This window comes from Syngnathus acus, chromosome 3, assembly GCF_901709675.1.
Source record: "Syngnathus acus chromosome 3, fSynAcu1.2, whole genome shotgun sequence".
In the NCBI taxonomy this organism is placed as follows: domain Eukaryota; kingdom Metazoa; phylum Chordata; class Actinopteri; order Syngnathiformes; family Syngnathidae; genus Syngnathus; species Syngnathus acus.
In genome coordinates, this window is record NC_051089.1 from 15,474,134 (window position 1) to 15,617,040 (window position 142,907).

The 142,907-nt window shown below is 40.1% G+C and overlaps 11 protein-coding genes and 1 non-coding gene across 20 annotated transcripts in view; 9 read left to right on the forward strand and 3 right to left on the reverse strand.

Annotated features, from left to right (window-relative positions):
* Positions 1-15,190: 15,190 nt before the first annotated feature.
* On the forward strand, positions 15,191-16,513 carry LOC119120841 (piggyBac transposable element-derived protein 3-like). The gene has a single exon (XM_037248058.1). The coding sequence runs from the start codon at positions 15,191-15,193 to the stop codon at positions 16,511-16,513; it is 1,323 nt and encodes a 440-aa protein (XP_037103953.1).
* A 1,755-nt stretch (positions 16,514-18,268) lies between these two features.
* mettl15 (methyltransferase like 15) lies at positions 18,269-59,120 on the reverse strand. 2 transcript variants are annotated; one of them, XM_037247507.1, is made up of 7 exons: positions 58,998-59,120; positions 57,616-57,864; positions 37,415-37,551; positions 28,804-28,995; positions 27,217-27,395; positions 24,773-24,816; positions 18,739-18,948 (listed from the first exon to the last, which is right to left on the reverse strand). In XM_037247507.1, the coding sequence occupies exons 2-7, from the start codon at positions 57,850-57,852 to the stop codon at positions 18,886-18,888; spliced, it is 852 nt and encodes a 283-aa protein (XP_037103402.1). In that variant the 5' UTR covers positions 57,853-57,864; positions 58,998-59,120; the 3' UTR covers positions 18,739-18,885. The 2 variants fall into 2 exon arrangements, with proteins under 2 accessions (XP_037103401.1, XP_037103402.1); XM_037247506.1 differs by lacking the exon at positions 24,773-24,816 and having other exon boundaries at positions 18,269-18,948.
* Positions 59,121-59,148: 28 nt separating this feature from the next.
* On the forward strand, positions 59,149-77,686 carry kif18a (kinesin family member 18A). Its single transcript, XM_037247504.1, has 18 exons — positions 59,149-59,332; positions 60,069-60,404; positions 60,896-61,053; positions 62,180-62,284; positions 62,446-62,556; positions 63,481-63,678; positions 66,875-67,051; positions 67,144-67,218; positions 67,314-67,402; positions 68,264-68,426; positions 68,835-68,999; positions 69,771-69,892; positions 69,976-70,241; positions 70,799-70,849; positions 74,932-75,277; positions 76,038-76,127; positions 76,734-76,822; positions 76,936-77,686. Exons 2-18 carry the CDS (start codon positions 60,089-60,091, stop codon positions 77,091-77,093), a joined length of 2,679 nt encoding a protein of 892 aa, XP_037103399.1. The 5' UTR covers positions 59,149-59,332; positions 60,069-60,088; the 3' UTR covers positions 77,094-77,686.
* Positions 77,687-91,139: 13,453 nt separating this feature from the next.
* Positions 91,140-103,895, forward strand: bdnf (brain-derived neurotrophic factor). 6 transcript variants are annotated; one of them, XM_037248175.1, is made up of 2 exons: positions 91,140-91,336; positions 102,626-103,895. In XM_037248175.1, the coding sequence occupies exons 1-2, from the start codon at positions 91,190-91,192 to the stop codon at positions 103,457-103,459; spliced, it is 981 nt and encodes a 326-aa protein (XP_037104070.1). In that variant the 5' UTR covers positions 91,140-91,189; the 3' UTR covers positions 103,460-103,895. The 6 variants fall into 6 exon arrangements, with proteins under 6 accessions (XP_037104070.1, XP_037104072.1, XP_037104075.1 ...); XM_037248177.1 differs by lacking the exon at positions 91,140-91,336 and adding an exon at positions 91,619-91,936; XM_037248180.1 differs by lacking the exon at positions 91,140-91,336 and adding an exon at positions 91,997-92,152.
* Positions 103,896-106,378: 2,483 nt separating this feature from the next.
* Positions 106,379-112,418, forward strand: lin7c (lin-7 homolog C (C. elegans)). The gene is made up of 5 exons (XM_037247347.1): positions 106,379-106,594; positions 108,094-108,212; positions 108,781-108,852; positions 108,963-109,172; positions 109,985-112,418. Exons 1-5 carry the CDS (start codon positions 106,558-106,560, stop codon positions 110,150-110,152), a joined length of 606 nt encoding a protein of 201 aa, XP_037103242.1. The 5' UTR covers positions 106,379-106,557; the 3' UTR covers positions 110,153-112,418.
* Positions 112,419-112,635: 217 nt separating this feature from the next.
* LOC119120462 (60S acidic ribosomal protein P2-like) lies at positions 112,636-114,235 on the forward strand. Its single transcript, XM_037247348.1, has 5 exons — positions 112,636-112,778; positions 113,257-113,380; positions 113,483-113,531; positions 113,772-113,867; positions 114,070-114,235. The coding sequence occupies exons 2-5, from the start codon at positions 113,258-113,260 to the stop codon at positions 114,147-114,149; spliced, it is 348 nt and encodes a 115-aa protein (XP_037103243.1). The 5' UTR covers positions 112,636-112,778; position 113,257; the 3' UTR covers positions 114,150-114,235.
* Positions 114,236-115,566: 1,331 nt separating this feature from the next.
* On the forward strand, positions 115,567-115,638 carry trnaw-cca. The gene has a single exon. It is a non-coding gene; the product is annotated as a tRNA-Trp (tRNA).
* Positions 115,639-119,432: 3,794 nt separating this feature from the next.
* On the forward strand, positions 119,433-121,781 carry fth1a (ferritin, heavy polypeptide 1a). The gene is made up of 5 exons (XM_037247730.1): positions 119,433-119,714; positions 120,195-120,300; positions 120,779-120,925; positions 121,144-121,269; positions 121,365-121,781. The coding sequence occupies exons 2-5, from the start codon at positions 120,199-120,201 to the stop codon at positions 121,521-121,523; spliced, it is 534 nt and encodes a 177-aa protein (XP_037103625.1). The 5' UTR covers positions 119,433-119,714; positions 120,195-120,198; the 3' UTR covers positions 121,524-121,781.
* Positions 121,782-123,396: 1,615 nt separating this feature from the next.
* On the reverse strand, positions 123,397-125,438 carry mcee (methylmalonyl CoA epimerase). The gene is made up of 3 exons (XM_037246880.1): positions 125,358-125,438; positions 124,353-124,693; positions 123,397-123,980 (listed from the first exon to the last, which is right to left on the reverse strand). The coding sequence occupies exons 1-3, from the start codon at positions 125,383-125,385 to the stop codon at positions 123,828-123,830; spliced, it is 522 nt and encodes a 173-aa protein (XP_037102775.1). The 5' UTR covers positions 125,386-125,438; the 3' UTR covers positions 123,397-123,827.
* On the forward strand, positions 125,427-130,244 carry mphosph10 (M-phase phosphoprotein 10 (U3 small nucleolar ribonucleoprotein)). Its single transcript, XM_037246875.1, has 11 exons — positions 125,427-125,564; positions 126,039-126,690; positions 126,781-126,938; positions 127,035-127,197; positions 127,625-127,766; positions 128,325-128,392; positions 128,487-128,624; positions 128,723-128,833; positions 129,339-129,446; positions 129,526-129,756; positions 129,983-130,244. The coding sequence occupies exons 1-11, from the start codon at positions 125,479-125,481 to the stop codon at positions 130,127-130,129; spliced, it is 2,004 nt and encodes a 667-aa protein (XP_037102770.1). The 5' UTR covers positions 125,427-125,478; the 3' UTR covers positions 130,130-130,244.
* A 4,704-nt stretch (positions 130,245-134,948) lies between these two features.
* ist1 (IST1 factor associated with ESCRT-III) lies at positions 134,949-141,706 on the forward strand. 3 transcript variants are annotated; one of them, XM_037246877.1, is made up of 12 exons: positions 134,949-135,100; positions 135,980-136,085; positions 136,186-136,366; positions 136,474-136,561; positions 136,648-136,731; positions 136,857-136,967; positions 137,039-137,224; positions 137,759-137,860; positions 138,317-138,356; positions 139,502-139,668; positions 141,396-141,438; positions 141,534-141,706. In XM_037246877.1, exons 2-10 carry the CDS (start codon positions 135,998-136,000, stop codon positions 139,666-139,668), a joined length of 1,047 nt encoding a protein of 348 aa, XP_037102772.1. In that variant the 5' UTR covers positions 134,949-135,100; positions 135,980-135,997; the 3' UTR covers positions 141,396-141,438; positions 141,534-141,706. The 3 variants fall into 3 exon arrangements, with proteins under 3 accessions (XP_037102772.1, XP_037102771.1, XP_037102773.1); XM_037246876.1 differs by lacking the exons at positions 141,396-141,438; positions 141,534-141,706 and having other exon boundaries at positions 139,502-140,729; XM_037246878.1 differs by lacking the exons at positions 141,396-141,438; positions 141,534-141,706 and having other exon boundaries at positions 138,350-138,356; positions 139,502-140,729.
* The window catches only part of pkd1l3 (polycystic kidney disease 1-like 3), a 3,660-nt gene continuing 1,747 nt past the window's right edge, over positions 140,995-142,907 (reverse strand). Inside the window, exons 5-6 of the mRNA XM_037246879.1 lie at positions 142,767-142,851; positions 140,995-141,613 (exon numbers count right to left, since the gene is read on the reverse strand). Coding sequence (XP_037102774.1) covers positions 141,513-141,613; positions 142,767-142,851 — 186 coding nt within the window. The 3' untranslated portion in view covers positions 140,995-141,512. The remainder of the gene's footprint in view (positions 141,614-142,766; positions 142,852-142,907) is intronic.

Consider the following 142,907-nt stretch of genomic DNA (forward strand, 5'->3'; position numbering starts at 1 on the left):
ATTTTTGGTAATGCTTCCAACTAAACACAGGGCTAGTATCGCCAACACTTGGTATCATGCGTGCCAGTTCAGCGCTAAGACAGGAAAGGCGAATCTAGTTAGCTGGGTGTCGCCAAGTTGGAAAAACCGCAGCACTGCATACAAGAACGTACGTGGAATCAATGTTTTGGATCTTTATGGCTCTAACAATTGAAACCGATCTTGGTGTCCATTTTATCACTATTTGTACCGATTCGCCCACCAGTCAATAAAGGTTTTATGATGGGATTAATTACTACAAATGTAATTCATTACAATTTTGTTTTGAAAATAAACTAAAACAAATCCGAGTTTGACTGAAGTAACAGACGGACTTAAGTAAGAACAGATCGTAGTCAACTCAACAGGCATACAGAAAGACAGGGCAGAAAACAAATATCAAATCAGTTTCTTCCATTACGTTACTTGTCACTGATTTCTCATCACATCCCTCTGCAACTGTCATGAATAGGTTAATAGTAACAATTAATGATTTAAACATAAGACAAACACCTTTGTGAATATAAAAACGTCAGGAACTGTCGTTTGCACAGTGTTACATCTGTGTTTATGGTGTCAATGTGGATTTAGATTGTCCTCCATGTTATAATGATCTTCTCCAAGAAAATGAAATTCTCACCACTCATGTTAGCTGTAAACAGGAAGATAAAATTGGACATAGCCCTGCTAAATTTGGGCAATGGAAAAGTGTTGCCTGGCTCGATGACACTCGATTTGCGCTGTAAACAAACAATTGTGAAAGTAGCGTCCCATCCCGCCTTCTACCAAATAGCGAGGATGCTGACAGGTATTAGTACGGCACACTTTGGTGCCAGAGTACTGTGTGTGTTTGTATTTGTGAGCGATTCAGCAGAGACACTGAAACAAAGCTCACGACTATAATAATAACATGCTTGTAAGAATATTCCAAACAGCCTTGGGAGTTACAAAGGGGCAAAAGGCAAGAGCATTGTGGGAAAGCTTCAGTCAGAAGCTGTCCAAAAGGGATCACAGAGGACATGCTTGGCAAGTAAATTAATTCAAATATTACACATTGGATGGAGCGGAGTTCAAGATCGTCTGTTAACAATAATGCTGTTCTCCACATCATTCTCTCATTATAGGTTTGACTTCATTGAAATTACAATTAACAGGTTTTTCTTTGAAAATAAAAGAAACTAAACTAATTAAATTAGATAGACACTACATGCACTGTGCTTCCAGTAGTAGTAGTAATAGTAGCCTCATTAGGAGTGGAGCCTAAGCTAGCAATGTTAAGGACACTTTAAATTGTCCATGGATGTGATTGTGAGTGTGAATGGTTGTTGGTCTACGTGTGCCATGCAACTGGTTAGTGACCAGTTCTGGGTGTACCTCACCTACTACCCGAAGTCGACTGGCATAGGCTCCAGCACGCCCACAATCCTTGTCAGAATAACCAGTTCAGACGATGGACGGATGAACAAAGAAGCATTTATTGTCTTTGTTGGACCTACAAAGAAAGAACATGTAAATTCCACATGGGATCTGGGATTCAAACTCTAAACTGTAAAGCTGAGTCACTTTTGGTCAATTGTTGTTTGTTACAAGATAATAATTGTATTCAAAGATCAAAGCTTTGAGTACAAATATACTTTCAACTTGAATATTTTATATTGATCCTGATATTTTACTCATGTAAGTATCTGTTACAATCTATATCAAAAATAGGAGAAGGACAATATTTTAGGGTGTGGTTCTCAAATGAGCACAAGAGATTGTTGTTTGGTGCTCATATTTTCCCGACCCATCTACCACATGGAACCGTTAGACTGACAGCACCCCCGGACAAAGTAGGGCAACCGGCCCGTCCACAGTACCTGCAGCCTTTATGAAATAAAAAAAAAAAGTGTAAGGCTGCGCTGTTTTTATTTTGACGCGCAAGCAAGTCAGCAGCATGTCCGTCATGGAACTTCGAGATATTACAAAAAGACTAAAGTCGACTAAATCGAGAGAAAGTGATTCCATCCATTGCATTCAGTCAAAGGATTCGTTCATTTCAACAAGTCGTTTGCGAATGACAAAACAAAATTCGAGCCCCATCAAATTATCTGTATGTCAAACTGAAGTGCAATTTTTAATTTCTGGTCCACATGGGCACCTGTGCAACACCTATGTTCATCCCTCAGTATAATAATTATACTGCATTAATACAAAGAAAAATAGTCATGATTTCTAGACCTGCCTTATTGGAATATCCATAAATGTATCCTATATAAATTAAAGCTATGAATAAAGAAAAGGGTAAATGCTATCACACACACACAAACCAGACATGTTTTGCATTTTAATTGTCTGAGCTTTTGAAGTAACTTGGAGTGAATGTGTGATTTGTCAATTGATTCTTTTTCTCCCAGGCTATGAATAAAATGCTTTAATTATTGATGTACTGACGTCAGACGTCCGCTTGAATGTTATATGTGGTGCAGACTTCTTTCTCTGGGCAAGCTACAGACCCCCACCCACCCTCTCAACCTGCCGCCACCACCAATCCCCTTGTCAGACGGCCTCATGGTCAGCCCCCTCTGCCCCCCCCCCCCCAACAAAGTGACTCAGGCCCAGACCTGGCATGAATGTGACTTAAGGCGGCTTCAAGACAAGTGTTATAACAGTTGGAATGATAGAATGTTTGCGCAAAAAGGAATGTTGTTTCATATGTGCAAGGTCTACATGCACTGCTCTGCTCCCCACTAGGGGCTCCTCTGTTCCACGCTGTCACAGCAGTGCTATGCTGTCTCCTACATGACTGCTTAATTGTTTCTGCAAAAGAATATTTGTTGTGTGTGTCCATGACGTTAAATGTATGCAAAGCAATTAAAGCAACGTTACACATCCAACACCGAGGTATTTATTTTGTGCACTACAATGGAGAAATATTTTTAATATTGTAGCCCTCTACAGAAAACTAAATATGACAGTTTTTAATACAAAGCAGTTTATCTTGTATTATATTTTTTCCGTGGTAATGTAATAAGTATTGCTCCAGAGTATTTTTATCTATTTTATGCATTGAGTATCACCTGCTGGCTAGCAGAACTGCGGTTGCAGAGAGACTCTGGGGTTGTTGGTTTTTTTGTTTGGCTGGCTTACACTGGGATACCTTATGACTGGGCACATCCTTGAAAATATTAAAAGCCTGCTTCTGTCAGTGAAGGGTGAATCATTGCAGCTCAGATCTTCCAACCCCGATCCATCTCTAAGAGTATATGTTGCATTAATGAGCTCATTCTCGGCATATACTGACATGGGTGGGATAGAAATGTGTGTGCTCTTTCAATCTGAACATGTTTAGATCTGGAATACGTTAGAAGGTGTGCTGCGTTCCAGGGTCACCTAAGTAAATAACGTCAATTTGTGTTTCTCCGTGCAAAAACACTCTCTATATTAATGTTTACTGAGTGGATAGGAATTTCAATGACATTTATCTTTAGCTGAATAGTTATTTGACAAAAATTAATGAAAGTCTTCTTCGTGATTATATTTACATTTCAATCTCCTTGCATCCCTACACCAAAGGAAGTGGGGAGAGAGAGAGAAAGACAGACAGACATGCTTTTCTAGGACTGGCGTATGCCATGGATGCGAAGAGATCCTCTTGAGGAGGCGGAGGGATGGAGCGAGGCAGAGGCACATTGAAGCAGATGCAGAGAAATGTGAGAGGGTGTCAGTGAGACTGGTGATGACGCGCTCGTGGCTGCGGAGAGCTGGCGAGGCCGCGGCCCTGGCTCTGACTCACCTCATCCCCACGGGGCCTCCTGCTTGACGTCACTCGGAGCTGCACTGTGGCATTTCTTTGCTTCAACTTCTTTGTGAGCAGCAGCCACACTTGAGCATGTCTCACATCTATCTATCTATCTATCTATCTATCTATCTATCTATCTATCTATCTATCTATCTATCTATCTATCTATCTATCTATCTATCTATCTATCTATCATCCATCCATCCATCCATCCATCCATCCATCCATCCATCCATCCATCCATCCATCCATTTATCATCCATCCATCCATCCATCCATCCATCCAGCCGTCGTTTCATGTCTGTTATGTAAATTAATGATTTGTCACTCTTCAACAACAATCAATACACAATACTACCTGATAAATCAAAATATTATTTTTTCCTGTGTCAATTCACTTTTCCTGTGTCAGCAGAAAATAATGAAAATGGTAAGGGTTCATTCAATAGTGTAATTGCATGCTCTCTTATTTATATAAAACACTAATCTATTTGCAATTTGATACATGAAAATGGATGGATGGATGGATGGATGGATGGATGGATGGATGGATGGATGGATGGATGGATGGATGGATGGATGGATGGATGGATGGATGGATGGATGGATGGATGGACGGATGGATGGATGGATGGATGGATGGATGGAAAATAAATTTAAAGGGAAGAACAGTAATATCCCTATACTGTGAGATCTTGTGTATTTTTTTTTCTCTGCCCATAATAATTGGGTTCGTTGTTACCGAGAGCCTCTTTTTCCCTCTGAGTCACCTGAACGAATGAGAGTTCATTACATGTGAAACATTTACAAGCACACTAAAGAAACATAGGAGTCAAACATGACCCAGAGGGTGCTGTGCGATACGATGCCTCTGGTTCCACATGTCTTTATTCTATGTAAATTGGCAGATCAAGAGGAAATGCGCAACGAGGGTCATACATGAGGGTGCGGCTTTCTGCAGCATGTGTTCTGCTCTTACCTCTTGGATGGACATTGCATTAGCAAGTAAATAGCTACTACAGTTCATGTATCTGTTCAGACGGAACGGGATTGACATTATTATTATTGTTATTAATGTACATGCTGAGATATGCAAAGTATTCTAACAGACAGTTATAGCCTTATTCTTTCTATATGAATGCATAGATCACAAATATATATATATAGAGAGAGAGAGAGAGCAGTCCAGAAATCAAGGTAAATAAATGGGAAATATGGCTTATTTTAAAACACAACATTTTTTGATATATAAAATTATGATCAAGAAGGTACCGACACTCGTACTGCTATCCATCAGCAACATGTGACTGTAAAAGTGAGTGAAAAAGTAAAATATATCACATGCCGACAAATGTTACTATTAGTAGATGTTACTTGTTGGATAGTAATTCTTCAAGTGGGATTGTAAAGAATGTACTCAGCTCAAAAAAATGGAGCATGGATCAATTTGATGATCCTAAACATAAATATCACAAATCTTTGGAGGTAAATATTAATCGGCTAACTTAAGATAATCTATTTAACTGATTAAAAAAGCGACCTAACCCATCAAAACGTCATACATAATATGCTTCAATTGCGCAAAGAGTTTCGCACTCAGCATTGTGATTTTATTCCTCGTTCGGTTATGAGAGGATTGGTGAGATGGCAAGAGTACAGCACAAGCACTGGACAACACCAAGTCTGCAATTGACATTTTATCCCAATTTTCTTCCCACTTCCAACTACATGTGCCAAATAAACTTTTCAATTCCTTTATGAGGCAAATATATAAATGCAATGCAAATATACAACTCAGGTCTTGATCGTTTTCTCCCTTGACATTTGCTATGCGTGAAAAGTGAGAAAGCAACACGCATTTGTGTGCATGGCAAGCTTAGAAGGAAAATTGGTCTTGACTTAAGTTCAGATGAAAGTGGGTGTACGTAGAAGGCTCGGCAGACAGCTATGCTCATGATTGCTATTCGGTGTGGTTACAGCCAATAATGACTCCATCATGTATGACCAGCTCAGTGACCTAGTGGTAGAGTGTCCGCCCTGAGACTGGAAGGTTGTGGGTTCAAACCCCGGCCGGGTCATACCAAAGACTATAAAAATGGGACCCATTGCCTCCCTGCTTGGCACTCAGCATTAAGGGTTGGAATTGGGTGGTTAGATCACCAACTGATTCCCGAGCGCGGCACCGCTGCGGCTCACTGCTCCCCTCTCCCCCAGGGGATGGATTGAAATCACACGGGGATGGGTTAAATGCAGAGGACAAATTTCACCACACCCAGGTGTGTGTGTGACGATCATTGGGACTTTAATCTTTAATGTGTGCAATAAAGCGATTGTTGGTCCACCACTTTTTTTGTCATCCGTCCAGACACTACAATACACAAAAGACATTGTGGTTGCGCGGGTTGGTTTCAGCAACCACTGTGACTGAACCGCATTCAGTTTGTCCCGCATTAGTTTTGCTTTCAGTTCTGTGGAAGTAAATCTTTGCCATAGTAATAATGGCAACATTATGCAATTAAATGGTAGTCAACAGTTTCACTGCAGAATAGTTTGCTTGATTTATTTACAGGGCAGATGATCACTTTATTGCCCGTCAGAATTGTTCAGTAGATTCTGGAGGTTTTTATGCACAAAGAGAAAATGGAGGGACTGCACGGTGAGGACCGGTTAGTACGTCGCCTCACATTTCAGAAGTGTAGTGTTCGATTTCGTCTTCAGCCTTCATGCGTGCATTTTGCATATTCTCCCCTTGCCTGTGAGGGTTTCCCTTCCGATACTCCAGAGTTTCTCCCACATTCCAGACATGCACGATGATTAATTTGGGCACCCTAAATTGTCCTTTGGTGTAATTGTGAGTGTGAATGCTTGTTCGTCTATGTGTGACCTGCGATTGGCTGACGACCAGTTCAGGGTGTCCCTGTCTACTGCCCGAAGTCAGCTGATATAGGTTCCAGCACACCCGTGATCCTCATGAGGAGAAGCGGTTCAGAAAATTGATACAAAATGGAGAGAAAATAAGATCATCGTGAATTGCTCACAATTATATATTATATATACCGTATTTTCCGGACTATAAGGCGCACCTAAAAACCTAAAATTTTCTCAAAAGCCGACAATGCACCTTATAGTCCGGTGCGCCTTATATATGGACCAAATTCCTAAATTTAAACTGGCCCGAAGCATTGTGTCATGAAATCAATCATAAGTGGCCCGCTGAAGACTATGAATCATGAATCAAAAAGACTATGGATCATTATTTTGTGATTATAAAGTAATTTGTTGCGTCTGAAGTCGAAATAAAAAAGATAAAATGGAGAGTGATTTGATTTGGATTAAAAATCTGACATGATGCATTAATGGTGCGCCTTATAGTCCGGTGCGCCTTATATAAGGACAAAGTTTTAAAATGGGCCATTCATTGAAGGTGCGCCCTATAGTCTGGTGCGCCTTCAATGATACGATATCGTATTTTCCGGATATATATATATATCAAAGTCAAAGTCTGCTTTATTGTCAATTTCTTCACGTCAAGACACACAAAGAGATCGAAATTACTTTCCCACTATCCCACGGTGACAAGACATAGTACACAATTTACATACAAGTAAACAACACAAAAAGTAAAAACAAGAAGGCACAAACATATAAACAAACAAATACAACAAACAAATATATATATATATATGTATATGTATTTTTAAGTTCTGAATACCTGTGACTTAAAGGTTTTATGCCTTTATCTACAATCACCGTGGTCGCTTAAAATCCATGCATGGCAAACGGTTTGAATAGGCATGTGGGCGATGTAAACATGATATATTACCACAGAATGTGACCACTTTGTTCAATTCTGATCTTGGTGTCAAATGCCTCTATTTTCGGAGCGAGTGTACATTCGCGTGGTGATAAAAATTGGCGCATTTTGATTTTCGTGCTGGGAGAAGTTGAGTTTATTATGTTTGGGAATTTGGCAGGCCAGACCAGTGCAGTTACACCGGAGGCGGTTTCTTTTACAAATGGCTGATGCACCTGACAATTTGAGAAAAATAAGACTATTATTTTGACCAGCTAAAAGCAGGTCTAAGTTGTACTGCAGGTAACGTGATGTTAGTCTGTAGACCAGTTATTAGCTCATTTTTGACATTGATAATCAAACATAGAATGCATCTGATAAAAAGCTGCTATTTTTGGTCACTGAAGAGTGAAACACAGTGCTCGTTAATGAACTGATCCCTCCTCGAGTAATCACTGGCCCCAGCAATAAGCTGGTCTCATTTGTCTTTGATTCAATCAATTCATGAAAGAGTTGGCCCACTCGTCATCCAGATAAATTAGAACTTGACCCAACCTTCACATTTGCAGCTACATTCAGTGCAGGTAACCCCCAAATTATAGGTTTGTCTTTTGTTGTTGACATCATAGATTTTTCTACTACTCTGTCATACAAAATGGGCCATATTTATGAGGCATTTTCATCAGCATCCTTTTCCGACAGTCATTTAGATGTGGCATGTTTTCCCTGTCTGTGAAATGATGCTCTTCCTTGTATCTTGTGATTTGATTTCAGCCCGTTGTTCAATCATGCCCATAAAATGAAAAAGGTTGTGTGGAATGGTTTCATCTCTCATAGAAGGTTCAGTCAAAGGAAATGAGTCTCCTTAAGATGGTGGCTGTTTTGGGAAGAGTCGTGGCATCACTGTAGTCAGAGGGTTGTGACGGAGCAAAACCAATAACTTCTCCGGAAAGCCAGTGATCCTTCAGTCCTACTTGTAAGCTTCATGCTCTTGTAAATTAGCCAGGAGCTTGTCGCAAGAGATTGTGCTAATCAGATCAGAATACCCAGATATAGTTTATAAGATCGGTCTCAACTCATTTGCAAAAAAACCCCAAAAAATAAAAACAAAAATTGATTCAGTACCTCAAAATCATTCAGTGTTTCCACCCCCAGCAGCTTTGGACACTTTGTGCACAGGTTGACCATGTCTGTAAGCCTAAATGTGGTAGTGATGGGCTGAAGAGTTTAAAGTTGAAATGGTGTCAATAATCCTAAATCTTAATTTTGGGGTTTATTTCGAAATTTTGGGAAAAAATATTTTATTTCAAATACTAGGAAATAATACAATTCAGTTAAATATTAGGCTGTAAAACATTACAGTACTTTACTGGAGCCAGTAAAATACTAAAATTTGACAGTGTACATACTATAAGACTTCATTGTGTGCTAAGCAAAAATATTGACTATATGGTTCATATTGACAAGCTTTGAATGTGTGTTTTTAAATTCAGTTTACGCTCAATTCTCTCCACTGCAAAGCAATAAGCAAGTTAGCAGTAAGCAATTTGTGTGTTCTAAATAAATAATCAGTCCAGGATATGCAAAATTAATCCACTTTAAAAGCTCATTATTAGGCACTAAATAAAATAAAAATATGGCACATTAAATGGTAGTAGGAGAGGATACAAAATGATTAATGGCCAAACAACAGGATACAAAATAAAAAATTAAAATGTATAGTCGCCTTCAGATATTACCAACAGTTGCTGGCAACCGATTTTGTGCTTGTTTGCGCTTGTTTTCAAGATGACAGAGTATAAAAATTTATTGATAAATTATGAATTGGAAAGAGAGAGAGAGGCATTGAATGCTCCGGTAAAAATGGTGTGAAGCAATGATAAAATGAAATTTAAAGACTCTACTTGATAGAACAGCAACTTTCATTTTAGCTGGGAAATAGCAACAGGAATAAGTTTGTCTGTGTGCTTTGCACGCATGCGTGTGATGTGGAAGTTGCGCATGTGTGTGGGTGTGTTTAAAAAAAAAACAATCGAATTCAGTCATTTGAATTGATCCGTTATGCAAATTGTGTCGTGAATGAGTTATGCTGGCGTGTCAGTGTGTAGCATTATAGAGGTACTGACAGGGGTGCTCAGTCTATAATTTGAACTGCGGGGTGACAGTTAACTGCAGGTTCATGTCACTCTCAACAATGATGCTTGAGCATGAACTGAAAGAACGACTACTGTGACTATTGTAGCTTTGCACCCAAACAGGTAATTTTCGCTACAGTGGACTAATGGCAGCAAGTGGGGAGGCGATTGATAGTTGAGTTTTTTTATATACACTACATTTACTTGAGAGGTGGTTATATTATTGTGCTGCTCCTACCCAATATATCGCCTCATTGGTGTTGATTACAGACAATGGCTAGTATCAAGCTCATACTTCATTTCAAGGTACTTTTTCGTCATTTCAACATCATTTTGTTTCCCCTGTAAATTTTATGTTTCCCATAAAGCAGGGGTGTCAAATTTATTTTGGTCGTGGGCCGCATCATAGTCATGGTTTCCTTCGAAGGGCCATTGAAATTGCCAACCCAAATAAATGTCTGAATATCTCAAATTATATATAGTACGGTACTCAACAAACTAGTGAATGACTAGATGAATCACTAGTTTTCAAAACTAAGAAAAACTGTTAACATGTTTTAAAAATATGAATGTTAATAAAAAGTGCTAGCGATAGAGCTATTCTTTAAAAGTGAAAACAATTAGACAATTAGTAATTTTAATATTGACATATGAATTTGATGCACAGTTTGTCTTCACTGGCCACATAAAATGATGTGGCTGGCCGTATCTATCTATCTATATACATACATATATATATATATATATATATATATATATATACGTACTATATATATATATATATAAACACACAACAACCACACAACTAGAGTGAACAACAATAATAAAGATGAGTATTTAAAATTTTGCAGGTTAATTTCTTCTTGCTAATCTTCTCCTCACGGTTGCTTCCTGATATAATGTGCTTTGAGAAAGGAGTGGGTGAAGGCCAACAGGCTCATGCAGCTCCTCATTGAACCTCCAGAGACTCCACCCTCACAGACGCGCACAACTGAGTAATCAATCGAAATGATTTCATGGTATCACGTTTAAAACCTTATTCCACTTGAGATTTTCTTAGTTGGACTCATTTAGTGATAGCAAATGTGTGCCTTAATTTTTGGCAACTAATACTACCACTGTAGATATTTGTGGGAATTCCTCTTGGTGTGATAGTTGGCTTTGCTAGTATTTGTTATGTGAGCAGACAGAAAAAAGCCGGTGCCTAAATGCATAATGGCTGTTTTACAAGGCATGTGAGCCAATGTTATGTCTTCTCCATCTTAAGACTCCCTTGGAAGAGAGCTGACATCAGGTCAGGTCACGTACAACATCTGACACAGCAAGAGGCTCTCCAACAGACAAAGACCCAGCCAACAGCTTAATCTCCAGGATACAATAAACACTGAACACCTTTTGGCAGCTGATGTGTGGTTGTTTTCATCGTAGGAATTAATAAAGTGAATGTTTAAATCCCTGAACATGAGTGAATAAGTTGAGGTTGTGAATGCACCGTTAGCCAATTACCAAAAGGATGGTCTTCTTTTTAATGTTTGAATTGACTTCAAAGGAGACCTCAATCACACAATTATTCCAAAAGATTTGACCTTTTTGATTTTTTTCCCCTTGAGAACAACTGCAGCAGACAGAAGCAGAATATGGGAACGAAGTGAAGATGTTAAAGGAAAGAGCCTTTCTGTGTCAGCCTGTTCTCTAACACTGCGAAATTCATACATTCTTCAGGTTGTCAAGAGGAAGCCACAGTCTCTTCTCTTCTCCTCACACAGAAAGTTAATGGTCACAGTACCTGACTCACTTCTCTTTGTCAAAAACGACAAAATAACAAAAATCTGCAGTCATGTGTGAATGAATATTCGTTTTCTAAGGTGAAAGATTTATTGTTTCATGCTTTAGGCTACAGCATATTCTTCTTGCTTTTTTTTCCGCCCTGACATATTGAAGTATTTGTTCATCTTGTACAATTTGCCTCACCATTTTTTTTTACTCTGGATAGTAACCATGAGCCTGAGGACAGGTTCTATATAAAATGTATAGATGGATTTATTTTGGCGGTTGCCCATGCAGAGATATTTCAAATAGATGGCAAGCAGTCCTCTTCCAGTGGCTGGAAAATAAGCTACGCTCATGTTAGTATCACGTAATTCCACCTTTGTGATGAAAATAGGTACGCATATGTCCCGCAATTCCATGCATTTGACCATTTGGTAGGCTGTGACACCTTTTGCTGGTACAGTTTTAAGTGTAAATAAATTTACATGACTATAAGTTTTTAGTGGACTTTAACAATCTGTAGTGATGGAGAAGCACACAGAGATTTAAGCTGTATATTGCGTTTGACCGGAGATTTGGAACCTTATAAACTTCCAACAGCAAGACTGGATTGCTGACTCAAAATTAAGCACTGCCCAGTGTGACTTATATTGATCTTGTCAATTATTATATACAGTATATATAAAAGTCTATGCACAATAGTCCTACGACACTTTTAGTGTTACTCCTATGTAAAAGGCAAATGAACTTCACATGTAAATTCGAGACGATCAATTGACAAGTTGTTCGTGAATGCAAAACACAATGCTTCGGGCCAGTTTAAATTTAGGAATTTGGTCCATATATAAGGCGCACCGGACTATAAGGCGCACTGTCGGCTTTTGAGAAAATTTTAGGTTTTTAGGTGCGCCTTATAGTCCGGACAATACGGTACATAAAGCACCAAACATAACCCAGAACAGGACAAGTTGCTTCGGCCGGACGGACGGACGGATGGATGGATAGATAGCAGTAATTGCCAACCTGATATCTTGTATTCTCTTGCCATCAAACTAAGTAATCCACCATACCAATGCTGTGCGTCAGATGTGTGCAAATAAAGGCAATGAAGGCTAGCAGAGGACAAACGCATGCTTATGTATAACTACCTACTTTGAGTAGAGAGTGGAGACATTCACCCTGTGTTGAGTTAGCAGCAGATGAGGTGATGCTCAGCCTGTCTGATTGCAACTTCAGAAAAGCAATTTGATAACTGCAGCTATTAGTTACATACCTAGTCGTCAATTTATGGATCAATCCAAGTTTGCAATATTTTCATTGTCCTGCAGTGTTTTTATTATCATTTCACATTAACAGTTTCTATGGCGATTCAGAAATTGCAGTCTTTCATAAAAGGTATTTTCTTATGCTCACCTCTTGCATTGAGTCACAAATCCTTTCAGTTTTCAACCTATCCTTCATTCTAACTTCAACAAATCTATCCTCAATTTATTTTAATACATTTTAATAATTGATCGTTTTCTGGATGTGAATTGAAATATGCCACATGCTTATCCATACTGACAGAAAACCTGGCACCATGCACAATTGTTGCTTGCTTGACAGAAGTACCCTCCCGCCACAAAATAAAGGTAATGAATAGATATGTACGTAAGTGATATACACATTCCTTACATTAAGAGGTGTTCTATGTAAGATGGAGTTACCATGTGGGAAAGGTGTGCAGGCATGGAGCTAAATGTTCACTTGCTGAGTGCTTCTGTTTCGGAGTCATTCATGTGAGCAGGTTATTTCGTTAGGTTGGTGAACAGCCACTGACTGTGATTTGCACCAAAAAGGGCCCAACAACAACTTAAAAAAAACCAGTCCACCTAAAGCCACGCATTGGCTGCTGAAAGTATTTAACGGAAAATACGTAAATACAAATTTCCCTAAATTGCAATTAAAGAAAACTTAGACAGCGCTTTTGCTCAAAGCGTTTTAAAAAGCCAGATATTAATTTATTTGAAAATGTATTAAGAACATGGATCACTGGCATTTGGTTTTTTTGTTGTTCCAAATGGCTTACCTGAAGTCGAATCTCAGATTGCATTGTGTAGAATCTGTCGGTTTTGGCATGTGTTGGTGTTGCGAAATAGTGATAAATAGTCCCCACGGCAAACACTGGATGGGTTAGCTTGCATGCTTCTTTTTCTTGGGAGCTAAATACCGAGACCAAAGATAAAGCGCCTCCGTTTTGGGTGGTTGGCATAAGGAGTGCCCCATATGTGAACTTCAGCGGAAAGGTAAGGTAAATAAACTCTTACATATTTAAATGTAATTAATTGATATTAAATGAAAAATTAATTAAACAGTCAAAATAGGATTAATGTTTGCTCAGTAGGTGTGAATGTGAGTCTGAATGTCCCCTGTGGTCGAATGGAGACCAATCCTGAATCTCGTCTGCCTTTTGTTCATATAGTAAACTGGGTGTCAAAGACAATGGTCGAATGGATAATTTTTCTGTTTGGTGAATTTACAAGGTCTATAATCTCAGGAGCAAATGTGAGCAGCTCTTTTAATTTAACACGCTCTAAGACAGAGGCAGGTGATAAAAGATATTTTTTATTCTTTATTAAAGAGGTTATTGACATTTGTGTTTCATGAATGATATAAATTCATCAACCAATGAACTTTATCGGTCATATATAGTCATATGAAAACAAGACATCCGAAAATAAAGTTCAGTAACTCTAGTTTGTGCTTAAAAAAAACATGAAAAGAAAATCAATATTTAAGGCTTAAGCTTATATTTCATTCGAGAAAATTGGGGAGTCAGACATTTCCTTGGAAAAGTGCATTGGCTGCACAAAATCCAATTGATGTAGTGACTTCCATATTTGCTGGCGCCCGGTCCAGGGTGTACACACCCTCTCGTCCAAAGTCAGCTAGGATAGGCTCGAGCTCAGAACCTCAAGCTCCTTCCATACAACCCTTCCATTGGCCTGGTGTTCTTATTTTACTGAAGAAAGTTCTGATCAAACTGCCCCGTGATGCAAGTGTTTTTGTTTCATCATCAAGGTTTAATAATTGTTGCTGTACTTTATAGCATCCAGTTAGAATGCTAAATAACTACCATCATTGCACAAAGTAGTTTTTCCTAACCAAGGAAGGGTAAGAACTGAACAATAAATTTCTTTTTGAAGCTGTCATGCTGTGTGTTACTGTGCTAATGTCTCATTAAACCAACAGGTTCAAATGTACTGGAAATTGGGCGGGGGGGGGGGGGGGGGGTGTTGCATAACACAAGCATAAAAAGTTTTTTTTAATGCCCGTTTCAGCCTATAGTCTGCATGTAGACGCTCCAATTTCCGCAGCTTCCGACGCCCTCAAATGACGACAAGCATTCGTGCCGATTGTATCCGGTTATAACCAACCTTTGACCTGTTGAACCCGGAAGCGCTGACATTTTTCCAGTTTATGAGTCACTCGTGCTAAGTGAGCGAAGCCGGACGATCGCGATTCACGATGGAAGATGCAAAAAGGTGAGCTCCGGGAAATTATGATAGACTCGAGACAGCGGGGTGAAACTTTTAGGGAACAATTATCATATAATGGTTATTGACATATGTGATTGCAGTGATGATTCGCCCTAACGTATTTCCTCTATGTATTGTTTTATGCGAAACGTCTATACATAGACTTTCCGCGTCTATGGGTACACAGTCGGCGATGGATGTCCTCGATGCAATCGAAGATGAGGACGCAGTTGTGGATAAAATCTTTATTGCTCCACCCGTGGTCAGTGTGGAGTCTGACGAAGACACGGGCGAGGAAGACTGCGGAGGAACGTTCAATAATCTCTCGGGACGGCAGTTTAGCGCTCCCGCCGTGGTGGTCCTCGCCGGCGGACGTGTGATCGGAGATGATGATGATGGCGACACTGAGGAAGAAGAGGAGCCCCAACAGGCCTCCACCTCAAAGAAACGCTCGCAGAAAGATGCGTTGGACTACAATTGGACCAACAGTAAAACGCGCCTGACGAAATTCCCGGACGCCAGGCCTCTCGCCGTCCCCACAATTTTGGTTGGAAAGAGCGCAGTTCAGAAGCTGGACTTCTTCCTTTCTGATGTATATCCTCACCTTGTTCGAGAGACCATCAAGTATGCGGCGGTGACTGACTCCAACTTCCAGCTCACCATCGGAGAATTGAAGCGCGTGGTGGGGATCTTGCTGCTCTCGGGTTACCACCAGCTCCCCAGTCGCCGACACTACTGGAACACAGATGAAGATCTCCATTGCGCCCTCGTCGCTGGGGCCATGTCACGCAACAGGTTCGAGGAGATCATCCGCTACATTCACTGCGCCGACAACGCGCACCTGAACCGCAGCGACCGGATGACAAAGCTGCGTCCCATGATGGACCTCCTCAACGCTCGGTTCGGGGAGGCGTATCCAATGGACTGCAATCTTGATCTGGACGAGGCAATGATTGAATACTTTGGAAGACACGGATGCAAGCAAGCAATCCGAAAAAAGCCGGTGCGGTTCGGCTTCAAGGCCTGGTGCCTGAACAGTGGGACCAACGGCTTCCTGCTCCACTTCGACATCTACCAGGGGGCGAGTGTAGATGCCTCTGAAGTGGAACGCAAGTTCGGCAAGGGCGGTGGCACGCTCCTTCGACTTCTGGACAACCTCCCCGATGCTGTGCGTGCACTTCCGCTACGCATCTACATAGACAACTACTTCACCGGCCTCCCGCTAGTTGCAGAGCTGCGCAGGCGGGGCTACGCTTGCACGGGGACGATCCGAGAAAACCGCATCCCGCGCTCTTGCCCGATCACAGATCAGAAGGCTATGAAGAGGAAGCCGCGTGGTGCCGTGTCTGTCGTGTACGACACGGCAAACAAGATTGCGCTCACTCGGTGGAAGGATAACGCCGTGGTCACCATCGCCTCCACCCTCGCCGCTGAGCATCCTCTGCAGAAGGTGTCACGCTGGTCAAGGAAGGAGAAGAAGAAGGTGGCAGTGGACTAGCCATTTGTTGTCCAGCTGTACAACCGCAGCATGGGCGGCACGGACCGCGCCGACCAGAGCATCGGGCTCTACCGCATCAACATGCGCCGGAAGAAGTGGTGGTGGCCGATATTCACCTGGATGCTGGACGCGGCCGTCTTCAATGCATGGGTGCTGCACCGGCTGGATGAGCACGGCGGGATGTCTCTGCTGGAGTTCCGACGCGAGGTGGCCCGAACTCTGGTTGCAGCACCAGGCGCCACTCGAGCTCGGAGATCGGGCAGACCGCGCGTGTGCGCAGTTGCCGATGACTCCCGCTTCGACACCATGGAGCACTGGCCGGAAGTGGCGGAGCAAGTCCGAAAGTGCGCACTGCCGACTTGCAAGTCGCGTCCGTCCAGTGCGTGCTCCAAGTGCCGCGTGGCACTGTGCACTGTGAAGTGTTTCCGTGCTTACCACCAGCCGGAATAAAATGTGTGAGAAGCACTGGTCGCGTGATCCGTTTTCTGACCGGAAGTGGCGGCGCAAGGCTGAACATCATCACTGCTGAGTTACAGTTTATATCTGCGTTTATGGTACCGCAAGTTTGAAAGTTTGTTGTTGAAAGTTTGTTGCAAATAAATACGGCTATGAAAGCCACTTGTGTTCATAGAAACTTCGGCATTTTCTTACGGCTGGTCCCCATACCCTGGGGATGACGGCCGCCGTTGCACATGCATGCCCATTGAAAATTGTGGAAATGGTCCCTTTCATGTTGCAGACAGCTGTTACGTGTAAAACACAACTATCTCTGAACATTCAAATAAATCACATCACGTTACACTTGCAAATCATCAGAATGCTCCGATTTTTGTGCACGTATCAGCACAGTCTATATATAGATGCCGCATATTTCGTATACGCGACGTCATAACCAAAAAAGCGCGGCATATTCGTACTTAGGGACACCTAAGGACACAAAAAATATGCACCTTTTTAGAAATAAAAATTTAGGCAGAACCGGGATTTATTAAATTGTCAGATTCATCAAAATAATACATTTTATCCACTTTTCCAATGTGGAGTTAATATAAAAATGTCTTCTATTTGTGTCCGATATTGACGGATTCTCTCTGGTAGCATTTTAAAACATGAGTAACCTAAATAAGGAATTATAAAATCTTCAGACATCAGTTATTAGGTACTTCATAACATTGTAAAACCTACATTAACTGATGAGACTAGATAGTATCTACCGTATTTTCCGGACTAAAAGGCGCACCTTCAATGAATGGCCCATTTTAAAACTTTGACCTTATATAAGGCGCACCAGACTATAAGGCGCACCATTAATGCATCATGTCAGATTTTTAATCCAAATCAAATCATTCTCCATTTTATCTTTTTTATTTCACCTTCAGACGCGACAAATTACTTTATAATCACAAAATAATGATCCATAGTCTTTTTGATCCGTGATTCATAGTCTTCAGCGGGCCACTTATGATTGATTTCATAACACAATGCTTCGGGCCAGTTTAAATTTAGGAATTTGGTCCATATATGTATATGGCGCACCGCGCACTGTCGGCTTTTGAGAAAATTTTAGGGTTTTAGGTGCGCCTTATAGTACGGGAAATACGCTAATCAAATTGATTATCAGATACCTTGTTAACATATCGTAAAGACCAAAATAACTGGTATTTGATAGGAACAGCAACAGGTGGTTAAATTAGACTTTCAGCTTTTCTGCAATGACTCAGAAAGTGTGGTGTACTAGTACCATGAATCACTAAATGAGATGTTCAAACTTTATAACAGCAACTTCAACTTTGAATCCAGTACGGAACATTTGTTCAGCACAGTTCAGTTGTACAATATTTAACTTTTATATACATTTTTATCAAATCTTTTTAGAACTGTTTGTTTGAACTGACCTTTATTTTTAAATGTGATTGTTGATGATTGAAAATACGATACATCCTATACAGCGAAACCTTCACATTAAATTGTAAAAACAAAGACACAAAAATAAAAAAAACATAACTAACACCTGAGTGCTACCCTAAGTTTTGCAGAGCGTGCACGGGCGTTTTCTTTGACGTCATCCTTGTTTGGTGTGATCACTTTTTTTAACAAAGGACGCCAATAAGCACTTGCTATATCCTTTTTAGTCCCAGCCAATTTGTCCTTTCCTGTACCTTTCTTCGCCAGGCCAAAGTGATCCTTTTCTAAATGAGACAAATCATCACCCTGAAGGAAGCGCTTGACCAGTCGGTCTTCTAGAGAGTGAAACGTGATGATGCAGAGACGTCCTCCAGATCTCAGTGCTGTCTGGGCAGCGCGTAGACCAGCATGAAGTTGGTTCAACTCATCATTCACAAAAATGCGCAGAGCCTGAAATGTCTTTGTGGCTACATGTGCAGGTCGGTGGAGTTTGTCCTTCCGAGCATAGATAGCAGCTGCAGGAAAAGATTCTAGAGGCAGACACAAAGAATATTATAATGTCTACAATATTATGGTATTTGTGGTAATTGTCATATAATTACTATGGAATACAAAAACAATAAAGACATTCCTATTGTTGTTGAAGTAAAGGGTGGGAGCACTGGCAGCTAAGCCTCGGTCTTTCCCAAGGTTTGGTACTTTGTACGGGTGATGGGCGTGAGGGGGGTGGAGTCAACAGAGCCGAGGGGCGGGTGGGAAAGTGACTTTTCAGGAGGTCAGAAAGTTAAGGATAGGTTATGGAGGGATTTGTAGGTGAGAGGGAGGAGTTTGTATTGAATACGGTGTCGAATAGGAAGCCAGTGAAGCTGTTGGCGGATGGGGATGATGTGTTCTCAGGATTTGTGGGTGAGGAGGTGGGTAGCAGAGATCTGGACATATTAACATTTTGGGAGATTAGTGGAGGAAAGTCCAAAGAGGAGACTATTGCAGTAGTCGAGTCTGGAGGTGGTGAAGGCTGTGGTCTGCGAGAGGGAGGGATGGTGATGTGCAATGTTGCGGAGGAAGAAAAGGAATGTTTCAGTGATATGGTTGATATGGGGTTGGGATGACAGAGTGGATGGAGTCCACCAAGGTTGACATGGGAGGTGATACTGTGACCATAGATGAGGAGAGTAAAATGTAGAAGGAAGGCGAAATCTGGAACAGACTAGTTGTGTTTTATCGCGGTTCAATTTTATACCAATTTTTGCCATCCGGCTTTTGATGTCAGAGATGGAGTTAGTTTCTGGTGGAGATGTTGACAGGGCCGATGCCATCGGTGGAAATGTACAGTTGTGTATCGTTGGCGTAGAAAGAGTTCATGGTGGCAAATGATTTGACTGAAAGGGAGCGTATAGATCGTGAACGAGAGGGGGGTGAGCACCATACCTTGGGGAACTCCATGGCTAACTAGGGAAGTGTAGGATTTGTTGACGGAGACAAAGTGATGAGCTAGGAGTTGAACCAGAGAAGTGCTATGCCAGAGATGTCTATAGATTGTAGACGGTGGAAGAGGATGGTGTGATCAATGGTGTCACGAGTAGCCGAGCGTTTGAGGATGAGAATGGAACCAGAGTTAACGGCAAGGAGATCATTTAAGGAGGTCTATTTCTTTGCTTAGGCATGAACAGAATCCATACTGAAATGTTCTGTAAAGTTGGGTGGAGTGGAGATGGTGTTGGAGATATAACAGAGCGTTCCAGTATTTTTTAAAGTAAAGGAGGTGCATCTGAAGTTGTCCAACTTGCTATAAGTTTTGAGTCCAGACTAGACTCAAACTTCCTCATTTATAGCTTTCTTTCCCCATGGTCATGTTTACCTTGAATACCTTCAAGTAAGGTTGGATATGTCTTGGCGATTCAAATTTTCTGGAAAGCAGCATAACCCTCGAACAATGACGAGAAGCAAAAGCGCCTCAACTTGTTTTTCTTAATGTGGAAAAGCTGCACGAGTAAACTCCTCACCCATCTCTTGGGGTGAGTCCAGTCACTCTGCAGCAAAAACACATTTTTGATGCTTGTACCTATCACCTTGTATTTTCTGTTGCTTTCCGGAGCTACTGAAACTAGATGAGTGTGGTAGATAACTGTAAATCAGCTGTTGAATTCAGCATGACAATATTAGAGCAATCTTTTTCATGCAGATGTTGGCCCTGATGTCTGCCATTCCCTTGCTTGTGAACAAGACTCAGAGATACTTAGAACTGCACCTGCTTTGTGAAGTGGAACCCAGGCCACTAAACTGGACTCCTGCTAAGCCCTGACTAAATGTATTCTCAACATAGACAATGAACAGAACCAGCAACAAATGGAGTCCAATGTCAGCCAAGAAAAATGTGGCTTCAAGTCATACCCCCTAAATAGGGTCAACTCAGTTAAATAAAGAATGGTTTGGGCAAATGACACGTGTACAGTGCTAATATATTCATATCATTAATACAGCATGAGTCAACAACTGATGGCAACAGAAATGAGATTATTGAATATGTACAGGCCAACGTATGCATGGACGTGAGAGAAGAGCAGCAGGACAGAGATGTAAGTCCATTTGGGCCAACAGAGCCTGAATGCATAGCAGATGGACATGGTGTTGACTGGCGAATGTGTCACTAAAATACTTAAAGTCAGTGGAGCCAAATGTTTATAATTCATGAAGGGCATGTTCATATTTCAAATGTTTTTGTTGTCTGGCTGTTGCACTCAGCTGTCAGCACTTGTAACCCACCTTTTCAATACTTTGGGAAAATGTTACCTTGCAGTTAATTTATGGGTATTGCCCATAGCAAATGCTAATGGCTGCGACACCCTCAGTGTTCACAGCAGGCTTGGAAAAATAAAAGGCATGCAATGTGACGCTGCATTTAATGTTGACAACCAAGTGTTTGTGAATGCCACTTTGCTATCACTAAGTTATCATAAAAGCATCTTGACTACCGTATTTTCTGGATTATAAGGCGCACCTAAAAACCTCAAATTTTCTCAAAAGCCGACAGCGCGCCTTATAGTCAGGTGCGCCTTATACATGGACCAAATTCTAAATTTAAACTGGCCCGAAGCATTGTGTCATAGAATCAATCATAAGTGGCCCGCTGAAGACTATCATGAATCAAAAAGACTATGGATCTTTATTTTGTGATTATGAAGTAATTTGTTGCGTCTGAAGTTGAAATAAAAAAGATAAAATGGAGAATGATTTGATTTGGATTAAAGATCTGACATGATGCAACCTGGCCTGTTAACTGCAGTCACCCTTCTTATTCATACAACAATAACAACAATAAAACAAACTTAATACATCTAACAAAAAATTCATTCAACTTTCATAAAATTGTTAGTTTGTTATTATTTTAATCTTTAACTTTTCTGGTCGTGCAATTGACAACAGATTCTCATTCGCAATATCAACCTATCTGCAAAGCATATAGTAAAGGATATAGTTACATATTTACAAGTTCATTCACAATGGTAATGGTTCGTGGAATGTCGGTGCGAATGGTCGGCCCCTATACAGGACTGGCTCAGAAAACGAATGCATTAATGGTGCACCTTATAGTCCGGTGCGCCTTATATGTGGACAAAGTTTTAAAATGGGCCATTTACGGAAGGTGCGCCTTATAGTCCGGTGCGCCTGATAGTCCGGAAAATACGGTACTCTCAAAATCTGAGTTTGAAAATAGTAACGCAACTGAGAAATCTATTTAAACTTGTAGTGTGGATCCTGGCTGACAGTGTTCCTGTGTTTTGGCTTGAGTGACTCACGCGCATGAGATGCGTTACAAGATTAAAAAATATCTGAATAATGAACAATGGAATGCTAAAAACACAGCTTAAAAATTAACTTAAGTTCCAATTTTAAATAATAATAGTAATAATAATGCATCAGATTTGTATGGCTCCTTACTGTAACACAATTCAATAAAACAAAGCGTAAAAAAAATGTAACAAAGCGATTACAATGGATACATTATTCATACTCTGGTGATGGTAAACTACGTATTTAGCCACAGCTGCCCTGCGGCAGCCAGTGCATGCCTGCAGCCCCTCCGACCACCACCGAAAATTTACAGCCAGTCACACATCAGTGTGAACGGCGCTGGAGGGAATGTGGGTGAAGTGTCTTGCTCAGAGACACAAGAATGGGAATCGAACAGGAGACCCTCCGGTTACCTGAGTCAGGCTGCCCCTGAATACATTTTACGCAAATAAAGATCTTACGATCAAATGGTAACTGTACTTTCCTGTTGTTTTCAGTTCTGCAGTTTCCTCACAAATGAGCAATAGCCACGTCCACAACGCATGCTTGGAAAATCAACTAAAAATGTATATTCACACAGTCGATGGTTCTTTGTGTAATTAATCTAGAAAATAAGATACATGCCACTATGAGTCTGTCAGTAATTGCGTGCAACACAAAGGAGTGAATCTTGGGTGTTAAACTTCCCATTCTGGTCAGGACTGTGACGTTCTGCCCCTCGTACTCCATCGGGAGCTGGCAAATTTCCAGGTCGAATGCAACGCCTTGCAATCAGTCTCTTTCGTAAAGGAAAGTGACTCAGGAAAAGGTGGGGAAATATTGGCTTAGATGGACAGTGTGAAGTCAACGTTATGGCATCATCATCCTCATCAGGAGAGGGAGTTAAGTTGATTGTGCAACTCTTTTTGGGCATATAGTCAGTGACATTAATTAATGAATATCAGGCAGCTCTGAAGAGAAAGCAGTCTCTTGTGTCCGACTGTTGTATTGTAAAATTGCCACTGATTTGTTAAAGTTACAAATGAGTTTCTTCTTTCATTTTCCGTTTTTTCTTATCTTTTGAGTGTAGCATGCTTCTGTTAAACCAAATATTTTGGGCTTCCATTTATAATAAAGCAAATATATTTTGGGTTGTGGGGTTGAGGTTATACAGCATTTTAATATAAGACCGGCCCATATAAGACCTTTAAGAGAAACTGCAATAAATAGAGAAGTGAGTGATGTGGCATTTCTTTCCTCCTGCACTAAACAGCCCAAGGTGTGAGTCACACTGCAATCAATACAATGCCTGCACATAGAGACCAAGCCCAAGTCTCGCCTCACCAAGCCATGTGCTCTCTCCCCCTCTCTCTAATTCATCTTTCAAAGCTCCAAGAGACAGATCCATGGAGAAAAGGGGAGCTTACCATGTGTACAAAAAGAACCACAACAATATGTACAGTACACATTGAAAAACACAAACATGTATATGTTATTTCTCATTTGCCTTCTCTATAAACTGATGTTGTGGTGAAGAGACACAAGAGCAAATCCATTGCACAACAACCCTAGAACATCGACAGCATGGTGGACAAGACTTCAATTTAAGTGACAGCATGATGAAAAAAAAAGAAGAGAAACATACAACTTAATAAAACATACATGTATGATTTTAGACATCACATTGCATTCCATCTGGCATTTCTCAATTGTTAGTGATTCTGAATATTTACCGTATACGATATGAACCGGATTTTAATAGGGTCAACAACAGTTTCCAGCAATTGTAATGTTTTATCTCCTCCCTGATCCATCACCTTATCGTGGTGGAAGGCCTCGTGTTTCCCCACTGATTCTAGAAGGTAAGTTGTCTTGGGCTTTATCCCCCTGGCAGGGTCACCCATGGCAGTCAGGTCCTAGTTGAGGGACTAGACTAGGGACTACTCAAAGACCCCTGATGAGAAACACAAATTTTGGTACCCACTTGGACATGGGTCACCAGGACCCTTTTTAGATCTGGCCGGGCACAGCCTGATTAGTCAACATGAGTCGCCCTCCCCATTGGCCCACCAAGTGTGGCAAGGGTCAAAGGGGTCAGGTGCAGTTTTGGTGGATATTAGTGGTAAGGGATGCGTTCAAGATGGAGGAGTCAGCTTCACTGGCGGATATTGGTGGATATTAGTGGCAAGGATGCCTTCAAGATGGAGGAGTCAGCTTCACTGGCTCCTTATCCAACACCGCATCCAATACAAACTCCTCCTTCTCACCTACAAGTCCCTCCATAACCTGGGCTTTTATGACCAGTGGGACTCCAGAAGCAGCTGATGGGTACCGGCCAGCCAAGCAGAATGCAGCTTTGGTGGTCCCTGAGGGAGAAACTCTGGCCCGGGATGAGTTCAGTGAGCCCATCAAGAATTTCTTTTGGAACACTTCGAGGAAACTGGTCCATTATCTGGCATTTCAAGAGAGGGAAGATGTGCACCATAAACACTGTGGAGAGTGGGAATGGGGCACTGCTGACATCTATGTTGCACATTGTGAGAGAATACTTAAAAAGATCTCAATTGCACTGCTATTCCTTACCATGAAGATGGAGAATCTGTGAAGTGTGAGGCGGGTTCTCCCATCTGTGGGGTTGAAATCACCAAGGTAGTTAAAAAACTCCCTTACTACAAGATGTTTGGGATCTGTACTATGGGTGTCAGACTTTGGTCTGCATTGCCAGAAGTAAGTTCGATTTGTTTCCAGTGAATGTTGGACTCCGCCAAGGCTGTCCTTTGTCACTAATACTGTTCATAACATTTATGGGAAGACTTTCTAGGTGCGGCTGAGGTGTTCAGTGTGTCCTGTTTGGTGTTACATCTCTGCCATTTTCAGATCAACTCACACTGAGTGATTTGAGTGTCAAGGCATTTGGGATGAATATCAGCATCTCCTAATCTGAGATCATGTTCCTCAGTTAGAAAGGGCTTGAATTAGGATGAAAATCTGCCTGAGTGGAGGAGTTTAAGTATCTTGGGGTCTTATTCATGAATGAGGGGACTATGGAGTACGAGCTCGACAGGCGGATCAGTGCAGCTTCTGCAGTGATGCTAGCTCTGCATCGGTCTGACGTGGTCAAGAATGAGCTGAGTTGATCAGCGTTGCCACCCTCATCTGTGGTCACGAGCTTTTGGCCATGACCGAAAGAACAAGATCCCATATACAAGCGGCTGAATTTATTAGGTTTTTGTTTACTTACATGTATTGTAGTTTTTCATATGTTGTTGTGTTTAGTTTTTAGTTAATTCATTTTCTTATTATTATTCATCTTATGTTTTGGACCTCTGGGCCACCGTACAATACAGACAAAACCACTCTGACAAGATGTTTGATTGACACAACTAATCACTATTTTGTATTGGTGCAGTAAATGTGCTTCAGAGTTGGCAAAAGTGTTTCAAGTTTGTCCATTATTTCCTGTATACTTCTTGCCCACCATACAGCTACCTACAAATGATATAAGAAAATGGCAAAGGACAACCATTCACACTTACTTTCACAAATGTGAGAAATTTAGAGTTGATTAACAAATCATGCATGCAAATGCAATAGGCAACGAAATAAATCAGACACAAGCAATGCAAACTCCACAAAGAAACGGTCGAGCTTTTTTTTAAACTATGAATCTTGACTGCTGAGCAGACGTTAGGCACATGCACCATCGTATTGCTTCGAATTTGTCAACGTGACATTTTATTTATGAGTGCAAGGTTGCACCACATCCATAGCTCTTCATCATTTCATTATGCCAAACATGTTTTAAAAGGCTGGAAATGTGATGTTGTCGTAAATAGTGGTTTGGAATATAATGAAAACACAAACATTGAATGTAATTAAAATCTATGCAAAATTGAATTTGTTGAATCCAGTCATCATTATTTTTCCTTGGTTTTCCTGCTATTCTACTCTTGCTATGTAGTTGCTATGGACACTGCAGGCGGTTGACAAAGAATGACTAATCAAACTGTATTTCCAACTACATGACTTTTTTGTAAATACTTGTACCTTGTGAAGGCAAAACATCAAATTGACAATGAGTGGCATGTTGTGTTATATAACTATTACCAATCAATATTCATTGTACTCTTTATAGTTGAAGAAAACAACTGGAATTTTTTTCTATGGCAAACGAAATAGCTGCAATAAAATGAAAGGAAGGAAACAAACTCAGCATGAGTCATCTCAGACACAAGTCTAAATTTCATATTGTTTATACATCTCACAGTTGAAGTGGGTGCAGGTGCACACACCAAATTTCATAAATGTGTTATTTCCCCTCAAATGACATATTTTTCTTGTCTGCATTTATGGCACAATTGGTCACAGAGCCCCCAGTGCTACTTGCTTCAATAAAGACTTATTTGGATTGTTTCGAATAAGCAGAGACAGTGATTTTCTGTTGCTCTTCAAAAGAGCTCAGACGGCTGCTCTTACCCACACCTGTTCTCCCTTGGTGACGCTGACGCACATGCTGCTCTGTGCAATAACTCTTGACTACAACATTTCACTTATTCAGCACCTCAAATCTTGGAGGCGTATAAACAAAGGGGCAAAAAAAAAAATAATCAGAGAAGAAAAATAATGCAAACAAATGATGCGTGTCGTGTGTACCCGTGTACGTGTTACCAAAAGTGTCTGGTGGTTCTGCATGCATGCGAACAGGGAGACGAGGGGGACGTAGGGAGAAAAGGCAACATCCCCCTCATCTCTATTTGTGAATGCATCCTTTAGAAGATACTCTATACATATTCAAAATGTACTGTAATTTTGGGGCATTGATCAAAATGTATTTCAGATTCCTGCTTTTTGTCATTGCTATTAAAAAGGAAAAGGACTCATAAATTCAAAGACAATTGAGTGACTAAGATCATTGCTCAGTAATTTTGAAATATTCCACTGGGAATGGGCTTTGTACTCAACTTGTAGGTTATTTCGTTATAGCCTTTAGATGACTGTTGGAATTAATCAACTTAATGTCTCGTTACCTGCTACTACACTTGCAAGCTGCTGTGTCCGGGTGATGGGGTTGACACGCCGTGCTTCCACAATAGCTGAAGCTATTTTCCTGGCGTGTCTCTCCTCACCATATGCACTGAGGATAGAGGCAAGAGCCTGTTGATCTAAGGTATTCACCACGTCAGCAGCACAGGGCATGTCGGAGAACCTACGCACAATGGGAAGACCAATTAAAGTTGGCAACGTCACGTCCTTGCTGACAGCAGTGAATCCTGCCAAGGGTGAGATATGTATAACTGAAAACATGTATGGCTGATAGTTATCACGACAAGGATTTGTGAGGTTACGGTAGCCGCTTAAAGGGCTGAAGATGAAATGTATTTTTATATACAAAATGATTATTTACAATAAATTTACATGGTAAGTGAGTATGGTGATGATTACCAGTAGCAACATGTGTAAACGTACATGTTTATTTACAGTGTTTCTACCACATATTCAGACTTTACTGTTAAGTTTAGTAATTCCATCTACTCATTGATTTTTAATATTAAATGATTACGGATTGTGGAGAACTCTCGCAATTTTTCACAGTTTAAAACATTTGTGGTTTAATTACACGTTACATTACGTTTGTAAAAATATCCCAAAGATCAGAAGAATATACACCACACTTCTCGTGATGATATGAGCCTGTTTTGAGGGGCTAGCACTGTCTCAGGCCAGTGACTTGCCCCATTTACAACTGGGCAACTGTCTTTTGATGACTTGATTCTATGTATTTACAAAGTAAGAGCCTAAATTGCGTGGATGAAGAAAATAAAAGCATTGGATGCAGTTGATTAAGAGCTAACGTAGACGGCGAATGCTTACCCTTTGATCGTAAGGGTGCCCAACATGTTTGCAACATGTGTGTGTTTCTGCATAATAGTGTCTCCACATGAGATTACACAATAAAGTCCGGCGACCGAAGTCCAGCCATCACTTGAGTGTGGCTCTGGATCTTGACCCAGCCAAGCTGATCATGTCATGAGCAGACAAACTTGATGCGGGGGTGGTTATCAGGGACAATAGCCCCACTGTTACATAACAGCGGAGCAAGTGCAGAACACCTCCCTTCCAGGTCAAGACATGTCCCACTAAAATTACTTTGGAAGATCAATTGATTGAATATTTGAGAGATGTTATCATTCAAACGGTAAAATAATATTTTTCAAACATTAATGATAAAATGTCTTGATCACTATTTGTCCGACTGAAATTTCATGATTTGCAATGTTTCTGAAGATGCTAAAAAATTCTGGGGTTATAGAGGATGTTTCCCTTATTGCCTAAAATGCATTTTCCATGATTGAATTTTGAACTGGTGGATCGCGAGGGTGGACAACATTACGTATTTCAAAAGCGTATTTTTAATTTGTCATAGGATGCCATCTTTCTTACATTCCGATCTACAATTCATATTTGATACTAAGAAGAGATTCAGTCATTTGTGTGAATCTAAATTAGGATTTCAGGTCCTGGTACTCACTGAATTAAAATGACTCTTGTTTTTTTTCCTGATCAAAATATAGAAATGGCACAGCTGTCAATTTTGTAAATTAAAGATATGTCACCTTTCTCCATCCATTCTCATGTCCAAGGGCCCATCTTTGCTGAGTGAGAAGCCTCTTTCTGCATGATCCAATTGCATGGAAGAACAGCCAGCATCCAACAGTATGGCATCGATACTGCCTGCTTTAACATGGATGCTAGCGAGCAGGGCTTCAAGCTCGCTGAATAGTCCAAGTAATGGTTTTATTCGGCCACTAAGGAGAGAAGATCATCATCATCATCAGTTAATTGTGCATTTGCATATTTTTTTAATGAGAGGATGTCTTTTATGGTCTCATAAAGGTAGTTTCTACAGCTGATATCTCCCACAATGGATGTTACTAATTTGGACATATTAAAATTACATGAGGTGCAATTAAAATAGCATATAGGAACGGTAGTAAAGTACAAACTAGTGATATTGATACACCAATAAGATCATGAGTATCCATTGGGTATTGACTATGCTCAAAGTATCAATACTAAGGGTGTCACGACTCGTCCCCGGTCATTCCATTATTGTGTATATGTTGCCATGGTTTCTGTTTGCCTCTCATTACCTGTCATGTATTTAAGTCCTGTCTGCGTGGCACTACCTTGTCAGATTGTTCTAGTCTCTAGTCTTGTTTAGTCTCTCGTCTTTCTGTTCTCGTCGTTCTCGTCTCTCTGTTCTTGTCTCTCAGTTTCAATTAGTTTAGTCCTGGTTTGTTCCTGCCCATTCTCCTGTTGGTTTGTTCCCCTCATCCTCCCTTCCAACTCCCTTTTCCCTCAATAAACCCTGGTCCAAGCTGCATTGGGTCGCCCTGGCTCCATTCCATCCGTGACAAAGGGTGTATTCAGGAATTCAGGGCATTGTTGGAATAAGCTCTTTGGATGTATAGACTTTAGAATGCCTCATTTACCTCTGCATATCGAATATATTCAAATTTGTAATGTTGTTTTTTTTTCACAGTTTAGGATAAAGCGGTTCAGGAAATGCACGGATAGATAAAACGATTCCGAAAATGGATGGATGGATCATTACAATGACCTTAATTATTTATAATTTAATTATTGTTTGCTTTTATGTTAGGACAAGTTTTTGAAGAATGATCTTGGTCACCAAAGGTAAAGTTCGTTTGACAAATGTCATTAACATGTCATTTTGTTTTCTGGCAATTCAATTAATTCATAATTATGCTAATTTATGTATTCATTATTGACACTTCTCTCATTTGTTGTTTTGCAAACAATGGTGGCTAGTCTGAAGTTCAGGTAAAGAAAGATCAAATGTATCTTTGGAGGTTTACTTACACAATTACACAATTCTTCATAAAAATTGAGTAATGTTATCACTATTATCTTGTGAACAAAACTTGTTAAAATTGTTAAATGGTCAGTTACTGCTATGTGTTTTATTGGGATCAAAATAAAAAAGCTACAAAGTATTGTATCGAATCAAAACTGTCTGGTATCGTATATCGCAAGTACCAACCAATTCCTTAAATAATTTTGACGGACATCATCAATCAAAATGGTAAATATATAATGTAGACATTGAAGTTAAAGACAGAGTAAAAATAAAGGGATCATTGTGATACAGAGGTTGTTTGTCAACAGGCACCATAACTAGACACAATTGTTACAGTCAATTGATTTATTATTTAGGTTTCACAAGCTGTTAGTTACTAGCTGACCCTAGATTTAAAAACGAAGAAAAACATAGCAACGGCAATTCAATTTTTCTACTCATGTACGTACATTTAAAAAAATGAACATGATATTCTTTGGAAGCCTTGTACCTGCCTCACCTATTCCATTAGGACTTTCCAATAACTGACAGAGCAAAGCCGTGTACACTCAGTCACTTCCTCATGCTAGCACGGTGAGATCCTCCAGCCACACTCATGAAAAATTCATGTGACCTTTTAACTTTGTGTGATCAAAGATGATGGCACAAGAAAGCAACAAGAGTAACCGTCTATATATTAAAAGTACAAAAAATAAAATAAATAAATCTTTTTCTCTTTTGCTACCAATTTACTATTGGTTACTATAGTACCGTTCAATCTAAATGGTGACTTCAAAGCTCCCAGACTAAAAGTCGTAGAAACTGTGAAAAGAAATCGTGTTTACCACTGAGCCTGCACTACAGAGGAGGTGGAAAGTACATCAGGCAAAATAATTTCACCATCGCGAAGACAAATTGGCAATGGTTGAAGCTCCAGCCGAATCGGCCACCACAGGTCAATTAAAGGCCATGTCATAGAAATGTGTCTTTAATCGTGTCTTAATTGTTTCTACTGAGGTAGCAGTTGTAATATCTATTGGTAGGGCATTCCAAAGCTCTGGAGCCCGAATAGAAAATGCTCTAGACCCTGAAGACTTCTTTTTCACTAAAATAATAGAGTTTTGTGAGCGGAGGTTACGGGTCGGAACGTAAGATACGAAGGCGCTAAGCCATGCAGTGATTTATAGGTCAATAGAAGAACCTTAAAGTCACATCTTAAATGGACCGGGAGCCAATGTAAGTTGGCTAATTTTGAGGTAATGTGATCAAATATTCTCGTCAGTGTGAGCAGTCTTGCCGCAGTTATGTTCTTAATGTGTTTTTGAAAGGAGAGCATTTGGTTAAATATACGTAACCCCGAGATTAGTTACAGTATCACTATGGGTACATTTATCCATATTTATAGTGGTTTCCTTAAATCAGTGATGATAACGAGCAAGACTAATTATCAACATCTCAGTTTTATCTGGGTTAAGACGTAGGAAATTGAGAGACATCCATTGTTTAATCGCTGCAAGGCACGCCTCAAGATTACAACAGTCCCGCGGATTTGTCATCGATAACGGCATATATAATTGGGTGTCATCCGCATAACATTGAAAACTAATGTATTTACGTATTATGTCCCCAAGCGGAATCATATAAATACAAAATAGGATTGGTCCGAGTACCGATCCCTGCGGGACACCACACGTAACGTTATTGAGCTCAGAGGTCGTGCTGCCATGGACCACTCGGTGGGTCCTGTCAGATAGATAGGAATTAAACCAGCAAAGTGCTGACCCTGAAATACCAACACAGGTTTTAAATATTGAAGTCTACAGTGTTGAAGGCAGCACTAAAATCAAGTAATAATAATACCGATGAGGTGTTTGAATCCATAGCTATGAGGAGATTAGTCACTTTAGCAAGTGCTGTCTCGGTGGAATGATTCACTCTAAAGCCAGACTGAAAAGATTCAAATCGATTATTGGCGACCATGTTATCAATAAGCTGCTGAGCTACTACTTTTTCAAGAATTTTTGCTATGAATGGGTATTTGAAACCGGCCTTTAATTACTGAGACAGTCCGGTTCGAGATTTGGTCGCTTAAGTAGCGGTTTAATGATAGCGGTTTTAAAGGCTGTTTGCACTATACCAGAGGAGACAGACAGATTAATTACATTTAATTATTAATATTTTTGGGTTTTCAATTAATTAATTTAAATTGGTGCGTCCATTACTTTTCTACGACTACAATTTGAGTCCTTCCACCCACACACAGGTGATAATACCTCAACTAACCTTAATGAGGACTGCTATTTACATCATGTTTTAAAATTGCTAATAAGGTTCTAAAAATATGTAAAACAGTTACATAACATTTTTAAATTATTCATTTTCTTATGTGTGTTAGACCGAGAGTTAGATACATAAATGGCTTATGTAAGGTCTTTTATTATTAAAAAAGACAAGTTCTAGTGGTGTATGTGCTAAGGTCCAAGTGTGGACTTGTACGTACTTAAAAGAGTCCTGAACTATTTATGGTTGTAGCATCTCACAATATTTTTATGTGATCAACTTGAGCATGGAACTATATTTTTTGTTTTGAAGATATAATAGTAGAACATACAAACGTATTACTTAATGTTACTGAACAACCGAGCCATTCACTGAGCAACTCGTGGGCCATATGTGGCTCAGAACCAGTCCTACAAGTGGCCTAGCTTTCTGAATTCAACTGCATTCAAGAGATGCACTGGGGACTTGATCGGTACGCAAGATTTCCGAAATTCCTACAGAGTTTGATAACATTAATGCATCACTCGCGTAGCCTACCTACATTGCTGAGGGTGTTGACTTTGAAGTGTGTAAAAACAGGAGTCATGCCAAAAAGCTGGGGGTGAAACGTGTCCGTTTCAACTTTGAAATGTAACATTGACAATGAAAACCATCAATATAGGCATTATCATTATCTGCTGTTTACCAGGTGCCTAATGTGTATGATCTATATTTCTTGATTTGACAATTTGACCCAAGTGAATTTGTAATTGAATAGCCTTGCTGTATCATAAACTCATTGATAACAAAAATAATATTAACTTTAGAAAAATAATCCAAAACAAGCCATCTGTGGACAATGGTGTTCAAAATACTGCTGCTCTTCACAAATCATGCCAGAAATACTCCCTTGTGTTGACCTGCTCAGTTCGGTTACCTGCGTCACTGAAGCCAGAGACAAGATGCTGATTGATTGCTTTCAGCAGGGGACCAGTGATGAAAATATCTTCAATCCAGTGAAGGAAAAAACAGTCGGTTATAAACATAGAACACGCAGATAGAGACTGGTGCTCAAGTGTTTGTTCATATTTTCAATTTTTGTTACCTCAGTTCAGCTTAAAAAGGTTCTAAAATCTATCTGGGGCCAGTCTATGCAAGAGACTGTGAGCAACAATAAATGTCATCACAACTCTTGTGCGCACACACACACACACACACACACGCACACACACACACAAAACCTGTACAGTGTACAGTGTACATTGCTAGTGTGTACAGTGTACACACCAGCAATGAATACAGTATGTTAATTCTACAACACTATTAGAGGACTTAAACATTTTAAGTTTTCTGTGGAATTTCGACCAATCCTATCAATCTAAAACGAGTTTGAGAATCAGTATTTCTGTTCGTCTAATTAAGGGAAAGGGAAAGTAGTCAGACCTATATGATGTGAAATTTGATCAAATATTTGACTCAACATCCAAAGTAATTCCCAACATACGTCATCATGGTTAACCCGCAAGATGGCGGCACGTCAGGATGACGTCAGTTAGCGATGGTAGTAGTGGTGAAAAAAGGAAGAAGGTGATGATTTCCTCACAATTAAAACAAAGAATCATAAGAAAACATGAGCACAGAGTGTGTGTGAGTGATCTTGAGAAACAATATGGCCGTAAAAACGTGTCAACAATTTCAACAATCATTAACCAAAAGGAAGCCCTGAAAGCGGTCAAGCCATCCAAGGGGATTACCATCATCTGTAACATCAACAAGCGGAGGGAGGCTACCCTCTCGTTCACCGGGGTGAACCCCAATGTGCAGGCGTCTAGTCGGAATTTTCTGCCTCGCACACCAGCTCGGGCTCCTTTCCAGCCAGAGAGGTGACATTCCATGTCCCAAGAGCCAGCTTCTACAGCCGGGGATCGGACCGCCAAGGTCCCAGCCTTTGGCCGCCACCTAGCTCACTTTTCACCCGACCCCTTTGGCCCCTCCCACAGGTAGTGAGCCCATGGGAGGGGGGACCCACGTTTCCTTTTCGGGCTGTGCCTGGCCGGGCCCTATGGGCGAAGGCCCAGCCACCAGACGCTCGCCTTCGAGCCACAACTCCAGGCCTGGCTCCAGAGGGGGGCCCCGGTGACCCGCGTCCGGGCGAGGGAAAACAAAACTCATTTATATTTTTCGTCACAAGGGGTTCATGTGAGACGTGCTTTGTCTGGCCCCTCACCCTAGGACCCTTTTGCCATGGGTGACCCTACCAGGGGCATGAAGCCCCAGACAACTTGGCTCCTAGTATCATTAGGACACGCAAACCCCACCACCACGATAAGGTGACGACTCACGGTTTTACAGTATGAGAAAAAACACGGAAGAATTTCCCACCTCCTTTGAGACGAGTCCTGATTCTTGTTTTTGTCTATGCAATAAACATCAGCTAAAGTGGACCCACCTATTCTTGGAGACCTTAGAGGCAGTATCAAAGAGCACTACTACATGCTTCAGACACTTTCATTCTGGTAGTGGACTTGGGCAATGACAGTGAGATTTGAAAAGGCGTGATTGGAAAGAGCAACCTATTTAGTTTGTACTTGGTACTTTTACACGAGTCCTATTATTCCAAAGTAAGTACTCTATCAACCACTGGATTTCAGTGCTCGTCAACTATTATCCATAAGGGACAGACACCATGCTCAAGCACAAGTTATGTGCAATAGACACCAGAACAAAAAGCTGCAGTTTAATGATAGACTTCATGGTAATGCAATTGGATTGACAACTCCATGTCTTGGCTACATAGGTGAAAGAGGGGCACAGCTGTCAACTGATCACGCACTACTAGGTGGCTTGGATGTGATCCTGACTGACTCTTCAGCAGAAACAAGGTAGAAACTCGGTTGTGTTCATTGTTACACCCAGAGCTGGATGTCCGGGACTCTGTGCTGTGGACAAATAGTATATTTAAAAGCTAAATGTGCTGTGCTAAATGAGTGTCAGTGGTGTCTTGGTCCTGCCACTAGGGGGACTGTTGCGCTAGAGATCGGAGAGATTGAAAGTGAAGAAGAGACATGCGAACAAGAAGGTAGAGTTGGAAGAAAATGCACATTGTTTGACTGTTGGTGCTGTTCTAAAATAAATATGAGTTAAGATCTGCTGAGAAACAGTATGTAACTCTCGGTTGGATTATGGGAAGAAAAATAAAATGTTGAATACAGTGCATGTAATAGGTTACCCTCACACGCAAGCTGTGCTTGCAGTTTCTTTGGAAATAGATTTTATTAGCTTTAAAAGGTTTAGTCACAGTTGTGTTTTGTGATTTGCATTGAGGTTATACTTTCCTCAAGACATGAGGGCACATAAAGTAGGAGAAAGAAAATCCTTCAGCCCTGGTGGACGATGCACTGCGTAGGCTGCGAGGGCCTTTTATTCAGGCTTCCAATAATATTGGTTAATTGCGAGATTTCTCTAGCTTTTCTCAACTTGCATCACGAGTAGGCGTACAAGATTTTACAGCGGGGGTATATTGCTGCTGACAGAATAGTGTTTATAAACTCTCTTCTAATTGTCATTCCCTGCTCAGAGGCGCATTTTTCTTGCCGATTCCCCTGAGAGAGGTTTCCCCAGAATCTACGTAAAAGGATTCCTTCCCACACCATGGTCTTGGGAACATCTCATTTTCATCCTCCCTCAGCTTGCTCATGAACACGCATACTTTCTGTCACCATGGCATTGTGTCTCCCTGTACTCTCACTTACAGTTTCTTCTTTTTTTTTCTTTTTACTCTAAAACACATGCCCTCTCAGATCTTATAGATCCACCAAGGGAGGTAAAATCTCCCTCACATTGTGCAGAGTCGTGGGCCCATACTCTGACAAATGACTTGCTCGGCCCACCAGGTCTGCGTGGGGAGGGAAAATCTGTAAGCTAAGAAGGGAAATGGACTTGATTGGACAAAGTAACTCAGTAACCAGTGAGGAGCATTTGATTGGGCTCAGGCAAGTCATGAGACACACTGTAAAAAGTGCAATAATATATCACACCTATCGTATTTTCCGCACCATAAGGTGGCACCCTTATAAGCCTTTAATTTTCTCAAATAACGAAGGTCCGCCTTTTATTAAGATGCGCCTTTTGTGTGGACCGAATTCAAAAATTTGTAAATGTTGTGTGGCTGCCGCCAAACAGGGACGTATGTATGTAGGCGTAATATGTAGACCTGTTGAACCAATCAGAGGACATTCCGTTTTATGTAGATCGGGGCAGTAAACCAATCAGAGGACTGTGCGGAATACGTAGAGTGCGTACCTCCGCCGCCATTCATAAATAAATACAAAGAAAACAGCATTAGGACCATCTAAAGTGGCATCGACAAAGAGAGTCGGGATCATTGCCGAAGAGCAACGTGACGACGACAAGACAATGGCGAGAGGGAATCTGGCATGTTTAATGGCGATCTTGTCCAACTGTTTATTTCGTACACAGAAGATGAGGACTTTAATGGATTTGTGTATGAATATTGATTAACAACTAGGATTTGCAAATTCTGGAGAAATTGTATGTGAAGGCGAAGAAGCTGAATAAATACTTGGGGAATGCTACAGGGAAAAAGGAAGTTTTGCAAAATGTTGCGCAAGTTTTGCGAAAATGTGAAATTTTTTAAACGTGGTTATCTTAGGAATGTTGACAATCCTCCCCAGTGTGATTTGAGTGAGCTGAATAATGTAAATTTTAAACAGGAGCGATGTAAATGATAAAGTATAACTGAACTCACTGTCTTGCTCCCGTGATGTTTTTTGCTGTTTACCGGAGGTAATGCATGCGCCCTATAATGCGGTGTGACCTATGTGTGGATTAAGTACCAAGAATAGCCCCAAGGATTGACTCTGCGCCTTCTAGCCCGAAGCGCCTTATGGTGCGGAAAATGCGGTACAATATGTTTATAGAGCTGACCACAAACCAAACAATGCTCAAAAAGATGAAGCTGTAAAGTCTGTTAAGAAGGGTGAAACATGAACCACAACCCTATACACACATTTGTCTAAACAGTTAGTGACACAGGCTTCGGCTTGCGTTTAAGATTGGTTGAACATTCATGATAAATCACTTACGGGTTTTCCTTGGCTAACTCTTGGGCGAGGTGAATTGCCATGGGATCCCGGTCTAAGGCCAGGACTGTAACGTCAGAAACTGCTTCAAGTATTGCCTTGGTATGACCACCACCACCAAACGTCATGTCGAGGACCACCTACATGAGAGAACGTGAAAATATAAGATACACCATACATTGCAGGATTTATATTTCTAGTAAGCTCTGATTTATGGTGGATATCTTGGTTCATTTGGGATATACAAGACATCAATTGGAGAGACAATAAAATGTTTCATAATTGTATGTAAATTCAGTTTGCTATAGTTGTAAAGATTTGTCCTCAACAAGTAGAATGACAATTGACTTTCTTTAATAAACGTTAAAAACAGTTAGTGATCAGTGAGGGCCAATCGGCGTTGGGAACTAAAGAAATAAAGAAAATTAACACTAAAAACAATGGACACACTCGAGCACAATGTGGTGATCAGTGATATAAAATCAATGCAGGACAAATGTCATGGCAGTTTGTGGGACCATAAAGTACATAATGCTGTTTTGCTTTTGCTTTTTTTTGGCTGCATGTCAGGTGTGAGGTACTTGCGTGTGACGTGGCACCGGTAAGTTAATTCTGAACGGCGTTTGGCTGACTCAGACCAACTGGGAGAGGCTGAAAACTCTGGAATGGAGGACAATGCCCACCTCCAGTCATTAGAGCCCTCAACGTCACTTGTTGTAACTGTGACCAGCATGACACTAAGTTACCCATGGCACGCAGTTAGAAATATTGTTTGAAGCTATTAGTTTTTTAATTCTTTATTAAATGCACCATATGGAATATGACATGCTTCGCAGATCAATATCTTTATTAAGCTTAAGGATTACCAATCAATATGTTATAATGGACAATGACATCCAGTGAGTGAAATATGACGTAGTATTTCTAAAAAGAAAAAACAAGACTTCTTATACAAAGCAATTTTGGGTTTCTTTTGCGATTGTTTTAACGCGGTGACCAAATTCTGTAACCCAAAGTCCGCGTAAAATCGACATTTAGGTGTATTTTGTGATCAATTTGGTTAGTCGTTGCAGTAATGCAGACTCTGCACCAGCCTGTCAAGGTGGAAGCTTAGGCAAGGCAATGCTATTACTTTAATGGTCAAGCTACAATCCTACCCACACCTCTGGTCACAGATATAATGAGGTTCATTCTCTGTTAGAGATAGGTCAGAAGCTTGGTTGTAAATGGGGGGAGGGGGGCTCAGAACCAAGCTGCTGTTCCTCCACATTAAGAGAAGCCAGATGAAGTGATTTGGGTTTCTGGTAAGGGTGCCTCCTGGATGTGTCACTGGTAAGGAGAAGGCCCAATGAACAACCCAGGACATGCTGGAGAGACTATGTCTCTCCGGCAGGCCTGGGATTGCTTCAGGGTCCCCCCTGGAAAAAAGGCAGGGAAAAAGGAAATCTAAACTTCCCTGCTTAGATGCTTCCCACAACACCCAACACAAGATGAACAAGAAAAAAATGGAACAGCGATTTTCCTTTCATCTCCATATCAAGTTCATTTAAAAACGAGATTCAATTCGACGAATGAACATTTCTCGATTTACTCTTAAAGAAATGCTTCAAGGTGACATATCATGACTGAACTCAACTGTCAGATACCTAAAGAAAAAAACATTTTGAAAAAAAATCAGCCATCCTAACTCTGATTTCATCTACTACAGAAATATTAAGTTATACAAATAAAAATAAACAGTTGTCTGATTAATTGACTTTTAAATGACAAGGAAATGCTCACAAAAACATTAAACATGTCAATCGATGGTGACGTGGAAGGTGGGCTGTGTGCGTGAATGTGTGAGGAAAGAAATGATCAATGGCGGTTCCCTCTCCTTTTCAGCGCACAGCAGCAGACAGGGGAGGGGGTGTGGGCTAGTGGGATGACTCACACGCATAATGAACTTGCCTGTTGTGCTATTCAATACAAAAAAGGGAGAAGGAAAAGCAAAGAAGATATGCTTTTATAAAAACTTGATGACATTCCGTAAAGCGCCCATGAGACAAACTAGTTCATGACTGAAGTGTACAGTACTTGTCACAATATTTTTACACTTCTTCCATGAGATATGCCCAAAAGAACAAATGGAACTTTGTTTATTTTACTGCTTTAAGTGGAAAAACAACAAAAACTCACTGTTTGTTATTTGTATTGCCGCTAAATGTGTATTCACATTTTCAATGTTGCACCAAACAAGCTTGACCAGATTTGATACTGTCTAAACCCAAACAAATGCAACAACACAACGACACACATATTTAATGTTTGTAAGGCTTATTAGTAAGCTGTACCTTAACAGTACCGTATTTTCCGGACTATAAGTCGCTCCAGGGTACAAGTCGCACCAGCCATAAAATGCATAATAAAGAAGAAAATAGTAATAAAAATAGAATAGAGGCAACAACAGGCTGAATATTTGTACGGTATGCTAACGTAACATGACACAAAAACAACGAACTGAGAACGTGCCTGACTTAACATATTAAGAGTTATTCAGATAGCTATAGCATAAATAACATGCTAACAAGTATACCAAACTATCCGTGTCACTCCAAATCACTAAATCCAATAAAATCTTCATCTTCTCTGTCACTTTTAAACAACTCTGCTAACTAAGGAGGTAGAAGATGCAGCGATTCCTCTTCTACGTGGCTTACGTCAGGCTCATCGTCAGTTGCAGTTCCAATTATTCCACAGGCCTAGAGCGCCCTCATGCCGTTTAGTGTGAAAATAACATGTGAAATGATTTCACACATAAGTCGCACCCAAACTATGAAAAGAACTGCGACTTATAGTCCGGAAAATACGGTATATTGCAGTGATGATAGTGATGGGATTTTTTTTGTCCAGAACTTTCAGTGTTTGTTTGTACAGATGTTGTAATGATGTTAGCCTGGTACCAGCTTGTCAGGCAGTACGTAATTGAATGCATATTGATTATGGCTGCTTGGGGGATTTCTGATAAAGTGGAAATTGGACAAAATGAATATTACTTTTTATTGTTTGTTTTTATTGTTGTTCACAAGGAATTTACATTTAAGATTGGAAAATTAGAACACCCAGGTACTTGAATTCCGTGACAATTTGTAGTTTTTTCCTCTCACATTAATCAAGCTAATGACTGTAATGAACATTTTCTTCTTGATAAATGTTGTGTGATATCTGCCTTTGCCAGCAGAGGGAACAGGAGAGTTGGAGTGATGTGAGTGATGCAGTGAGGCTGCAAGGTGGTAGTATTTATATTGCAGGACACTTCAGCAGTCCTCTCACAGCATCATTAAAGACATTGTTCCGCATAATAGATTCTCACTTTGTATTTATAAATAGTATGGTTTATGGAAATCTATTTGGTCTAGGTGGAAAAAGAGGCCTGATTACAGCCCATCTTATGGTTGAATTCATTAAAGGGAACGGGAACCTGAGAGAACCCAGAGTACTCACCTAAATCCTACCTGTGACTCCCAAGCCCAGGTCAGTTACAGTGAGGGATCTAAAATGTCATTGAGAGGAGTTTTTTACAGATCTTGTTACACTAACGGACAGACCATTAGGGAGACAGAAACACCGGTGCAGGATCGCTTTTCTTGTCGCGTTCGTTGCCATGGCAAGAGCGAAGCTAACCGGTTTGCATTTCTTCTTCTGGTATACAGAGTTCATGGCAAGACAACTGGACATGAACTGGCACAAGAGGAATCATGGCGGGAATTGTGTTTTTTTTTAATAACATTATTTGGGTAGATTTACTGAAATACTTTGGACCGATAAATGATCAACTTTATTCTGGAGACAAATCTCGCTTGAAGCTGCCTTTCTAAAATTATATACGTACATAACCAGTTACATGTATTTACGTAAAATCAAACATAATTTTGTGTGGCTTTATTCCATTATTGTAATGTCACAAACTATTTTAAACCTTTTCTAAAACAGGCAACTACTGCATACAGGCAAGTTTCATTTGTTTGACTACCGCTGCATAGACACACTGATCACTTTTTTTGTTTATAAACATTTGGGAAAAAGCCTTTGTTTGCATTAGTCTTACAGGTAGGAGGCAGGTGAAAGGGATCTCCAAAACAGATGGTCATTGAATAGACAAACTGATGAAGACATGACAGCTTCCTACACTTCGTCTGTTAGACTTATGTGTATAGTGATCAGTAATGTCTCAGATGACTACCTGTGAAAACTAAACATTCTGCTCGTGTATCAAAAATGAGCAAAGGAGTGAGTGAAAGATCCAGGAGCACAGACACATTGACACAACTCTTTTCTAGAAGGCAGCCCAAACGGCAACTTGTATGTTTAGGGTAATCTTTCTTTTGTCAGCGGAATGCAATAAAGTTGCAACAAATACTTAAATTCCTCAGCTATTCAAGTGCTGTTTGCAGTCTTTTGGGAGACTTTGACTAGAATCGGTATTTGAGTGGGTTATGAGAAAACATGTCCATGCATGCATGCGAAGAAAAACATTTTCTTTAACTGCCTCCATAAACTCTAGACAGAACACAGTAAAGCTTGCCAGTATAAACTATCCATTTGCATTGTTATGTCATTTTCTTATCTTATTGACCAGCTGATGCATGTTTTTGTACTCGTAACCTATAGGTACTAAACAGTACTCACTAAAAATATGGGAAAGACATTTTTAGACTTATTTCCCACTGAGACAGTCGCAATTCCTAAGAATCATTCTAACAAACAAATGATCATAGAAATGTCCAAATGTTTTACAAACTGTGAATCCTGGAAAAAAAAATACTACAACTAGCCATTTGTGAACTTGCCAATTTATGAATACAAATGTATCGGATAGATAGAACAAAAGGCCATAAACTGCAACAGAAATACCGGAAGGATAACTTTGTTTTACAGCAAACAAGAAATAAGGTCAAATATGATGCAGAGCATCTATTCAAGATGATTATGCGCTTTTTGGGGCGAGCTATGAAAGATTTCTTTTAAGTGTGACACGCCTGTCAATAGAGTGTGCCAGCGAAACAATGCAAACTATATAAAGCTCAAGAGAAGATAGAAGTGAAAAGAGGGGGTGGAATCATCTAACTATATTCACAAAATGTAAAGAAGCATCATGAAAGATGGCTTTCTCTCCTGAAGGTGAATTTCATGCCCCTACAGGAAGACAAAGGAAGAACAGGGCCAAGTCCATTAGGGAGAGCAAAGAGGAGTCGAGTTAAATGAAGGTTTCGTGGTGGAAGACATAGTAATAGGGAAAACACATCTAGAGGCATTTAGGAAGATGCGTCCAGTAGTTTGTAGCCCGGGTTGACAAAAGCAATCTTAAATGAAAGGAACTAAAGGATGAGATGGGGGTGGCGGAGGTGGCTTCAGGGAGAAGGGCTTCACAGGGGGTGCTTCTTCGTGCTCCCATAGGATCAGATTTTTACTGAACTTGCCCTAGGCGTTACTAGCATGAACAGTTTGAGTACATTTTTTTATGTTTACAGTATGAAAGAGATGGTCCTGTAAACTGTGAAAAGGCATTCATGGATTAACAGATACTCAATGCATTATTTCATCTCATCTTAACATAAATGGTCACAGAAATAGTAATGAATGAGAAAATATTGCCATTCATTAGGGTAGCAATCTACTGTATAGTACTCTATAGCAGTGGTCCCCAACCACCGGGCCGCGGACCGGTACCGGTCCGTGGGTCACTTGGTACCGGGCCGCCAAGCCGCACAGAAAAAAAAAAAAATTATCGACGATCAATTAATTCAGGTCAAGACACTCGTCCCGGTCACGTGACATGTTTCCCCAGTCGAGCCCGCAAAGCTAATATGTGGCGACAGGCTAACTAACCAGGCAGTGAAGCATTCAAAACTGCTTCAACACATGGAGACCAAGCATCCTGCAATAAAAGACAAACCTTAATCACTTCGGGTGTCATTGTCTCCGATTACGTCTAGATGGGACCGGCTCGTTTCTGAGAAACAAACTCAGTGCTCCCACTAATTCAACGTAATGGTGAGTTTTATTTTTGTCATTTGTACTTGTTTTTATGTCAGTCGTATCATTTTATTTCATCGTATTTATATATTTATTATAAATGTATTATTTATTTATTTATTTATATAAATGTATTATTTATTTATATAAATGCCGGTCCGCGAAAATATTTCTGACATGTAACCGGTCCGTGGCGCAAAAAAGGTTGGGGACCACTGCTCTATAGTACAGCTATTTGAATGGCATAGGGACTGGTCTGGCCCATGAATAAAGAAAATCAGCGTATAGTATCTGACACCTATTAAAATGCATTTTTTAAAGACCCGAATTATTCTTCAAAAAAAAATTAAATCCATATTTTCATTATGATCATAAGCTTTCCTCATGATTCACTTTGGAAAATCACAGGCGTTTGCTGTTTATGGTTGGCCGTGTGACATCACTACATTTAAAGTAGCAACTATGGTTGGACTATTATAAATTCTACATTTGGATTATTTTTACTACAATAAGAAGATGTAACTCTTTACATAAATGAGTAAAAACTAAGCACCAAAATACACTAACCTTGTTTTGAATAGATGGAACAGGTTTTCAGTTTTTTTAAATGCCTTCCCAGAACCTTAGCCTACAAACTTATGCACTACAAATGCTGGCCAATTAAAAGCAAACAAACATGATTTCAAATAAATGAATATCAGGCTTTTAAAACGTTTTGAGCAACATATCAGTCGTCACTTAAATGTTGTACAGAGGCTGAGATCAACCGGAGTCAAATTCCCTGTTTGGCATGCACAAACTTGGTCAATAAAGCTGATTCTGATCTGGTGTAGCGCTATGCAAGTCTTATTATACAATTACTAGTTAGGGCTTTTTATTCCAGGAAATATGTATCACCGGGGAAATGACGAATTCACTCGGAATGTCATGACTGCTCCACCCCCTGGTTCTTCTCCCCAAACTGCCCCTTATAGCTGGAGTACCCCAACAAGGACATGTTCCCCTTGAGGAACACAAGCTCCTTGAAGTTATGTAAACATAGCATTTTTGGTGATATAGCCTGGCAAAAAGAAAAAAAAGTTGTGATCTCATTATTTCACTGACCCACCCCAAGCTTTCCTTTCTTTCCCTCATCATCCATCCTTTTTCTTCCCCTCATACTTCGACTTCCTCTCTTACACCTTTGCTTCATTTATTCTTCTTTTCTTTTCACAAATGTTTAACTCATCTGTTACAAACCCGCATGCCAGGGGCCATTTGAGACCTGCCAAATTGTATTTTGCAGTCCCCTACTTGAAAAGTGTAATGAGTGTTTAATGGTCTTCAGTGTGTGTATGTTTTTTTTTTTCAAATTCAGAAAGTGAGCAGATGGAAAAAAATATTTAACAATAAATACTTTGCAGATTATGTAAACATCAGCTAGTGAGGATATGCAGAATAAAACAAAATTTTGACATCTTGGGGTTAGCTCTTTTAAAATGCTGTTAAAGCCGTATCAACGTTGGATGGATGGATAAACTAATTAAAAGTAAAACTGCCATAGCCATTGCTGCCTTGAGCATTCAGATCATTAGATGTGTGGTAACACCGTGCCTGCATTTGAGAAGTGACAATTGCTTTCATCACAAAGCTGAGTGGTCAGTGAGTCTTCAGTGTTAAAGTTCACAGACTCCTTGCATTTGATAGTGTTCTGAAACCAGCAAATGCGCAGGTCGACTTCACAGTCCTACATGGACCAGTCACAACATTATGCACTTGCACAATACAGTGAGATCCAGTAAAAATTATTCTGCCTTTAAGATAATAATATTCAGTTTTATTTGCAAGGAGCATTATCAGTTAAATAGTGTCATATTCAGTATTCTTTTTGACCATTTAAAACCATTTTCAATGGTCTTATTAACATGTCAGACATGCTTTGGTCAGACATCTTAGACAGTTCTTACTCCAGTGGTATTGGCTCATTTTAGGGGCAGAAGTGTAAAGCCCATTTTGTTAGACTGGTAATTACTCGGCAGGATCTTGCTAGCATGTTACTGCCAGCATTTGGCGTCTCCTATTCCAACTAACTATACAGTAATGGTTTGCAGTGGCAGACTACCTGTTTTTGCTGTACCGTATTTTCCGGACTATAAGGCGCACCTTCAATGAATGGCCTATTTTAAAACTTTGTCCTTATATAAGGGGCACCGGACTATAAGGCGCACCATTAATGCATCATGTCAGATTTCTAATCCAAATCCAATCATTCTCTATTTTATCTTTTTTATTTCAACTTCAGACGCAACAAATTACTTTATAAACATAAAATAATGGTCCATTGTCTTTTTGATTCATGATTCATAGTCTTCAGCGGGCCACTTATGATTGATTTCATGACACAATGCTTCGGGCCAGTTTAAATTTAGGAATTTGGTCCATATATAAGGCGCACAGGACTATAAGGCGCTCTGTCGGCTTTTGAGAAAATATTAGGTTTTTAGGTGCGCCTTATAGTCCGGAAAATACGGTATTAGTAGTATAGTGAGGAAAACAAGCAAGCCATGGACACATGGCCAAAACCGCCACGAGGGTCGCAGGTGTGCTACAGCCTATCCCAGCTGACTTTGGGCAGGAGGCGGGGGACACTGAACTGGTCGCTAGCCAATCGCAGGGCACATGTAGACAAACAACCATTCACACTCACAATCACACCTACGGACAATCTGGAGTGTTCAATCGGCCTACCATGCATGTTTTTGGAATTTTGGAGGAAACCGGAGTACCCAGGCGCGGGGAGAACATGCAAACTACACACGGGAAGGCCGGAGCTGGAATCGAACCCTGCACGTCCGCACTGTGAGGAGGACGTGCTCATGAATCAATCACCGTGCCGGCAATATGACAAACTTAATAACAGAAAGCTTTGAGTGCAGACACTGCTTTAACAATAAGTTTAAAAGTATGGCAGGAGAAAGAATGAACACAATGACAAGGAAACAAGAAAACTACCATTACTGGTTGAGGTGAGGGGTGTCATGTAAAGTCAAGCAGACATGCTCTGCCCAACCAAATTAGTCAGGAAACAGAGAAAGCAACAAGTGGGAGCACTTTAGCTGAGACGAACAGCACTTTCAGAGTGAAGCTGGTAATACAGATTGTGTTGGTCTCACAGATCGGTCAATGCCTCATATTTCTTCAAGGCTTTGCATAATGCTGCCTAATGAGTGATCTTTAATGTACCGTATTTTCCGCCCTAAAAGGCGCACCGGGTTATAAGGCGCACCTTCAATGAACGGCCCATTTTAAAACTTTGTCCATATATAAGGCGCACCGGATTATAAGGCGCATAAAATAGAAGCTATACTGCATCAAACTGAGGTTGACTAGGGTTGCGGTATGCATCCACTAGCCAATAACCAACGAGCCCTCTGTAAACAATCGCGTTTCTCAAACGATCTCCTATAAAATGATCAGAACTGACTAAAGTTCGATCTAACGCATTGGTACTACTTACCTATGTTTCCCTTCCATATCGATCCGTAGATTTACTCGAAACATTAACAGAGCAGCCTATTTTGACATGAAATAGCCTGGTACGTATAGCAGCTATCGCAATAGGATTAGCCATCCGCAAAGTCTCACGAGCCTCAGCTCGCAATCTCCCATGAGCCTCAGCAAAGTGTAAACAATCGCGTTTCTCAAACGATCTCCTATAAAATGATCGGAACTGACTAAAGTTCGATCTAACGCATTGGTACTACCGTATTTTCCGCCCTAAAAGGCGCACCGGGTTATAAGGCGCACCTTCAATGAACGGCCCATTTTAAAACTTTGTCCATATATAAGGCGCACCGGCTTATAAGGCGCATAAAATAGAAGCTATACTGCATCAAACTGAGGTTGACTAGGGTTGCGGTATGCATCCACTAGCCAATAACCAACGAGCCCTCTATAAACAATCGCGTTTCTCAAACGATCTCCTATAAAATGATCAGAACTGACTAAAGTTCGATCTAACGCATTGGTACTACTTACCTATGTTTCCCTTCCATATCGATCCGTAGATTTACTCGAAACATTAACAGAGCAGCCTATTTTGACATGAAATAGCCTGGTACGTATAGCAGCTATCGCAATAGCATTAGCCATCCGCAAAGTCTCACGAGCCTCAGCGAAGTGTAAACAATCGCGTTTCTCAAACGATCTCCTATAAAATGATCGGAACTGACTAAAGTTCGATCCAACGCATTGGTACTACTTACCTATGTTTCCCTTCCATATCGATCCGTAGATTTACTCGAAACATTAACAGAGCAGCCTATTTTGACATGAAATAGCCTGGTACGTATAGCAGCTATCGCAATAGCATTAGCCATCCGCAAAGTCTCACGAGCCTCACCTCGCAATCTCCCATGAGCCTCAGCAAAGTGTAAACAATCGCGTTTCTCAAACGATCTCCTATAAAATGATCGGAACTGACTAAAGTTCGATCCAACGCATTGGTACTACTTACCTATGTTTCCCTTCCATATCGATCCGTAGATTTACTCGAAACATTAACAGAGCAGCCTATTTTGACATGAAATAGCCTGGTACGTATAGCAGCTATCGCAATAGCATTAGCCATCCGCAAAGTCTCACGAGCCTCACCTCGCAATCTCCCATGAGCCTCAGCAAAGTGTAAACAATCGCGTTTCTCAAACGATCTCCTATAAAATGATCGGAACTGACTAAAGTTCGATCTAACGCATTGGTACTACTTACCTATGTTTCCCTTCCATATCGATCCGTAGATTTACTCGAAACATTAACAGAGCAGCCTATTTTGACATGAAATAGCCTGGTACGTATAGCAGCTATCGCAATAGCATTAGCCATCCGCAAAGTCTCACGAGCCTCACCTCGCAATCTCCCATGAGCCTCAGCAAAGTGTAAACAATCGCGTTTCTCAAACGATCTCCTATAAAATGATCGGAACTGACTAAAGTTCGATCCAACGCATTTGTACTACTTACCTATGTTTCCCTTCCATATCGATCCGTAGATTTACTCGAAACATTAACAGAGCAGCCTATTTTGACATGAAATAGCCTGGTACGTATAGCAGCTATCGCAATAGCATTAGCCATCCGCAAAGTCTCACGAGCCTCACCTCGCAATCTCCCATGAGCCTCAGCAAAGTGTAAACAATCGCGTTTCTCAAACGATCTCCTATAAAATGATCGGAACTGACTAAAGTTCGATCCAACGCATTTGTACTACTTACCTATGTTTCCCTTCCATATCGATCCGTAGATTTACTCGAAACATTAACAGAGCAGCCTATTTTGACATGAAATAGCCTGGTACGTATAGCAGCTATCGCAATAGCATTAGCCATCCGCAAAGTCTCACGAGCCTCACCTCGCAATCTCCCATGAGCCTCAGCAAAGTGTAAACAATCGCGTTTCTCAAACGATCTCCTATAAAATGATCGGAACTGACTAAAGTTCGATCTAACGCATTGGTACTACTTACCCTATGTTTCCCTTCCATATCGATCCGTAGATTTACTCGAAACATTAACAGAGCAGCCTATTTTGACAGGAAATAGCCTCGCGGGTACAACAGCTATTCGGTGACGCCCCCTGACTACAGTTGCCGTAATGCTGGGAAGCGATGCGACCTTGTAATTTATTAGTCGTACTAAAACGTACTGAAACATTTTGGCAGAGCACTGTGTACAACCAGTATGGATCAACAAATTCATCAGTTGATCCATATATAAGGCGCACTGGCCTATAAGGCGCACTGTCGGCTTTTGAGAAAATTTTAGGTTTTTAGGTGCGCCTTTTAGGGCGGAAAATACGGTACTTACCTATGTTTCCCTTCCATATCGATCCGTAGATTTACTCGAAACATTAACAGAGCAGCCTATTTTGACATGAAATAGCCTGGTACGTATAGCAGCTATCGCAATAGCATTAGCCATCCGCAAAGTCTCACGAGCCTCAGCTCGCAATCTCCCATGAGCCTCAGCAAAGTGTAAACAATCGCGTTTCTCAAACGATCTCCTATAAAATGATCGGAACTGACTAAAGTTCGATCTAACGCATTGGTACTACTTACCTATGTTTCCCTTCCATATCGATCAGTAGATTTACTCGAAACATTAACAGAGCAGCCTATTTTGACATGAAATAGCCTCGCGGGTACAACAGCTATTCGGTGACGCCCCCTGACTACAGTTGCCGTAATGCTGGGAAGCGATGCGACCTTGTAATTTACTAGTCGTACTAAAACGTACATTTTGGCAGAGCACTGTGTACAACCAGTATGGATCAACAAATTCATCAGTTGATCCATATATAAGGCGCACTGGCCTATAAGGCGCACTGTCGGCTTTTGAGAAAATTTTAGGTTTTTAGGTGCGCCTTTTAGGGCGGAAAATACGGTAATATAATACATGATGTTTTGAAACGTATTAGCATCTGTTACAGTAGATCAGCAGTTGACTGAAAAATAAGCATTTGTTAGTTGTTCAAACACCAAAGTGATGCAAAGTATACACATCCAACAGAATACACACCCTTACAAAAATTCTGTTTGCAGGCATACTGTGCCCTCAATTAATTCGTTGAATAACCACAGTAATTTCGAACGGCCCTCCACATCGCCTAATGGTCAAGAATAAATATGAGATTATGTTACTATCGATACTGCTACTAATGATAACAGCTAAAGTACATATATTCTTTCCATTTCTCACTGAAAACTGAACCAAATACTGGTTATACTACTTGCATTAATAATGTTAATTTTGCATGATCTGCTCAACTGAGGATGGAGGCAATTTTAGCAGAGGTGGCCAGCATGATGAGATTATGAAGGCAAAAAAAAAATAGGTCAAAAAAAGACATAGGCAATTATTTTAGCAAGGAACTGCTATCTTTAATGAGTTATAAATAACATTTCCAAGGACCCAAAGATTCTCAAGCAACAATGACACAAACACATGTTGACGTGATGTCGTGCCAGTTTGAACATTATTCTCAAGAGGTAAAATGTTGAAACATTAAAAAAAAAAACACCTGTTCTCAGTAGGACTAAAAATGTAAAAGAAAAATGAGCACCTGAAAGCAAAGATATATTTATTTTCCATAATTGCTTTATCACCATCGTACTTTACATACCAAACTCCGTGAAGCAACTGTCCAAACTAGATAAAGATAAATTCATCTACAAATTTACTGGAGATAATTAATAACTGATTATTTCAAACTCTCCTTGATGTTGTAGTACCGTGGTTCTTAACCTGGCTTCGATCGAACCCGAGGGGTTCGGTGAATCGTTCTAAGGGGTTCGGCAGAGCATCAGGGGGTCACCTGATTTATCGTGTAAATTCGTGATGACGCATATCTGAACTGGTTTCTCAAAGACAACAGCGCAAGTCACACTGATTTGCACGTATGTAATTTGTTGAGAGTTCATGCATCGTGTTGTTCTTTGAACAAGGTGATGTTCATGCAGGGCAGCTCGGTGGAACACTGGTTAGCACGTCCGCCTCAGTTAAGAGTGTGCGGGTTTGATTCCACCCCCAGCCTCCCTGTGTGGAAGTTCTCCTCATGCCCACATGGGTTTTCTCCGGGCACTCCGATTTCCTCCCACATCCCCAAAACATGCTTGGTAGGCCGATTGAACACTCCAAATTGTCCCTGATTGCAAGTGTGAATGGTTGTTTGTCTCTGTGTGCCCTGCGATTGGCTGGCAACCAGTTCAGGGTGTCCCCCGCCTACTGCTGGGATAGGCTCCAGCACGCCCCCGTGGGGACAAGCGGGATAGAAAATGGATGGATGGATGCTCACGCACGGCTCATTTTGTGCACAAGTATAAAACATCTATGTCTTGAAATTGAAACAAAAAAAACATTTTATTTTTCACTTAAGGGGTATTTGGTGAATGTGCATATGAAGCTGGTGGGGTTCGGTATATCCAACAACGTTAAGAACTACTGGTATAGTAGTTCACAAATCAGAAATACATGCAGCTGGATTTGGACTAATTCCTGTTGTATAAACTCTTTACATTCTCCCTATCATTGATGGCAAACCTTTCTAGTGTGTCTTGTCTTTCCCCTAAAATTAGCAGGAAAAGGCTCCAGCCCGCACTTTAACCTTGAAAAGGACAAAGAGGACAAAGACAGCCAGCCCTCACTTTGCAACGCCCCGGGTGCATTTACCATACGTCATCGATCCGCACATTTGAGTGACGTCAGCCTTGAAGTTGCTGTGCACCCAGTCAACTCACTTACACAATGGCTACATTGGCAAATGTTGTTTTCAATCCACAAAGTATGAACAGGGCCTGATTTAGATCTGATTTTTTTCTGCACTGCCCTGATGCATATTTGACCAGGGAGCAAGAAACTCCTGTTTAACCCATGTAGTGTAAATGCTTCCCAAGTCTGAAATTATTCAAAACAGTGATAAGAGTATTTCAATCCAGGAATACTATTCATTGTTATCCCAAATTTACTAGAAAGTTTGAGAGAATGCAGGTGGACCTTCCAAAAAACACCAATTGAGCATATGTTGCAGGAATGAGTCATCCCAATCCAGCTATCCACAGGGTATGCATATGATTACCATACCAACCCTCACACGAGAAATATTTACAGTTAATATTGCAAATACAGTAGACCAACAGTGATATCGATCTAGCATCCACGAAAATTACCGTTACTTTTGTTTCACGGATCAAGATCGACATAGATTATCATTACTTTTGTTACATGGATCACTACTGGATACATACAGTTCAGAATCTTGGTTTGATTGCTGTTAAAGCAATATACTGATATGACTCGTACAAGTCTCCTCTCTTTCAGTTAATATGTCGTTTAAGGTTGTGTTTACGTTCATGTTAGGATTTGAATATGTCACCTTAATGAAGAGACTCACCACTTTTACCGTATTTTCTACTTAAGACGCTACTATTTGCACAAACTTTGAACCCTGTGGGTTATAGTCCAGTGTGGCTTATCTCATGATTTTTATGGTATTGTATAATTTGTGCATATTCTCTTATATGTATATGGAAATTAAACATTAAAACAAAATCTATATATGAACGAATCAGGATTTTCCCCAAATTTTAGCTGGTGCAGTTTAGATTCGCGTGCGGCTTATAGTTCAGAAATGACCATACTTCAGTTAGCTTTGTCTGATATTTACATTAATTTTTCACAGCACTGTAGGTAAATGGATAAAGACGGATGGATGGAGAGAGACTTTATTCATCCACAGGGGAAATTCAGTGTATCAAATAATACTGAAGACTTCAAAAATAACACTATATTAAGTATTATACTTAGTAGCTAAGATCTAAACCATTTAAAAACCAATATAAAAATGTTTGCGCCCTATATGTCCATGGGGCAGTTATAATAAGTATGCTGGTTAATACAAAATGAGCCTCTGTCAAGTCAGTGGTTGCTTGATGGTAAAACAAGAAAAGTAAACAAAAAATTAATAACGGCAAGAAAACAATTAGCAACAGGAGGAAAGATTACATGTTTAAAATGTTTACATGTTTAATAAGCTCAAAGGTTTAGAGTTAGTTTTTTTTTTTAATGATTGGAAATATTGGAGACGTTATAAAATAATGCCACAGGGATTATTGTTTTATTATTTTAAGGTATCGAATAAAATGCGATGAATGTAATTTCTTTTAGCAAAAACAAATGCATTGAGGGAAATGCTTACTGTGGCACACATTAACACTACAAAATTAAGGGAATGTGATACTATTAATGTTTACATCTCAGGCTGGAATTAAAAAGTCTAATAGCATGGGGGAGGAGGAAGGATTCTCTCAGCCTGTGAAAGAAGTGGGCAGTGACAGTAGCCTGTAAAGCTGCTTCTCAGACTGGAGATCTGGAGATGCTACTGTGCAGTGGACGATGTGATATGTGTCTATAATGGACACAAGCTTTTTCTTTGTCCTTCTTTCTGCTACGGCTGTCAAGCTGTCTTCAACTTTGTGCCCACAACACAATGTCTTTCTCCTTAGTTTATCCACCAGTTTACTACACACAAAGACAAAATTGTTGGTACTACTACGTTAATTAAAGAGAAACCCACAGTGGTCACAGAAATAAATTGAATCTGACAAAAGTAATTGCTAAATTTCTATTAAAAAAATGAAAACCAACCAATGAAAATCTGACATTGCTATCAATAGTCCCCTTGACTTAAAGTTTTCTTGCACAACCTTTTGAGGCTATCAATGGAATCAATAGATTTGGGTGACTTTCAATGAGAATTCTGCCCCCAGTGGATATTTTGGGGCATTCTTCATGAACAAACTATGCTTGTTGTCTCGGTATTGAAGGTTGCTTTCTTCAGATGGCATATTTCATCTCCTTCCACAGATATTCAATAGGATTCAGATCAGAAGGTCACTTCAGAATAGTCTACTGTTTTGCTCTCAGCATTCTTGGATGTTTTTATCTGTGCATTTTGGGTCATTATACAGATGCAAGAAGAGCTGTAACTGAGACCAAGCTGTCTGACACTGAGTGGCATATTTCTCTCTAGGGCAGTGGTCCCCAACCAACAGGCCGCGACCCAGGACCACACAGATGAAAGAAAAAAACATTTATGATGTATTTATTATTTGATAACAAAAATTATTTTACAGACCCAGACAACACTGCATGCTGAACATGACTTTATTCATCGTAGATGTTTCAGACGCAAGAATGTGATAGAAACCACCTGCTCAGGTAAGTGAAGGCTTCTTGTATTTATTTCAATGTTGTTATATGAACATTAAGCTAAAGAATGTCCACTCTGTAGACTCAGAAAAACCTTACTGATAATGAAGTACTACTGACTTGTCTTTACAGCGCACCCCCACCAACTATCCCACATTGACATGTTCTACTCATGACAGTAATGAGGCAAGGAAGGAGAAGGACTTCTCTGACCACTAATAACCTCGGACTAAACTTGTAACTTTACGAGACCAAGACCTAATATCTGTCTGTCAATCAGCCCTCGTATCCTTGGCTGGAGTGTTTCATTTCAAGAATCAATTATTTAGTGGCATCTTCTTTCAAAACTTAGGGCGCATCCAAAAAAGGACTGTGAAAAAAATGGGTACGATGTTTGCAAGAGGGTGTGGTTTTCAAACTCAACATATATTCTATATATACGTATATATATATATATATATATATATATATATATATATATATATATACGTACGTATATGTACATGTAGATGTAGCTGTAGCTAAAGTATACATACTGTAAATATATAACTCTTATTATTATAACAACTGAACAAGTGTTCATACTGTAAATATATTTTTGAACTCTTTTATTAGTGTAACATTTTTTTATAACAAGGTACAATACTGTAAATATGTTTTTAGAACTCTTATTATTATAACAAGGTACAAGTGTATGTACTGCAATTGTATGGGCACTCCCAGCCTTCTGCTGGCGTCACCAGTCTTCACCTGTTTACTATACTTGAGCAAAAAAGCAAATACGTACATATTGGGGACTATTTTTCCACAGCCACTCAGGCAATTATTCTCATTGTCCACACTGATATGAAGTGGCATCCATCTGATAGCAATGAATTGTTTTATTACAGGACTAACTTGTTATTGAGACTACAATATAATGACAGCTGTTTGTCAGGGTATGTCCAAATTCAGATTTCTCATCCCATTCACTCTCAAATTGACACTAGCAGAGTTTACAGAGTTACACTTTAGCCATGTTAATGTCACATGGCATCATTCTTTATAGAAATGCAATATTACATTTGATAGAGGTCATTGAATGAATGAATGAATGAATGAATGAATGAATGAATGAATGAATGAATGAATGAATGAATGAATGAATGAATGAACACCTGTGTTGAAGCAGCAGTTCTGAATGTGTCAAATGCGTAAGGTGCACAGCATGTACTGTGCAGCAAAACAAAATCTATCAGACTGTTTTACTAACATCTGATTGGCAAACTGTCTTGGGACAGTTGGCAAATGGGCGGGCAGCGGAGGAGTTTCGAGGTGTTAAAGTTCAGGCAGCAGCGACGCAGCACCCTGTGTCGTGCCAACAGCTTTACGGTGGCGCAATTCCTGACTAACTCATTGACCCATGGCCCCCACCTTTCTTGACCATGCATTTTATATTACATATACATGTATTTATTTAAACATAACTATTCATATATTTTAAAAAAACAAATAAGGCAGCACTTTTTCAAAGGAGATCTTTTGACTCATGCCCATCTGTGCGAATCAAAAATGTATTTAACAAAAGCAAAGATATCATCACCATCTCTCAAAGAAAATAACAACACACATTCTATTCCGGTCATCATCCAAAGGCTAAGGTAAAAAAAACTTGTTCTGCATCAACAGCTGCACAAATAATAAGACTGATCAGTTTTATCATGTTTATTATTGTGGCTGTAGTTTGCTGCAATGCACTGCATCTCACTGAGAAACATTCCCGGTAAAGAGGAACTTGGCAGGTCATATTGTGAACATTGTAATTATTAATTTACCGTATTTTCCGCACTATAAGGCGCACCTTCAATGAATGGCCCATTTTAAAACTTTGTCCATATATAAGGCGCGCCGGATTATAAAGCACACCTCCAATGAATGGCCAATTTTAAAACTTTGTCCATATGTAAGATATATACATTTGGCCCGCGGGCCGGACTTTGGACACGCCTGCTGTAGTGGCTCAATATTGGTCCATATAGTAGGCGCACCTGATTATAAGGCGCACTGTCGGCTTTTGAGAAAATTGGAGGTTTTTAGGTGTGCCTTATAGTGCGGAAAATACGGTAAGTATAAGTAAGATTTTGGTATTGTTCTGTGACAGAAAACAATGAAACTCTTAATACATTCCCACACGCAAAAACAAGTTTACGACCGCAGTGATAAATGACAGTCAAGTTACAATAAAGCACTGTTAGAACGACAGCTGTCAGATAGCATCTCGCACCAGCAGCTGGTGTTATCAATCAATTACAAGTACACTGCCGAGATGTTGCAATTTCTTCATCTTGCGGATTTTCACCATAACGAACAATTTTCGACACCATTTTCTTTAACTAGGGTTATGGATGAAGTGTCAACAATTCCATCTTAATTTGGGCAAGAGGCACGGGTACACCCAGGGTTGGTCAACCCTAGTCAGCTACTACCTTATTGTGCAGCGCACAAATAAAAATATTCCATAACAGTGGTTAATTGCTTCATTCATAAACTGTAGACTTTATTTTTCTGTATTTGATTATTTTGCCAGTGGTTTTACAGCTAACAAAGGTAAACTTTAATAGTTACTAGTGGTGGTCCAATTGACCAACTAGAGACCAGCCTGTGTGCAGTTAGCAAACCTTCCCCTTTTCCTTAACATGGATTAAACGTTACAGGAAAAAACAGCAAATAAATCACAAAATATGTTTGTGCATTTTCTACCCTGTCAATTTGTAATAATGTCTGTATTTTGCATATTAAAGGGATGGAAATTTCAATAGAATGTTTTTTAATCTGATTCATCGATTCATCTAAAAAAAAAAAAAAAAATGGCGGATTAATCGATAATTAAAATAAATGTTGGTGAAGAAATCTAAAATTTAAAAACATGGATGATCTGTCTCGGGATCGGCAGCATAAAATCCTGGTCGGAACACCCTTCCATGTTACCATTGCTTTTCCACAAAGGTTCTTTCAATCACAAAAAAGGACTTCCTTACTCCGTATGACACCCTTACTTAAGACTTACCTTCTGACGTCTACGAAAGCAAAAAATGCTTTTGAAACGGAACTTTTTTTGTCATGATGTAAAATGATAATGAATGTGAAATTTAAAAACCATTCACAAATAAATAAGTGCACTAATTGGCCTGTGGATAAGAGAAATGCAAAAGAACAATGAATTTTGGTTGTTTATGTGTTCACGCTGCTGTGACAGCATAACCAGCTTGAACCAATTTTTGGCCGAATTCAAATATCATACATGCTGTATCATAAAGGCTTTCACACTTACCTTGGTAAAACAAGCTAAATAATTCACAACCGTTTCTATCATTATTTGACTGGAAGCTAATTTAGAACATCATGTACCATCATATTACCCGATATGCTGGTATATAGAAAAATAGAATAGGTAATAGAAAAAGAAACTTACTTGGCCTGGGTGGATGTCCAAGTGTTGAAGTACTTCTTTGAGCATTGCAGGAACATGTGGAGGCTTTTCATTTGAAACATGCAGTTCTTCCAATTTACACAAAGAACCAGCACCAGAGAAGCCACAAAGGCCAACTGTCTGAGAGTCCAAATTTAAATTCCATAATTTCTTCACTGTCTGCACAGCCAAACGTGTTTTCTGAAACTGTCGGGGAGTGGGAATACGGAAAATCGCCATCCTTAGTTTGACCTGTGATAAAGACAATAACAAGGATGAGTAAAAGATGATGCAATATATCATTTATAGCTCGTCATTACCCGTTTTTTTTAGTTTTGGACTGGAAAACATATTCATCATAAGTAGCATCACAATAAAATTAACAAGACAGTGCAGGACTGATATGTTGGACTGCAATGATACATGACAGGCATACAAGGTTAAACCATTTTGCTTTATTGTTTCTGGCAGGGATGAAATTTATATGCAATAGGGCATCATATTTTTAACCAAAGATTGAGCCCTGCCAGGGGTGCATACACTGTATCTTCAGGGGAAGTCAGCGCCAGGTCAGGCAGATGCTGGAAATTAGAGCTGAGGTGATAGATTCTAAATCCTGAAACAATCATTTACTATTATCAAGGGCCAGTAGACATGACAATGTTTATTTCCCACGCTGGAGCAGCTCAATACACAACTGCAATATTACCTCTTAACTATTGTTATCTGCCTCGGTTAATCAATCAGGTTGGCAAGCTACATGACGTAAAAAAATACTGCCTCCAAAAAGCACCTAAGTGAGTCACTTTGTAATAAAAAAGAAAGGACTTCAGGTGTATCCTGGCAACTAGATACATTCAAAATCAGAGTGTTACTGACTTGGGATTCCAATTAACCCGATGCATGTAGAGGAGCTGCCAGGGACGATGAGCATAATATTGGTCAATGGCTTCAAATGAATCCACTGAATTTCAAAACGGCAGTGAGTGATCCCACATATCAACAACAGTGGCCCTACCAACCGGTGCCTTTCAAATTTAATGAGAATGGTTAAGGAGGTTTAAAGATGGTTATGATCATGTTAAGGCACCACATTGCTGAAGAACAGCATGCATGAAACAAACAACGCTACCATTAGGATGTAGATTGTGTTTTGCGCCTACTAAAAATTGCAGCATCAGAAATCTTTGTTCCTGCAGGAGCCGTGGAAACTTCCGCCCACTAAAGCTGTTTGTCAACACGTGAACATGATCCAAATTTAGCTTCAACATAATCCTGCAATCGGCGTTTGATCATATCATATTGTGGTGTGATCATACTGGATGACAGGACACGATAACTGCGTCTTCAACCAGTATATCAGCAGCAAAAATAAACAGACTTACTTAAACTTAATCACGATGAAGTGTCCACATAGTTAACATTTCAGGACGCGATCAGAAGGTTGACCTTAACCGGAAGTAGCTAACGCGTAGCTCCACCCACAAACAGCAGCATGTTGGTGATGTCACTCGGATCCGCCCATTGACCAGCAGCTCACACCCAATCTGCATCCACCGAGGAAGAGTGCTTGCTTTTAAAAATATTGGCGCTTGTCTCATCAACGCCAGCTCTTTTTCAAGCTCCATGTACTACTTCATTGTGAGATGCAAGTGTTGTGGGGATCTTCTGAAAATATAGCAAACGTGACGAAATTAAAGTGTCCTCTTATAAACAATAGGTAAGTCTTTGTCGCGGACAGCCATTGAAAATTTGACGTTAGCTTCTTCGCTAACCGTTTCCGTATCAAAGATTGTCTCAACAATGATCATTCCAAATTAAAATCTTTGATTGCCGACAATGCCCATGTGTACGCTGTTTAAATGTGCTAGTTTGCATTTACAGAGCGTGGTTGAAACATACCGTAAACTCTACTGTTTTGATGGTCAAGTCTAACGCCAAGGGAAATCCGTACTGATTATTTATACGTTGCATTCATTATACTGTAGTTCTTCCACATATAATAATCACGATTAACTTCGCCGGACAGATTATTTCTTGAACAGCTTTGATAAATATAGTGCAGATCTCTCAAACGGTTGATTCACTGCTCAACCTCTACTAATTAAAATTACCCAAAGCTATGGGCTCCTAAGAACAAACTTTTGGTCTTTCAGAGTCGACCTTTTTGAAAGTTAAGATGAGTATTATAAAAAAATAAATGGAAAAGGTGGGAAAATGTGTATGCTTACTATACAAATACTAACTTTTGAGAAGAATTCTAATATTTAAACCTTGAATTACATCTGCTGATACTCAAAATATTATGCCCATCTCCAGCCTTACCACCCAATTAATTCAGTAAAACGGTAACGCTCTGTCCACTCCTCCACTCTGTACACTTGTAAAAAGTCACTATCATGAAATCAAGATGTATTGTAAAATTTTACCAATGTTGTTTCTTGTTGTTTTTCCAGTATCGCTTTGAGGAAACACAATGGAAAGTAATGTATGCAGCCACGTGAAGGTGGTCGTTCGGGTGAGGCCAACCAACAGTAACGAAAAGAGCGACAATTATCACAATGTGGTGCAGGTTGTTGACAAACACATGTTAATATTTGATCCAAAAGAAGAGGACTTCTCCTGTTTTGGTTCCCGAAGAGTTAGAAATAGAAACATCAACAAGAGGCCCAAGAAAGACCTTAAATTTGTTTTTGACCAAGTCTTTGGAGAGAATTCAACTCAAGACGAAATATTTGAGAATGCCATGAAAGGAGTGTTGGATAGCATTATGAATGGTTTTAACTGCACAGGTAATAATAGCACACAAGATACACAATTAACTTTTTCCTAAATTTGAAGTCTCAGAATTAAAAATTGTCACCTTTGTTTGTCCGCACACTCAAGTATCAACAATTATGTGACATGCTTTTTGATTATCGTAGAGAGATAGTTTAACGTTCTTTATCAAGCTCATGAATTTGTTTACAAATTAGCTCAGAAAAAAAATTTAACAACCGACATGTGACCCTTTCAAAGTTTGATTGTTGAGGATGCAACTTTTGTAACTTCCTTGATGGATGATGCACATTGCTCATTTCTGAAGGAATGGTATTGATCCAATTTTGATCAAAATCGTTGTGAACTTGTAGTTCAGCAAGTTAAGCTGTCCATTTTAAAAGCAACGCAGGACAGAAGTCTATCACAATCACAAATCCTACCGAGTTGCGGTTATGCTGTGTCCTTAGTAAAGCTTATTATACAATTATACTACATATACTATATTTTTCTCTTCATGTTTTAGTTTTTGCCTATGGCGCAACTGGAGCAGGCAAAACGCATACCATGTTAGGAACACCAGATGAACCGGGAGTCATGTACCGCACCATGGAAGACCTTTTTAAACGCATGGACGATGCCAAGGAAGAGAAAGAGTTTTCTGTTACGGTCTCCTATCTTGAGGTATTTTTCTTCTCTCTCATTCTTTGTTCTTTAATCCTGTCTCTGAAAACTCTGAGTAAGTAAATTGTAGAATTAACTGAGAGAACGTTGGAAAACATTTTGTTTGGGGTTTAAATTATTTGAAGTAGCCACTGAAATAATATTTTAGTTTAAATTAATATTGACTTTGTTTAATAGCGTAAGTCCATTTAAAATAATTGAAGGGACAAGCGGTATAGTGGATGGATGGATGGATGGATGGATGGATGGATGGATGGATGGATGGATGGATGGATGGATGGATGGATGGATGGATGGATGGATGGATGGATGGATGGATGGATGGATGGATGGATGGATGGATGGATGGATGGATGGATGGATGGATGGATGGATGGAAATTAAAATCAAGTGAGGTGCAATCACAGCGCAGCTTTAAGTTTCATTCTGAGCTGCTTCCAATTCTCCTGTTGGATTGCACCTAAATGAAAATAAGATTTCATTCCGACTTAAATTCATTACTATAGGTTATGGTACGATCTTATGGTAGTTCTTATCAGTGGTTCTTAACCTGGATTCAATCGAACCCTAGGCGTTCGGTGAGTCGGTCTCGATTGATCATGGCTTTTTATAGTGGTTGTGCACGCGCGTAACTCCAGGTTAACATAGTCGGGGTTGATTGAACTAAGTCAGATCAGCTTTTCTGGAACCGAATATTCAGTCTCCCATCTCAGAGTAAGTCAACTCAGAGTTCAGGGATAGACTCAGTATATGTTGAACCTGCTTTCTGGAATACCCCCCAGGTCTACCGAGTTAGTAGGTTGTGGTCAGTTATTTACATGTTTTTTGTGTGTTTTGTTTTAGATGGCAGAATGTGCTGTAGTTAATAATCTATGCATATGTGTATATCGCATATTTCCTAACAAGCAGCCAAATACAAGAGAAAGATTATGTCTTGAAGACTAGAAATTCAGAAACACTACTGTTTTGCTCAAACCACGTGCTTTGTCCGATGATGTCTTGCTCAAACCACACGCTTTGTCAGATGATGTCTTGCACTATAGTTTTGCTCAAACCACGCGCTTTGTCAGACGATTTCTTGAAATGATTTGATTGGTTTTCTCCACAAATGTTGTTTTAACCACAGGTTTACAATGAACAAATCAGGGATTTACTGGCTAATGCAGGTCCTCTTGCAGTAAGAGAGGACCGTGGTAAAGGAGTTGTGGTTCAGGGCCTGACGCTGCACAAGGTAAGGAGCCACATTGTTCTTTGAAGACTATTCAGCATTCTGTAGAATGGTGTCAGTGGAAGCTATATGGAAATGATGATCAATTTGGACCTAGAAATTGGCAATAAAGGTTTTATATGCAGTCCTCGGTACACTTGATAACTGATGTCTTCTTTGCATAGCCAAAATCTGCCGAGAGCATTCTCCAGGCTTTGGATTTTGGCAATCGAAACAGGACGCAACACCCTACTGATATGAATGCTACTTCCTCCAGATCCCATGCCGTATTCCAGGTATTTAAACTGTCCAAAAGAACAGCTTTTACTATCCACTATAACCTAAGGGTGTATTCAGACCAGAAAAGTCCTTTAGTCCGCTTGTTTGGTCCGGACCAAAAGCGGCTTTTTCGTTTGGTGTGGTTCCTATTCAGACTATACATTTTACAAGTGAAAGTTAAAAAGTTAAAAGTTAAAGTCCCAATGATCGTCACACACACATCTGGGTGTGGTGAAATTTGTCCTCTGCATTTAACCCATCCCCGTGTGATTTTGATCCATCCCCTGGGGGAGAGGGGAGCAGTGAGCAGCAGCGGTGCCGCGCTCGGGAATCAGTTGGTGATCTAACCCCCCAATTCCAACCCTTAATGCTGAGTGCCAAGCAGGGAGGCAATGGGTCCCATTTTTATAGTCTTTGGTATGACCCGGCCGGGGTTTGAACCCACAACCTTCCAGTCTCAGGGCGGACACTCTACCACTAGGCCACTGAGCTGGTTAGAATACACATCCACTCTTGTGACAATCTGTGATCCCATTGGACAACTATGAACGGGGCAGCACACAGAGCACAGACCCGGAAATGGAGGAAAACATGCGAGCCCTACTTGCTGCATTCCTGTTCTGCATATTTGTGATGTTGGTTCTTATCCACACTGTTTGTATTCACACCTGAAGCGAACCGCACTAGAGTTTGTTTGGAAGCGAACCGAGAACACTTTAAAAAGTTGGTCTCGGTCCGTTTCTTTGATCCGCACCCGGATTTGTTTGCGTGTATTCACACCTGCACAAAAGGTCCGGATCGGTGTTACAATTGAACCCTGGTCCGTTTAAAATGGACCAAACAATCAAGTCTGAATACACCCTAAGTCTAATTGTCACATTTGTGAGTCCGATACGTTTTTCAACTCTTACCATGCAATGAATGTGTTACTTTTTTTCCAGATATATTTGCGACAGCAGGACAAGGCTGCGAGCCTTAATCCTAATGTATGTGTTGCCAAAATGAGCCTAATTGACCTGGCAGGCTCCGAAAGAGCCAGTGCTGCCAATACCAAAGGGCAGCGCTTGCGTGAAGGTGCGAACATCAACCGCTCACTCCTCGCCCTGGGAAATGTTATAAATGCTCTCGCTAATCCCAAGGTGAGTTAATATAATTTGGAATGAACCTATACTTGTTGCCAATATTGGCGAACAAGAACTGCACAGTATTTCATATTTCATAACTTAAAGCCAGTCAGTGGGAAGTAGGATTTCTTGCACAGAAGGGGTTATTTGTTTTGTCACTTTAAAATTAAATTTCACTTGCTCAGATCCCTTAAGAACTCATTAGGTATGTGTTTATCATACGTCTATGGTTTACCAAACAAATAAGTCAGACATATAGGCTCTTCATTGAAATCTTTGATGAATGTAGATGAGGCAAAGGCGCTTTGAAAAAAGCTGTGACTACTCAGTGTTGCCTTGGTAGCATTTTTGTACCTCTGTGCTTAGCAACTTTGGTTGTTAAATTTCACTCGAGGTGGGCAGGTATTCGAGACGCCCAAATACAGTATTTGTGTACAAAGTGCTAAATGTGTCATATACCGTATTTTCCGCACTATAAGGCGCACCTAAAAACTTCCAATTTTCTCAAAAGCCGACAGTGCGCCTTATAATCAGGTGCGCCTTATATATGGACCAATATTGAGCCACTACAGCAGGCGTGTCCAGAGTCCGGCCCGCGGGCCAAATGTATATATCTTATATATGGACAAAGTTTTAAAATGGGCCATTCATTGAAGGTGCGCCTTATAATCCGGTGCGCCTTATATATGGACAAAGTTTTAAAAATGGGCCATTCATTGAAGGTGCGCCTTATAATCCGGTGCGCCTTATAGTGCGGAAAATACGGTACTTCCTTGTAAAGATGAGTCTTTCAAAGTCACCTGGTGTTGCTGTTGAAATATGAGACTTTGGTCATGCAAAAAATGTCACAATAAAATATGAGAGTTGTTTCTCTCTACTTACTCCTAAGTGAGTGGGTATTAGGCATGTTGCTTATAATTGTGTACATCTCTGCTGTCAAGTGCTTGTATGGATGAGGTCTTTTAGAGTACCGTATTTTCCGCCCTAAAAGGCGCACCTAAAAACCTAAAATTTTCTCAAAAGCCGACAGTGCGCCTTATAGGCCAGTGCGCCTTATATATGGATCAACTGATGAATTTGTTGATCCATACTGGTTGTACACAGTGCTCTGCCAAAATGTTTCAGTACGTTTTAGTACGACTAGTAAATTACAAGGTCGCATCGCTTCCCAGCATTACGGCAACTGTAGTCAGGGGGCGTCACCGAATAGCTGTTGTACCCGCGAGGCTATTTCATGTCAAAATAGGCTGCTCTGTTAATGTTTCGAGTAAATCTACGGATCGATATGGAAGGGAAACATGGGTAAGTAGTACCAATGCGTTAGATCGAACTTTAGTCAGTTCCGATCATTTTATAGGAGATCGTTTGAGAAACGCGATTGTTTACACTTTGCTGAGGCTCATGGGAGATTGCGAGCTGAGGCTCGTGAGACTTTGCGGATGGCTAATGCTATTGCGATAGCTGCTATACGTACCAGGCTATTTCATGTCAAAATAGGCTGCTCTGTTAATGTTTCGAGTAAATCTACGGATCGATATGGAAGGGAAACATAGGTAAGTAGTACCAATGCGTTAGATCGAACTTTAGTCAGTTCTGATCATTTTATAGGAGATCGTTTGAGAAACGCGATTGTTTACAGAGGGCTCGTTGGTTATTGGCTAGTGGATGCATACCACAACCCTAGTCAACCTCAGTTTGATGCAGTATAGCTTCTATTTTATGCGCCTTATAATCCGGTGCGCCTTATATATGGACAAAGTTTTAAAATGGGCCGTTCATTGAAGGTGCGCCTTATAACCCGGTGCGCCTTTTAGGGCGGAAAATACGGTAGTTATTATCTATATGCATCGCTTCCTGGCATTCTATTTTTGGAAAAGATGAGGGGGGGCTGGGTAAAGTCCTCATTCTCATCATTTTTTTCATTTTCATCATGTTTTCACCCGCGCATGTTGCTTTGTTATCTGTCCGTCTGTCAAAGGATTACACAAAAACTACTTGACCCCAAAAAAAATTGTATTTTGTGAAAAGCTGCTTTGACCCGACAATGAACCCATTACATGTCTGTGTACATATGTGGGCAAAGGGCAGATCACAGCAAGGCAAAGTGTTCTTCTCATGTACAGTGGGCACTCACTATTCGCGGGGGATAGGGGCTGGGCCAGCCCGTGAATTGCCAAAGTCCGTGTATTATTAATGTCTATAAATTAAATTTTTTGGATGCCACTTTTATCATGGAATTTCGCAAAAAATGTGGGTTTATTTTAAAAAAAAAAACGGTTTGACACAAATAGGTGAATTCACTGGTGCCGACCAGTTGGCAGATGGGGGGGACCACAATACATTTATTTGTACTTTTTTAAATTTAAGTTCCACATTCCAAGAGCATGCATGCTGGGTTAATTGACACTATATTGCCCTCGGGTGTGAGTGTTTCTTGTGTTCTGCATTTGTCTAAACAATAGTCCGGGGTGCCCCTATCTCTCACCCAAAGTCATTTGAGAGAGGCTCTAGCTTACCCACAATCCAAACGAGGACACAGGCAAGAGAAAACCAAAAGATGGATGGATTCTTAAGGAGTTTGTTCTTGTGAAGTTTTATACTACTACTATGTATCAAGATAATGCCTCCTTTGCAGCTTTACAATGTCCTCATCAGTCATACATTCACCTGCCAAATATTAGGCACAGCTGCTAAATCTACAAGATCTAATACAGGGGATGTTTTCAGAATTCTGCCTATAAAAATCACACTGCTCAGTGGTCTTTGGATCCAGGTGTAGCACCTTCTGCATTTCCAGGTGCAATGCTTGATACACTTACTTCCCTTCGTTATTTTGAATTTTCCTTCTAATGTGACATGCAAAATGAATGTGAGATCACGAGTTACCTAAGCTGACCAATATTGTAAATGGCTGTACTTGCTTAGTAGATTTCTTTTAGCAAGAAAACGTTTTGGTCAGTGTTATGTATTCAAAGGTCTTTTGTGAAGTTTTCTAGATGGAAAAAAAAAAAACTTTTTTTTTTTCTTACTTTTCATTTGTTTGGCCTTCATCATATTTCCTTTATTACTGCATGTCGTCCTCTCAAATGCCGTATTTGGAGTGGAATGATTGTCATCTTATAGTCACTTTTCATACAAACGATACTACATACCTTTCATCCAAATATCCTTGATAATAACTTTTGAACTCATTCATTTCCATTTGTTTTAGAGCAAGAAGGCTCATATACCATACAGGGACAGCAAACTTACTCGGATACTCAAGGACTCTTTGGGAGGCAACTGCAGTACTGTCATGATAGCCAACATCAGCCCTTCATCCAAGTCATATGATGACACACAAAACACTCTGAAATATGCTAACAGGGCCAAGGAAATCAAATCTTCGGTATGTATTCAACTATTGTGTCATAAAATTGCACACTATATACAGTGTATATATTTTCCGTATATCTTATTGTATTTTGTTTGTCTAATCAGCTGAAAAGTAATGTTATAAGCCTGGACAGTCACATTGGTCAGTATGCAGTCATTTGTGAAAAGCAACGACTGGAGGTAAACAATACACTGGCGATGCCTCTTTTCTTTTTTATTAATAATAAACAATATCATCAGTTCTCATCACTGTAAGTCAAATGTTCTCATTCAAGATTGTACAGTTGAAGCAAAAATTGAAAGAGTATGAAGGCAAAGATCTGATGGATAAAATATCTACGGAGAAGCAAGCAGACATCAAAAGGTAAGCACGGCTCATCTGTTCTGTTGTCAAAGTGATCGGCTGTATAGAATAGGACATATGGGAATTTGGGGTTAACAATTGGAAAGTGTTAGACTGGCCAACTCTACAACAAGAAGGTTTTGTTGCCAATGGGTCACAGGCTTCCTGGTTGTTTTGCAAGCATAGCATTTGCAATTGAAATAAAAGTTTTTTAAGAACGTTAAACAATTTCAAGTGTGTGTGTGTGTTCCCATACTTTTGGAGGGAAGTGTATTTACACATGGAGCTAAATGATCACATATGAAACGACTGATTGAGCAGTGTTTCGTTGCATTTATATGGGTTGCATCTATCAGAGGATCTGCAATTGTACAGTATTTACTGTAAATGTCATCATTAGAGCCTACACTGGCATCTGTCAAGGTGTTTGGGCTGGGGACGGAGGACACAGAAAAGCTGAATGAGTCTCCCTCCCACACATTTCATTCACTGGCATCAGAATTCACAACTCGCACAGTGAGAGGCTCTGAATAGGCCATGCACGCTTCTCACGCTATTAAAAATTCAGCAGTCTAGCAAGTCCAGGTCTCCTACGTCACTAGAGTTTTATTCAAGAGTGCAGTCACATTTCAGCGACAGCTCTCCAATTTTATTTACTTGCATGTATCGCTTATTCTCCACCTCCAGTTGATGTGCTTTAATAAAAAATTTAAAAAAAGCTACAGCCTCTCGTGCTATCGTATAAGATCGGCTTTCTTGTAAGCGTTTTTGTTAAATATGCTTTTACAGAATTAAATGTTTCACCCTTATTGTTCTTTTTTTATATTTTGCAAACGTGGCGGCTCTTTGAAGGTTTAGTCAGTCACTTTAATCTCTCTTTAGGGTGTCAGAATCTCTGCAGCAAGTCTTCTCCAACCGTGGCCAAATCAGGAGAGAACAGCTGGATCTGGAGAGACAACTGAAGGAGAATGAGCTGCGCCAGCGCTACAGCGAAGAGGACAACCTGCAGATCCAATACATCTCTGCCAACGATAAGACTGAGAAGGTAGCAGATGCTTATACTGGTTTCTAGATTCTGTCGTCCCTGCAGGAAAACAGCTGCTGAATCATCATTTTACATTTACTCCATAGTAGTCTGAGCCAGTAATTTACACCACAACAGGACTTAGTGAGTCCTGCTCCCCAGTTGCTCGCTTTCCTAATTTTAGTCCCACCTCTAAAATGCTGTATTGCAGAACACCACTAATTCTGCAAACTGGAAAAAAAATCTGAATTTTGTTCTTTTCGCTCCAAAAATGGCCCTCAAAGTTCCTGAATTTGTATTGCTATCTAGCTACCATTATTGTTTACACGCACATGACGCGAAAATGTAAAATACTCAATGGGTGAAAGCAAGATGTTATGAGCTTTTGTTGTTCTCATTGGTCTCTCGCCCATTGTCCTTTTCCAACAGGCTACTTGTAAACATGAGCGGAGGTTGGGGATCCTGCGCTCTGAGCAGGAGCGCATTTGTAAAAAACTGAAAGAGGCCGAAATTAATTTTCAGAAAAATGATGGCTGGCTTCACCGTGTCGAGAATGAAGTGAAATCGTTCAAGTCAAATAATCAGATTTCTGAGGTGAGTGACAACTTAGTTCTCTGGGTAACCCTGGTTCTTCTCTCAGAGAACAGTTCCTTATATGTGATTTTGCTTTGTTCAAAATATAATATTACGGATTTTTGCACAAATTCGAGTGACCAATTTTGCTGGCCTGATCAAGACGAGTGATGTACAAATGCCTTATTACATTATTATGTCCGTAACTTAATCGAGTGCACTAGATTTCTTGTGAGAGGAGCACACAAGAGCATGTTATAAAAAGGATACTCATCAATATAGGAAGGATCCCTAAAACTCAACGCTTGTTGTTTTTTGTTTATTTTAGAAGGTAGGCTGTGTCTCTACTGGTGTCGTGACTGTCTTTGTTTTCGTCCCATCTGTTCTCCCAGTAATTAGAACCGTGCTCATTTTATTTCTCCAGCTCACTCGTGGATCACTGAAGAGAATAAATCAATACACTTTACTCGTCCCTCACACAGCAGCCAGTTACCTAAAACCATGTCCATGTTTTTTTTCTTCATTATCCTTTCTTCCAAGAACTGACCCAGAACTATGACGAACTCACCAGTTAAATGTTCTCGCTGCTGTTGTTTCATAGTTTTCTTGCGTCAGAGCGACCCCCCTGTCTCCTATCCACTGCTCACAGCCTTTCAAATAAAACATAGACAAATGCATGACTATAGCATCTCGGGCTAGCTTTGGACAATTTGGCATGTCTTGAGTTTAGCTTTTAGATTATCTGGAGTGTATTTTTTTTTTTTTTTAACATCGTCTTGCTCTCTTTTGAAGATATTAGAAAAAGACGTACGTTGCCACCGACTGGAGCTACAGGTGAATGATCTTAAACAACACATCAAACAGATGGTCAAAATTGCTGCACTTCAGGATCAAGAGAACAAACGCATGCAAAAGTATGTCGCTATGATTTGTAAGCAGTCCATTGCTATTTGCTGTGTAACACAAATCTAATTGTAATCTTCTGTATTGATTCTAGAATGGTGAATCTGTTATTGCCCGCTTATGGTCAATTCTACTCTGCCATGTATGACTCTGGGCTTGTTACAGCCCAAGATGAGTTGAAAAACCAAGAACTTGTGCAAATTCTGCTAAGAGAGAGAAGTGTGGCTTGGGCGGACCAGGTAGGAGCCAACCAAGATGTACAATGTGGAAAAAGCTCACAGGAGAGCAAGGATTTTGGTGGTGAAATTGCACCTTTCCTGGCCTTCTCAAAACTGCTTTACTTTCAGAGCAGCCCATGTAGTAAGTCTCCATGCTCTTTATTTTTCTTTTATCATTAATGTCACTTTTTACGTAGACTGTATCATGGGTGTCTACTTTAATTCTCCTACTCATCATCAAATGTAAGACGATATGTGTGACTGATATTGAAAGAGCACGAAACCTGCTTTTCTGCATGGCTAAAATTATGCTATGCCTCCATATAGATTATGTGACAGTCAGATATGAACCCATGAATTGCATTTGACCCTATTGAATCATCCCGAGTAATGGGTTTTGAGAGCCAGCAATGTTGGTGGCAGATATTGGAATGCTCTGCAAAAACATGGTTCACATTAATGAGAGCAGTGTCGTGGACTTTTTTCTTATTTGAAAGATTTATTTATAATTACTAAGATAAAAGCTTAAGGTATTGGCTAGAATGTCACAACCAAAAGGCTCAACCGTGTTGGTGCAACGACCGGAGTGTATTGGGCAATTATCCAAAGAAGCCAAACGCACCAGTCTTTAGACCTTGTAGCACATTTTAAAATGTGGTTTGGAATGTATTGACAAGCAGTATTTGTTTTTAAACACAGGTGCAGAGGGGCGGGCAAAGTCACTGATCAAAAATGCTCCATTGTCCAAAGGTAAGATTTGTTTTTCTGTTGACTTTTTTATTTGTGTTAATCACCATACCCTGAGCAGAAATAACTTTTTTTTTTTTTTTTTTTTACCGACAGTCTGTAATAAAACAGTGTCAAGTGTTTCGGTTTGATCATACCGTAATTTTCGGACTATAAGTCGCACCGGAGTATAAGTCGCACCAGCCATAAAATGCCCAAAAAAGTGAAAAAAACCATATATATGTATATAAATTGCTCCTGAGTATAAGTCGCCCCCCCACCCAAACTATGGAAAAGAAACGCGACTTATAGTCCGAAAATTACGGTGTTTTGTTGAGGTCGAAGATGTTCCAACATTAACTTGCTGTTTGCAAGTATGTCTATAAGTACGACATTAGCTTTTATTGCAACTCCCCCGTCTAATAAACTAGACTAATTCCAAATGTTCCTGACAAAATAGTCCAAATGCCCCGAATAGGGATGCATCACTTGATATGTCCCAAACGAAATAAAATAAATACCTTATTCATTAATTAAATATATTGGTCATTATCATATTTTGCCTCTTCTGAATCTCCAAACCACTAAGCAATTTCACTCTCTTTTAACCCTCACCGGACACGTGCCGGAATTGAACCCTGCACCTCTGAACTGTGAGGCGGATATGCTGACGAGTGCTCCCCGTGCCAGTCATTAAATTAATACATCATTTATTTAATTTTGTATTTATGTATTAGGGATTCCTCCATATTAGTACTATTGCGGTAGTGATAGTTTGTCGATACAATCGTAGTCTTGTTTAGCCATCATACTAAACAGTGACTTTTAGTTTGACATGTTGCTTAGCATGGCTGCTACAGCACTCGCCACTGGCTGCATTACCCATGTGACCACGTCACAAAATGATTGGAGGCTGACTGGCCCCCGTGACCAAATTAATGCATAAACAATGTGGACCGAATGTTGGTTGTGCCAGCTATTACAGTGGTACAGAAGGGGTGTACGTTATTCACCTGATTTAGAAAGAAATAATAAAAAATAGAACTAAGATGAATTGGGCAGCCTAGGGTCCCTCCTGGAAGGAAGTGCTGTTAACAGGCAGTGTCCAATTCTTTTACGCTAAAAATAAAATAAAAAAATAAAAATTTCTCAAATTAGTACACAGTCTCTCAAAGAACATTTTTTATTGTGAGCAGTGCGTAATTATTGCTGCATACATTGTGCAGTAGTGTTTTAGAAGTAGTATTCAAATGTAAACAGTGAATAGAATTGGACACAAGTGCATTAGGCATATGATTTGAAAATGTCTTGCACAATAAGTCAAAGTCTGCTTTATTGTCAATTTCTTCACATGCCAAGACACACAAAGAGATCGAAATAACGTTCCCACTATCCCACGGTGACAAGACATAGTACACAATATACATACAAGTAAACAACACAAAAAAAAATAAAAACAAGAAGGCACAAACAATGAATAAATAAGAGTAATAAATAAACAAATAACACAATAAATAAGAGGAGCAAAAATGGAGCAAGTGTGCAGACAGTCAGAATATAGCGCAAAAGTACAGGACGCTACGCAGAAGGGGGGAGAGAGTTCAGGATCCTAACAGCCCGGAGAATGAAGCTGTGGGAAAGGAAAAACACATAGAAATAATTCATCCTATCAAGAAGGACATGGAAAAAGAGATCTGTAAGTTTTCCTGCCTGCACGCATTCATGCCATTCAGACTAATATTTTCACGCCCCTTTTACTTATTTACTGTAGTCTGATAAAATATCTGGTTTGAAAGTTTACTGGTAAAACTTGGACAGCCTTTTCCATTAGCCTGCAAACTATTTTTTGCTTATTTTACTCAGCCTTTGTATCTTCGCAGACAATCTCATCTTTTAAACCAGTTAATCTAAACTCCACATTAGACTTTATTAATAGAAGTATGTTGTGTTTTCATCTCCTTGTACGGTCAAAGCAGCATTCATTTTGCTAGCATCCCTGTAGTGTAAGGCATTCAGCGATTTCAAAAGAGCATACTAGTGAATTTCCATGTAATGTAATCAATGTAATATATACAGCCTTTATATAACTGTTAATCACTCCAGTTTCCATTATTGGGAACATGCCGCTACTGTTTCATCTCTCTAATGAAATCATAACTCTTTGCATCCCTCTCAATTATTCATTCACTGACTCACGCTTGAATCTCTCAAACCCATCCGATGTATATCCTAATTCCACTGTCTTATAGTATTCACTCTATGGGTGTAACAATGGAAAATATTCACGCTGTCATCAGCGACACAAAACATGCCTTCTTAACCTGTGGCTTGAGGACTATTTCGAATTTGACAAATTGCTCGGATGTCGCCCTGATGCTGCTTTGCTCGTCTCCTACTCCTCTAGTCCTTGTGATAGACACTGCAGCGTATGAGAAATAGCTCCTCCCTGCAATTTGCAAAGCCAATCAAATGTGGTCAGAGATAGAGAGGGACTGATGGGTTTTAAAGAGGGAATTGACGCTTTGCCTCGGCTGGTTATTAATAGAAACATACACAAAAGTTGTCGCTTTGAAGGTGGTTCGCAGAGGATTAAAACATGTCGACGTTTGATGTCCTTCTGTTGTTTTGTACAGATTCTCTGCAGTATTTACTTGTCTTTGTTTTCTCATTTGTATCTAATATTTGCTTTGTTTTCCTTTCATTTTCCCCCTCTCTAAACATTTACTTTTCGACGTTACTTCACCTCTCATTGTCTGATTCTGCCTTTCCCTTGCACCCGCAAATGTTTTTTTTTTTTTTTCTCAGTGCCTTGCAGTGAACACTCCCAATCCCTCTTGAGCTTCATTCATGAAAATGCAGATCCACAGCAGGGCAGGATAAAACGTCAGCAGACGTAAATTCCCCGGCTCCGCCAACCAGAAAAGGCGCGCTATAAAAAACATGCAGCGGCAACCAGGCGACCCTAATTCAGTGCCGCCTCTACCAGAAATAGCAACTCATGCATGTATTAATCCCCCACAAGCCAAAAATATGTGATTGAAGGAATTCTGCTGCCATTTATTGCAAGGAATAACTCCACTGTCACACCAATGTGATGACAGTGACATGATGATATGTCGCAATTATGTAATCACCACACTGATCAACCTTTCAGATGCTCATATATGTATGATAAATATAACATTAAAATAGAAAACGTGGGGTTTAGGTTATGTGCACGCTCACAGTCTCTTTAGTGTCCTGCTGGTGTTTTTGCTTAAGCCTCAACAACCCTCTGCAGGAAAATGAGTGCATTGGGCTTCATCATGTGATGCAGAGACTGGGCTTTGACCCCATTCTCATCTGCAACTCAATTACGTTTTTATGAGGTTGATTTTTATAGAGGAGCTACTAAGTGATAGTATCATTATTTGTTCAACGATATATTTTGCGAATGAATCATGAAAACAATACCTAAAAATTCACAAACATTTGAAAACCAACTTGAGCTTAATTGGCACAATTCAGCATAGGCAACAAGTAGACATTAAAAAAATAAAAAAAAAGTTTTTTGAGGTTAAGCATGCAGGCTAATTCTGATTGGGAAAATTTATGAAAAATGATTCATTGTTACTATTATCGTCATAATATAATAATTATTATTATTATTATTTGCTTGGATTATTACATAGAGACCTGAGGATGCCCAAGAACAACTCTTGGGAGTAATTAAAATGTTTAGTACGTTAGCAGAGGAGTAACTCGTTTTGGCAAACAAGGGATAGCTGCCTGAGTTGACAACCAACAGTAGTATGATGAAACGTTCCTGACAGGCCCAATCTGTTCCAAGACGTAATTTGGAGTACTCTGTTCCTGAGTGAAGCTGCAACGATCAAGTGTTGATCTCTTAGCGAACAAGCTAACCTCAATTAGCTTTAAAAAATACCTAAAGTTAAATTACTCACGTTGACTGGATTTTTTCTGAGTAATTATAAACCTAGAAATCAAATCTTTGAGTTGCTGTATTTTGATCGGTCATTTTCGATATGACAGTAATGATTTCGAACAGATATAAAAAAACATTGTGTTCATTCCTTCTCAATGTTTTGGTTTGCTTGGGGTTCTAGGCAGCAGAAGTCATCCAAACCTACAGCAAGACATACTTCCCCGACGGCCCGTTAGAAGAAATCTCGCTGTGTTGCTGCCACAACAAAGCCCAAAGACTTTTTCCCACGAGTTTGAGGAGGGTACCTTTCCTCTCCAGTGCACACCAGAGCCTGCTCAAAAAGATGTTAAGTTTAGTTTGTCCACCCGCATGGATCCCAATGTGACCCTTGAAGTTCAACATGAAGACAATGCAACGATCATAATAAGCGATGACGACCCCTCGCAGGAAATGAAGTCACAGGGTTATTCAACTCAAACCCCACTAATCAATCCTGTCAACAAAGCCCAGCTGATTCCTAACAAACGGTGAGAAAGTTTCCCCCACACACATACAATCGTGTACTTAAATTCTGTAAAAGGCACACCAACTGAATGTTCGCGAAGCCATAGAAAACAGTGTTTCCCCCCAAAACCACATTCAAATAAAAAAAGTCTCATTCACAGATTATTAAAACTTTCAAAACCGAAATGATGTAATTATGTTCATATTGAGTTTAACAATACTATCAGGGAGAACAGTGAATCACAAAATATGAGGAACATGTCACCGTTTTATTGTTTTAAATGTACGTTTCTAGATTGCCACTTGAGATCAAAATTTAGACGAAAGAAAATTCCATAGACTGAACATCGTGCTTGGTATTAGTAAGCATACTCGGTTGCTTCCCAAGACATTCTGTCGTGGGTTTTTTCTTGGAAGGGAGAATTCCTATGTAGAAAGATTTGTCGTAGTGTGGAAAAACTAAATATTTTGGCCAGATCCATTTTTAACATGGGCCTAAAAAATTGTAACTCGCAGAGATTACGAATTACCCATCACTCCGTAGGATTGTGCAAGGAACGTTTTAGCCCAAGTGGCATTTCCTACTGAGGCCTCCAATAAAAATGCTTTGAACGGTCGAAATAACTCTGGACTGCTCCTGAATTTGGAGACACAGTGTTAAGGCAAGTGGAGAAGTTCTTTGCTAGTCTTTGTAATAGAACCGCTGTCAACTCTTGCTTGAATAATGAATGCATTAAATTTCATGCAAAAGGCATTAACCTAACAGAAAAAAATTCTATGCAGACATCAGCTCTCCTTACAAGAAAAAAGACGTGCCAACCCAGCTTACATGGGCATGACGTCTGCTGCGCAAGGAAAGCGTAAACATATCAGGTAATTGTTGTTCAATCGCCTTTTATTTTGTTGGCTTGCATATCACAAGTGTTGCACCTTAGCAGCCAGCTTGGAAACAATCCAGACCTTAACAAACTGAACAGATAGAATCAGGATAGGCAATAATTAGTTTTTCTTTCTTCTTTTTTTTTTTAGCCCAAAACCTGATATACAGTAATCCCTCGCTGCATCACAGTTCGATTATCGCGGCTTCAGTCCAAAACAATTCACAAATTCAAAATAAACCTTCTAAATTGGGGAATTATGGCATGTATGTTAAAAATGAGAGGGTGACACTACTTTGCGGATTTCCACATATCGCAGGTCGTCTTGGAACCGCGATAAATGAGGGATTACTGTATACAACATTGTTTCCCATGAAAAATAGTGTTAAGGGTAGAGGGCAATCTGTAACCCGAAAATAAAAACAGAAAACCACAATATCCTTTCTTTTTCTTTTCCTTTTTTGAGCCCCATATTTCCCTCAAAGTTAAAAAGCTCACCACGGTTGTCAAAAATTGTTTTCATGGCGCAATTACCGACAGTGATACGTAAGTTGCTGTCTTTTTCTTAGACAATTTTTTTCCATCTTTGGTTCTCTCTTAGGGAGAATGATGAAAACCTGTCCGCACCAAAGCGTGTGAAGAAAGCCCTCTCCACCAGACCAAAGAGGGCACCACCCCCTAATTTTTCTGGTAAGTACGTATCAGTTGTAGAACGGCACACGTTCAATACAGAATGTATATTTGTAGTTTTGGTGCAAAGCTCAGTCACTGATTCTGAAATACCGTCTTTGCGTTATCATCAGGTTCGGTTGAGGACAAACCTCAGAGAGCTGTCAGGAGCATTTCTGAAGGAAATCCGAACTTCTTAATACCGTCCAAACGTTCTGAAGGAAATCTGAACGCCTTTATACCGTCTAAACCTAAGTCACACCTGTTCAGTCAAGTGACCAAATGGATCTAATTCCCTTTTCTGTGTTTTGATTTCTTTGTGAAACAATTTTAACTAGCATTTTAGGCTCTATGAGCTTTTGTTTTAATACTTGACTTTAAATAACCACTGAACACACACTCAAGATAATCTGATTGTTAAGCCGTGTTCATTGGATGAGAGGTAACAATGGTACAACATAATCCATTTTCTACTGATGTGAATTGCACCTAAACTTATTATTAAAGTATTCATTGACTGACAGCCTCCCAAACACTCCTGGTGTCCTCTTATGACATATTATTTGTGTTAAAGATTTTAAACCCACTTGAGATAAGTCAGATGGACTTCTGGGGACCTTGAAATTGTTCTTTCCAAAATGTTTATTACTAAACTGCTGCATCTCTGTCCAAGCCTACTGCTTGCTCACCTTTTTAACAAAGATGTTTTGCCAATGTGCCAAAATGCATCTAAGGAAGACATTTGGGTGTCATTGTAAATAGTTGTACATTTTACTTTCATGAAACAGTCAGCACTAAGGTGTTACTGTTAAAATTACTTCATCATTGTTTGCCAAATGGCAGAAGTTGAATTCGTTCAAAATAAAATTTAAGCTTTTAAGTAAAGTATGTACCACAAGTGTGTTTTTTAATCATTATCAGGGATTTCTGAGTGTCTGGTAATTTAAAACATGGATATTTATAGTCAAGAACAAAAAGTACTGTGAGAATGATGGTATGTGTTGTTTACCATTTCAGTGTAAAGCTGGAATGTCACGATCAAACATAGGTCATCGTAATTCATTTATCGGATCTGAATATATTTTGCATAACGGATATTCACTTTTTTTCTAATTACTGCTTATTAATTAATCATTGTTTTTTCTTTGGCATTGTTAAATAATTAAAACAAAAAAAGGAACAATTCAGCAATATCACACAAATGGTAATGTCAATTACAGGTTAGTTGTAGTACTAATTAGTTTTTTAAAAAATGATGATGATTCAGTTACTGATTTGGTCCTTAACATGTCATGAAATTAGGGAAACTAATGTTAATCATTCCTCTTTCATAATGCGCTTCAGAAAGCTTTTATCTTATTTACTGCAATAAGATAAAGAAAACATTGCATCACTTCAAACGGGTCAAAATTGTCCAGTAACACAGTGTACAAGGGTTGTCATTATTTTTTATACTTAATCAAATACCATTAAATATTTGCATGTTTTATGTTCCTATACACTACCTAATAGAATGAAGTGAAATTAATTTTGAGTCCTGTGTTTTTTTAACGTAAGGGGATAGTGGCGAATCTAGGATTTTCTTTCCTTCGGCCAACGATGTACGTATCAGCTGAAACGCAAAACTCTGCAAATTCCAAAACTCAATTATTTGGTCTTGCTCCCAGAGGGTACAGGTATATTTCGGGGTGGAGGCAATGCCCCCGTGGCCCTCCCTCTACCTTTGCCACCTCATGTGGTAAGAAAACAAATGCTTAGCACAAAGTCCGCCTGCCAACAAAATGAACGTGATTTGAGTGCATCACTCATGTTACTCCTATATTTTGAAATTTGAAAACGTGTCTCTTTGATCTGTGATGAGTGTCAGACCAAACCACTCTGTCTGGACAGAAGTGAACTTGTCACTTTCAATTCAGTCGTGCAACTTTCAACAGCAGCACATTCAGTGTGATCTTTATTTTTAGCACAGTGGCACAATGCATACAGTATGTCAGCACTGTAGTGCGCAAGCGCTGACACTCATTCACAAGAAGCTCTTCATTGCATGCACGTGTGTGTGCGGGTACGCAGTGAAGCAGGTCTTGGCTAAAGTTTATTAACTTTCTCTTGGCCAATGAGGTGCCTTGTGCGTTTTTCCTGCTGACCAATAAAATAGATTGAGGGGTTGGAAGTGGGTGTTGCTTAGCAACTGCAGGTAGAATCTCAGATCATGTTGGACCCATTGTTTTATCTCTCTTCCCTGGGAGACATTACATGATATGTGTTGTGATTCGTGAAGGGTGGCCGGGGGGGACACATCTGTCAAATGCGTCACAAAGTTTTACACTTTTTATTTTTTTATTTTATTTTTTTTGCATCGTGAGACGGAATCAATGACTTTAACTGTATGTTGCATTACTGCATATAGTATTTGTCTCCTCTCCCTAAACAACTACTTGCACCTTGTACAAGTGAAAAGTTTACTTAATACAAATTTGGACCTAAATAATGATCATAAAAAATTCTTTACTCTCTCAGTCGCCGTTAATTTAAATCTAATCATTCATTGTGCTACACTCGAAGCACAGTATAGTTGCTCAAACGTGTAATAAAGTACAAAGTAAGTAAGTTATAGAAAATAAAGATTTAATTATTCATTTCAGATCTGGTGAGTCTATTGTTTCTTCATCTTTATGTCAAATATAAAGTGCCTTTTCTCATTCTGCCTCATGATGCTGGATGCAAATATTTAAATGGGAGGTTATGGAAATTCCTAGGATGCACACTAGATTTGTCATGTAAAGCAGGGCCAAGAGGAGTGTTGTTGACTGCCACTGTCCACGACAGCAAGCTTTTCAAAGTAAAGATATAAAAATCAAAACTTGAATGATCTGTATGTCCTATTAGATTGGAACTGGAAAAATACTTCAACTAATGTTAGTATTCTAATATACCGCTGGGATAATAAGGTAAGTCACATGACCTCATATTGTTTCTGAAATATGTTTTTTTTTTCTGATTTATCACATTATTAGTGATAGTTTTCATTGGTATGTGTCTGGTAGTTAATTATTTCCACATATTTTTGTGGAGGTTCGTGCACGGACAAGACAATACAGTACATAACACTTTAATGAAAATCTGTATAAAAACAACTTTGTTTTGCTTTTTGGAAATATACTACATAGACTGTGACTTTGGTGCTGATCCACATTAAAATACTGTTCTGGCATGTGTTCTGGGGTGTGTGAGACCATGTTTTTTTCCATACCAATACGAATACTCAATTCTTAATTTGTCACCAATACCAAGAACCAATCCCTCTAGTACTTTTGATTCATAATTTTTTTTAAAGACCTACAAATCTTAGCACAGCATTTTTTTATAACTGCATAAAATTAATGTCAGTTTTCTATTATCTTTTTGCCCAATCAAAGTATGTGATTGTACAACTTCTTTTTAAGAAATAAAGTGAAGTCCAAAGAATAAAATTGAATTCAAAAGTAGTTCAAGTAACATTTACGAACCTACCATATGATTTGTCATCGTTTAATTAAGCTGCAATGTCACAATCCAAACACATTTTACTATTACTATTAATACAGAAGATGCATTAATAAATATTTGGTGTTGGAACGTGCAATGTTTTACCCGCATGAGGGTGGGGGCCAGTGGCAGGGGTCGGCAGTCACAGGACAACACGTTTGCCATGAATCATTATTTCAGCTACTGAGATATCAAACCAGTCTCTCAGTCAAATCTCAACATGTCTTACATGAAGGCATCTTATCATCATCTTTTTGTTTTGAAATGAGCAATAAGCCTATTTTGACAAAGTAAGAAGTTGAAAGTTGTTTTCAAATTTATGGAGTAAAAACCAGAACTCCTCAAGTCAAGTACAGATACCTAAAAAAAATCTACTTGAAAACAATAATAAATTTGTAAGGGCTTGTAATGATATGCAGATTTGTTAGCCAGTATGCTGGTAGCCAGCTGTCTATTTCGTCTTCTATGGTAATAAAAGAGGCAAAGCCAACTCCTTTGGAGTAATCTATCATTTATATGCTCACTTACCAAGTTTTGTTAGATTGTCTGTCTTGTAAGATATGTTGTAATGTGAGATGTACTTTGACCTCTGATATCAAAGGCGTATTTCTCCAATCTTGTGCATCTTCACTAATTCTGTATTTGCTATTTGGGGGAGAGAGAAAAAAAAAACGTCAATATGACTCATACAAGAATCCCTACATCACTCGGTCGTGATGCTGTCTGCGAGACTTTAATTTTGTTCCTGGCATCTTTTCTCAATAGATGTTAATGTTTTAAGGTGGTATTCTTCATGTTGATGCTTTTGCGTGGCAAACATATGACACTATTTATCAATAATATGTGGCCTGTTGGTAGGACCTTGTGACATAGTTGAAGCAGAGGGGCTTTGTGGGGGTGGGTTTGCTTAACAGTTTCCTTTAGCAGGTATAGTCTCCTGTTGTGAAACAATGTGACAGAAAATCAGTAGCAGTGAGATGGCTCAGCAGTGTATCTTGCCCCTTTCCGTTTTCCTCAGACAGCATATCCAAAGCCCACCTCTGATGTACTCTATATTAGCCTGTGGATGACTCATCCTCAGGAGAATGAGCTGTACGGTGCAGGTAGTAGCGCTATTGCAAATAAACATTCCACAAATTGCAGAGTCAACCGAAGTACTTGGATGACTTCAAATGTGAAACCCACACATTGCAAATGCCAACTGACACACCATTGCTGCTTTACTCAGACGACAACAAGGGGGGGAAAAAATCCCCGTGTTCCTGCGTCCCTGCTGTGTTGCACACGTAATGACAATATCAGTGACACGTACAACGGTGAGGCATCAGTTAAACCTCCAGAATTGTATTTTCTTTATTGAAACTGCAAATTTGGCGTCATTGCGGCAATTGCCATGGAGACAGGGTGAGTCCCAAACCTAGCGCTATGAGACATCACTGTTGTGCATCGGTGTGTGCTCATTATTACTCTTTCCTGCAACTTCCAATAAGCACTGCACACTCAGGGGTGAGGGGTGAGTCCATCTGTTCCGTGGTCAGAAGATGCACGCATTCAAATACTTTCTCAGCGCCATTGTACACCTGTTCTGCTTAAATCGCCCTGACAAATTTGAACCCTGCATGAGATATGTTTTCTATTTTGCGACTACTAGGAAAACTAGGAGGCCGCCAATGAAGGCCTTTCGATCTCAGAGATGTTGAAATACTTTGGTGGAAAAAGGAAAAAAGAAAGTACCGTATTTTCCGGACTATAAGGCGCACCTAAAAACCTAAAATTTTCTCAAAAGCCAACAGTGTGCCTTATAGTCCGCTGCGCCTTATATATGGACCAAATTCCTAAATTTAAACTTGCCCGAAGTATTGTGTCATGAAATCAATCATAAGTGGCCTGCTGAAGACTATGAATCATGAATCAAAAAGACTATGGATCATTATTTTGTGATTATAAAGTAATTTGTTGCGTCTGAAGTTGAAATGAAAAAGATAAAATGGAGGATGATTTGGATTAAAAATCTGACATGATGCATTAATGGTGCGCCTTATAGTCCGGTGCGCCTTATATAAGGACAAAGTTTTAAAATGGGACATTCATTGAAGGTGCGCCTTATAGTCTGGTGCGCCTTATAGTCTGGAAAATACGGTAGGCGGAGCGTAGAGAGACCGCGCTGAAACAGCTCACCGTTTTGTTTTTTCCAGACATACGTACATGAAATGATAACTGTCTAGCAAATGTATGTAGACTAATGACGACTTGACTAAAACTTTACTGTAATGTGTTGAGAAAATGACTCCACAGCGCCACAGTTGTTCCAAGTAAAATAACTGCTTTAGCCCCCCCACCCCCCAAAAAGAATTGCAAAATGTGTGTTGTAGCCTCTTTACTATGATCCCCATGTACTAGAAACTGAGATTTATAAGCAGCGTTTCCTACCTTCCATTTTTCTTTAAAAAAAAAAAAAAAAATGTCTGCCCAATCCATAAATGTTAAAAGAGAAAATAATTTTGTGTGGGTGCAATTGAGTGAATTCATCTTTTCTTCTCCAAGTCATATTCTGGCCACCCTGACCGAGAGTGATCCGCCACTCAACTCAGGATTTACTGGAGGGAGATTCACCACACACAAAAAAAGAATGCAACCCTCTGTCTTGACCTACGTATTCTTTTTGTGGAGGCGGCAATGTAAAAACGCTTAGCAACCACGCTGCCCTTAACAATACTAAACAGAAATCCGTCAGGTATGACGCAACAGATGAGTTCCTGGCAGAAAACCCCAGCGCATTTGTCCAGATATTTATGGTGATTTAAACAAACAAATGAATAATCATGCGTCAATCAAAATTTGGGAATCTTCGTGTAAAACTAGTTATTGACGTTTTGGGCTATATTATCAGAATATGCTACAGGTGGATTGGGGATGATAGACATTTTTATTGGAGCATGGCTGGGTTTGCAAGCACTACGTCAGAGGTCTTCAATCCTGGTTCTCGAGGTCCAGTGTCCTGCATGCAAGGAAAAACTAGATCCATTTATTTTACTCGTCACAAGGGGTCTTCTGAGCCGTGCTTTGTCCGGTCCCTCGCTTAGGACCCAGGTCACAACCAATCATGGCTCAGCTTCAGAAAACTGGTGAGCCATGATTGGTGTTGACCTGAGACCTGGCAACTGTGATGTAATTTTCAGTCGACAGCAAGTGTAAACATGGCCGCCCCCTGACATGGATAAAACCAAGTGAATTTTGCTGTTTAACTCAAATTCCACGAAAGCAATATTAATCAGAATGCCAGTGGGAAGTAGGAGGAAACCAGAGTGCCTGGAGACAATCCACGCAGGCACGGGGAGAACATGCAAACTCCACACAGGGAGGGCCGGAGGTGGAATCGAGCTCGCACCCTCCAAACTGTGAGGCGGACAGGCTAACAAGTGCACTGACATGCACCACTGTGCCACCCTTAACCACTAATCCATTATTGCTACGTATATTGGTGTTCATAATCATATACATAATTATCATCATTGTTTTGTTTATTTTATTATTGTTTTCATGTTTGAAAGAAAGGCTCAAGTTGTCTCTGACCATAACTCTAAATAGCAACATTAATACTGGTACTAGCACTGATACACTCATGCAGTTCACCAATCATTTGAACCACTAGAGGTTGATTTGGGGTTGTCGCGGCAACAACAACATGCTATTTCCCTAATCACAACCTGCTGCATTCAGCTCAAATTATAGTGTAGCATTATTGTCAAGAAGTTAATAATAGACATCTGAATGGCGTTAGTTCGTAGAAACAGATCTACAATCTTTTACTATCAGTGTAAAATGTTCAGGAAGCTCAAAAGCTCTAAAAATTTGGCAGTTGATGCAAACCCCACGGCAGGAAAATCTGCTCACAACCAAAGCTTTGATCAGTTTTGTTGTGAGATTGTGCCAATATGGCACAATCAAGAGCACAAATAAGACCAATTAATTAATCACAGACATTCATACAAAGGGTACGTGCAAAAAAAAGTTCTATTCGACCTAAATACAAGCCCAAATTAAAAAGAAAAAAAACACTTTAAGCAGCTTTCAATTCACATATCTACCCTATACAGATTTTATTAAATTAGCTGTTTCTGGGAGAAAAAAAAACATTATTTTTCATTGATTTTTGTCATAGTTGTCCCGGTTGAATGTCAGAAACTCGGGCTTCATATTGTTCCGGTCGTGTTATTTAATAGGCTTGGTAATGTGGTCCTAGCCACTACCTACTACTTCCACTCTGTCCTTGTTTGGACCACGCCCGGTTTTGGAAACATGTGGCCACAGACAAACAAAAGCCTGCCAAATGCTCAAAACTGCCTCTGTGGTACTTCCTGCTCTTGAAGGTCTCTGTGGGACATACTCTGGCATGATGCCTCTCTCTCTCTCACACGCGCGCAATAGTGCGTGTGTGCGTGTGTGCGTGTGTGTGTGTGTGTGTGAGAAAATAAAATATATTTCAGATAGTTACACAGGTAAATAATACCAAATTGTTATGTTTTGAATCAAGTCCTATATTTTAATCCAATTTCAGACTGCAAGGACAGGCAACAAATGCAATTTTTCAAAATAGTTGAATCTTTTATTTATCAAATATGATAACTATGACATCAGCTCAATGAGCAGACCACTATGCCTAGAAAAATTGATTTTTACGTTGAATTTTGTCATGTATTTATATTTTAATTTCTTAGGGACACTGGCCAAAATTGGTGGTTGAACGGATGGATGGAATCTTCTATTTATTAAATATAATAACTATGACATCAGCTCAATGAGCAGAACACTATGCCTAGAAAAATGAATTTTTACATTGAATTTTGTCGTGTATGAATACTTTAATTTCCTAGAGAATCTGGCCAAAATTGGTGGGTGCGTGGTTAGACGGATGAATGGATGGACGGACGACCAGGTGGATGAATGGATAAAGGGATCATTTTCAACTTTTCACTGATCTATGCACATTTACACGAGTGTCCTCTCAGCCCATAGCACATAGAAATTTGTCAGACTCGGCAGATAGGCATGATGACTTCAGTTTAGGAGTGATGAGGTTCACTTCTTCAGTCAGTCAGCATAGAGCTAAGATTTATGGTATTGTAAGTGTTTGTGTTCTTGTATGTGTGGTTGTGGTAGCTCAGCTAGGACCGGCATTAAGTATAAATATACTTTACTAGTTCATGTTCTTCATTTTCTTTCAGCAAGGGCACCATGTGTTGTTCATGAAGCCTCTTGTGTGCACAGAAAATGCAACAGGTTCTTCTTCAGGAAACACTGCTTGCTCACCCTCAGGAAACTAAAGAAAAAAAAACTGTTATGAAACTGCAACCAATCCTAAAAATATTGTATCTGTTTATGAGGCATATAAATAATTGATGACCTGTGTAGTAATGCAGAAATTGAAGCTGTTGGGTGGATCGTGGTGTGCCAGGTGCCTTGTATGACCTGTGTTTCTGTCTTCTGGTGATTTAGACTTAGACTTAGACAAACTTTATTGTCATTTTGTAAACACTGGGTGCACACAAAACGAAATTACGTTGCATACGGCTTCCAACAATGTAGTGATATTGCGGCTGAATAAAAAGTGACATTTATTTCACCCACATGTAAAAGATGCAGGTGACACTTGTTGGAAGTGTGAAAAACACGCTTAACCGCTCACAGCCTGAGGTGACAGTTCAGGGCCCTTAGCTTAAAAAAACGACCATACGAACTTGAGACTCATTTGGGGGGATAAGGCCTGGGGGCAGTATTATCTGCTTGCATCAAGGTTACTTTAAGAAAAGAAAGAATTGTGGAGTGTGATAGGGGGCTGCAACAGGAGTCGTTTAACAGTGTGTAAAAAGGCCTGAAAGGTTTTTGATCCTCCGTCCTGATGAGGACGGACAAAAGCAGGCAGCAAACCCACAGGAGAGCAAAGCATGTCATCTGAATCTTCTTTTCGGTGTTGCACATCCAACGGCTTTGTGTGCATGAATTTGGCTGCTCGATGTCACAAAAGGAGCGAGTTTGTTCGCTCCTGACAAGTGTACTTTTATTTGCAGCAGCCCTTTGATGTATAGAAAAACTTTGGCCGGGATATCCCTCGCAGGAGAAATCCCACTCTTTTGTATTTGCCTTAACAATTGCCTCCCCATTCACTGGGAAGCTTTCATTTCCTTTATTTCAGACTGTGTGCCTGCTGTCTGTCTGTCAACTGTCGCTGGCACATATTGGATGCGTTTGTGGTAGAGGCCGGGGGCGGGACGTTTTATGCCGTTATGTTGACGTGGAAAGTTTGTTTTTTCTCATCAGGTCAATGCTATAGTTTGAATTTGAACTCTTTTGGGTAGAACGTTTGGGGATTTTTAGGACTGGAAACCAATCAACATTTTCACTTCTTAGCCAAAACCGACAGTATTTGCGATTTCATTTTAGGGTTTATTAATAACCAAATATAACTAAACATAGTACAATGCAGACCTGAGCCAAAGCAGAAGGGGTAAACAAAGTGGCAAAAAAAAACATCTAAAGCAGTATTTCCCTAACTTTATTGAGCCCAGACATCCATTTTACAAATACTAGCTCAATAAATGCCAAGTTTTGTGATGCATATGACCAAAAATTTCTTTTAATGTAACAAGACTACCATAATCTTCACATTTGCAGTCACAATTAAAAAAATCAACAAAGTCATTTAAAATGACATATTTATTTTCTAAAGTCACAGAGAGCCTTGGCAGATAGATGAAAGAGCAAAGTATCTGTAACTGTATTTTGAGTCGCACTACAATTGTGTCTGACTGCAAGCGTGTTTGTATATTAATTTAGCATAGCAATAAGATAATAATGGAATGATGTTTCTTTGTAGAGTTCAGCAGAAAACCAGGAGGGGTCTTATAATGAAATGCGGACATCTTTGTCAACAGATGTTCCGCATTGAAGGTCAGTGCATCATACTTGCAACATGGTTTGAAAGAGGCTGCCATTCACAGGGTTGCCATGTATGCAAACTTTCAAGTCTCTTTCGCTGGTAGCCAGCAGTGGCTTTGACCATGCAACATGCAAATACCTGTATTCAAATGTTCACATCTCAATAGTCGTTCAAGCCAAAAGGAAAAACAAACTACTCTTGGAGCACCATGCCGCACGATGAATACATCCATTCAGAATGCACCATTAAAGTGTCACCATCCTGAGCTGAGTTACAGTTGTAGGTGCACTCGGATTCGCCTTTCTGCGCCTTGTCGTCACCTGCAAAATCAGACCGAGCGAAGACAATCTTGGGATCTCGTCGGGTTTGGCAGCCCCGTCAGTCTGGTGACAGGTTGAGATTACTTATCTGAGCAGAGCAGCCATAAAGCTACAAGCGGCATCTTCCACTCCAGCAGATGTGGGGTCTGACTGAGGTCAAAACAGCCTCCACTTGAGAAAACCAACCCAAGCAAGCCCTCATTTTCATTTGGAGTGCCTCTTTATACTCAACGGGAAACCCCTCGGAGATTAAGGTTTTTTGTCTTGCCTAATGTGGCCTCTGATTTCAGAATATTGAAATAACCCTTATTTTCCATTGCGACACATGATCAATATATACAGTTGCCCCGTACAGTTTCATCCAAATCAGACGAATTTCAAAATAAATAAAAACATACATGAATGTCTCCGTTTTCAAATTGATATGAACCTTATATGTAACTTGAATAATGTCACCCTGGACCTTTCAATAAAATATGATCTGCCATTCACAATGTCCATTTTTAAAAGAAAAGTAAAAAGAATCACTCGGGTACCATTCCACTTCGCATACACGGCAAATATAGATGTGGGTTTGACCGCTGTCATGTTAGTCAGATTTAGTGTAAGATATCGTACCAAAAGCTCCAAATTCCCTCTGAGGGGGGTAAATACTGTTTACAAACTCTCCCGGTGTTCAGCTGGCGCTTGAAAGATAGATGATAATGCTGCAAATCCACGTCGAAACGGTCTCCTTTGGTTCTATTTCAGCCTGCGCAGACACCGGGGCAAGCCAAACAACCATCCATCCTGACACTGTCCGTCACACTGTACACAGAACAGCCAAATTAGCACAAATGCTGCACTTGGCACCAGCTTGAAGTATGGTGGCAGCAGGGCAATCATTTACAAGCCGCATTACTTCCACACGACCTGAGCTCTGAGTCACTGGCCGAGCCTGGTAATTAATTTCCACCCTTTTCAGGGATACTTTACAGCAATGTGAAGCACATTAGCAACAGGCTTTCACTGTGATTTGGGCCCAATTATTTTTAAAGCAATCAAGACCTTATATTTGTTTTCCAATAGAGGTTTAAATAGTTTCTCCGAATATTTGTTTGCGTTCTCCTCTTTGTCGTTTTTTTGAGTTTTTCCTTGCCCTCTTGGGAGCTTAAGATCAGGGGATGCTTTGAGAATAATTGTCAATTTGTTTTGTATATGTGAAGCCCTTTGAGACTGCTTGTGATTTAGGGCTATATAAATAGACTTGACTTGACTTGACTTGACTTGACTTGACTTGGGTCCCAGACCTCAACCTCCAAGGGCGCAGGTGCCGACCAAAGGGCTGAGGGAACCACTTCATTTTTAAAGAAAATATAGACTCGTCACTCAGAATACCCGGCAAGACATTTACCAAATTCATGAACACGCTACACGAGATTTGCCCAAAAATTGAAATACGCCATTTTTTACGAGCAGTCTACTTTCTGTGACCGAATAAGCAAGTTTGTGGCTGCCGAGGCAGTTCTGTTTACTGAGATGCCCAGTGAGGCACAACGTGGTCCAGAACACGCAAAACTACAGTAGACCAAAATGAATGCCCATTTTTATGCCGAGCGCAGACACCACTCTCTACACCCCTATATGTATGTGATTATACATTCATATGATTTTTTTCCAATCATAGCTGCCCTCTGAGTGAAACCATAACAGCAATGTGGCCTGTGATGAAAATGCGTTTGTTAGAATGAGTGTTTAGAGGTTGTGGAGCGGAGTTTTCATTTCCTATAGAATGAAAGCACTACAACAAGGGCACTTGTTCATAATGTGGCCAGTATTCATTGTAAGACTTAAAAGTTGTCATTGTGGTGAAGGATAAAGTGCTGATTGACAAGATATTTTGGGCTTGCACTTATTTTCATAATGATTCTGGAGACCAGATGAGGTCCAAAAGCAATTAGCAGATGCAAACAATGAGGTGTGCTGACTTTCCGTGTTGACGTGGTGCTTCGATAACGATACCTTTCTGCCGATCAATTTGATATCATTTATATAAGGCAGAGCTGAGATTTCTTTTCAAGCTCATATTGCCGTCAGTTGCTTGCACATCTCACTAACAATTGGATTAAATAGAACGAGATCACATTTTAAGGGGAGTCTGCTGCTTTAGAAATGGAGCGAAATCCCTAAGTAATGGTGAAGTGGTAAAATGAGCCCGCTATTAAATAGTGATAATACTTGAGCGAAATATTTGCTCCACAATACATATTTCTTTAGAGAGTACAAAAGTGCGCACATTCATCTTCATAAGTGTGCTGCCTGTTGGTTTTCAAGTATAAGCAGCAAATTGTACTTCACATGAGCACTTCAAAGTTGAAAGAGTGAGCATCTCGGCTGACCACAGAGCAACGCAACACTAGGCAGGGCGCGTGAGTGTTTAATCCGTGACCTCAGGCCAAGCCATAAGATATATGGTGGTGAAGAGGTGGCAAAGGCTCGGCTAGTGGGAAAAGGGACGAGCATGAGTCAGGCGGCGAGTCTGCAAGGAGCTGTGGGAGCAGAGGAAGTGTTAACAACATCACAAGTAGGAGCCATTCAAGTTACCACGTCAGGAAGCAGAGAGGAGGAGGATGATGCTGATGGTGGCGGCGGTGGCGTGGGAGCGCTTGGCGGTGATGGGACACATACATCTTTATCATTAAATCATGTGCAGCCAACAAGGTGAATTGTTCATCCCCAGCCAGTTGATGTGTTACCTCTCACCCTCTTTACGTCACTCCCCTTTTTTAAAAAAAAAAAAGCCTGTTGCCCACGTGCTTACAGCATTTCCATTTAGCACACTGTAGTAAGAAATCAACTTTAAATGAGTAATATACTTCATCAGCCATAGGAGCCTGCCTGTGTGCTACAGCACTTGTTGCTTGTCTCAAACGTGCAATCTCACCGAGTAACCCGAAGTAAAAGGGAACAAGAGGTTGCTTTATTGATCATAATTCATGTGACTTTCTGATTATTTATACAAATTTGTTGCATACCTGTTGTACAATGACAATGAAAGTATTCTAGTCAAGTCTGCTTGTTATGATTTAAGTGTCTGCTGTGTTCTTTATTGTACCTGTCCAGCGTGTAATTGAAAAAGATAAGTTTCTTATCATGGTGATGATCATCATCCCATGAGGATTTAATAAGACGCTTTCCTGGTTTCGTGCGGTTGTTGTCCTAGGCAGCGATGCTCGGAATGACATCCTGGTTTGATTCACAGCTTTCGTGTTTGTGACACAAGTGTGCAATGAGTTGTCACATTGCCGCTATTGTCTCTTCCAGACGCCTACAGGTTCCAGTCAGTATACAGCCCCGTGCACCACCCATGCAGTGTGATTTCCTCCGACGAGGATGCCCCCCCCCCCCCAACACACACACACACATTAAAAAAAAATAATAATAATAAAAAGTCATTTAAACCAAACGAATGACACAGACACTTTAAGAAAGTTTTGCTTGCTGGCATCGGCTCAGGCGAATCTCACCTATTACTCATGTTGCTTCGTACATTTGGGGCATGGCTTGCAAGCACATCGCCTCGTCACTGCATAACAATCAGATGGCTCAGTGTTGGCACCGCAACTGATGGAATTTTACTCAAAACAGATTTCGCCTTTGAACTTCCCCATAATCTTCATCCAAAAGTATCGTTCCGGGCTGATAAACTCTCAGAGTAGAACTCTTGTGCAGGGGTTGTGGGGGAATTTCGATCATATCTGTGTGAGAGGCAACGTAAGTATCATTTGGCTCCTGAACAAGCAACAAGTTATGCGGGAAGCAACGAATGGAATGCTGGTTTTAATTCTGAAAGCGAATTACAGGCCTATAAGCAAGAACGTGTGTCCGACAAATTGGGTACGTCTTCGTTCGCTGATCGACTACGTTTGACAGCTGTCGGCCAGCCAAGGAGCCCCCCAGTAAGGAACTAGCCCCCGTCATAAAAGTTGCCTGCTTGCCGTAGCGTATTTCAATCGCGTAAGAGCCCCTATAATGGCGTTGTCCGGGCGAGTCTGTGCAAGCTTCTCTCTGACAACTCGCTTTTGTTGATTATTTGTCTTTTCCCGTAAAGCCACCAAGGTTGTTGTTGTTGTGGTGGTGCTTGCTTTTGTTTGTTTGATGGATTTTCTTTTTTTTTTTTCCTGAGACAGTTTAAGCACGGCGTTATTGCGAAGGGTTATTAGATTCATAAGTCAGCGAAGTGGTGGGCGATCTACTGAGCACAGCAGAACTTCTCATATGATGACTTCAAACAAGACACATTACCTACCAGCATCTGTTGGAGTGAGTGGCTATTAAGACACTTCTATCCAGGACAGCGTAGGGGGGGAAATGGTAAGTAAGCGTTTGGAATAACACAACATTCTAAGGGTAAAATAGTCGCGTTTGGTGTTTAAAGCTGCATTGCCGCTCGGGCTTGGATGGCTTCTACTTGACAAAGTCGCTCCAGTATAGCGAGACTGCGTTGTGTGTTGAAGGCTCGTGTTGACAAAGCTTGTGTGGGGGAAAAAAAAAAAGATTGTGTGGCGTTTTAGGGCTACGCCGAGGCAGGTAAGGCAACCATGGAATACATGACTGGTCCGTGCGCGTATATGCTGGGGCTTCCAGGTGGGTCGTGCCTGCTGCCAGCGAGAGGCTTTATTATACATGCATGTATGTTCTTTTAAAGCAACATGTGCCACTTAAGTGAGACACTTGGAGATCCGGTTCACCGGGTATAGTATCTTTTTAAGGCGGATTTAAACAGGGCGGCTGGACCGTTTTTTTTGTTTTGTTGTTTTTTGGGTTGGTTTGGTTTCATTAATAGGAGCCGCTATCTGGAAGGAAATGTCCACCCGACATGTGATCAAATATTAACGCGGTTGGTTTTGGCAGAGAGGGGAAATACACGTGACAAGAGCAGCAGCAGCAGCAGCAGTTTTTTTTTCTTTCTTTCTTTTTTTTAAGTGGGCACTCAACAAAAGTATCCAGATATTTCTGTGGCCCCCTCATACTGTAGTAGTTCCCCGGGCTGTGTGATGCTTTCAGCACATTGGACAGAGGCACCGGAGCCGTGCATGGACTAAACGCGCACACTGTGGACGCCAACTCTCTTCCCCCCTTTGCCAAACCTGGGATTGTTTTTCCAACTTTTGGTAAGATTATTTTCAGGGAGACGGTTGTCTTTTACATCAGATTTAAAGAGAGGGGGGAAATTCAAACGGGAGAGAGAGGAGTAGGGGGGAAAGAAAAGCGCATGTGCTTTTTTTGTAGAGCACTGTCAAAGTTAAAACATTAGGCTGTCCGCTGTTTTTCTTTTGCCTTTTTGTTGTTTTTGTTTATTTTTATTTTTTTTCTGCACTGCACATTGTCAGTACCCTTAAGCCCCCCCACACTGCGTTTAAACTTTGGGACATGCAAGCGTTGGTCGCGGAGATCTAACCACGCACATAGTGGTTGTCAGCCCTTGTAAAGGTAAGAGCCCAATCCATTTTTTCCATATCACTCTTTTTTTGCTGTCGTCTTTGCGGGCTTTTCTCTAACTTGGGCTTTTTTTAAGCACAGCATGCGGCTTGCATCCTCGCCTGCGTTGTCGGCGTTAGTCTCCAAAATAACTCCAGTTGATCAAATGCCTCTTCTTTAGTAACGAAATTGAATGCATCAGGCAAGAATAAAGGCTCGCGTGTAAGTCTCGTGGAATGTCTCTATCGAGACTTGTCCATTTTAAATGATTTAAAATGGGCTTTTCTTTCTTTGAATCTTTGGAGTTTCCGAAGCTGTCTTGCTGCAACACAATGTAATGGTTGCGTTATGCCTAATCATGCTGCCGGTATGAGACCAAGACGCTGCAGTGATCCAGTCATCCTGCTCCATAACCGGTAGACTGATGTCTTGGATGTGCGTACAATGTAGTCGTGATCGCATGTACGGGAAGAAAAAAATCTAGCATCCTCCCTTTTTATTATCATTTTATTTATTCTACGTTGTTGTTTTTTTATCCATATGCTTGTGCTGCTACATTCATGTTTTGTCTTGATGTCTGTGGATTCTGTTATCGGTCCAAATATAGCCCTACGCTTTACCCCCTCCTTCCCCCGGACCCCCACCCCTCCCGTCATCGCCATCAAATCACTTGTGTTTTTACTACGCCCGCTCCACGGTTTCATTCATAAGGTGCTTTTCGCTTCACCTGCTCCCCCTACTATCCCCCTCGGTTTTTTTTTTTTTTTTTTTTGTGGGGGGGGGGCGGCGTACACCACAACCACGGGCTGCACAGAAATAACACTCTAAAAATATACCAATCGTGATCACGTCCTTTCGGAGAACTTTTCAATTTATTGCCCGCAGAATTAGTTTTTTTGTGTGAAATTATTCTAATGGGCGTGGCTCTGTACGTCACTGACAGATGTGATGGAGCGATAACATGTCTCCGTGAGCACTTGTGCTGACGCGGTAGCGTGGATTAATTATTACCCCCCCCCCCCCCCCCCGCTTCAAAAATAAAGAATTACTATGATTGGACACTTGATGGAGACAGATTTATAGGATCGTCACTTGAAAGTGCATAATTTTCTTACAAAAATCGCTCGAAAAGCTTTGGATATTGTCTATTTCCACCCCCCATCTTCATCTCAGTCCCACTCTCCATCTCTTTTCTCTTTTTTTCCCCCTCTCCTCCTCCTCCGGTCAAAGAAATAGATCCAAGACGAAGCAATTGCAAAGCGAGGAGAGAAAAGCCCCAACGCCCACAGTCAGTTCTGTTTTAATCAGCAGTCACCTTTCACGCGGCACGTGATCCAATAAATAGTCCGAAAACGAATGTATTCCTCACGTTTGTTTGATTGTGTTTGAATGGTGGAACTTGTGTGTAAGCGTCCACGCTCGTTTTATATGCGTGTCCAACGTGCGCCGATCATATTCTGTTTGTTAATGCTCATTTTGCACGAGCAGAAAAGCTCACATTATTTAGAACGTTCATAAGACGTTGCTAATGAATGCCACATCTCTGCAGTCACGTTTCGGGTGAATAAATAAGAAAACGTTTTTTTGCAAAATCTTAAAATAATTACACGAAGCTGTGAGGTTATTTTACTATTATTTTAAGTAACGAATCTGGATGGTTTAATCCTATTTTTCCCATCGAGGGATTTTTTTTTCAAATTAATGATTGTTTGTTTTGTGTATGTCTACGATGTAATTGTATCAAGAAAAATGACAAGCAAAATGCGTGCCTTTCTATGCATGTTGCAATATATACATGTTTTTTCCCGACTGATACGGGGGATTATGGTGTGGGCGTGGGCGTGCATGGGTGGAGGAGGAGGGATGAGCGGAGGCGGGTTAGGAGGGGTCTGTGGGGTGGCACGACACACTTTGTATGTATGAAGGTTTTTTTATAGCACTTTTCTGCAATGTACGTCAGCGGATCAGTCCATAAATGGGGTTGTGCGCGTGTGTGTGCGGGCGCGCGTCTGCGTGCGCACGCGGACGCACGCGTTATCTTTACTGAGAATCTCCTCTCTCGCTCTCCCTCTCTCTCTCTCGCTGCAGAGTTGTGGTGGGCGTCAAAATTCACATCAAATCATTCGCTTGGCTTTAGTCATTTAACGAAAAGGCGTCATTTTAACGTTTTACTTTTAATTCCTACATCTGCCTTGTGTGTTTTTATCTTGGCCTTTGTCTTATTTCAATCAATTTCTATGCTTCGAACGGATTCGTTATGATCAAGTTGTTGTTTTTATTATCTTTTTATATTTATAATGACAACAGGCCCCCCTTTTCACTCCATACTGCGTCCTTTCCGGTCTGTTTCTCATTCATTAATTATAAAAAAAAAAACTGTCGGCGCTCTCGTGCACATGATATAAATAAGCAATGGGCTATCGATTATATTTGGGCTATAGATGGCGGAAATCTCCACACAACAGCAGGCGGACGTCACGATATATTTAGAGCAAGGAATAAGCATCTTAATCATGATGGCAACGAAGGCTCCATCGCCCCGCCACCGCTGCCGCTTATAGTCACCACCGTCATCACCTTCATCACCATCACCTTCATCCAATTAACAGGCTTGTTTAAACAAGTTCTGTCAAGAGGCGAGGCTTCGGACGTTCTGTGGGGTTTTTTTTTCAACACGGATACGGGTTTAATAAATTAATATTTAAAAAAAAAACTGCAAATAAAAGGCTGCCGTTCTAACGTGTGACTGTGGAACTAGGCGGATTCACGATGCGGTGTGCGTTTGCTCGATCACAGTCTGGTCTCCGCAGCACCGAATTCTCGCAACTTCATTCATATCACAGTTTTCTTTTTTGAGTAAGAGACAGAAAGACAGACAACTTGTCTTTAGAGTTGCAAATTCTATATATATAGTATAAATGTCTGTTTCATCTTGCTAATAATTATGATAAATATGTTGTCATCACAGGAAAGATTGTATTGCCTCCTCATCCTAGTGTCTCATTCTATTGAAGAAATCGAATTTATCTGTTTAAAAGGCATCCCAAGTGGTCCGCAACCCGCCCTCGCTGTTTGACGTCATCTAAGCTTAAACAGTGTTTTCTCAGATCGGCTCCAGGAGGCATGTACTCCTACTTTGATCCAAGTGCCCTCATCTCCTTCTTTTATCCCCAGTGAAAATGACAATTTCTCAAATGTCATTTCCCCCTTTTCCATGTTACGCAGTTCCTGTCTTGCACAAGCAAGTAGGCTGCTGACTGAATGAAGCATCAGCAGTGCCAGTTTGTCTGCATTTGGCATCAGAACCTGTAAGAAATGTTATACATGTGTTTCTTTTCTGTGCTGCACAAACAGGGAAGACGTTAAGCAAGAGAGAAGTGTAAATGCAAATCACATGTTTGTAACATGGCTCGATTAAAACCTGAGCCATGCCCCCCCCCCCCCCCCCCTTCAACAAAAGACAAAAGATGTTCATCCATACGCCTCAGACAGTTTGAAGTCATTGTCCCTGAGAAATCTTAAACCTGTAGAAATACAACACCACGGTGCGGATGAAATAGTGGCTTAGTTTTCAGAAGGACTCCAGGTTGCTTTAACACAAGCCTCAAAGTTATCTCTGGAGCTTGGAGCGCTTTGTTGCTTCCATTTATCACACATTATTTTGAATTCATTCAGAAAACTACTCCCTAAAGCCTCTGACGCTGCTTGCAAGCCAAAAGACCACTTGCTACACTGTCTTCGGTTTTGCTGCATTTGCACAAATGAGAGAGAGAGAGAGAGAGAGAGAGAGAGAGAGAGAGAGAGAGAGAGAGAGAGAGAGAGAGAGAGAGAGAGAGAGAGAGAGAGAGAGAGAGAGAGAGACTGTTGTTTTTTCTGCTAATGAGACTGCAAGTGATTTATTTATGAATTACTTGTTTGGAACATTGAGCATTTTTTTGTCCTCGCTGGAGTCAAAACCCTCGATGATTGCTGCTCTTTGTCATCCAGGGTTCGCCCTCACCTGTGGGCCTTTGAGGAGCGCTATATCTATCTTGGCATGTCCCTGTCTGTGTTGGAGGTGGGGCGGACTCATTAGGCAGGTGTGAGCATCTCCTCCCATATTGCTGCATGCCAAGTAGGAGCTCCCCAGCACATACGCCAATGCAGGGAAGAATTATGCTGGTCATAGAGCAAACAAATCACTCAATCTTTGCTCTGGACCAGTCACAAAGGATAATGAGGCGCTGTTTCCCCATTAGAGCGAAGCATCAGTTTGAACATGTTCAACATGCACTCAAAGGCTTGACCTGCTCTTGTTCATTGTTAACCAATGCAAGCTACCTTTGTTAAAATGCTGTAATGCAAACATGTTTGTTCATTGATCCATCCGTTTGTCACGAGGATGGCGTTATTTGCAATAGCAAGGCTGTTCTTTCACCAAGTTAATCTTTTTGTTAGCCTCCAATGTCTTTTGACATTCAACAATTCTAATTCAATATCTTTTTTTTAAATAGATATTTTTTTTAAAAATAGAATGTCCACGCAAATATGACTAAGGGTGGTGTTGCTCATGAATAAATTCAGGCTAGAGTTGCACGTCTCCGCGTTGGGTCACGATTTGCACGCTGACGCACAGCGCTCAAGAAACATGCCACCATGTTTGGTGGGCAAACGCGGAAGCAAGGAGGCTTTGCGTGCGTGCGCTCGAAAAAAAAAAAAAAAAAAAAAAGACAAGATGCGCAGTGAAGGCACACTAATAGTTCCGCCTCCGGGCTGTTTAAACAGGAGTCGGAGGCGAGCAAGTGAGCCAGCCAGCCAGCCGCTGGTCACATGTTGCAGCGTCATCGTGTAGTAAAGTTGCTCGACTTCCACACAGGCTCCCCATTGCAAGCTCCACGGCTCTCTTGTCTTGTCTTCATCCCGCCACTGGTTTGCTCCTCCTCCTCAACCTCCTCCTCCTCCTTCCTCCTCCTCCTCTTCCTCAGCTGCTGCTGCTGCGGCGGCATGCAGGCGACAACTTGGCTTTCACACAACATCTCCACCGGAGCCGTCCAGCCATGGGAGTGCATGACCTCATCCATGCAATTTCCACCATCAATAATTTAATGTATTTGCTCCAAACTTGAAGAGAGATCCTGAAGCTTGTCAGGAGGACACAGAGAGGAAAGTATCGCTAAAGTCTAAATTACTCAGGGAGTTGCCCAGGACAGCCCAGATGACACTGTCCTGTTGAATGGTCTGTTTTACGACTGGGCAGCACAAGGTACGTTTCTCTCCCAACTTCTTTGTAGCTATATTGGATGCTGCTGTTTGTTATTGAGCTGTATGTTAAGACAAACAAAAGTTGGTGCTAGGTTTGTGTGCTGTGTGTCTGAAATAACCCCATCAAGTGTCGTTATCCTGTGGACAGGCAGCGCCGCGGCCCCAGGGGGGAGTATGTGTAATCTTATCCCGCCGTTCATTAATAAAAAACGGACTTATTATGTTGATTGGGTTTCCAAAGCAGAAGAAGGACTCACTTGTGTAATACTATAACTCAAAAGTAAGACGCCTGTTTCACCACTGGACAGTGATAAGCATTGGGCTAGTTTTTCGTCTTGAGTGGCAGCATTTAGTAAAAACATTCTATAAGTTTTTAGAAACATCATCAACGTAAAACGGGTTCAAAACTAACAAGTTCCGAGGCAAAAAACAAAACTTGGATTCATCACTCATTAAGACTTTATGGGAAACCCGAGACCGGCCACTTTGGTCCACTTCTTGGTGTTGTGTTTGCCCTGGGTGTCTTCAAATTACTGATCTATCTATCTATCTATCTATCTATCTATCTATCTATCTATCTATCTATCTATCTATCTATCTATCTATCTATCTATCTATCTATCTATCTATCTAAGACGGAAGAGGATGGTAAAGCTTGCCAATATTCTACGGTCTCGGGCGCCATCTAGTGTGCAAAGTGTATAACTGCAATGCCCCAATTTCAAAATTTGTGCAGTAATCTCCTTGTGATCGGGTGATTTCTGGGTTTAAATGAATACTTTGAATCGAATTTTAAGTAGATTTGACATCGACTAGCATATGACTGCATTTTTTTTTCCGATGGAGGTGAATTCTCCTAATCAATGCCGACTGCTGCAATGTGTGGGAGGGAGGCGACCGCTTTGGACAGCACAGCTCAGACAGCAGTAGTTTGAATTCTTGTTGGCTTCAAAATGGCAGTTGATAAGGCTTGGCTCTGAGACCAGGTGTGATCCCCTGTTGCTGCTCCTGCAGTATACAGTATTGCTAAATATGCTCGGATTAAAAACAGATCTCCAGGCAGCAATGTTCCACATGTGTAAGCTGTTACCAATGACAGCCTGATTTGCTTTTTTTTTTTTTTTTACTGCATATATTATAGTACCCAAGGGTTGTCCTTAATCTAATTTCATGTGTGCATGTTTGTTTTCCCACTGTTGTTATAGCTGAACATTTGGCATTGAGTTCTGTGCACGTTGGACGTGACCAAACATGCTGCTTGGTAAACACTTCCACTTCGCAAGGTTGTTGAGGAATTGAACAAAGTGTACAAAACACAAGCAAGACATGACAGATAACAAATGTTGCTATACAGTCCAATCTGATGTTTATCTCTCATATTGAAGTTTTTCGATGGGGGGGTAGATTATACCATAAAGTCTAGCAAAGGTATATGGTTAATAATCACAAGGAATGCTAGCCCTTTCATGTCCTTTAGAAACTTTTCATCATCTGTCATATGAGGTATTTAGCGCTGTAATCCCCACCTGGTGCAAAGAATAAACACGAGACTAAGTTACATATGGCAGCCTGCAGGCCGTGCCCTCAAAGCAGGCGAACAGGTGGTCATTTGGTGCGTGTGGACGTCCAAAAGGCCACACGCTCACCTGCTCGCATTGTTCCGTGCGCTTCGTGGCTTGAGGTGTGTCACCGCGCATGAAAAGCATGTTTGAGCAGTGCTTATTGAGGCCTTTGTGTGCGTACCCCCCCCCCCCCCCCCCCCCCGCTTCATGTTATCTATCTGGCGGAAGGGATGGGTTGGATGGATAGATGAATAAATGCAAGGAAGGAAATGCTGCCCCTCAATGGTCAAGACTTAATTATTGGACACAAATCAATACCCAAGTCCAGATACTGCAATAAATCCTCTGGAACATCTGGATCCCCCCTCGCTTGAGTTTTCATGCCCATTGTGTTAAACACAGAAACACATGCTGTTATGCACTGTGAAAATCCTGCAGTGCGCGGAACATCTTCCTCGGCCGCTTGTATAATTCTCAGCCGGTCCCACAGCAATTAAATGATTCATTGGCTTTATTGCGTTTTAACAGGATGTTGATTGAGAACATGAGCCATATTGATCGCCCTGATGGAAACAGGAAATCACAGAGATATAAATACAATCATTTGTTGTTCCCGGTGTGAGCGTACCTGGGGGAATTGCATGCAATTGCGCGCTGTTGAGTGGCATTACCCCCAGCAACCTCCTCTTCTCCATTCTCTCCCCTGTGGAGACCTGGAAGAGACGTCATCTGTGGTTGTTATGCTGCGAAATGACGCCGCCACCCTCTCCACCCCCTGCTGCTGCAATATTACCCCTGTGGTCGGTTACGGAAGATGCAGCACTTTGTCTGCGCCATTTCCAGCATGAAGTTTGACGCCTAACAGTAATCAGCCCTCTCCCTTCATTTCCTTGATGTGGAAGTGGAACCATTTGTGTGCAGTGCTGATAATAATATCAGCCTAAATGCATCCTACACATAAAGCTCGTGACTGGCATCCGTCCCGTAAAGCAACATGATTTTTCAGTGCTGGGAAGGCCCGCGTACATCTCCTGATTGGAATCCAAACAACAATGAGGGGTTAATCGGTGAGGTGCATTAGCGTGTAATTACATTTCACCAGCATGGATTTGCGTTTTACACCATTCTTTGTCCTTATTGTGGTTTAATTGGCGAGAGGGCAAAATACCCCCAATCTTCTTACAAGACGGCCCCTCCCTATGCATCCTCCTTGGAGCACACACACTTTGTGGAGGCGCACGCGCGCGCGTCCCTGAGCTTGGGGAATGAGTGGCTCATTAGGAAGAAGGATGTGATATTCTGAATAGACTGGGAGACTCCCAGCACATCTATTTTTAGAGCCGATATCTCTATGGCAGTCACCGGTGTTGTTTAATTGCAGCCCCAGACACCAATTAAGAAGGAAACAAATGCGTTGAAGGGCGGGGCTTGCTCCTTCTTTACGGTAAAGGTCCTTGTGTCCATTCAGAGGGGAGGGTGTGTGTGTGTGTGTGTCTTTGTTCTCTACATATTCCTGTAAAAGGTTGGGACGTGCGTGGTACACTCACAGCCATGATCACTTTTCTTTTTCTTCTAAATAAGTCCATCATTGAAGACAAGTCATTTCTGTAAGGATGACTTTCTACTTAGATCATTTGCATGTGCACAGTGTTGGAGTGACACCTAGCAGGGTTTAATCATCATGTCAGTGTAAAGATTGGCACCTTCCCTGGTAGCGAAGATGACACATTTTTTGAGTCATTCGTGTCCTGCTGGGTTCAGCCTGGAGAGTTATGGAGTCATCCACCTGTTCGCTGCAAAGTTCTCCCTACTTAGGATTGGAATTTTCTTGCTAAACAAATCATTCCCATGTTTTCAGTGTTTTCGTATTGGATGTCCCTTTATCAAACACGCAAAATAAAAAAAACGTACTCTCTTACGTCAACACATGACAACTGTCCGCATTGTTGGTGCGTAACACCTCAAATTCAGCCATTATGTGTAGGTTCAGATGCAAAACATATAATTGTGTCCATCAAGCGTAAACAGGGTCAACTGCTGACAAGAGTTTAATTGTATTTGTCCAGCCTCATCCTGCTGTGTGGCAGTCTCAGCAGCGTGTTCTATGACAATGCCAAAACTAGTAAATGATGCCACGCTCAAATGCAAAAGGTCGGGATTTCTGTATCTCAGCAACACAAATTATAGGATGCAGAGGGTCACATTGGAGGATTTTTTTTTCTTTGCTGTAATAAGGAAGACTTCCAGCATGGTTCAAACACTTATAATAATAATAATAAATTCCTCCAGCAAAAGCGCCTTATTTTTGTTTGTTGGGCTACTTTGTGGTCGCTGAAACAAGACAAAAGAAAGTTGTTATAACATCTCCAAAACTTGTGCAGTCATGGAACAAGCCAATGAACAAAGCAACAGGTGTTAAACATGCTACTTTTTGCTAGAGCTGCTTCCACCTGCGATTACCTCGGGGAGTTAGTTGTATATGGTACAGTACAAATACGACACACAAAGGGTTTATTTATCGACAGTCACTCGGCGCTCTGTGATGTGAAGCGCATCTTATCGATGCCAAGCCTCGCATATGAATCGGATGATCCTGATTTACGCATGTGAGGGAACCACTGGCAAGATTCAGTGTGATTGCAAACATTTGATGAAGCTAGTCTCTGGGGAGACTTCGAATATTCAATTCAATTGATTATGACTCACAATGACAAGCCAACTGTCCACTAACTAGCCGGGTGTCCCCTTCCTTCCCTTTTGTCTTTCTTTGTCCCTCCAGTTCCACCAGGTTAGAAGAGTGATGACCATCCTGTTCCTTACTATGGTTATTTCATACTTCAGTTGCATGAGAGCTGTGCCCCTGAGAGACGCCCCAGGCATGCAGGGCCATCGGACGGAAGGCTACCTGGGCGCCGCCGCGCCGGTCGCAAGAGGCCGGGGGACTCCACAGAGTGGTGGCGGGCCGGGCCAGCGTGGGATGCCCTCGCTCGCAGACACCTTTGAGCAGGTGATAGAGGAGCTGCTGGAGGTGGAGGGGGAGGCAGAGGCGGCACAGATGGGACAGAGGGGAGATAGGAGCCAGGGAGGCGGGGGTCCGGCTTCAGACGCGGCCACCGAAAGCAAGGATGTCGACGTGTACGACTCGCGGGTGATGATCAGCAACCAAGTGCCTTTGGAGCCGCCGTTGCTCTTTCTTCTGGAGGAATACAAAAACTATCTGGATGCTGCTAATATGTCCATGAGGGTGCGGCGACACTCTGACCCCTCGCGACGTGGAGAGCTCAGCGTTTGTGACAGTATTAGCCAGTGGGTGACAGCGGTGGATAAAAAGACGGCGATAGACATGTCGGGGCAGACGGTTACCGTCATGGAAAAGGTTCCCGTCCCCAACGGCCAACTGAAGCAATACTTTTACGAGACCAAATGCAACCCCATGGGGTACACGAAAGACGGCTGCAGAGGAATAGACAAGCGGCATTATAACTCCCAATGCAGGACAACCCAGTCCTACGTGCGAGCCCTCACCATGGATAGCAAAAAGAAGATCGGCTGGCGGTTTATAAGGATAGACACTTCCTGTGTATGCACATTGACCATTAAAAGAGGGAGATAATGTATAAAATGTATAGATTTTATTGAAGAGTTTAAAAAAGAGAATACAGAGAAAATATCTATTTGTATATATACATAACAGGGTAAATTATTCCGTCAAATGAAAATTTTATGGACTGCATGTAAAAAAAAGATGAAGTTTATACAGTAAAAGTGATATAACAGTCTATTTATTGAACATATTCATGACCTTGTAAACGATTAAAAAAAATCTGATCAGTCATTTGCTCCCACTTTAAATTACTATATCACATTCCTCAAGACATTGTGGATTTGTTTATGTTGCCAAGATTTACAAAATGAGGTGGAAAAAAAACAGGCACGGAATGAGAGGACAGTTCCATCTTCAAAAGCTTGCATGCTGCTTCAATTGTGAATTGAGAAATTCTCCACTTACAAAAAAATAATAATAAGAGGCTGACCAAAAAAAAAAAAAATCAACTTTCCGTTTACATACTCAGCGGAAAACAACTTTCCTCTCCAGTAATTTATCTGTTTACTGTTCTAAACTTCTCAAGGTATAATGTTGGGATTACATACTATGTCAAGGTGCTGTTGTCAAAGCTTTGCTGTTTATTTTTTTATTCCCACCAGAGTAAGATATATATTAAAAAAAAGAATATATATATATATATATATATATATATATATATATATATATATATATATATATATGAGATATGTTTCTGGGTTAATATTATTCATTTTGTATGTTGTGAAGTTGTTTGCAATATTAAACTGAAATATTTGAAGAAATAAAAATGACTATAGGCAACTGAAAAACAAAACCAATGTGGATAAAGTTTCAACCCTCCATTTTTAGTTATAGTCACAAGTACTGACGCACATAAAACACATCAATCAGCCGCCAAATTGACCAAAATTAACCAATAATGTCAAATTGGGACTGATGAAAAATGTCAGGATCCGAAGGGAACTTGGAACTTTGGGCTTTTCAGAGAGAGAGACGGTTGTTGAAATGGGTGAACTACAAAAGAGCAGTGGCACTCATTTACAAGTGTTCACAGGCATGGTCTTTATTGTCACTCAACCTACACCATAATCCCACAATCAGAAATAATCCTCACAAACACAAGGAAAAAAGTGTCTGCACGATCAAGTTTCGACTTGTGAAGTTAGGCTCTGGGTGCTCTTGGCACATACTTAAAGGCTTCAGCCGGCCCATGCATCTGTGCACAACTTCAGTGAATCCCATCCTGATGTGTCTTCAACAAAAGATCAGTCATCAGGGCATTCATTGAGTGGTACAATCACAAAGACCTGAAGCAAACCGACTTGTCTGTTTCCTGAGGGGTAAGGTTGTCACGGGTTCATTCCATCAACAGCCCATGAAACACCATTTTCTTTCACATCTTTATAACTCTACTGGTGCATTCAGTTGTTCACAATTTAGAAAAGAGGGTGCACATACAATAAACAAAAACAACCCAATTATATAAATTACGTAACTTTTGTTCTAATGTATGCAACGTTCACCTCAATTTCCTTCACCACCACCTATTTGAGGATAAGAAGAAGCCTTGAAAGAGGATTGGAACTTGCCCTTTGAAATTTGGGAAGCTGCTGAAGAAAATGTCCAGGACCAGAGAACTGATCCTCGCTTCTCTTTCCAGCCCATGAAATGTGGTGAGAATTTACTGTGCTTTCCTTTCATACACGAAATGTAAGGAAGGATTCATACAGCTGCTCAAAAGGTATGATCATCATCACTCTATATGTGTCCAACAACAGGCACAGTCATAGTAAGGAAATGCTGAAATTATATTGCAGCAGTTTTGTAGCTAATTATATGTATGCTACATATAATGTATGCTTAAGCTAATGTGATCACTACACAATGCAAAACTTTAATGGTACACATTCCTGAGGGACAGTACAAATTTGTCAGCTAAAGCCATCTTATAACAGGCATTTCTGCTCAATGTTTAAAACAACAAAATCCCTAGGTAACTTGTAGGGGGGTCTTCCCCATCTAAAAGACTAACTAACCAACTAACTAATTCACTCAATCAAACTGCCATAACAGATCAATCCATGGCATCATAGTTGCGGTTGGCCAATAGAGGGCACTAAGGAGTCGCCCCAGCACTCAGGAAGAACACGTGAGAAAAATTAAATTAAATGGAAGAAATATCTTGAAATAAAGTACATCAATATAGTACGGGAAGTAAGAAAAATATGATTATCAGAATTATGAAAACAACTTTTGTCCATTTAGTATTTCAGGTATGGGGTGCAAAATATATATAATATAAATATTAAAAGTGCAGTTGGCTCTGACTGTTGAAAAGGGGTTCAAGATTTACTTTTTCATTGGACCTCTACAATTTACATACTGCAGGTGGGTTTGCGAGCATTTGTTGGTACTTGCTAACTTTAATACTGCTAACCAGACAAGAGAATTTGTAAGTAAACTGGTAAGATTTTCTGTCTAACTTTCGTATGGAATTTTATGATTTAATCTGACTTTAATCAATCAGAGGCAATACGTAACGCCATGCAAAAATTGAGCAGTATCCAGTGGCATTGATAACACTAAAGACATAGGTACATTTGTTTCTTTTATTTGCAGCCAACTTTTATCAAATCCTTATTTAAGTTAGTTCATTTAAAGAATTTTAACACAGTGTTAATGTTACAGTGGTTTACATATAATTTTTAGGAATAAAATTAAGGATTTCACTTGCCAGGGGTCTCAAACTCCAGATTCAAATCATCATAATCAGTATTGTTTTTGGGGGGGGGGGGGTTGAAGAGGTAATTAACATTCAGGAGAATGGTATTAAACCAGTTCACCGATTAATCCAAATAGACTGCAAAAACAATCAGCGTTGCTGTCACTTAACTATTCTTTTTGAAACGTAAATTCAAATTAAATTTCGTTGCGAGCCTCTGTTTTCCAGCGTTACCTGAACGCACCACGACACTGGCCTCTAGCCTAGCCTGCTAATTTAGCTAATCTGGTTTATCGTCTCTGTTGAGAGCCCGTAGTGTCAGCCAGGATTATCAATTTTAGTGTCCCATAGCTGCCATTCAACGTAATATCTGCGTGACATCAAACAGCATCCCAGTAGGAGAATGGCGTCGCTAGGGGAGCCTGTACGTTTGGAGAGAGGTACAGTTAATTGGCTAGCTAGTGTCGCTTCGAAATGTTTGTGTCGATGGACACATTTGACATAAAACTACCGTTAGCAAAGAACACATGCTATTGCTAAAAGCAAGCATCGGTGGCAATTATGGTACCATGATAGTTTATGTACTTCGTAGTGGTCGTTTGCTAGCAGCATTTCATTTGTATCTGATTTCGAAGCCGAGAAGAATGCTGCTGGACGTCATACAAATATTACCGGTTCTTGTATCTTATCGTAGCTAATTAGCTAACGTCAGGGAACTGTCGGCAACGTTTATTTTTAATGACATGATTTTTAATTTCTGTATACTTCAGCGGTAATAAACTAAAAGAAAAAGAATATTCAGGATGGATTCCGACACGGGCTAAAGGTCAGCACTTGTGCCCTGCTAGCCATGAAAAGCCGACGTTAGCCGCTGCTAGCTGTTTCTCCTGTAGTGCAATCGTAAAAACGGTTTCACACGTTATCATTGTAAAGATAGCCTTTATGTGTCAGTTCATTCAGTATTGCCATATGATTATAAATATATGTCATGTCTTGAAGTTTGTTTTGTTTGTTTGTCTGTCTGTCTGTGCGTGTTGAGGAGGAGGAGGGAGTGGGTAAATTTTCAAGAATTTTATTTTTCTTAATTTTTCATAATTGTTCCTGTTTATCAAAGTATTTGTTTTTGTTTCAGGAAATAGTTTTTGTCAGAAAATCTTTCTGGATTTTGTTTTTCCTGAGATTGGAGAGCCTTTTTTTCCCCCTTAAAGTATTTTTTAAGTTGCACTGAGTATTTTTCTGTTTTTCTATTTTCTTATTCTTCCCAAAATTAAAATTATTTTGAAAATAGGAATCAAATCACTTCTGAAAGTAGTGGGAGTTATGATTAACAGAAAACCAAAATGATCAGGGAAATAAAATAAAATCAATCTGTGTTAGAATAATCCTCTTTGGCACACGTGATTAGCTAGGTAGCTTGGGGTATGCCGCTATCTTGCTATGACCCTTCTTTTGCTTTCACTGGCCTTCCCTTCTCTATGACAGTCTTTGCACTTATTAGTTAATTTCAGTGAAGACTGCAAGGTCACACATTATTACACAGGCTAGGCAGAGCCGCCCCCTTGTAGGTGGGTGACCAAGAGTATGAATAGGAATCCTGGAGGTGGGGGTTAGACCTTCCGCAATCTTGCAGAAAAGGCTCCATGGCCGTGTCTTGATCTTTCGGCCGTACATTAAATAGGTAAACTGAGAATGCAGCCTCCTGGTAACTACTATTAGCATAGCGAGCATTAAAGATAAAAGAACCGAGTAAAATATAACATCTGAAAAACAAAAATGAATACAGAAGTAAAACTAATTGTGTTTTTTTATTTATTGGTTTCCCTCTCTTCTTTTTCCCCCAAGTGAATGCACTGCAGTACTCTGAGATTTCACTAGGTTTCTCGAAATGTTTAAAGCCTTCATGTCAGCAATTGTTTTGGTACGTGTGCTTTGTTGGCAGATATTAACCGTGCCATTGAACTGCTTGACAAGCTTCAGAGGACAGGGGAGGTTCCTCCTCAGAAGCTGCAAGCCCTACAGAGGGTCTTACAGAGTGAATTCTGCAATGCTGTCAGAGAAGTAAGTAATTTTTGTGAAGAAATCTTCCCATCTCAAGTAAATTTTTTCCAGGCTTCAACTATTGCTAATAATGAAAACTTTATCAATTATACAAGCAATTTTATGTAGTGATAGGAAAAGGAATCTTCAAATTTGCTTCATGAACCACTTGTATTTTTTTTTTGACTCCTTAAGATGGCACTTACTGTACAACATTGGGCTGAAACCACATTGACTTGCTATTTTATAAACGCCTTTATTTATATCAACAGTGCCATCAGGCGGAGTGGAAAAAAAAAAAAAAAAAAAAACTAGTTCATGAAGTAAATCTGAAGCTGCTTCGTTTCCCCATCACTAGTCTTAAATTTGCAGATTGTAAATGGTCATTCAAGTAAAATCCCTACTTGAAGGCGCCTTTCACAGGATTTGTCTTGGGTGACATCAGGTATCATGATTGGAAGTTTGGTTTTAAATTTGTGGCATATTTTTCCTTTGGTTTGAACACCCACTTGTACCATTTTTCATGGGAGGTTGCATTATTTGTGGTTGACACTGCAAGTTTTGATCTTTGGCTAATTTGTTCCTCCAGGTTTATGAGCACGTATATGAGACAGTGGACATCAACAGTAGTCCTGAAGTCAGAGCAAATGCTACGGCAAAGGTACAATCATACAGTCCCTATATTTTTATATATATATATATACACGTGTATATATATATATATATATATAATATATTTCAAGTCTTAACACAGAAACTCTAAATGTCCAGGCAACCGTGGCAGCTTTTGCAGCAAGTGAGGGACACTCACATCCACGTGTGGTGGAACTTCCCAAAACAGAAGAAGGCCTGGGGTTCAACATAATGGGCGGAAAGGAGCAGAACTCTCCAATTTACATCTCGCGTATCATCCCAGGAGGCATCGCCGACCGACATGGTGGACTGAAGAGAGGTGATCAGCTTCTCTCTGTCAACGGGGTGGTAAGTCTGCTTCCTTTACAGTCAAAAAGTCAATTATCTTGTCACATTTGTTGGAATATTACTGTTTAGCAGTTGGACTCTGATTATGGTCTCAAATTTGACTCGCGCGTCTTATTCTGATTTCCTAAAAGGCTGCCTCGTCTGTTAAAGAGAAATCCCCTTTTAGCTGCTCCAAAATTGCTTCATGAGCCAGTTGTTGTATTTTTTGACTCCTCACTCATCACTTGGCACTTGCTGAAAGTACAATGACTTGCAAATTCTTGAACGCCTTATTTAAAGCAACAGTGCTATCTGGAGGAGTAAAAAAAATGCAACTGGTTCATAAAACAAATTTCAAACCTTCATTTTCCCATCACTATTTATAGTACACTCTCAAGTGAATGGGGACTGAATCCACGCTCCCTGCACAAAGCGAGCGAATCACGACAGCATCATTGACTTTGCAAAATCAAGGCATTTATAAACCACATCTCTCAATGCTCTTTATTTTGTTGTTCAGTGCTTCAATACGGCTTTGAATACCTTGAAAATCCATATTGGTGGTGTGTGTTAAGCCTCTAAATATTCCATTTCAAAGTGTGCATGGTTTTACTTTTTTGTACTTGCCACCATTTGGCTTTTCCTATAAATTTCTGATGGCCAACCACAAGGATAGCTGGTGAATGTTCTACAGAAACTCGATTTTGAATCTCCTGTGCAAATGTGAGAAGACATTGACTGAGGCCCAAATGCTTGTTGATTTAAAAAAAAAAAAAAAAAACTCTATCACTCTGCCAAAATCCTAACAGTTTTATGTTTTTTTTTTTTTCTAGAGCGTGGAAGGTGAGCACCACGAGAAAGCAGTGGAACTACTTAAAGCAGCTCAGGGCACAGTGAAGCTGGTAGTGAGGTACACCCCCAAAGTCCTCGAAGAGATGGAGTCACGTTTTGAGAAAATGAGGTCGGCAAAGCGTCGGCAGCAAACCAACTATCCCCAGTAGGATTGTTTCATGTCGACGCCAGTTCTTACGGCTCTCCTCCTCCAGCCTTCAGGCCATCTGTTCTGGTCTTTTTCATATATTCCAAATCCAAAACATTCAAACCTACACACATATAGTTTAAGTCGATGCACAGCAAAGTATATATATTGTACTTAGTTTCTGCCCTTTTCAGCAGCATTTACTCACAGTTACTGTCCTGGACAACACAGCCAAGACATCAGCACACATTGCCACTCGTCAGCCATCTCGGTAACCAGGGCAACAGGTTCAGGCTTATATTTTGCATTACAACGGTCACATAATAGGAAACCGCATGGATAGACCCTCATCCATTCAAAATGTCTGACTTGGTCTAAATAACTTTTCAGAAAGATTTTGCTCCCACCTGCTTACGTGTCCAGTATGAGAGCTGCTAGCGGTGCAAATTGCTGGAAATGCTTAAAGGCCTCATAATTGGATGTCGATCGGACCAACATGCCCATTTTGGAAACTTTTACTTCAGCTTAGCATAGCTCACTCACAACTTGTGCATTACCTTTGGAACAGGCAATTTGAATGCTACTACAAAACTCCTTCAACAAGGAAAGTTGGCAACTCACCAAGTGAGCAGGAGTTCACTACGTGTGTATTTTCCCTCTTTTTTTCACTGATTGTTCATTATAGTCTGAAGCAGATATTTATAAGTAAAGACAAAGACATGGTTTTACGGCATTGATTATGTGTCTTGACGTTTGGTGTGCCATGCTACAACAGTCATCAAAAGTGAGGATGAAAATGTCTCCTTATTCATCTGGGTTTATGGTTCCTATTTTCAAGCGAATGCAAAATGGCTTCGACCACGCAACAAATATGCTTGTGATGACACACTGTATCCAGCCACTGCAACATCTGTAGAATACCAGGATATATACTGACACTTATTTTGTTACACGCCATACCATAACTTGATATTGATCTTTAGCATTTTAGCCACGCAATGAATAAACCATGTCTGTAATACACTATCATGTGTACGAATGCAACATCTGTAGTTTTATATCATTCTCAGCAAAAACAATTTTCGTGACCTGTAATGTTGGTAACTATTGATTGTGTTCAAAAAGAAGTCTCAGTGCTACCACAATGACTTAGTGCAGCACCCTTTCAGGCAACAGTTGTTTTCTTATTTACTAGTGAAATACCAAACACGAGCTAATTATCTCAAAGCACTGCCTTGTTTTTCCGGTGAAGGAAAATGATTGTAAGAAGATGAATGATGTTACTTCTTTCCCGCATGTAGTGCAAATAACGTTTATTTGGAAAACTGGTGTATAAAAAAAAATATGTACGGAAGTCTGACTCAAAAGACACAAAATTGAAATGTACAAGTCAATCTATGCAAAAAATGTTTTTCTTTTTTAAAATGGGGGATTATTGTCCTCAATTGCTGCAAAACCGTTTGTTTTAATGTAGAATGTCAATCTAGAATGTGTCCAAGGCTTGCAAAATTGAAAATGAAGCATTCATTCAACTTGCACAATGGCACGTATTGATTATATTGGAGTTTAAAAAAAAAAAGCTTTTTGAGAATTTCAGGGGCTTCACCGCTACCATTGATTTTTTTTTTTTTTTTCCTCTCCCGCTCTCCTTGTTGTGTTTCGCTGGCACACCATTCCATGTACATATTTTAGTTGGTTGAATACTATAATAGTTTAGCTTGTATGGTTTTATTCCACAACAGCATGTTAGATTTTCTGCACACGTATTTCAACACACTGAATGTCACTGTCATTTGACGTCATTGCAAAATATTGTGAATCAACTCAACTTTAGCCATTCTACGCAATCTTCCTGTTGGGATGGTGAATAGAGTATTTTTTATAATAGCTTTCTTTTGATATTTTTCAATTTTTGTAAGTGTTTTGCTAAAAAACAAACTAGGGGCAATGTGAGCCTGTCTGTGGTGCGTGTGTGTGTGTAGCAGGGCTGCATTTGGGCAGCAAATTGGATGTTAGTGCTCTGCAGACAAACTGGCCTACGTCAATGCTCCCTTTTCAGATCTCAACTGGTCTTTGTGGGCTCTCTAATTCCAAGAGCATACTTGCATATGTGAAGCTTTTGATAATGTTTTGAAGTATTTTAGTTGTGCTTGTTTAAGTTGTTTACCTGTAGATTGTGTTATGTCTTTCTTTTTCTTATTTACTATGTTGTGTTTATGTGCAATGTAAAGTATATAGTTTTAATTGTAGCAATAGAAGTGAAAGTTAAATAAATGTGACAGATTTAATCTTGAGTTTTGTTCTCAGTTTCCAACACAATGTCGGTGCGCTGAACAGTTTTGTTTCTAGTGACAGTGAATCTTTTAAATTCGAAGTTCAAAATTTTATTCTAAATTTTCTTAGTGTCTCCATTACGGAAGGGCCAGTGAAGAACAAAAGGGGGCGTGACAGGATTCTGACTTAAATTCCTCAAACTATTTAATCACCAGTTCTGGATACATCCTTGGTAAGTGCAGCAGGTGGCGCTTGACCTGCAGCCAAACAAAACGAAGAAGAAGTGAGTGCGCGTCCGTGTTGGTTGTGTGACGTCATTTCCTTTCCGTTTGTGCCACCCTCCCAGTGAACACGCGTTCGCCTTTTTTGCTGAAGTGAGTGGCCTTTTAAAAGCGTTTTATTACTACTTAAAGTGATCAAATGAACCACGTGACCGATTAATTATACTATTAATAAACGCCTGGGTGATTTGAAGGTGTTTCGGTGAAATGAAGGTTTAAAACTTGTCAGTGAACCGTACCGAAGAGAACCGCCACATGGTCGCTAGTTGCTAGAAATATGCATCGCCAGTAATTAAATAGTATAGTTCGTTACTAGAGTGATTAATTTCGTTAACTGCTAGCTGTTATACCTGTTAAAAATAATCATGTAGTTATTTGATGTAGTCAAATGTTTTTTCTGAGGCTGTGCTGCTTTGTGGAGATTAGATAATTGGATAGCTATTAACTTTTAAACTCTGGAAACTGCTTGACAGCCAATAACGATTTTAAAGCTCGTTCCTGTGTTTATAACTTAAAATAAGAGTACTTACATGCATGTCATGGTGACTCTAATGTTTATAACTTGATACAGAATGCGTTACGTTGCTGCCTACCTGTTATCTGCCCTCGGTGGCAATGATAACCCAGATGCTAGTCACATCAAGAAGATCCTGGAAAGTGTCGGCATTGAGGCTGACGACACCCGTTTGGAAAAGGTACCTGTTGTGGTGTTTAACCTAACCTGCTTAATATAGACGTTACTTTTGTTTGTTTTTTTTGCATGAGTGCATCACACAAATGTCATTTTCTTTGGACAGGTCCTCTCTGAGCTCAAAGGCAAGAAAGTGGATGATGTGATTGCTGCTGGTAAGTGAAAAGCTGCAATAAAGTAAAACCAACAATTATTTAAAAATAAATAGTTTTGATCTCTGCAAAGCCTTTAAATGCTTATAGAATTGACACAGAGCAAAGGACAAGCAAATATTGAATCTAATGTGCTATTTTTTTGCCTGGATTGTTTCATGATGCTTACCACCCCGCCCTCTGCTAAATGTATCTACTTTCTCAGTCTGAACAGATGATGCAATTCATGTATTGTCTCCTCAGGTATGGGCAAACTTGCCAGCATGCCAGCGGGCGGTGCTGTAGCAGTCGCCACCTCTGCGCCTGCTAGTTCAGGCGGAGCCGCTGCCCCTGCCGCAGGTGAACGTCAAAGATTCCCACCGTACTTGGCTCTTGGCACGCAGAGCTTCTGCTTGGCATATTTGCTATCTGATCAGTTCACCAAGTTATTTTTGGGTGGCCCGCATAATCACACCATAATTTAATTATTTAAATTTTTAGTATTGTAGCTTATTCATTTGAAATTCATTAATACATACCTGTTTCTTTGGGGGGTTTCTAGCTAAGGAAGAGAAGAAGGAAGAGAAGAAGGAAGAGTCTGAAGGATCTGATGACGACATGGGATTTGGTCTTTTTGACTAAGCGCTCTAATACATTTTTAAAGATGATTTTAAAAAATAAACTCTTGTTTTTATAGTGTAACTTGCATTAAAAAAATCCAAGAGTGTGGTTAAGAATCTTATTGATAATAGTTTGGGGGGAGAATTTAATGGTTAAAATCCTTCCAACTATTTGTGTTTGTATTTCTGGGATTTTATTTTGTTACCCAAATAAAAATAAATGAGCAGTCCGGTCGTGTACAATCAAGAGGTTCTGGATTTGAATCTCAGCTAAAGCCCCACTGTGGGCATGTTGCGTTCACTAGGTGTGAACGCAACATGTCAATTTGTGCCCTCATTGGCTGGTGATTGCACCAGAGTGTACTCTACTCAAAATCTACTGGGATAGGCTCCAACTTCAACGATCTGACTGAGGAAAAGTGACCTAGATTAGAAAATAGTTTGAAAATATGTTTCGGTAAATGTTCAAAGAAAATGTGTCAGAGGTAATGTATGATTAATGTTCATGATGTATGATTGTTAACCCCAACATTTTAAGATTTTGGTTACTTTTTTCTTCAAAAGTGATAATGCTATTTATTGTCATACACTAACTGGAAAGTAGGTGCAGTTTTGTGTCTGTTGAGCAAAAAAAGCATTATTTATTTATATTTTGGGATTATTTAAGTACACTGTCTCTCGCATCATGCAAAACACGCTTGGATGACAACATTTGACTCCATCGTCCACCAACACGTCTGACCAGAAGGTAATAGTAAAACATTCTTGACTGTTCAATACATTTTTCAATGTGAACAAAAATTAGTTGGGAAAATGTTCATGAGGGTTATTTATATTATTTATATTTGCAGCTGTTTAATCGCGACAGATCGTATCAGGCTCATATTTTCGGGTGCTGGTTCACGTTCTGACCACAACTGCTGTCTCTTCAAGTGAACCATTGACGTATCCAAAGCCCTTCAAAACCGCATGACAGTAAGCATTCAAATAGGCACAATAAGTATGGAGGACAAAAACTGCCAAAATAGTGAAAGTGAACATGTAAATAAATATGAATTGAAAAAATTATGAAAGTGTAAATACAAACGAGTTTTTTTTTTTTAAAATAGATGAATATATATAAATTGATATTTAATTGTATTTTCGTATTTATTTTTAATATATATATGTATGTGTTTATATATGCATCGTAAGCGCTTTACAACAACAGAATAACAGCAAAATATCACATAAAACATTGGCAATAACCCTTTGGTTTTTTTTTTTTAAAAATAGATAAATATATATATAAATTGATATTGTATTTTCGTATTTATTTTTAATATATATGTGTATATATTTATATATGCGTCGTAAGCGCTATACAAAAACAGAATTGCAGCGCATAAATTGGCAATGATACAAACTAACCTTTCATAGTAGACCGTTCTACACTATGTGACTCTGTGGCGCAACGGTAGCGCGTCTGACTCCAGATCAGAAGGTTGCGTGTTCAAATCACGTCAGGGTCAAAAAATTTTTTTGTGAGAGCTCCCCATCTTCAGTATCGGAATTGTGCCAAACAACAATCGAGAAATACTTTTTAAAATGCAAAAAAACAGAAGGTTTTGAGAGAAATTTAAAAACTAATTGTCTTCAATCACATGATTTCGCTTCCATGCTTTCGCTCTCGTATCTGTTTTGCTCTCATTTCCAGTTTTTTGACAAATGCATTTTCTTTCTTTCAGATTCTGAGTCAGTAGTTACGGAAGGGCCAAGACAAATCTTTGGTTAAAATGGGGACGGGACTACATATGCAGAATTGCTTAACCCGCCTCCCTTTTCGACAAGTCATGTCTAACATAATGTAAAATGAAATTGTAATTAATGTTGATTATGTACTTGTCGAAATAAACAAATCAAAATACACAAAAACGGAAACACTAGATATTTATCAAACTTTTCAATCTTTACCCACTGAGACCTCAATGTGGAAGCTCCAGATGGTACACTAACACAAGCAGTACATTTTGGCAGTTCTTGTGGAACCTCATCAAAACCATCCAAACTAAGCAATGAAGTGCACTTCGTGAGCGATAAATAAAAGGTAAACCAATCTGAGTGAATTTCAATCGTCTCTGATCTCAACCTAATTCTGAACTTATGCACAATGCAAATAAACAAAGACGGATTCAAAACCCAGTTAAAGTGAGTAATATGACACAATTCAATATCAATAAAGGTTTGGCTCATTTTCTTCTGATTGTTCATCCATCCTTGCTATCAAGACAACACACATCCAGAAACGTAATATACAGTGCCTTGGGAAAGTATTCGGCCCCCTTGAACCTTTCAACATTTCGCCACATTTCAGGCTTCAAACATAAAGATATACAATTTAAATTTTTTTGTCAAGAATCAACAACAGGTGGGACACAATCGTGAAGTGGAATGAAATTTATTGGATAATTTAAACTTTTTTAACAAATAAAAAACTGAAAAGTGGGGCGTGCAATATTATTCGGCCCCTTTACTTTCAGTGCAGCAAACTCACTCCAGAAGTTCAGTGAGGATCTTTGAATGATCCAATGTTGTCCTAAATGACTGATGATGATAAATAGAATGCTCCTGTGTGTAATCAAGTCTCCGTATAAATGCACCTGCTCTTTGATAGTCTCAGGGTTCTGTTTAAAGCGCAGAGAGAACCATGAAGACAAAGGAACACACCAGGCAGGTCCGAGATACTGTTGTGGAGAAGTTTAAAGCCGGATTTGGATACAAAAAGATTTCCCAAGCTTTAAACATCTCAAGGAGCACTGTGCAAGCAATTATATTGAAATGGAAGGAGTATCAGATCACTGCAAATCTACCAAGACCCGGCCGTCCCTCCAAACTTTCATCTCAAACAAGGAGAAGACTGATCAGAGATGCAGCCAAGAGGCCCATGATCACTCTGGATGAACTGCAGATAACTACAGCTGAGGTGGGAGAGTCTGTCCATAGGACAACAATCAGTCGTGCACTGCACAAATCTGGCCTTTATGGAAGAGTGGCAAGAAGAAAGCCATTTCTCAAAGATATCCATACAAAGTCTCGTTTAAAGTTTGCCACAAGCCACCTGGGAGACACACCAAACATGTGGAAGAAGGTGCTCTGGTCAGATGAAACCAAAATCGAACTTTTTGGCCACAATGCAAAACGATATGTTTGGCGTAAAAGCAACACAGCTCATCACCCTGAACACACCATCCCCACTGTCAAACATGGTGGTGGCAGCATCATGGTTTGGGCCTGCTTTTCTTCAGCAGGGACAGGGAAGATGACTAAAATTGATGGGAAGATGGATGGAGCCAAATACAGGACCATTCTGGAAGAAAACCTGTTGGAGTCTGCAAAAGACCTGAGACTGGGACGGAGATTTATCTTCCAACAGGACAATGATCCAAAACATAAAGCCAAATCTACAATGGAATGGTTCACAAATAGACGTATCCAGGTGTTAGAATGGCCAAGTCAAAGTCCAGACCTGAATCCAATCGAGAATCTGTGGAAAGAGCTGAAGACTGCTGTTCACAAACGCTCTCCATCCAACCTCACTGAGCTCGAGCTGTTTTGCAAGGAAGAATGGGCAAGAATTCCAGTCTCTCGATGTGCAAAACTGATAGAGACATACCCCAAGCGACTTGCAGCTGTAATTGCAGCAAAAGGTGGCGCTACAAAGTATTAGCGCAAGGGGGCCGAATAATATTGCACGCCCCACTTTTCAGTTTTTTATTTGTTAAAAAAGTTTAAATTATCCAATAAATTTTGTTCCACTTCACGATTGTGTCCCACTTGTTGTTGATTCTTGACAAAAAATTAAACTTTTATATCTTTATGTTTGAAGCCTGAAATGTCGCGAAATGTTGAAAGGTTCAAGGGGACCGAATACTTTCGCAAGGCACTGTATTTCCTAATAAGTATGAATGACAAGTAGTCATTTCCTGGCGGTGAGTCAAAAGCACTGTTTCTCCATGCCAAATTGCACAATGACATCACTGGAAAAAACACAGCGCTGAGTTAGTAGACACTGGCAGACCTGTTCGGCTAAACCCGTATTTGTCAATTTTGTACTTGAGCTTCTGTGACCTTACCAACACGGTGGGCGTGGAACGTTAGTACTAAAGCAGGGGTTGTCAACTGGTGGATCGCGCCCCTGTAGTGGTCCGTAGTGGTGTTGCAGGTTGTCCGCAAAATTGGAAATGGAAAATAATTGTAACATTTTTAAAAATAAAATGGATTTATTATTTAGACTTGATTTATTTTCCAGCTAATTTTGTGAACAATCGAGTGACTTTTTCTGTGACTTCCTTTGAACAGGTTCCCCCCCTCCCCAAGCAAAGTTACAGAGGGATACTAATTCTAACAGGTCCTATTAGAATAAATCAACTTGTGAAAATAAGTACCCCTACTCCCATTTTAAAACGATGAACCCTAGACATCAACTGACTATTTCTCTTCTTGGGGGTGACTTGACTTGACTTGACTTGTGTTTTCACCAAGTGTTGCAAATTTGAACAGGTTCCCTCCTCCCAAAGCAGCTATTTTATATTTTGCTCCCAGTAGAGCCTGGCATGCAGTGCCATTAATGGTAGCATCAATTTATTTTTCTTTCCTGGGGTTTCACCAAGTGTTGAATAGGTTCGCCCCTCCCCAAGCAAAGTTACAACAAGCGTGGCTCGGTTATAGAATGATGCACTTCAACTTGGGTTGAATCCTCAAGTCGATTTAGATTTGATTTATTTTCCAGCTAATTTGTTGGATTATTTACCCATCCAAATTGTGTCAAACGTATCTGGGATTCCCAAAATAGACATACAGATGCACATAAATAGCCTGTATAGGTTTTTAAATAATCGGTGCTAAATAAAATAATATTTCGCCAAAGCAGTGGTCCTCGAGTTGCTTCTTGGTTATAATGGTGGTCCCTTGGGCAACATTTGGCAATCGGTAGACATAAAATGAAATTTTTGAAACGGTTTGAATTAGTCAAAAGATGTAGATATTACAAAAGAAAAAATATATATAATTTTTTGAATAGTTGATGGGTATTTTAATGACAAAATGTAGAATTTTGTTATAAACTATACTTTCGGTATCCATAAATATCCGTCCGTCCATCTGTCTGTTTGTTCATTGTCTTGTGCGAAACGAGCAAGCACAAACGTAAACTAACTAGAATATTCTACGATTTTTTGGATTGACCGGTTACATTGTAACGTTACAACGTCTCAGCGGCGCCTCGGTTCCACCCTTTGAGAGGAGGGTCAGTGACGTAATCCTTTACGCCCTTAACAAGTGACGCTCAAGCTTAAAAGCTCAGTCACGTCTTGAGAGCGGACAGTGAAGGTTACCTGCTTCAACAGTGCTTGAACGGCAACCTTTCATCTGTCTTTATTTCATCGCTAAAACCAAAAGAACAGGATTTAAAGGAAAAAAAGAAGCTCCTGGTTGACTTTGTTTTCGAAAAATTGCTTTCTCTCGCAGGCTAAACAATTTGTTTTGCTAACGTCGCGCATTATTTGAAGCATTTCGACATTTTCGCAAACAAAGACCGCTCACGATTAAGGTAAGAACACTATTTGTAATTGTATGTCTTTTTCGATTCACGCCATCTGCAATGCGGTTGTTTATATGTCGTCACTGAGGCCTTGGCGCAGCGTCGGCCTTGTTGCTAGCGTGTTTATTCCAACAGCTTCCGTCGATCGTCGACGACGTTTTTCTTTAATCTCTTTGAAATGCAAAGAATAGAAACCTTTATTTTTATCGCAAATAAAGGAAGTGATGTTAATGGACAATAAAAATTTGAGATTGTTTTGCACGTGTGCCTGTAATTAAATTTAGCGCGGTTATGTAATAAAGAAACGTTCTATAAAGTTTTAGAATATACATTTTGCCAATTAAGTACACTTGCACAACTAAGCACTATTTTTAAAAAAATGTTTGAAAAACTCCGAGCAGTTTATTCTAATCTTTTATACAGTCCTAGATTACAGCTCAAATTTGAGTAGCATGTGTTTAATAAAGACTAATTTGTGTCATATTTCAGAACAATGAGTTCCCAGGTGAGACAGAACTTCCACCAGGATTGTGAAGCTGCAATCAACAGGCAGATCAACCTGGAGCTGTATGCCTCCTACGTCTACCTGTCCATGGTGAGTCACGTGTCCTCTTGGGAGATGAACAAAGAAAAGTTGGTTTGGGTGAAGGTATTCTATAATTAAATAAAGCAATTCCAGAGACTTAAGGTTATATATAACTTGTGTCTTGGTATCTGCCAGCAAATCAAATGCGCAAAGTGAGGCCTTGTTCTTTGGTGAGTCTGTAATTAAACATAGGTGAAAGTGCATTTGAGATAAGGTTAGAGGATTTGTCCCTTCTCCTCAAAACACAGCCAGTAATCCACATGACTTGAGTGGATGCCATGTTTCATAAATGCAAGACCACAATGAGTCACCGTGAACATGATGAAATACATCAGCAAAAATAAAACTGGCTTGAGAATCTTATGTACACTGTTTTTATTTCTCATTTTGTTGACAAAGAACATGTTTATTTCAGACTTGTTCAAACTGCTTAGTTTGAAGTTAATGAGTAGCTCTGACCTCAACGATCTTATTGTCCTGTTCCTAGGGTTACTACTTTGACCGGGATGACCAGGCTTTACACAATTTTGCCAAGTTCTTCCTTAACCAGTCGCACGAGGAGCGCGAGCATGCAGAGAAGCTCATGAAACTTCAGAACCAGCGGGGTGGTAGGATCTTCCTTCAAGATGTCAGGGTATTGATTTTAAGTTCTTATCACAAGGGCCAGGTTGGGAGGGCAGCACAGGGTGAATGAAGATACTGAGGGTGTGGGTGTTGAGTGCTGCTTTATCTTTTGTAGTCTTGCAAACAACTAGAATGTTTAACTGCAAACATGATTACCTTACGTGACTGAAAATGTAGTTGCTGTCTGCATCAGGCAGAATATTCAATTTGTGCCGCTTTATGTTGCAGAAGCCTGAACGGGATGAGTGGGCCAGTGGTGTCGAAGCTCTTGAGTGTGCCCTGCAGCTTGAAAAAAGCGTCAATCAGTCACTTCTGGACTTGCACAAACTGTGCGCCGATCACACTGACCCACATGTGAGTTTTAAACAGAACACAGATTTTTTTTATTTATTTTTTTTAATTCTAAGACTATCTCATCTAAATTTAACCATGACAATTGAATGTTTCAGCTGTGTGATTTCATCGAGACCCACTACCTTGACGAGCAGGTGAAGTCCATCAAAGAGCTGGGAGACTGGGTAACCAACCTACGCCGCATGGGTGCCCCACAGAACGGGATGGCAGAGTACTTATTTGACAAACATACTTTGGGCAAGGAAAGCAGCTAAATCCCTCCACATTGCTTTGTTTACATCTTCATTTGTGTTTGAAGATGTTGAAGCCATCGTTATGCTTTTGGCCAGTATGTTAGTAATTTAGTGACTTATCCTCCATGATAACCTTGCTTAAATGAACTTGTGCTCTCTGAATTAGTTTTGTGACATGGCTTGCTGTACCTGGCACCACCCGGCCTCATTATGGTATTCATAACTAATGTTTGACACTGCGAGGTGTCGATCAGACCAAATAAACCACCTGAAAGATGATTTGTCACCTGTGTAGTGTGTTGCCTGCAGAAGAAAAACAATGCACTGAACTAAGCTCCACACCAAATGTACAAGTTCACTAAAGTCTAAACCAAAATCAAATAAAGTAACTGATTCCATTTTAGAATAATGAAAGTATCAACTTAGGATAAATTGTGCTTTTGTTAGTGAAGGTAGCAAGAAAAAAAAGTTAAAGCCATCAGTCACTCTTTAAAAGAGTTGACTGGGAATAAAGGTTGCTTAATGGTCCCATAATTATACTTGGTTGCACCATCAACTATACTACTTGGGAAAATAAAGGAATTTGATGAATGAAATACTAAGGTGGAACTTCTGTCCCTTTTCCATTACCTGGCAATAGAAATAATTATCCAGGTGTATGGGATGTTAAATTTTGGGTTATTTAATCCTAGAACAGTAACATTTAGTTTCACCAAAACAATTCTTGTCATGTAATTTTCATTGTGTTGCTGATGTCTGAGCTGCATGGGTCCTTTGGTAGTTCCACTGATGCCATAAATTGTATCAGAGTCCCTCCCTAACATTTTTGTTCTTGTCAAGAGATGCATTTGGGTGATTTTTACCCAGCATGAGTGATAACATTTTATGACTGAAATTTAAAATCTGGCACTGTCAGGTCTAAGTACCATCAGACATTAAACCACATGCTGGAAGGAAGAGAAGACAACCAGAACAGGTTTACTCGCGAGAACGATAAAGGAACCTCAGTTACAATCTCCATCAATTCTGAGTCCTTACTTCACGTGCTCCTTTTTTTTTTTTTTAATGTGTTGGCTGCCCTGGTTACAGAGGCGTTGCTACACTAAAGGGAGGGGGATTGTGTCTGTAGCAACGCTGATTAGCTAAGGAATGTAGTGTGGTGTGAATTAGCACTTCATTGTCGGCCCGTGACCCCCGCAGAATTTGTCCTCTTTCCTCAACCAGCTGTCTTCCCCCATGGTTGGCTGACTCGTCCTCGATTGTGATCAGATAACTTGAATTGCCGCTTTCCTGTGGAACAATGCAACTAAACCTTTGCTAACTTTATCTACTTGGTAAATTAACACACAATAATAATGAGTAACTTGTCCTAAACACTTCAACACACATTAAGTAAATGTGAGGTAACTGGTATGCAGTTCCTGAAACAAACATTGAGTAAATATGGGATAACTTGTATGCAACTACTTCAAACTATATATAACACTTAACAAAGAAAACCAGTTCTGATCAACAACAATCTATGAACCAAACCTACAGTTAACTAAAAGGAATGAAGTTTCTTTGAACCAAACAAAGAACATTTCACCTATGCAAATAAGCTCTGCTCATTGTTAGTGAAGGCCTCTTACAGGAACAAAAACACACAGACAACATAAGGACAGGAAGGATACATATGGCTGACAGGGATCAAAAGACATCCCTGTCACTAAAGAGGAAGAACCTAGATAAAAGGAAAGTCATAAACTCGTAAAGACAAGGCCTCCAGGTCTGGCAGGCCAAGGCTTCACTTAAATTATTCCAACAGGCACTTTTCAAGGGAATCAACATAAAGGCAACACACATTCTCTGCACCATTGCATCCATAAGGTTCGGTCATTCAATGAGTATTTCATCCATTTTGTGCAAGATTTTAATTTTTTTTAACACTTGTTCATCTGTCACTACAACTCAATATTTGTTTACATGCACAGAATATAAATGCCAGAGACGCTTAAGTAATTCCATAAACAATTGAAAGGATGCAAAAGCCACAAACTTGGACAAGTTCATTGTGTACATTTATAGCCCAATTCTGAATATCCTATAAAAGGCCATCATCTCCTCACATGCACACTCACCAAGTAGTTAATTCAACACATGATTTTTGTGAAATGCGTTCAAACATACCTCTACTGAAATTTCATGTTCAATGCTAGCTTGTTGTGTTCGGACCTGGTGGAGGCTCTGCCGAACCCCTGAGACCGACTCACCGATCGAACCCAGGTTATGAACCACTGCTCTAGAATATATATAAGGCTCAACAAAGAGGGCTCGTGATCTTTGTTATGCTTCCTCCAGCTCCACTAATACACCGTCACAGTCTTTGGGATGAAGAAACATCACTGGTTTCCCATGAGCTCCTATTCGTGGCTCTGGTGAAAGAGTTCTGATGTTCTTCACTTTCAGGTCTTTGATTGCAGCTTTGATGTCATCAACCTGAAACAGATTACATATTCTGTTCCCCTCGTGTAAAAATGATCTCTGCTTGATTTATGGTTCTCCCATAATTTAATATCTTTAAAGTAAAAGTACACATTTTAGAATCATCTTGTAATTGAAACTGATATGGGGTGTAACGCTCTGCAGTACATTAACAATGTATGTATTTTAATAAAAAGGTATAAACGGACATTTTTTTGAGAATGCAAAAAAAAAATCATTGTACCAGTATTGCTAACAATGTATGCATACAATACAAAGCTTTTCTTGACAGGTTCGACATGCACCATCATAAGCATGTCAGAGTATCCAGTTGTGATGCTTTAGGTCTATAAGAAGGGTCAACAAAATACACATGATAATGCTCACCTCAATACAAATGTGGTGCATTCCTCCAGCTTTGTTCTTCTGCAAAAATCCAGAAATTGGGCTCTTCTCACCAAGCGGATGGAGAAGCTCCAACTTAGTGTTGCCAAGCTCTACAAACACTGTGTAGACACCATGCTCTGGTAGAGGCACCTTTTCACTCACTGTGGCCCCCAGGACATCTCGATACAAAGCTGTGGCCTTGTCCATGTCTGGGACAGCAATGGCAATATGATTCAGCTTTCCCAGATTCCACAGTGATCCAAGGCTACCCTGATGAAGGGATGCTGAGGTCGAATGTGCTCTTCGAAGTGTGAGATGGCAATAGCTTGAAAGACTGGAAACTTAAAGACCAACAGGACAAGAAGCTTGGGTGAATACATTATTTGTTTGTCAACTGGAGTTATAGTATGGTTTATTATGCATAGGTCACATTTCTCAGTTGAAAGAACATACAGTTGCATAAAGATAGAACGCGTAGATGAAGTCAATCGATATCCACAGACACAGTTCATGCTGTATGAATAAAGATGTATTGGTATAAAAATAAAAATGTATTTTGACACAGTAGTGGTCATACGGCATGGGCTTGTTGCTCCAATAGAAATATTAATATCAAAATGACCGAGCCAATTATCGCAAAATAAATACAAAAATATAAAATAATCATATTAATAACACGTACTTAACTTTAGGATAACTTGACAGCAACTCTTGACAGCCGCTCAATTGTTATATTCGCAGCAAATAAATTACTATTAATGGTTACCTGCTGAAAATGTTGACTAGAAACGCCAACGTGTGCCCGAAAAGTACCGACAACCACATAAATAACAAACAAACAAAAAAACACTTAACGTCAACGTGTTTAAGAAAGCTCACGAATTGGTTGCATTTTGTTCAAACCAGTTTGTTGCATAATGCATCGCCTTTCATGTGTAGCGTATCATAAAAAAAAAACATAAATAAGCCAATTGCCTAAATATATTTAAACTTGTCAAAACCAACCTGCAACCTTCAGTAAAGCGGCCGCCATTTTGGAACCCTAGTGACGGAACTAAAAAAACACCAAACGTTTCTCACAGAGCCTATTTACATGCGACGCACACATTTTCACGTGTGAGGAACGATGGCTGAAACAGACGAATGTATCACGTTGGAGGAATGTTTGAATAAACTTGACGTCAACACACAGCATCCATATAATTTTCTGAGGCAAGTGCTAATTTTACAAACTGTTGTGGTTTCCTTTAACTTATCTCAAATTTGAATTGGAGGGTCTTTCGATCTTGCTAAGTGTTAGCTTAAGCTAACGATGCGAATATCTTTACGGTGACACTTCTACTTGCGTGTGTTGATTCAAGAACAGAATATGATCGAGTAATTATCTGTAGCTAGAAAAGATGGTGTTAGTTGCTGATACCGATCTCAGATGGGGTTTTGTCGTAGCACAGTGCAGTATATCGAATCAGGAGACATGTCTTTAAATTAAAAATGGAAGACTTGAACTACATTCTGTTGTATTTACATGTATTAATATTTTCACAAGATATAAATGTCACAGTGATGGGCAATTTAATGCTGGGTAAGGCCAAATCTACATTATTCCGTGATGTGCTGTGGTGCAGTGCAAAAATGGTTGAGTGGATTTTAATAACATGTAATGGCTCTCTGTTTTTATTGTTGCAGCCTTCAAGACAATGTGGCAGCGGACTTTACATCTCTCACCAAAACTCTTTATGACCTCCACAAATCCCAGGAGCCAGCAGAATATAACGGCAGCCCGCTTGTTCAGCTGGTGGTGGAAAGGTTTGATGAAGAACAAATCTGGCAGGAGCTAGAGCTGCAGAACTCTGCTGTATTAAAACACTTTAGAAATGCAATTGATGAGGCTTTGTCTGATGAGACGTTAGCGGTACTGGAAGAGGATGAGGAGATGGATGAAGAAACTGGGGATGAGGAAGGCGAGCCCGATGAAAATATGGAGGAAGAAGCTGACGAGAAGCTACGTGGGTTGAAGAAAATGGGGGACCATGACGCAGAAGATGACACAGATGAGGACTCTGATTTAGATTTTGACGTAGATGCCCTGGAGAAGCGGGAGAAACAAAAGAGGAAGCCCACAGAGAAACATTCCCAAATGAATGGCCTTTTCTCAGAAGTCGATGATAAATTCTTCCGCTTGTCAGAGATGGAGTCATTTCTTGATGACATGGACAAGCGAGAAGCAAAGGAGAACGATGACGAAAACAATGTGGATTACTTTCAGAATCTGCCCTCAGATGAGGATGACGATTTTGACCTTGAATTGCTCTCCAGCAGAAAGCCAAACAAAAACACCGTATGTATTGTTGCTTCTTTACATTATGATTTTTAGGGACTTGTGAAATGTTTTTTTTATTTCAATTACTATTTTTCTTTATATTAACAGACGAGCTCCAGAGACCTTAAGTACAAGGACTACTTTACTGCTTCCGAAGGGGCTGATGCAGACGAGCTGTTGGATAGTGAGGATGACAACATGCATGAGGACAAAGATGAAGAAGTAGATGATGATGATGATGATTCTGGCGAGGACTTTAACAATGAGTAAAACTGATCATTATATTTTTTTCTTTTGGATGTTTAAAATTTCAAGGGTCAAAACAGTTTGTCACAATATATTTGTTATCTGCCTTTTACAAGGAACGGAGACATAAGCCGGGCAAAAGCTTCTCATAAAAAGGTGACTTTTAACCTTTCTGGAGATGAAAGCGAAGGGGAAGACCTTGAAGATATTTTGGGAGGAAAAAACCCAAACTCCAAAAAATCTCAATCCCAATCATCACATGAGAAAATTCAAGAAAAGGTAATAGTAGTACATAGATTTTTGTGATGGGTTTAGCGCATAATGAAGCATTTGAAGATGCTCTCACATGACAACATTCTGCATTATACAATCATTAAAACAAATGCTCAACATTAGTGTAGTATTAAAACTACGTTAATTTGTTGTACAAATACAGTCGTAGTAATGGTGGGGACACAAATGTTAATTACACCTTCTGGTATCTAATAAAAGAGCATTTAATAGTTGTGCCTGTACCTATACATGACCAGCATGGATAGATGAACAATGATACATTGTTTGTAGTAAATAAATAATTATTTTCAGGCCAATTAAGTGAAATTAGATTATTTCCCAGAGCATCGTGGTTACCATGGCAACAACATTCCTCACATCACTGCCTTTAGCTTGAATCAGTCAGTATAATTTCTTCGCTTGCTGTGTGTAGATGTCGCAGAAGATCAAGGACTTGGAGAAAGCGTCTCTTGCTTCAAAGTCATGGCAGTTGTCTGGAGAGGTGACAGCCCAATCACGCCCGGAGAACAGCATGCTTGAGGAAGATTTGGACTTTGAGCAGGGATCTCGGAAGGGTAGGTGACACTCTGTGACATGGATGCGCTGGGTGTAATGGTGATAACAGTTCTATACTATGACTAGGTAGGGATGCACCAAAATGAAAATTCTTGGCCGAAACCGGGGGAAAAAAACTGTGCTAATGACTGGATCATTCTCTGCCATTTGGCTGTCAATTCAGATTTATTTATTTTTTTCCCTGCTCGATGCACATGTATATTTGATTGTGAGCTATACAATTGAGATTTTTTTTCCCCAAATCTTTCTTTTGGCAGTTGCCCAATGCTTTTGGTGCATTAATGTCACCTGTAGCGTACTATAAAGAAGGAAGGAGGCCACTGGCAGTATTGTATGACTACTTTCTTTTCTTCCTGTACATTATATAATACCACTTTTTTGGCAGCCACCCATTGGGGCAGCAACTGCAGTGATAGGGTACTGTTGATTTTTGTAACGGATCCCATTAGAAAAAGTAGAAAATTGTCCGAAACAAGACCACTCTGCATTGATAAATCATTTGAATAAATAATGAACAATTTTAATTTGACCATGAGATTTGCTCTGTTCCCTGTCAGCTCCTGCTATCACCGAGGAAACCACACTGCATCTGGAAGACATCATTAGACAGAGAATTAAAGACCAGGTCTCAATAAGTTGTTTTACAATGCTTTATCATTTTAGGTTCTGCTCTTTGCCTGCTTATGTAATGAAGTACTTTTTGACATTTGTTTCCCTAGGTGTTTGATGACGTGGTCCGAAAAGAGAAGCCCAAAGAGGACGTGTTTGAGTACAAGAAGAGACTCACGTTAGACCACGAGAAGAGCAAACAGAGTCTAGCAGAAATTTATGAGCAAGAATACCTCAAGCAAACACAGGTTCGGCATTTATCTCACGTTGACCCTTTTGCAAATTCCTTTAATTTTTGTTTTGTGTTTTGTTTTTTAACTTTTTGACATCTTCATAATGATTTCAGGCACAGAAAGAGGAAGAGGAGAATCCAGCCCATGTAGAGATCCAAAAACTGATGGACACACTCTTCTTAAAGCTGGATGCGCTCTCCAATTTCCACTTCACACCCAAACCTGTAAGTTTTAATTTGAAGGCATGGCTATTGTGTTTCGGGCATATTCAGCAATGTTAACACATGAGATAGGAGGACTGAACAAAGAATACAAATATTCACAGTTATAGATACCATTTGAAACAAACAATGACACAAAGAGGCAAGATAGGAAAAATTACTGTTGCCAACTTTTCACCTCATACCGAGTGATTGAGCGCCGCACATCTACCGACGACGCACTGCATCCGAAAAACAGCTACCCTGTTTGTGTTTGCGGAGGTCACATTAGGCCTGCACAATATTGGAAAAACATGCTCTACAGTCGTTGAATATATTGATTGCCAAATTTAACATGTACACACAAAAAGATGACTTTTTTTATTATCTACTGAAAGAATTACTACATGTTTTTCATGCAGCCAAATAGTCAAGTTTAATGTATTAGGTAAGAAACATTGTTTAGTATGAGGCAGGCCCTAAAACCTTGCTACTTGACCACTTGCTCACGTTTCCTTTGCTCCTTCAGTCTGTGCCTGAGGTGAAGGTGGTTTCCAACCTGCCGTCTATCACAATGGAAGAAGTGGCTCCAGTCACTGCCAGTGATGCTACACTGCTTGCACCAGAGGAAATCAAGGTTTGGATTATATTGAATTTTTTTGCAAAAATGATGTGACTTTTTAAAAAATGTGTAAAATCCCTTCTTCCAACCAAAGGAGAAAACCAAAGCTGGTGATATCCTGGGTACCACAGAGAAGACATCAACAGACAAGAAGCGTGAGAGGCGACTTAAGAAGAAGGTGAAACATTTCAAAATAAAGGAGAAAGAAAAGAAAAAGAAGCTCAAAGAAGCCAGTCAAGCCAGCGAGACCAAAAAGCCATCCAAGGAGCAAGCAAAAGAAGACCTGAAGAAACTCACTAAAGGAGGCAAAGCTACTATACTCAAAGTGAGTGGCATTTTGAATGTTTATCTCAAATTCAATTTAGAAGTGCCACAAATCTGCTACAAAATATGACAATTGAAAAATTGCCAGCACATTTTACAAGGTAGGTACTGTGTAATTCAGATAAATTGTGTGCATGATGTACAGGTATGCAGGTGTGGTAGTTATGACAATATAAATGTGAAAATATACATGACAAGCATGACTAATATTTTGACTCTTGTGTTAGGATGAGGGACGGGATAAAGCTCTGCGCTCCTCTCAAGCCTTCTTCTCTCAGCTGCAGGATCAAGTGAAAAGTCAAATCAAAAGTGCCAAGGGGCAGCCTACAAAAAAGAAACAGAAAGAGGTTTCTGCCAGCAAACTCAAGTTATAGTGACTGCCTCACTAATGTTGTGGCAGATAAATATATTGTACAGAGTCCAATTTTATTATTAACTTCAGTTTTTGAAATCTTGAAGATGTTTTTATTAAAATGAAACAATACTGAAGTGCTTTGTTTTTCTTTGCCAAGTGTTAACTACTCAGTGTCTTCCCCGGGTAACTATGGAGGAAGATGAATTGCTTTACCTTCTAATTCAAGAGTCACCGAGTACCTGTCCGTACCAGAAAACCGTCAAAGACCAGAGAGCACACCAGGCAGCAGTTTGCATCTAACTGTGTTTGTGCTAGTTAATGTATTTATTTTTTTAAATGGTGTAAATTTAGAAATTTTTAAAGACTATATTTTAGTACTGTATAGTTGCGACAGGTTTGCGGGGTGCTACAAGAATGAGGAGATAATTTACCACCAATCAATTCGAGCAAATTTATTATTACACAACCTCACCTGTAGGGTTCAGTGTCTGGTAAGGAAACCGCAATTGGCAATAGTGTCATGATACCAAAATTTTGACTTCAATACCATGCCTCCAAAAAATACCTCGATGCAAGTACTGAAATAGAACCAGGACAAAAGCTAAGAACAGCATTAAAAAGTAAGGGAATATTAGCTCACAGCCTAACAACTTTAATTTTACTTTATTTGCATCAATTCAAACAAATACAATAATGACATTAATTAAAATACTTTAAAGTAAAGTGTTTTTAAAAATCAATTAGGTTGAGAAACAATACTAATTTTATGCATATCCAGTCCTGAAAACTATTGAAGCCTTTGGCCAGTATACGATTACATACGATACATCCTCTGAGGATGCCATCTGCTCTGCCCTCCACTCGGCCCTCACCCACCTGGAGGGGAGGGACTCGTATGTGAGGTTGCTGTTTGTGGACTTCAGTTCTGCCTTCAACACCATTGTGCCGCAGCGTCTCATCAGCAAACTTGACAAGCTGGGCCTCAGTACCTGCCTCTGCAACTGGCTACTGGACTTCCTCTGTCAGAGGCCACAGGTGGTACGTGTTGGCGACAAGATCTCCGCCAGCATCACGCTGAGCACAGGGGCCCCCCAAGGCTGCGTGCTCAGTCCGCTGCTCTTCACCCTCCTGACGCATGACTGCGCTGCCACCTGCAGCGGCAACCGCATAGTGAAGTTTGCTGACGACACGACTCTGGTGGGTCTCATCACCAAGGGAGACGAGACTCAATACAGGCTGGAGGTTGACCTTCTGGCCGCGTGGTGCAGGGACAACAACCTCCTGCTGAACGTCGACAAGACCAAGGAGATTGTTGTTGACTTCCGGAAGGGTCACGCCCAACACCTGCCGCTGACCATCGACGGTGCTGTGGTGGAGAGAGTGAGCAGCGCCAGGTTCCTGGGGGTGCACATCAGTGAGGATCTCTCCTGGTCCACCAACACCGCATCGCTGGCGAAGAAGGCCCAGCGCCGCCTGTACTTCCTTCGGAAACTCAGGCGAGCGGGGGCTCCTCCGGCCGTCATGACTACTTTTTACCGCGGCACCATTGAGAGCGTCCTCTCCAGCTGTATTGCTGTCTGGGGTGGCAGCTGCACTGACCACAACTTGAAGGCCCTGCAGCGCATAGTGAGAACGGCTAGTAAGACTATTGGTGCTTCTCTCCCCTCCTTGAAGGACATTTACACCTCCCATCTCACCCGCAAGGCGACCAAGATTGTGAGTGATGTGAGTCACCCCGCTCACTCTTTATTTGAACTTCTGCCCTCTGGGAGGCGGTACAGGAGCCTGCGCTCCCGTACCACCAGACTTTCCAACAGCTTCGTACTCCAGGCTGTTAGGATCCTGAACTCGCTCCCCCTTTCAGCGTAGCGTCCTGTTCTTGCTGTCTGCTGTATGCACACTGGCTCGGTTTTGCACCTCTTATTTAATGGGTTATTGGTCTGTTATTTATTCATCGCTCACTTTATTTTATTTATTATTTATTATTTATGGTTTGTGCCTTCTTGTTTTTGTTTTGTGTCGCCTACTTGTATGTCTCGTCACCGTGGGATGGAGGAAACGGAATTTCGGTGTCTTTGTGTGTCTTGACATATGAAGGGATTGACAATAAAGCTGACTTTGACTTTGACTTGACTTTGACTTTGACATTGTGGCAGCAGTAAGAAGCACATGAGGGAACAAAGGCAATATTACGCTATGAAGCACATGCGTATGGATAAGCATGCCCCCAACTACAAGCCTGCTGAATGAGAGGCCTAATATCCGCCATCCCACCCACTAATACCGAAAATTGGGAGGATGAAAGCCAGCCGTGATTTCATTATAGACACCTATTCAAAACTTAAGGGACCAAATGAACATAATTGCATAAAATATCAAAGCGAATTCACCCCTAAGTTGGCTAGCTAGTCCACAATGCTTCGACATTTGTGATTTTTAATGTTTAATACATTGCTGAGTTTTTCTTTGTTAATTGGATAAGACCTATGCAGTCTTTGAATGCAAAGCATGTCTCGTCCAGAACACAAATGATGTCAGTTGTTATGCATCCTTTATGATTGTCTCCCTTTTATAGATGGACTACAAAGTTGAGTGTACTACAAACAAGACAAAGTACAGCCATTTGCTGTTACATTTTGGAGTCTGCTTTTCCTGCCACACACAAAGCTTATCATTGAAAAGGGTTGGAGACCCAACTGGCTACATACATATTGCGTTTTACAACAGTACTTAACAGTATTTAATTTCACATTTGCATGTTGATGAAATGGGTAGTCGCAAAGATGCATCAAGCAGGTACGTCAAAGCGTGCGCCAGTGATTGGAAGCGATTGAGAAAGCCCGTTCAAAGTGCCGACACACCTTTCTATTTAATAAGTGGAATCAAATTTGAAATCGAGTTGCAGTCAAATTGGCAGACGTGATTTATTATGAATTGCAACGTCAGATCTGAATAAATTTATTTGTATTGGAGTCTGTGGTGGGTCAAGTGTCCCGTGGAACTGGACTGGTCCTGGAATTACCAAAGGTGAAAGGCCAGCCTTAAAATAAAAGTGGCCCTGAAATTTTTGCCTTCTATCTTTATATTTGTCCAACCAACTTGAATGGCTGGCATGCGGTGTGCCCGCCGTTTGACAAAAGTTGTTTTTTTGTAATAAATTTTCCCCTTAAACAGCAGTTTTTAAAAAAATATGGTAGTTATTTTTGCCTCCTGAAATTCACAGTACTGTTACTGGTATTTAGTGCAACGGGAGTTGGTAAACTACTTGGAATGCTGGTAGCTTTTTGTTGTTTCCATGTTTTATAAGCCTGCTTACTTGAGATGAAAGTACAAATTAAGTAATCAGATGTGGCAAAAGTAGTCATAGTGTGGACATAAGTAGAACTACAGATTATGCACGCCACCAGGATTTCATCGTTGATAAAAGGGGGTTGAATTTCTTGGGAGAAAATATATTTTTTGTGGCGGACCTCAGGACCAGGCATCTCACCCAGCAGGCCTGCAATCAGGGGTGGGGTTAATACGTATGTGTGTCCTTTGTTCATTTTGTTGTCTTTTTAGCTTTGATGACTTGTGTCTAGTCTGACAGTCAGTCATGGAATAAGGACATGTTCCTCACTCCTGCCATATTGGGTTATATGTGTTTATAGCATTGAACTGTAGGCCAAAAGTGATCATTTTTTCTTGGGGCCTGTGGCAGAAGTGAGGAACACATCTTTATTCCATGACTGACTGCCAGCAAGTCAGATTAGACACAAGTCATCAAAGCAATAAAGTCAACATGGTGTAACAACTGACACTAACTGCCGGCCTTCCGGATAAGAGGCCTGGTCCTGAGGTCCACCACATTTTAATATACAATAAAATTCTAGCGGGGAAGCTCTGCTAATTGAATCTCTACTCATTTCTGATAGGGCTATAGCAACCGCTTGCCCCAGTGGGGCACCATGACTGTGTTGAAAAAAAAAAGATAAAATTAGAGGTGCTGATTCAGCGCTTGCAAGTAAAGTAAAAATACACAAGGATCATTTTTTTATTAAGTACCTACATTATCGTTCAAAAGTTTGGGGTCACTTAGAAACGTCCTTATAATCAAAATAAAATGGCTATTTTTTTCAATGAGGATAACATTAAACTAATCAAGAATAGACTCTTTGCAGTGTTGATGTGGTAAATGACTATCTAGCTGCAAAAGTTTTTTTTTTTAATGCAATATCCACATAGGTGTATAAAGGCCATTTCCAGCAACCATCCCTCCAGTGTTCTAATGGTACATTGTGTTTGCTAATTGTGTTAGAAGGCTAATGGGTGATTTGAAAACCCTTCTGCAACGATGTTAGTTTCCATGGAAAACACAAAATTGTCTGAGTGACCCCAAACCTTTGGACGGTAGTCTGGCACTTTAAGTGACCGTTTATCGCAATAATAGTTACATTTCATGAAGTTGATTGATCTGAAGTTTTTGTAGCAAAGATCTTATTAAAATTCTCACAAATGTTCAATATGCATGCCCCAACAACATGACCTTTGACACTGTCAAAACATGTTCCCAAAAGTGTTGCTATCATTTTGACCTGAGTCAAAGACAAATGCTAAATAGAATAAGAAAACAAGTGAAATAACATAATTTTAACTGTATGCATATGTATGGTAAATAATAATAATAATAATAATAATAAAATTTTGAACTCCAGAAACAAGAGACGTCAAGCAAGGACGTCTTTCCGTGAGCCGACATCAAATAATACTCTTAAATAAGCTCTGGTGAGGGAATATCTTGCTTTTCCAGCTCTGCTGCATCATCGTTAACATCCATGAGTCATTTACATATTTCCGTGAGTCCGTCGTCAGCTGCACCTGAGCTTGCGTTCCACCTTGTCCGCCCCAAATAGAAACCCCCATGACGTCACACCAGATAATCACGGAAGTAAACTAGGCGACGAAGCACAGACACAAACAGCGTCTAGTTTCGTATTCGAGTGCTACAAAAAAGGTATGTTATCGACACCGAATTATCTGCGGCTATCCGAACCCTTAAGAACTTTCGGACTTATTCGTGTCGTTTAAACCCGTACAACGAGTCTCAGCGTGTTTGTTGCGTCCTCTTTAGCATGTAGCGAGAGCTAGCTAGCTTGGCTAGCCAGATGCCAGGCAGGAAGATTGCTAACAGTAACAATCCAATATTTGCTCAGAGCCAATTTAGCAAGTAAGCGAATAGTTCATGATGTGGGGAATGTCGGCATCGCTTTATAGGAGCACGGCGCTGTTACAGGCTAAAAGCTGAGTAGTTTTGCGGAACTTGTTTTTCCTTTCAGTGAGAGTATTTTTCAATTTGGGGTTGTATTTGGAGATCCGTTGTTGTTCCCTGGGTTGGTCATGCTCACATGATTGAGTGATTCACGAGGATGGAGATGGGTGAGGCCGACGGTAAAATTTAAAAACTTCTCGAGGAGGTCACTTATGTAATTTGATGCCTGTGTACATTTGGTAACCTTTTAATTGAGTTACACTGGTATCATTGGAAAGCTTGCTAAAATACACAACCAGAAAACACAAGATTTTGTTGATAATTGCTAATGTCCTAAATTAATTAAATGTGAACCCATTGGTAAATTTCAGGATACCAAAATTCATAATTAGAAAGCCACAATAAATAACTAAATGTTTAGCGAAATAATATGAAGTCCTCCCTTTAGTAAAATCGTGTGTGTGTGTAACGTAAAGCACGGCATATATAATGGCTTATTGCTGTACGTAATTTCTATAATAGTTGTCAACTTTAGATGAATAGAAAAAAACCATGAGTGACTACGTTTAACAGCCATTCAACGACGGATACACACACATAGTCTTATGACCTTTTATCCACAGGGAAGATAACTCAGACATGATGCCGGGAGGTTTCAAATCTGAGAGGTTAAGAGTCAACCTGCGGCTCGTCATCAATCGACTAAAGCTCCTCGAGAAAAAGAAAAGTGAGTCCTGAAATCAAAAAAACACACCGATGCTTGGTTTTGGTCTTTAATCTCATGTCATTGTAATGCTTTCCTTTCCCTTGAACAATTTAAAATGAAGCCGAGCTCGCTCAAAAGGCTCGGAAGGAGATATCGGAATACCTGTCAGCAGGAAAAGATGAGCGGGCGCGCATCCGTGTGGAGCACATCATCAGAGAGGACTATATGGTTGAAGGCATGGAGATCCTGGAGCTTTACTGTGACTTGCTCCTCACACGTTTTGGCCTCATTCAATCAATGAAGTAAGGAGCGGACTTTGCCTAGTGCATTAAAATCGCTTCTTTGGAGGGGGGGGGGTGACCTTTTCCAATGAAAGGGTATGTATGTATTGATGGGTTAATTATTTCAGGGAGTTGGATCCAGGTTTACAAGAAGCAGTGTCCACTCTTATCTGGGCTGCTCCTCGACTTCAGTCAGAGGTGAATGAATTAAAATTGGTAAGTACACATTCAAAGAAAAGCATTGGCACTAATATTATCTGGTCATCTCAGATCTTGACACATTAAATTCTCAATTCTTATAGGTGTCAGAACAGCTCTGTGTGAAATACAGCAAGGAGTATGGCAAGCTGTGCAGGACAAATCAGATTGGAACGGTCAATGAAAGGGTTGGCATATAATTTTTGTCTTTATTATTCTTTTTTTTTTTTTAAACCCAGGACTCCCTTGACTCTTTTCAGCCAAGAAATATGCCAGCACTCCAAGTCTGATAAAATGTCTGATATGCTTGCAGCTGATGCACAAACTGAGCGTGGAGTCTCCCCCTAAGATTTTGGTGGAGCGCTACTTGATTGAGATAGCCAAAAATTACAATGTGCCGTATGAACCTGATGCCATGGTCCGGGTAAGAATAGATTGAGGTCCCAATCAGGATGTTGTCTTTTAGTTAGCGTCATAACATTTTCTCCCTGACAGCCTGAGGTGAGTTGTGATGAAGCAGACCTGATTGACATGAACAATGACAAGAAGTCCGGAGGGGGAGGAGGAGGAAGAGGCGGAGGTGGTGGTGGTGGTGGTGGTTTCATGGCTCCTGTCATGCCCATGCCGATGCCCATGCCGATGCCCATGCCTACGCCTTACAACTATCCAACTCCCAAAGGAGTAAGATCATTATTTTCAAACCCTTGTTTAGATTCTAACCATGTGCATTATTAGACACTTCCAGTCATGTTGTATATAGCATTTTTAATTGTATTGAAAGGAAATCATTAAATTGAATACGTCACACTGACATGAAAAAACTAGACGGTGAAATATTTTGTTTTGCATTTTTTTCTAAACTAGTGTATTTAAACAACTAATGAGAACAATTTTTGCAAAGTCACACATGTGCTTGCTCTGTTTCTCACTGCTCCTTTGTTTTTCCCCAGAGCGTCCAGACAAGTTCACAAATGTAGCTGAATGACATTATTTTAAAGAACCAAGTGTTGACAACCTTGGATAATGAACAAAGTACAGAAAATGGATGTTCACTTAGAAGATGGTTAACTTTGCAAAAATATAGTTTGAAACAATGCTAAATTGTCAGTTATCGTTGTCTTTTGAAAAATCTGATCACACGTGTTTGCAGGTCACGTAGTGATTCCTAACCCTATTTGTTTGAAGAGTGAAATCCGCGGTCATGTTTTCCTCCAGGAACCGTTCGCTCCAGCCATTGGATCGTACAACAGCTTCCCGCACCCTGTGGGAGGAGGGCAGCCCCCTCAGCTGCCCACTTCTCCCCCCACATACGAGTCTGTAAGTCCCCCAACTCATCCCATCCATGATCCCTCCCTGTTCCCAAAGACGGACAGGATGGACAGGGCAGGCAGGGCATCACTCAGGGAAGAGTTGTTCACTTAGCTTCAGCTTTTACCTCTGCACTTCTGCCACTTTCCCTGAATAGGCTGACGTTTTTGCTTTGTGTGCACATAAGTAGGCAGCATGAATGGCTTGTACATATTCTAAGCACTAACAACTCAGTGATCCCACTAACTGACCTGGGATTAGATAGGACTGAGAAGAGTGCTGCAGCGGAGACTCAAGCTAGCCCAAAGGCTGATGCACACTAAAGGTGTTGGTTTCTCGTTGAGTGCCACAAGCATGTTACCTTTGTTTCTTTTCCTACACTAAGCACTAACACATTATAACCGACATTCTTATAAGGCTCAAATATAAGGCGATGTTGTCACAGGCACCCTTCTTCTGTTTCAGATTGATGACATAAAAAACTCTCTTCCATCCCAGACCATAGGTAAGTCTTACTAATTACTGTATTCAGTATGGCCCTTGAAACCCAGAGGTTCATCTCATGAAATATGTCATGGAAAGTGCTATTCACTGTCATAGTTCTATACAAAAGTGAAACACGCAGATGTTTTTAGACGTTCATTTCTTTGACTTGCTCTACAGTTGGGCACCCAAAAATTAAATATCAGGGAAAAAGTCTGTTGATTTCAATAGTTTGTTTCAAAAAGGTAACTTCGTATTTTGTTCCCCACACACAAAGTGAAATATTTCAAAGCTTATTTTACATTTGATGGAAAGTGTGTGAATGTCAGCTAGACAAAACTAAAAACTCCAGTCTTTCACTTCATGTGATCAAGAAAAAGGATCTTGTCAGAAGGAAATGTCAGCCTTCTGAAAAGAATATCAAAGTAACATGCCCTCAGTACATTGGGCCTCCTTTTGCATGAATGACAGCATCAAGGTGGAGTTCAGCCGTTGACCCAGGTCAGGTGTGATTGTAGCCCAAGCTTTTCAGATTTATTTGCATCTTGGGGTTTCTGTCACCTCGCCTTCCATTTGCCAATACCACATGACATTTCCAATGGGGCGTAAGTAAGGCGGGTTCGTCGGCCTATTGAGTGTTTTACTGCTATTCCATGGTTATTCAACCAGTTATCGGTCGTGTTGGCTTGGTGGGCAGGTTCCAAATCCTGCTGGGAAAAAGCTCGTTGGCAGCGGGACCCAGGAAATGCTGTACAATTTACTGGTAGACAGCTGCATTGAGTGTGGACTTGATGATAGACAATGAATGGAGCCACGCCAGCAAATGGCATGGCTCCCCAACACCATTTGTTATATTAACTGGACCAGGATTATCTTGACGAGAGCAGACCATCGCTGATACCTTGACAATTTGAAGTCGAGCAATTCTGCAAGGAAGGATGGGCAAATATTATCTAAGCGGGCAAAGCTAATAGAGACCTATCCATAAAGATTGATGTCTGTAATTTAAGCAAAAGGAAGCTCTACCAGATGTTATTCAGTGGACAATGTTGCTACATTTGACTTGTCATGTTTGCCAGATTGAGTACCTCTGTGTTATGCTTTGTCATGTTACTGTCCAAAATAAAATAGCAGCTCATTTGACAGCCCCCACATGTTCCACTGCAGGTCAGTCGTCACAGATATACGACAACAACGCTCTCCCAGAACTTCCTTCGGTCCCAGACACACTCCCAGCAGGCTCCTTCGGTGGGAAGACCACCACCAGCACTTCGGATGACATCGACTTTGATGACCTAACGCGACGCTTTGAGGAGCTGAAGAAGAAGACTTAAGTATCTTAACAAATACAGGCTGACATTACACATGAGAACAGAAAGTAAAACATGCTCAAGGCTCTGACTTTATAGAAACATCTGAAACAAAACATTTACTCTTACCTCGTATCAATTTAATTTGGACATGTTCTGAAGCTAACAACATATATAGTCATTCTCCTTTCTTGCTTGGCCTGTAATCTTTTATTGGTGTGATATACTTTATAATTTAATGTTTTTCTGGAGCTCACTGCCTGTCTAATGTGATGCTGTAGCCTTTCCCACCGACTCGTTCCAGTCTCATCTTACACCAGTTAAACAAGTCTAGCTGGCCTGTTTACATGTTGGTTGGATGACTGGGTTTCAGTTCCTGAGGACACACATAATCTTTGTTCTGTCAGCCACTTTGAGAGCGTTGTCCATATCGTGTATATATATATATATATATATATATATATACACACACACACACACGTCAGTTGAGGGCATGTTTTATATATAGTAACTGGGTGAGGTAGTTGGGAGTGCTCTGATTATTGACAAGGTTGTTTCCAAATGAAATACCTTTCAGATTAACCAAATATATCTAATGTATAAAAGATGAGCCCACACAACTTGATTTTACATATCCATTTTAACCCCACAGAGGTGTCAATTTAGATTATTCCTTTATGTGTCATGTGTCCTACACTGTTTTCTGCTGCATTTGCCTTATTGTCAATTGCTCACCAGAGGCCTTGGCCAATCTGTACAAAGATTGCTCATCTTGCACTTGCTATCAAGACTGGAAACATTTCCCTGCGTTTTGTTTTGTTGAGGTGTCACATTACCCACAAACTATTCGGTTAAAGGTGATGTTCTGATAGCATTGGAACTTGAGTCATACACGTGTCCACCGACCCAACCACACCTGTTACGGCCAAAGAACGGCTGCCTTTAATGAATGATTTAGCAGTTTCTGGAAAGTTGAGCATCATGGTGTTGTTGAGCAAATGACACTGCAGAACTCCACTCTTGTGTTTTCCATGTTGAACAATTGGGTGTTTTCCCATCAATTTAATAAAACAAGTAAAAATCATTGAACTAGTTGAATTGTTTTCTATATGTATACCGTAGTCCTTTTTACTTTGATGGAGTATAACCTTTGTTTTCATTTTAATGGATTAAGTGTGTAACAAAAACAAAATTTAAAAACATTGTTAAAACACATTGTTTGAAACGAGAGCCGTTTATTCAATTCCAAACTTAGGCAGGTCCATGAAGCTTGTCACGCAAGGGAATTTTTTTGTGCATCTTACATACACCTCATAAAAATAGTACATACTGTACGAACAATACATATCATTCACAAGTCATCTCCACACTCCACAAATGGAGTTAACTTAATTGTTGTCTAGTTTCAAAGAAAAGATGTCATGAAAAATTAACAACTATGCTAAATCCAATGATCAGGTACTTTTAAAAAGTGTTGTCAAATCTATTGATAAGGTAATTTTAAAAAGTGTTGCCAACTTGCCACACTTTCGTCAAGGATAATTTGAAGGAACAGGATTGTTTTTATTCAGTTGTCTTTTGTCTTGCAAAAGACCATATCTGGTCAGTTTACTCAGAACAGCATTGAGTATTTCCAGAATTCTGACTCACACCAAACAATCTTGAGCATGCTGTCTTTGTGACAATGTTTCAATAAAAAGGCATTATGCTTGCTCCATTTATGACAAATTTTTGCTCTGACATTTTTGTAGGAGCCAGCCTGCTCAAAAAACAACACACACACTACCATTAAAGGTAAGGCCCTACCATAAATCAACATTGTCAAATCGATCCAGTCTATTGAAGCATATACAAAAGAGAATGTAAATTTATCGTCCAATGCGTTCAAGGGAAGAAAAGAGGATGTGAGGGATTGCTGCACACTCAGAGTTCGCCCCTGGAGTAACGCCTGCATTTGTCGTCTTCTGTTAAATTAAGCAGATGTACCTGTGAGTCTCATGGTACCATTATGTTACTTAATTTGACACAAACCCACAAACAGACCTGTTCAGAAGGGCAAATATCACAAGACAAATATTGTAAGCGTCAGGATTCTAATAGTTTTCATTATTATTGGGCTGTGTATTATTTCTATTTTAGCTTGACTTTTAGTTTTCAAGTTTAGTAGTAAGTCGTTTTTTAGAGCAGGTTGATTTTAAATTTTTCTTAAAATGATTTTAGGTTTTGGTAGTTTTAGTAATAGTTTCAGGTTTTTTTTAATATATGGAGTATTTATGGAGTACAAAGTTTTACAAAAAAAAAAAGATCACTGAGTGGTGTGTAATAAAATAAACTACTAATTCTCAAACGACTGTTGGACCTTGCTTATGTACGAACATAGAGCAATTCCAAAATAAATACATTTAAACTGAACTCTTAAAGCTATATATAATGACAAAGAACAAAAAAAAGGTGAAGATTATTGCTATAATTACATTGTAATTACCGGTTAGTGTCAGTTAATTTTTATTTTTTTAAAAAGGATGAATGTTTTTATTTTATTACATTAACAAACATGTTTTCTTGATTTTAATTGGACTATTTTGTTAGTTTTCGTTAAGTATTAATCTTGTTTTGCATTCATGGTCAAAGAGCACTGTGCCAAATGGAATACATACCCCTAGTTTTACAAATTATCAATGAGAAGTCTGTTCAGTTTATGTGACTAGTGAAATATAATCCATCCCATAGTTTATCTTCTTACTAAGACTAAATTCAATTGTGATGAAAAATAATTAATTTGCCTTTAAAAACAAAGTATTCAAATAAAAACATTGTTTTTGAAGTTCAGTCATTATCTATCATTGTATTATATTTAAGGGATGAAATAGAGTTTATATGTTTCCGGGTTTAAAGGGAGTGGATGAAAGGGTTGAAACAGAGTTGAAATTTCCACACAGTAGGCCCGAGCATATTTGGAATTCCATATTAGGTATTTTGGACAATCACTGAATGTGCCTAATTTAGAACCTGTAGCCTGCTGATAACTCTTCAAACAAATATCAATCCTATTGTCATCACTGCAACAAATGGTAAATGGCTAAAAGAGCATTACAAAGTATTACAGCAGTTTGACCGCTCACCTGAAAGCACTTGTTCAATTTCTTCAGTTTCGTCAACAGCTACTGGTTTAAGCAACAGGGCGAAAAAGACAGCAACTCCAATCACCTTTAGAATAAAATAAAATGTTATTACATTTAAAGAACTTACAGCATGAGACAGCA

Bases quoted from the DNA above. Each gene is read 5' to 3' on its own strand.
- mcee (XM_037246880.1), bottom strand. From the start codon at position 125,385: ATGGCGGCCGCTTTACTGAAGGTTGCAG. The intron at 124,694-125,357 runs GTTGGTTTTGAC...TTGGTCTTTAAG, and splicing joins CGCTTTACTGAAGGTTGCAG to TTTCCAGTCTTTCAAGCTAT. The intron at 123,981-124,352 runs GTGAGCATTATC...AATCTGTTTCAG, and splicing joins TGCACCACATTTGTATTGAG to GTTGATGACATCAAAGCTGC.
- bdnf (XM_037248175.1), top strand. From the start codon at position 91,190: ATGGAATTTTACTCAAAACAGATTTCGCCTTTGAACTTCCCCATAATC. The intron at 91,337-102,625 runs GTAAGTATCATT...TTGTCCCTCCAG, and splicing joins ATATCTGTGTGAGAGGCAAC to TTCCACCAGGTTAGAAGAGT.
- LOC119120841 (XM_037248058.1), top strand. From the start codon at position 15,191: ATGGGTACACAGTCGGCGATGGATGTCCTCGATGCAATCGAAGATGAG.
- fth1a (XM_037247730.1), top strand. From the start codon at position 120,199: ATGAGTTCCCAGGTGAGACAGAACTTCCACCAGGATTGTGAAGCTGCA. The intron at 120,926-121,143 runs GTATTGATTTTA...TTTATGTTGCAG, and splicing joins TCTTCCTTCAAGATGTCAGG to AAGCCTGAACGGGATGAGTG. The intron at 121,270-121,364 runs GTGAGTTTTAAA...TGAATGTTTCAG, and splicing joins CCGATCACACTGACCCACAT to CTGTGTGATTTCATCGAGAC.
- ist1 (XM_037246877.1), top strand. From the start codon at position 135,998: ATGATGCCGGGAGGTTTCAAATCTGAGAGGTTAAGAGTCAACCTGCGG. The intron at 136,968-137,038 runs GTAAGAATAGAT...TCTCCCTGACAG, and splicing joins AACCTGATGCCATGGTCCGG to CCTGAGGTGAGTTGTGATGA. The intron at 138,357-139,501 runs GTAAGTCTTACT...GTTCCACTGCAG, and splicing joins TCTTCCATCCCAGACCATAG to GTCAGTCGTCACAGATATAC.
- kif18a (XM_037247504.1), top strand. From the start codon at position 60,089: ATGGAAAGTAATGTATGCAGCCACGTGAAGGTGGTCGTTCGGGTGAGG. The intron at 69,893-69,975 runs GTATGTCGCTAT...TATTGATTCTAG, and splicing joins GAGAACAAACGCATGCAAAA to AATGGTGAATCTGTTATTGC. The intron at 70,850-74,931 runs GTAAGATTTGTT...TTGGGGTTCTAG, and splicing joins AAATGCTCCATTGTCCAAAG to GCAGCAGAAGTCATCCAAAC.
- mphosph10 (XM_037246875.1), top strand. From the start codon at position 125,479: ATGGCTGAAACAGACGAATGTATCACGTTGGAGGAATGTTTGAATAAA. The intron at 127,198-127,624 runs GTAATAGTAGTA...TGCTGTGTGTAG, and splicing joins ATGAGAAAATTCAAGAAAAG to ATGTCGCAGAAGATCAAGGA. The intron at 129,447-129,525 runs GTTTGGATTATA...TTCCAACCAAAG, and splicing joins TTGCACCAGAGGAAATCAAG to GAGAAAACCAAAGCTGGTGA.
- lin7c (XM_037247347.1), top strand. From the start codon at position 106,558: ATGGCGTCGCTAGGGGAGCCTGTACGTTTGGAGAGAG. The intron at 106,595-108,093 runs GTACAGTTAATT...CTTTGTTGGCAG, and splicing joins GCCTGTACGTTTGGAGAGAG to ATATTAACCGTGCCATTGAA. The intron at 108,853-108,962 runs GTACAATCATAC...CTAAATGTCCAG, and splicing joins GAGCAAATGCTACGGCAAAG to GCAACCGTGGCAGCTTTTGC.
- LOC119120462 (XM_037247348.1), top strand. From the start codon at position 113,258: ATGCGTTACGTTGCTGCCTACCTGTTATCTGCCCTCGGTGGCAATGAT. The intron at 113,381-113,482 runs GTACCTGTTGTG...TTCTTTGGACAG, and splicing joins ACGACACCCGTTTGGAAAAG to GTCCTCTCTGAGCTCAAAGG. The intron at 113,868-114,069 runs GTGAACGTCAAA...GGGGGTTTCTAG, and splicing joins AGCCGCTGCCCCTGCCGCAG to CTAAGGAAGAGAAGAAGGAA.
- mettl15 (XM_037247506.1), bottom strand. From the start codon at position 57,852: ATGGCGATTTTCCGTATTCCCACTCCCCGACAGTTTCAGAAAACACGT. The intron at 27,396-28,803 runs GTGACATATCTT...CATTGTGCGTAG, and splicing joins ATGAGAATGGATGGAGAAAG to GTTCTCCGACATGCCCTGTG. The intron at 18,949-27,216 runs GTAACGAGACAT...GTCTGCCTCTAG, and splicing joins GCTTGCAAGTGTAGTAGCAG to AATCTTTTCCTGCAGCTGCT.